The following is a 140,609-nucleotide window of genomic DNA, read 5'->3' as shown; positions in this document are numbered from 1 at the left end:
CTGCATGCCTCTGTGCTGCTCCCACAAGCACTCACAGCACGTGTGCTCTCCATTCGGTAATATAGTCTATTTAACCTAATCCAAATCAACATTTACTGTGCGTTTTTTTTTCTTAAAGGAAGTCTCTCCCACTGCACTCGTTTTACTTTCTAATGCCTTTTGCAAGTGAAACAATTCGATCATTCCTTAAGTAAAAATACAAGTGAGAGTTGAGAGGCACAACAATGTCAAGAAATTTTCCTCGAAAGACGTTTCATTGTTGGGCTCAAATGACGACTTCTTTATAGTAGAAGTAAAAAGAAAGACACGATGATTAAGCATTATTCAAATTGTATTAATAGATTCATGTAATTTTATCGTGTATGTGTATCCACCTGCACATAGTCTAATGGAGGTCACCCAGGACACTTTTGCTGAGATGCTATACACACTGCTTTAGTTAGTAAAGTTACCACAACAAACACACACACAGACATGAGATGCATCTCTCACTTTTATGGGGGTTGAACCAATAGGCCCTGAGGTCACTGGAGACCCTCCAATGTATGGCTCACCAACTCCGGTCCTTAAATGTCCCCATCCTGCATGTTTCAGATGTTTACCTCTTGTCACGTTTCGCGTGATGGTAGTTGTAGGACCCCAAAAAGCAGGGAGGAGCAGGGTGGATTGACCAAAATGTATTTAACAAAAAATACACACAGGAGTACAATGGAAAAAACACAAACTCGAAGTACTCAAAAAAAATGCCTGGAAATCACGAGGAACAAACAAAACTAAGATAGGAAACAAAACATGACAGGAGCACACGTATGCTCACATACTCACAGCTCACAATGACCCAACAAAGACTGACAGAAACTCAGGGAACTAAGTGACGAGACAACGAGAAATACCTGGACAACGTACGAAGGGTTGAGGGAGCTAATTGGTTACACAGAAGGAACACTGATAATGAGAACAGGTGGCGAAAAAAGGGCACATGAGGAATCAAAACCGAACATAACCAGATCGAAACATAACACCTCTTCGAGCACACCTCATTCAAATGATCAGGATGATGAGCAGGCTTCCGCAAAGCTTGCTGATGAGTTGATCGTTTGAATCAGGTGTCCTGGCGGAGAGAACGAGAGAATAGGGGCCTTCGAGGAGGAGAGTTGGTGACCTGTGCTCTAATCTGGTCACTCCCTTTCGATGTTTATTATGATGCAACGTAAAAGAGAAAAGCAGACAGTGGGCTGGTCATTGTAAACACATTCGAACGTTGCTGACTACTGAATGAGATGTGAGGCGTTCACATTGGGATGATGGGGATGCCATGGAAATGGCTCGCATAGGGCAGAAGCGCGGCATAATGAGTCAGTCAGTCGGCCACGCAGAAGATGGAATAATTGCCGTTGGACAGTGTTGACTTGAGGGTTTTCTTTAATTGGACGTATTTAGATGAATATGTTAAAGAAGTGTGTCAATCTAGTTTCCATGTGCTCCAATGTGTCTGTTTTACAGTATTACCAGCTTGTTGAAAATCAGAGAAATCATTCAGATGTTCTTGGATGCAAGCATTTAAAAGAAGGGGTCAGATTCATGCACAGGCTGAAGTCAACGGCACACAGTCGTCCTCTAAATTTGATTTAAATGTACGTCAATACAATACGAAATAAATATGGACAAAGAAAAAAACAACACAAGAATTTCCTATCGATCTCCACATTTTGCAACTTTTTTTTATCCCCCCAAAAATAGCACCTTTGATGTGAGGTGATGTTTACACATCTACTTTCACTTTTCTCCCTTCCAAAATTGGGCCCCCGTGGATGAACTTGAAAAATATGTTTCTCCACATTTGTCTCACTGAACACAAAACACTCACAAGTCCATTTAATTGAATGATGGCCATACACGGTATGGCTCAATTCATGACACCTGCCCACACCTTTTATTGTTTATGATACGCAGAGGGATCCCTTTACATACAGCCGTTAAAGCATAATTTTTGCATGCCCGCGCGGGACTACAAAGACAATCACGACCATATTTGTTATTGTTGTCCACGCGGGAAGCACACACAGTCCCCACGCGACCCGTTTCTGATTTCATTTTAATAAGGTCAGTAATAATCGCGCGAACCAGCAGAGGAGAAAACAGCTCCCTCGGGGCCTATTGAGAGAGGCGCGACCCCGCGAGGCCCCCGAGGTCCCCCGGACTGACCCGCGAGCTTCACAAACAATCTGATCACGCAGCTCCTTCCTTCCTGCCGCCTGTCTCGCGGGAGCCTCCTCAGCACGCCACACACGCGGCCACCATTGTCAGGCCCCGCGCTAATAAATTTGTTCCCCCTGAAGGCAACGCTTGTTGGGAAATTAATTTTATCTAATTATACTGATGTCAGCGTCGCCTTTCAGCGCGTAATTAAAAACTGACCTGCGAGCTTCTGCTTTCATTCTTTGCCAGCGAAGGAGGCAAGAGCTTGAATTGAATTTAACATATCAAATATTTGGTGGTCGATTATGTTTGGAGGCTGATTGTCGGAATGTCCGTTTGTTCTTTTTTTTTTCCCCCTTCTCTACAGCGCACCGTGCAGAAGAACGCCAAGTATGTGTGTCTGGCCAGTAAGAACTGTCCTGTGGACAAAAGGCGACGCAACCGCTGCCAGTACTGCCGCTTCCAGAAGTGTCTGAGTGTGGGCATGGTCAAGGAAGGTAGGAAGACTCTCAACAGCTTTATGATAACTATCATATCCATGTCTCTAGTTGCATATCGGAAACAGGGCTAGAGTCTTTGTGTTATCAGGATTTAGAACTGAGATTAAAAGTAACTTTCCAGGACCGTAAAAGTACAGGTGAATACGCAAGTTGAAAAAGTAGAATTTTCAAGGGTCAAACGTTTCTACCTTGTCAAGAGATAAAAAGTTACCGTCAAGAAATCTGTATATTTGAGGGTAAAAAACACAAGTGAGACATGGTGGTGCCAGTTTTTCTTCAGCTGGATTTGGGGCTTTAGTCAAAGTGGAGGGAATTCTGAACAGTTCCAAATAACCTGTCAGTGTGAGTACAAAACATTCATACCACTGGTAGAAAAACAATGCCAGGAAATGCCTATTAAAAGAACTGAACCTTATTTTGTGATAATCAGAGCCACCTTTACAGGTGTCAGGGGGTGTGCTACCATTTAACATGAGTTTGAGTTTGATTGGTGAGGGAAATCATGACCAGTTCCAAATAAGCAAGTATTAGCACGAAAAACAAATAAAAATGTCAGAAAAAGCCTACTAGAACAACCGAACTCCATTTTGTGTTCATCAGAGGTGGTTTACATTGTTGCAAATGTGGGTGGGTATCTTCGGTTAGTTAAGGTGGTGTGCACACTTTTGCAAACACATTAGGGTTATTTTCCCCGACATCCCACTTAATATAATTGTGTGCTCCTATCAACATCAAGTGAGCAAACACAGTAAAGACACCACACCCTCTATTGTAAAAAAAAAAAGATAACAAGGGCCTACATTTACAATGTTATAGTTTCACATTTAGTCACAATGTTAATATAGCAAACTCGGGGCTTTGTGCATTACTTAGACAATAAACACATCCATGAAGTTCCCCCTCATTGCTGCCACCTTAGCACTCTTGTTGCTAGATTGAGCAACTTTTCATTGTACCCAAGTAGCTCGCACCTCCCCACGCCCTCCACCCTCCCGGGGCCCAGAGCTCTTAGCAACGAGTATATTGCCTTTAAATTTGTTTAGAATTATTAGAAAACAAAAGGCTTGTCTAAAAATAAACTATGATTGAAAATCTTTTTTAAAAAAAATACATATTTGTAAATTGAAATGTGTTTCGAAATTAATCTTGAGTCTTTCATTTCATTTTGAAATACCATAGTTGACTGTTATGGAGAATATTTTGTGAAAATATTTCTAGAAGCTGCTTGACTGTTGTTTTTTTTGGGGGGGGGTCATTGAGTTAGAAGCAATTTAAGTACCGGTTGTTATTTAAAGTCCAATAAATATTTAAATAAAGTATTCGTCTACGCTTTTCTACGCTATATAACTGGCCTGTGAAAACACCCTGTTAAATCTGACTTCTTTGATATATTTTAGGGTATTTCATTACTTTCCCTGGTGCCCAATTATATTCACGAAGGAGCAATGAGTAACTATTTCATTTACTTTTGGAGGAAAATAGCCATTGACTAATAATGTCTTGAGGTAACTTACTCATCACGGCATGTCACGTCGAGTAGCCTAATGCCACTCTGTAATCTATGTTCATCTGTATCCTAATGACTTCATCACCCAACGCAACGTCCTTCAATAAATTAGTTGGCAACATTGGTCCCTCTCTATCTCCCAGAAAACGAGCATCTGTCTCTCTGTCATCATCAAGTGTATAGCCGCAACTCATACTGCCACCTACCACAACTCGCACTGCCACCTGCTGGTTAGTAGCCTCCAGTGTGGGAACGCCGCAGGGCCCCTGTGCAGAATATCATCCTTTCAGTTTCTTCAGCACCCCTGAAAAAAAAATACCAATAACAGACTTATCCGCTTGGAAACAGGCGTTCTTTATGCGTGTTGTGTAAACAGCCGCTTCAATATGCACGTTCATGTTGACTCTTATTGCTCCACAGTGGTACGCACCGATAGCTTGAAGGGGCGTCGTGGACGTTTGCCCTCCAAACCAAAGAGCCCGCTGCAGACAGAGGTGGCCCCTCCCTCGCCACCCCTCAGCCTGATCTCCGCTCTGCTCAGGGCTTATTCGCACTGCACACCCCATGACCTTGACTATAGCCAGGTAGCAGCACTACAGGGGTCCAAATGTGTGGTCAGTGAGAAGCTCCATACAAACACTAATGTCTTTTGCGTTTTTCTGTGCTGTTTCTCACCGTCCCCGGCAGTTCAGCGCTGCTGACCCTCCCTCGTCCTCCTCAGACGCAGAGCACATCCACCTGTTCTACAGGCTCCTCACCATTTCGATGGAGACCACACGTTGCTGGGCCGACCGACTGCCAGGCTTCTCCGAGCTCCACCGGGATGATCAGAACCTGTTAATAGATTCCGCCTTCCTGGAGCTGTTTGTCTTGCGGTTGGCTCACAGGTGAGAAAAAAAAAATGACAGTATGTAGGGGAAGATGAGAACTTGAACTAAATGTATCACCTCTATGTGGAACTGTACCAGCGTCGCCGCAATTACTTTGAAAAAGATTCATTCATTTTAAAAGTAACTAAGTGAGATTACAAGTGACTTTGATAGTTACATTCAGGAGACACCGACAACCCTGCTGAACATAAAAACGACTTGCGGTTTTGCCGCTTGACCGGAAGTGCATTTTTATGGTAAGACAAAAAAATCATTACAAATAAAATAAAGACCACATTTTTGACTCACAAAAAAAATAATTAAATAAGAGTCTTTTCTGGATTTCACTTAAAGGCCGTCTTTTTTATGTGACTTGATATCTTTAACGACTATTGTTGTAATGGCCAAATGTTAATCAACATTTATTATTTTTTACTCATGTACAGTACATAGTGGGACTCTCTTTAAGATTGAATGCATGCTGCGCACAGGTGTAGGAAAAAAAATGCGTATGAGATAGTTATTGAAGCTAGAAAACACTCTGTGAACAGCAAAGAGTTTGCAACAGACCTGAGTATTTTTGTTTTTAGTGACTATTGCCATCTCTCTTCTTCCTCACTTGTTCTTCTTGTATGGACATGTGAGTCATGATGTCACTCCCTCAGGCGGTAATGTGAAGTGGAAGTCTCCCACAATGCCTCACTACATACGTATGTTCAAGCTGTGAATACCAGTTTCCCTTTCCTATGTTTACCATAATATACAATTGTTTATTGAGCGCCTTTACTAAGTCCTCTGGCGTGAGGAATTAGTATTTTATTATTCACTGACTATTTATTTTTGTTGCATGCAAAATACGCGTTTGTTCAACGCCTTACTGACATCACTGGCCAGAACATATCCCGGTTGCCCCTAAAGTACAGTCACTCACACACCAGGCAATTGACTTTCAAACATATACCAACTCCCTGCAACAGAAAATGTCCTGATATCACCGATCCCCCCCAAAATATGTTCCCATACTGTCAAACCTCTGCCACATGGATAAAAACCAGTGACGATATCCCAACGGGTCATCACGGGCGTTTTCCATGTCAAACAACGAGGCGTTCAAAAGTGGCCATGGCGACCCTGTCTACACCTGACTGAATAATTCACAGAGAAAAGTTTATTTGCCTCTATAGTTCAAAACATTGGAGTAAAGATTTGTTGACCAGTCTTATCGGCCACTACTGTACAGCAGGCGCTGCTGTTTTGTTGTATCCGGAGATGAATGGTCAACCATATGAAAGGAATTATGAATGGAGTCGGTGTATGACAGCAGCTCCACCCACGGAGTTCCGCTCGTCTGATGTGTGACGCACAAGCAGCCTTTGTGTGTGTTTGTACATGTGTGTGTGTTTGTGTGCGTGTGTGTGCGTGCGTGCGTCATTTCTAGAACTGATGAGCTCAAAACTACTAAAAGGCAGGTCAGCTGACAATTTATGCCAGGAAACTCATGCTCAATTCAGTTGACTTAAAAATAAAAAATTCAGATACAGTACTGCTGTTTGGTGCCATCAGGACTCCCCCAGGGCCATCTTGAGCCCCAGCATCGCCACAGTTACCGCTCTGCCCTGGCAAGGCATGCGGCTAGTTAAATTTATGGCGAGGAGGGGGCTTGGCCTACAAGCTCATCCTTTTGTCCCGGCTGTCGCCTAGGGCCAAAAAACCAATACAGTCAGACACACTTACTCACCCAAACACACGCACACACACTGATGATGTACAACTTTGTTCTCCTGCACCCTGCTAGGTCCAGGTGCAGGGTGGGTAGAAGATGGGTGGTGGCATCACAGTTCCAGCGGGAGGGGAAGGCTCCGGCTGGGACTGTGAATCATTCCAAAGAGCGGACTCATGGCGACCTCGTTCACACGCACACACACACATGCGCCTCAGGTCTGTGGACCAGACATTATTAGAAGTACCAAGAACTAAACTGAGGCTCAGAGGGGATCGAGCCTTTTCTGTTGCTGGTCCCTCTCTCTGGAATGACCTCCCACTGAACATTCGGCAAGCCTCCTCGTTGCCCATCTTCAAAGCCCTCCTCAAAACTCACTTGTATTCATTGGCATTCGACTCAGCATGACTTAGATTTGTTCTTGGTTTTACTGTTTGGTGCTTTCTACCGCCTTTATTACCGATTTGTCTTACTGTTTATTGTGCATGTTAAATTGCTTCATGTACAGCACTTTGTATGCAGCGATGGCTGTTTGAAAGTGCTCTATAAATACTGTTGACTTGACTTGTTGACATACACATGCTCTGAGCATGGAACACACATGGCACCGTGAGCCCCCCATTAACCGTTGATGCCGCGTTGACCCCGCGTTGAACTCGGACGCCTGTCGGGCCCCCCTCGTGCGAGCGTATGTCTGCGTGTTCGCCAGAGTGGGGTGTCAGTGTTGTCGGTGTGTGTGCGTGCGAGTAAATTTACTCCTCCGTCGCCGTACAAGCGGCCCCGTCACCAAACAGTTTGTGTGGTTATGGGTGGGTTGCCGTGGCGACAACGTCGTCAGGGGTGAACGGAATGTGTGGCAGAAATCCAAGCGTATATAACGTGGATGTGGTCTCTCCGTGCTCCGGCACATGAGCGTCCTTAGATACATGCGTCATATCCGAATATCTATAAGATGCCACAAATTACGGATTTTCACAGCCATTTTTTACGCCAGTAATGCTTTTCATCTGATTTAGCCAATTTCTTGAGGTCACACATTCCAGATTCTTCTTTGGAATGTTTTTGTTTTTAGCCACGTCATGACGGGTTGTAATTTGATCGGCCTGATTATAGGCAAACCGTAACTGGTTTCAACAAGCAATGTAATAAACATAAACGTTACGTTATGGCCCTAAATCAACGGCATTAGTCATTATGAGATATTGTACACTACGGTATATTTTTGGTTTCTGGAATAGTTAATCCACCACTTCGCATTCCAAAAACTCACAGATTTTTCAGTATCCCGCATTTTCCATGACAACATTTACACCTGCATTTCGCAGAGATCAGCTTTTCAGTGTGGGTGGCCATCTGCCTCGACGAGGGAGGTTGTACAGTATGATTAGAGTACTGGTGTTGCAGTGGTGCATCTAACGGAAGACTAAGAAACATCTCTGTCACATAACCGAAAAGAACAGTACGATTTGCTAATAGATTGCGGTCAACTGGACATTGTGGGAAAACCTCTGACAGTCAAGCCCTAAAGAAGCGTAACCAATTGATCATTCAAGTACTGTATTATCGTCAAGAACACTTCAAAGTCTCGAGACGTCATTATTTGCAAAGGGTACAATGAGACGATTATCTTGTCATTGGCCTTAGGGGAAACTCAGTTTCCACTTATTTTACAGTGTAAGAATGCAGCACAGCGCGGCGTGAGGTGAAGTTTCGATAAGATTTCACCATTCCGAGATTCCTCGAGCTTAAAGCTGTTTTCCCAAGCACGTCGCATATCTTTGCTCATTTTACCTGCGTCTTTCCATCTGTCTTCCCTTTGATTGGGGGTTTATTTATGAAGGCTCCTAATAAGAAGGGAGCATGCTGTTTAGTCTTGCCCTCATAAAGAGCGCTTTATAGCCCTCGCTTATGCACAAGCTCTCAATCTCCCGCCCCCTCTCTCAGTTCTGTGTCATGAGCAACTGTAGGAAGCCTTTTCATTTCCTCATTAAGACATATTTCCATTGCACGCAGCGGTCAAAGCACTTTCAACTCGTACCCGTTTGGACTCCTTATCCCAGCCGTTCATTGCCACAACCCCAGAAATGCAGGAATGTTTCAAAACGCGATGATTTGGAAAACGCACAACTCAATCGGCTGCATCGCGCTGTTTGATGTTGGGCCAAATTGTGTGTGAACGCATATGGTGCCAACCTTGGTTTGCTTTTTGCTCTATTAGTCCAAGTATTGTATTCAAGAGGGCATCAAGTGGGGTCTAAATGGAAAGAATATTTTGGACAAAAGGCAGTTTGGAGAAATAGTGGTATGCAAGCTTGCCTCGCAGTTCTGAGGTTTCCAGTTTGAACCTTGTCTCTCCCACTGTGGAGTTTGCATGTTCTTATTCCAGCATTGCAAAAACACGTATGTTAATATTAGGTTCATTGAAGATCAAATCCCTGGTGACAAATCCAAGATAAAAATTAGATCAAGACTTCATTAGATTGCCTATTAAAGCATATCATGTACAGTACTTCATGTTTCTCGCTAATGGACTTGTATCCTTTTCAGAAAATCTGCACAGAAATGTGACATTTTCCTGACTTTAACCACTTTTGAGAGCATTTCTAGTTCCGACATCTGATTTCAAATTCAATGCATTATTAAAAATGTTTATAACGGCCATAAAATGACAAGGTAATTCTATATGATTCTACACGTCCCACTCTGAAAAACTTAGCTACATCTAAAAAATGCGTTAACTCAACATTTCAGCTGTGCTAACTAGCTTTGTTGTCGTCGGCAATAATATCTATTCTAATTTATTTTTAAGTCGTTTAAACTTAAATCTTTCATGCATCCATAATGATAACCTGTAACCTGATAACATAATATGATGTCCACTGTAGTAACCGCTGTTTGAAAGGGTTAAATTATTGTTTTATCCCCCCCTACAAAAAAATACAATTTGTGTTTTTGACAGTGTATAGTACATATTTGCTTTGTGATTGACTGTTGACCAGTCAAGGGTGTACTTTGCCACTCCCTCAATGTCAGCAAAAATAAGCTCCGGCTGACCCGTGACTCTAGGACAGGGGTGTCCAAACTTTTTGCCAAGGGGGCCAGATTTTATGTGGTAAAATGTCGGGGGGCCGACCTTGGCTGACATTCTTTACATTGAACAACAATATTGTTCAACAAATTTTAGTAAGCCAGTCTGTTTCACATTTCCATTTTTATTTTAATTTCAACAATCTTAAGAATTTCTTTTGGTTCATTTGAAACAGGTATATCACATGCAACTGCTTATTCACTTGACTTTTTCTTAAACAGAAGTCTCCTGAGTGCAAATTGATTGATTTGAAACATAAAATGTATCACCATGACTTTTCAATAGTCACAAAACCTTTGACTCGAACAACAGGGAAATGAACAAGCAATACACATATCCACAAACTGCAAGGATCATTTGAAATATGACATATCAGTCAATATAAACACGGAGTGATGTCTTGTTAACTCGTGAGTGATGCCCTCTAGTCTCTAAATGCTATTACTCATTTAGTGAATGCTATTACTCATTTAGCCACTAGAGGGAAGCAGTACTCTATGAAACATCACTCACCAGTCTACGAGACCTCAGTCAATGCAACACGTGTTCCATTGCGCCCAACCTGCGGGCCAGACGGCACTGATTTTATGACAGGGGCCAAGGGCCGGATGAAATTCGACCGCGGGCCGGATTTGGCCCGCGGGCCGGACTTTGGACATGTCTGCTCTAGGACAAGCACTCTAGAAAATGGACTGATGTTTAAAAAAAAGTTCATAAAGCTAAACAATTTGTATTTTTCCTACTTTTTTCCCAGGTCGATCCTGTCAGAGGACAAATTAGTGTTCTGTAATGGCTCGGTGCTGCACAGGTTCCAGTGCCTTCGCGGTTTTGGCGAGTGGCTGGACTCCATCCGAGACTTCTCCACCCATCTCCAGAGCCTAAACCTGGACGCCTCCGCCTTTGCCTGCCTGGCCGCCCTCGTGCTGCTCACAGGTATTAAAAAAAAAAACAACACACAAAGGAAATAAAATGAACAGGCTGTGCATTTTGAGAAATACACATACAGCATAAGGGTTTATAAATATACATACTGTATATGAGCAGTGTTAACTATGGAAGGCATCATTTTAGCCTCACACTCCTATTTTTTTTTTTTTTTGGTTTTGTTTATGTTTGCCTGATTGAATGTGACAGCGATCAGGTGTACGAATCCACTTGGACACACACACACACACACACACACACACACACGCAGACGTTTTCACTCTAACATGAACCTGATACCCATAAGCACCTGCTGCACCTGCCTGACACCTGCCGCTCTAATCAATGTGCATGTGTCAAACATGCAAGCAGAGAGAAAGCATGCACAAGGATGGAGGAAAGAGAAGCAAGAAGGGTGTTGTCAACGGGCTTAAGCACTTTTCACCCTCACCAATCAATGTTTCAGGCTTAATTATCGAAAATGTAGTTTTGTCCACACTCAAAATGAAGGAAGAGAACAAGTGCCAAACGAATCACAGCCTGATCATATTGCCATTTCACAGCGCATCTGAATAATGTAAATGGGAGTCTCCATGTCAAATCTTGATCAAAGTCGCAGATCATGACTAACTTGTTGTAATTATAATTTTTACAGCAGGGATTGTGTATGCTACAATATAGGAGCATACACAATGATTGCATCACATTTATGAAACAACGAGGAACCTTTTTTTTTTGTTGCCATTTTTAAACCACGAATGGCCACATTCGACTTGAAAATAGGATGTTGAAATGTGCATGAAAAATATTGACAGTAGTTAATATTCATTTCATTCACCTTCCGAACCGGTTGATCCTCACTTGGGTCGCTGGAGCCTATCTCAGCTGTCTCCGGGCAGTAGGCGGGGGACACCCTGAATCGGTTGCCAGCCAATCACAGGGCACACAGAGACGAACAACCATCCACGCTCACACTCACACATAGGGACAATTTAGAGTGGTCAATCAGCCTGCCACGCATGTTTTTGGAATGTGGGAGGAAACCGGAGCACCCGGAGAAAACCCACGCAGGCCCAAGGAGAACATGCAAACTCCACACAGGGAGGCCGGAGCTGGAATCGAACCCGGTACCTCTGCACTGTGAAGCCGACGTGCTAACCACTGGACTACCGGGCTGCTCAGTAGTTAATACTACTAATAAAATAGTAATGCATTGTCAAGATTTATTCAGTTCAATAATTTTAAATAAAATTCAAATCAAACATTGAATAGAGATGTGAAATTATCTATGACAAAATATTTACAATAAACACATGAACAAACTATTTCCTGAGATAAATGAATACAAATTAATAAATAAAATCGATTCATTATTAACCAACCACGTGTAGGAATTATAGAACGGACTGGGCCATACCAACAAAGAGGCTAATGGACTGTTGGTTTGCGTCTTGTGTGGGATCTTTAACCAAGATCCCAAACTTTTTGCAGGTGTACTTATTCTAATGCAGTGGCGTGCAAAGCAAAGTAGATGCCCTGGGCACCTTCTGATGGCATATTTTTAAAAATGCCATCAACGACAAGTCGACCAGCTTGACTTATTGAAAAGAAGGTTTTACGCTTCGAGCAGGGGTGCATAGAACATATTACTGTCAAGAACATATTTGACTTTTGGTAAAAAAAAAATATATATATATATATATACAGTATATATATATATATATATATATATATATATATAATGAAAGAACAATTTATTACAGTATTTGAATTTATCGATGCAAATATTAGAAGAATGTCTAATTCTTTAAATAAACTTGTGAACATGTGAAAACCTCCCCTTGAGGTCGACTTTATTTACCTCCAGCCCCCCGGCCTTCAGCCACCACCTTCACTTCCTCTGTCTAAAGCCCCCAACACAAGCTCCTCTCTCTGGGGGAGCACTTAACTCTGCGCCCCATCGACCAGCCCACCACGGAGCACGGCTCTTCGGCGGCGTCTCACTGCCACCCCGGCAAAGCACACAAGCACACTGCCAAAGCAACCGGGCCATCGACCAATTCAGAGTGGCCTGTATAAAAAGGCAGCCATCGATCACCCCCCCAAACGCACTGCACCGCCACACAGACACACGCGCGCACGAACACGCGCACACACACACACACACGCACACACACACTTCCACCACAGGAGCTGTAGCACATAGAGACAAGAGAGTGAGTGCGTAGGTCTGAAAGACACGTTGAAAGGCGGGCTGGAGTGACTCTGCAAACAAAAGAGCCACATAAACAAACAATAAATAAGCTTCACATAATGGATAGCTTTAAGTGGTCTGAGCCATGGCCCCCATACAGCGCCCGTGTGTGTGTGTGTGTGTGTGTGTGTGTGTGTGTGTGTGTGTGTGTGTGTGTGTGTGTGTGTGTGTGTGTGTGTGTGTGTGTGATGGGGGCGGTGGACACCCTGTGCTCTGCAGAATGAGTTAGTGTCACATTAAGCTCGGTTTGGGTGCCACTGGAGTTGCTATGGGCACTAGTTTGTGTCTGTGCGTGTGCATGTGTGTGTCCGTGTGTGTGTGTGTGTCTGTGTGTGAGCACACACGTGTGTTTCTAATCTAATTTGGCTGCTCACAGGGCCGAATAATCAGCTAATTGCTGAGCACTTTTGTCTTTGTCATTGTCTTGAATTGCAGAGAGCATTTGTGTGCCAGCAAGTGTTTCTATATATCTGTCTTTTTGGTGTGTGTGCGTGTGTGTTTGTGTGTGTTTGCGTGCGCAGCATGTGAGGGGGGCTTATTAGGTTAGGCTGTGTATTGATCTGTAGTGAGTGAGATAGGTTAAAGCCTGTTAAGAACTTGAGCCATCGAGGCTAATGAGGTGCAATTCAATATAAAAGAAGATGTAACAATTGCTCTTTCAGCTGAATGAGCTGATTGGGCTTGCAAAGAGATGGGACATGTCCAGTACATTTACGGAAACCTTCCATTAGGACAGATTTTGAAAGGATTCACTTGGAGAAGTTGGGCGTTTTTTTTTTCTTTCTGGGAATTCATGAGGGTTGACCACAAACAAACATAATAACAAACATTTAGTTGTTCTGAGTCAAAATTCTAAGTTGGCAGCTTTCCAAGTAAATCAAACACAATGAAATGGAATATGTGAGGATATTAAAGAAAGCGTTTTAAAAAAATGGAAATATTGAGTTGAGCAAATCGAGTTTTGGAATTAATGACTGAAGTGTGTGCTAATGTAGCCACTAAAATGGATCTGAGAAATTTTGGACAGCTGGGACATTTTCTTTGAATAATTAAAGACAATTAACTGGGAATTATTTGCAATTTTTACAAACTACAGCATACACAAGCATTACATCATGAAGAACATGTTTGAATTTTCTGTAAACCTTCAATGGCAAAATTACCGCAGGAAATTGAAAAGATTCTGTTGAGCAACTTTGGCACATACTATGGCGCTTGATGTGAATTTGAAAAGTGCTATATAAATAAAGTTTGATTGATTGATTGGCATTGTAAGATGGCGCCATCCTGTGTTGTTTAATACATTCTTCTCCTAACGCGTCCTTTCTAGAGCAAGTCCCGGGCCTGAAGGACTCCAAGCGAGTGGAGGAGCTGCAGAACAAAGTGATTTGCTGTCTCAGAGACCACCTGGGCTGCGGCCCCTCATCGTTGTCGCCCAAGGCGGCGCCCGCCCTGGGTCGTATTCTGGGTTTAAGGGCAGAGCTACGCTCCCAGAGGACTCAGGGCCTTCAGCGGATCTTCTACCTGAAGCTGGAGGACCTGGTGCCACCTCCGCCCGTGATTGACAGGTTCCTGGACACTCTGCCTTACTGATGGCGAAGGATGGAGATGGAGAGAAAACAAAAAACAAAACATCACATCCAGTTTGAGTACAATAACAGTCACTTTGCTGTGATGCCAACAGGATAACCACAAGAGAACTGCCTCCAAAGGACCATCAATTAAATAGACACTTTTGACCAGTGTAAAGAGAAAAAAAAATTAATTCAATGAAATGCTTCGCCACTTCTGATTTTCACATGGAGGCTGAGAAAGAAAGACATGTTGTTCTCTGGAAGAGAAGAAAAAAAGAAGTTTCTGTGTATACTTGCCTGTTTAACCAGTGTGCTGAATTCACTGGCAGGAAAAGGAAACGTGAGTGCAGGCGATGCACTTTGTCCAAAAAGAGAAAGTCAGAGCTCAGTGACAATATATATGACACATGATTTCAACAACACAGGAAATGAGTTCTTGATTGATTCCAAGTGCAATTTCTGACTGCTTTCTCATCACGTAAGGAGCTGACGCATAAGGAGCGGTTTAATTTCAAACTCTAAATTATTTGAAAGCAAAGACATGTCCTTTATTGTCAATAGAATTAAGTAGGAGAGAAATCCGGCTTCAGAGGAGAGAAACTGTGCACTAATGATTGATGACTGCTCACTCAGACTTGAAACGCTCATTTTTGTGCGCTTATTGGACTCATACGGAACTGTTAGGAGACAGAAATGGGCTCTTCTGAAGCACTTAACGGCCTGCAAAGGGCATGAAGGACCGACACACACCCGGCCTGCTCCTCCCACTGAGAGGAGAGGAGAGGAAAGGAAGGTGCTCGACAGATAGATCCACGGAAGAAACATTCCGCCGTCTTTTTATAGTTCTCATGTGGCGGTGTGAGTGTGTGCATCTTAATGTGTGTGTGTGTGTGTGTGTGTGTGTGTGTGTATGTGTGCGCGTGCACGCGTCAGAGAAGCCAGCATCTTAAGCATGTTGTTTTTAAGCTGTCAAAAACCAGCTTGCCTCGTGTGTTTGCGTGTCTCACCCCGTTGCCCCCCCCGCCCCTGCGCCCCACTGACACACTCACAGCGGCAGTGATCTTCTGAGGAAAAAAAAGAAGCAAATTCTATAGATATATAAATATACAAAAACTAATATTTTGAAATGTTTTTAGCTTTTTTCAAATATTGTGGTACGACGTGCATTGTTTTCAAAGAAGAGAAACAAAAAAACTTGCTGTTCTTTTATTTTTCAACGTCCTTTGGTTTGAGTTTATTGTTCGATTTTTTTTCTTTCTCCTTGGTTCACTGGATTTTCTGTTCAGCACTTTGAAATCATAAACTAGTTCTGATTATTCTGCCTCCTGTGTTCTTTTATTTTCCATCCATTCTTTTTTTCTATACTGCACAATATCTTTATTGGGCGAAAGACAGATTACGCGTGTACTGAATTGCCTTCTGCAGCTCATTGCAGGTCATAAACAAATAACCATTTACACTCACATTCAAATGTATGGACAATTTAGAGCAAGGGTGTCAAACTCATTTTTGTCGCGTGCCACTTTGGAGTTATGTCTTCCCTCGGATGGCCGTTGCAACGGTGAAATTGAATAAATGTAAACGGAATCATCTCAACAAATTGATGGATGACTAATTTTGTAAGCACTCAATCACACGGTTTGTTCAATTAAGTTGAAAGTTTCTTTTTTTCCAGACAAAGCTCTCTTTTGGTGAAGAGGAAAAACTTACAGAGTTGACAGTTTCAGCTGTCACTTCAGCCTTCATCAAACCTGTCGAGGCTTCCCTGTGACGTGTCTTGAAAAAAAAAAAGCTATTTGTTTGTTGTTTGTTCAAGTGAGTGTGAACGGGGTAACAAAATGATTGCAAAATTTCAACGTTATTTATCAGACCTTCACAATTTGACATTTTGTGACGGACTTTAGCAAGGATCATGGAAGCTGTCACATGAATTGCTTTTGCGGGCCACATAAAATGATGCGGCGGGCCGGATCGGGCCCCCGATCCTTGACTTTGACACCCGTGATTTTGAGTCTTCAATAAACCTAAATGACAACAATGAGCAGTGTGGCTAAACACGACTGAAACAACCATTGCAAAAAAGTTGACAACTCTGCACTCCACACCAAGTGATTGAGCACAGCACATCGACTGATATGCTGCAATGGAAAAACTGCGACCCTAAATCAGGTTTTGAGATTACACATACAGCGTTTTACCAAATTATTTTTTTATTGATCCACAAAAAAACGGCAGTATTGTCAAGAAAGAAGCATATAGCCAGAAAGAGATACTCTGTGTACTTTGCTTTCTAGCCTTAGGTACATATGAAATTATAAATGCAGCGTAGTTCTTGCTGCTGGAGGCTGTAAATTTCCCCAGTGTGGGACGAATAAAGGATATCTTATCTTATCTTAGTTGTGCATTGTTGTCAAACATAGAATTCTACCTCTGGCAAAAATGATAGAATCACCATTCTCGGAAGATGTTCATTCAGTCACTTCATTTGTAGGAAGAAAAATGATTCCAGACATGACACAAACCAAAAATCATATCAACTGGCAACTTTCTACTTTAGGAAAACACTAGAGGAAATCAAGGTGGTGAAATGCGGAGTTCTGAAGTAGTTAGTTGTTTGGACCAAACAGTTTTTGCTTTTATGGCTAGATGGATGATCATCTTGAAAATTGATTTCATCATCCCTGAACGTCCTTTCAATTGAGGGGATGCTAAAAGTGTCCAAAATATCGACGTAAACATTCGCCTATGTGGATGATGTAATGACAGCTATCTCGCCAGTGGCTTTACCTGACAATCATACATCCCCACATCATCAATGACTGTGGAAATGTGCATGTTTTCTTCAAGCAGTCATCCTCAGATGGCAGATGCGTCAACTACTCTTCCATTGCACTGCTCTTTTGCTTTCTTGCTCCTTACTAAAACCAACTATTACAAGCATCAGCCTCCCGACAGGTAAAAGGCCTCATCTTCAGCCCGGGGGGGGGGGGGGGGGGGTGTCTCTCTCACTAGAAGAGACAAGAAGAGGATTAAGAGAAGTGGAGCAGGAAAGATGGGCAGGAGAAAGGGAAAGGGGGGGAGGCATTGAGCATGACGTCCGGATCAGCCTCCAGCTTTGTTAAACAGCATTGATCGCCATGGTGACATTTCCCAGTACATGTCGTCTACACTGTCACTGCCATTACTCTCAGGCCCTCCCGTGCAACAGTGCAACACAGCCAGGTGATTGATTGCAACTGTGATTGGGAAACTGCGAACAATCTGGCCCTTTGATGGACAGAAAGACATCATTGCTAATTGCCATTTAGTTCATACACATGCATGGCGAGCAGCAAGGTGAGCTAGTGGTTATTATGCCTCATAGTTCCAAAGGTTCTGGGTTCAAATGTGGCCTTCTTGTGTGAAGTGTTTTTGTCCGCAGCGGCTGATTTGTTGTAAATGTGTGAAAGTGCGCAAGGTTTCAGCAATATGTCGCTTTGCTGGGTTCTGTTTAGTTTTAGGAGGTAATGATAAATTATTAAAAAAAACCTCGCCTCCTGAGCGCAAATAGTAATGGGTTTGAGAATACAAAATGGATCATTCCGTTTTGATATAGTACAGTGGGCGCTGCTGAAGAATTTTTGTTGCGTCTGTCCTCTTTTTTGTCTGCTATTTGTCAAATTGCTGATCATCTAATACAGTGTGTAGATGAATATTCATTTTACTTCAGATTATTTGTCCCCCCAAAATAACACAAATAGGTAGCAGGCATTCATGTTCATACATGAGCGCACGCATGCGTACACACGCACGCACGCACAAACACACACACACACACACACACGTAAACACAAACATTCATAAACGCACACACGTTGATGTGTCAGTCTCCTGGACAATCGATTCCAGCTGACAGATAGCAAATACCCCCGGAGTCTTAATTAGAGCTCCCAGTGTGTGTATGTGCACACTCATTCTAATTTCTAGCCGTGGCTTCATAATTTACCCTAATCCAATCAAAATTGGAAAATAGACAAAGAGTGAATCAATAAAAAAACAAATCTTAATAGCAGAAAGAAGTTGAATCCAAATCTGGAATTTCTTTTGGATACGTGGACCACCAAGTAGGGATGTAACGATAATGGCAACATAGCGATATGCCAATTCTGAAATTGCCACGATATGACCTTGTCACAATAGACATCACATCTGTTCAAAAAACAGAGTATGTTCCATTGCCATTTCAGCAACCTGTTTGTCATTTTATTAGTGCAGTTTAATTTGAATGAGGCACATTGTGGCCGCCTATGTTTAAGACCCACGCTAAATCGCCAGATAAAGGGGAATGTAACGTGTTTGAGTTCTTGCACAAATTGACTCGATTCACAATGTGTGTGCACATGAGCAATTAAGTGCATCAAATTAAGTTTATTCGTGTTGTCGGCTGAATGGAGCGTTACATTGACTACATAGACTGTGACACTTTGCGATGCTGAGCCAATAGGAGCACATAACAATCACATGATTGGCTGCAGCAGCCATCCATCCAGCCGCACCAACGCAGACTGTCCAACAGCACCGACATCTGCGCTGAACAAAATGGGGCTGTGAAAAATGTTGCCCACTGCAAGCGCGAGAAAAAAAACAAGCATTGTCGAGCGCCGACTGTCAAATAGCGACGACATTCCCTCCATCAAAATCAGTGCACAATATTGTGCTCTTGTTTTTAATATGATTTTTTTTTATATGGTGAGCTATTTTATATTTTTATATTGTGGTAATTATCGAATGGTGAGATTTATATCGTAATAATATCCTATTGTGACATTTGGATGTCGTTGCTTCTTTACCAATTTCTAATGAAATTTCATTTGCCATAATTACAACAATTGATTTTGTTGCCAAAGGTATTATCTGGATCACACACAGCTAAAGTCACATTAGATCTTCGGTCCAGGAATACACATAAACAACCACCGTTAGATGTTCTTTCACACTTGTCACAGGTGGGCAAGAACCTATCCCATTTGACTTTGGGTGACAGGTTGGATACACCCTCGACTGGCCGCCAGTCAATGACATTATAATACATGTACAAACAACCATGAACTTTCACAAGTTTGGACAATTGAGAGTCATCAATGACCCTCACATGCATGTTTTTGGAATGTCAAAGAAAATGTAAATACCATTTTGAAAATCCTATATAGAGAATGGTTAAGCCCTGAAACTGAGTGGGTGACCAGTTCATGGTGTACCTCCTGATCTAGTCATCAGTCAGTTCCCAAACATGTTTTGTTTTGTTTTGTTTTGTTTTGTTTTTAACAGCGTCAAAATCAACAGTAGTTGCACAAAAATAACCAATAGCAGTCAATTTAAAAGAATGGAATATTTGAAAGGAGATAAACTAAACGGAACCATGAAAAGGCTGTTTTTGCTGCTGCAAAATAACAGGACCAAATCGTTTTTAAAACAATCTGAATAATATGAATATCCAACAAGAACACATTGCAATTCCATTAAGATAATCATATTACGAGCTCACGCAATGAATTCATAAATTATCTTCATTTAGGCCAACGAAAGTTTTGCACAGTTTTTCTCTCGCAAAAAAGGCAAATAAATAACAACAGCAAGTAAAACTACGTATATAAAAACAGTACGAGCAGTTAAAAAAAAGTCAATTAACATCTACCCATTTTGTATGTGTGACTTATTGTCTTATGCCAACTTTCGGGCTCAATGGTCCATGTCTCGGACATTGAACGCTGTGATGTCAGTGATGTTATTCAGTCATTTTACTTCTGTCTTGTTCTGACACTGTGATATTTCACTGATGTGGGATCTTGCATTAAACGGCTGACGATTAGAGTGTTGGATGCTTGATTGACAGTTGTGTAATTTTTGGGGGGACAATTTTGTCGCAACTCTGTGACCGACTGTGACTCATGCTTCATGTGTCGTCATTCACTGTAGCTGTTCCGACTGGGCAGCATTTTCTGCTGCTTATTTGTTGCTTTCTATTTCGGCATGGGTTCCTAGTGGTGGCTGCATGTGCTTGCCTTCTAGTTCCAATTCCTTTTTTTCTCTGTCTCTGTCAACCCTGACCATCTCTTTCTCTCTGTCTCACGCTCTCTCTTTCTTTCTGTCTCTGTTCAACTGATCAAAAAATACTGCCAACCCACACCTGGTCTGCTTGATGTTTTTTCTTCATAGACATTTTTCCTTTCCTCTGTGAGGATCAGTTGGTCCTTTAAATAACACTTGTCAAAAGCAAATTTCAACCTGAGAGGGGTCTAGATGTCCCTAAACTTATTTTTGATGCTGATTTTGAGTTTGACTTGTAAAAACTTGCACAATTCGGATTTTACCATGGGTTGCAATTTACAGCGATGATGTTTGAAAACAAAATTCCATCTGTTGCTGAACCTAAATCTTAATTAAAAAATATTGTTATATGACTATAATACATATTATTATTATTATTTTAAAAACCTGATGTGCTAGAGCAAAAACAAAGGCAGATACAAAATTAGTGCACGTATATCATCTGGAAAAGTGATAAATATTGCGCTGAAAATGACATCACCATTCCAAAGGGCCCAGATAACGACAGATCACGGCTCAGCTAGAGAATGTCACATGACAAAACTCGCGCAACAGGTGAGTCATCATTGTTGAGCAACTGTGATGTCATTTTCAGTCGACAATAAAATGGTCACCCGCTCAGATGGGAAAAAACAGCGGGTGGATTTTGCTGCTTATTTCATATTCCACAAACGCAATATTGACCAGGATGCCGTGTTAAGACTAGTGGGGGCGCATAGAACATGTTATTGCAAAGAAAATATTTCACTTGACTTTAAAATTTTGTTGACCACTTTAGGTGGAGAGTCTGGTTTCAGAGCTGCTCCATTTGTAAAGTGACCTGAAAAAAAAGCTTCTGTAGGAATAAATAATGAATTGAATTATTGTAACATAGTTGTAACATAGCCCAACTACCGGTACCTTGGGGGGGAAAGTGGTACACACCCAAGACTGGTCACTCGCCAATCGTACAGCACATACAGATAAACAGTACACATTCACGTTTGCACCCCTGACCTATTTACAGTAGAGTCTTCAATTAACGTGTTTTTGTAGCAGCAGACTTGAGTGTCATTTACATTGTTAGTGTTAAAGTGACTTGGAGTCTTTTTGCGCATTATTCCAGTTAACATATTTGTTTGTATTTGTCCCACTTTGACACATCAAATTATCAGCAATAAACGACTGTTTTCACTTAGGCACCTGGATGTGATGATTATGCCTGCTTTGAAAAGCAGGAGGTATTAAGTGATCGGTGTAACCTGCTGACTTCCTCTCCCGCTGTCAAACTTCCTGGATTAAGCCGAAATGGAAGACACCTGAGTCCCTTGGCTGGCTGACACATACAAACACACACACACACACATTCTCCATGTTAAAAACAAAATAATTTTTCATGATTTGCAATTTGACACACTTCGATCTGCAACAATGGCAGTCCCCTGGAAGTGGACGTGAGCAGATGCATGTGTACAGACAACCTGAGTAGGCTTTTTTTTTTTTAAACAGCAGGCAGGGGAACTCCCTTGTGGTATGGGACTGTGTGCATCAATGTTGCCCTAAGCACGGAGGAAAGAGTGTGTGGGGGGTTGGACGAAATGTCAAAGGTAAAAAGTGCTGAAGAAAAGGAAGTGGAAACCCACTCACAATGGCTCGTCACAGAGAAGGGGAAATCCAACAAAATGCTTTTTAATGTTACTTTTCCCTTTTTTACGTATTGTATTTGTTATAATCATCTATCTGTCTATCTAATCTAGCTAGCTATCTCCCTAGTAACAGATGCTCATCCACTCGAAAAAAACATTTTAAAATAGTGTTGAATAGTATTTCAAAATAAAGAAAGACATTTTGTTTTTAATTTAATATATAATAAATATTATCTCTGTATTATAGTAATTATGTTAATCGTGTGGCAAATCCGTGAATCGTGTTAAAAGAGTTTGGTCGAGAGTACGTGCTAGGTGTGTTAGCTGCTACGCTAACTGACAAAGAAACGTTGCATTTAAAAAAAAAATACATCGATATCGGGATATCAGTATATTTTCTGATAGTATGAGTTAAAGGAGTAGCATTGGTTTAAGAGACACGTTCATTTCGGCGGGAAACAAAGAAATAAAAATAAGTTTTACCTTGAGAGCAATGTATCCTTTACACTGAGTCCTATGCTCGAGATGGTAAGAAAAGTCTAATAACAGGGTTGCTTGTTGGTCAGAAACACAACTTAAGAGCAAAATGTCTACCAACCAGAGCGGTGTGAAGCACGTTCTAGTAATGTATATGTGAAGTTGGTCACCAAGTGGTAGGGACAATATCGGATAGGCCATTGTAAAGGTGATCATAAGCTGTTTGTTATTTTCAGTAGTATTTACTCATCACTTTTATCACATTGTGTTTCAGAGCTACTAAATGAGCACAACAAGCGCATTTTTTGCTGTATTTTGTGCATGTAGGAAATTTCAGAGGGAGGTTGAAGGTGGTGTGTGGTGATAAAATGTCACCACAGAGTGGAAAGACGCATACCATTGTGTCGAGATCGTGATTTATGTAACACTGTTTGTAACCCTTTGGTGGTGTGCTGTGAGATGTTTCTCAAGTAAATTTAGTGCACCGTGGCGGCTTAATAGCTGGGAAACGTTTGATTAGAATATAGACGTTAGTGATATGTTCAACTGAAAGTAAAATAGTATTTTGTGTGTGCGCGTGTGTGTGCATGAGTGTGTGTGAAGAAAAGCACATAGAGTATTTGAATTTGATTAGCACGTTCACACTCGTTTACATTTACTTTTGCAATCTTAACGTTGTGAACAAGATTACTCAACTGCCATGCGGAATGAAAAACCGTGGTTTTCTTTCGTGCTGTTTGAGGTCGGACATTTTTTTCAACGCACTTCGCTGAGACTTGTTTACAAATAACAGCTGTCTGAAACTCACCGCAGTATAGATGTTGTGTATTTCGCCACATAATGGAAGAGGAACTGTAAATATTGCCCCTGAGAGATATTCTCTTCGGTAAGTGTTGCTCTTTGTCCGTTAACTTTCGCTGCGTTTTTAATGCGAAGAGCTAGGATCACAACAATACGGAACATCTAATTTCACGAGCTAAATACTTCAGTCGATTGTCAGAAAGTAGTGTGTCAAGTGTCAAGAATTTTCATTTTTAAATTGAAATTGTCAAATAACTTTTTAACGAACTTATTGATTCTTCTTTCCGTAGGTTTGCTTAACACTCCATGGTTATGTATCGTTTCACTGCTATTATATTGGCCACGTAATTTGGATGAATATCTCCTACGTCATTTTGGTTTGGAGGGGTCAAATGGGATTTTTCCAATGTAAAATTGCTTGACTTGCTTGACACAACATTTTGTGACCTTGGGCTCATCGAGTCAATTTTATGGTATCCTTTAAAGCAGGGGTGCCCAAACTTTTTGGATCGAAGATCTACTTTTTGATCAACTAACCTCACGGGATCTACCCTTACCGGCGCGCGCACGCACACACACACACAAATTTAAGATTTACCTGCTATATTTTATATTTTAATTTTTTTTTTTGTGAAAATGAGACTGCTTAGTGTGCAGTGTATATTAACACAAAAAATTACTAACATGTACAAAGACACACAAATGGTTGTTTTTTTTTTCTTCTCGACACTCCTCGGATCTACTTGGGACCTGTCTTAGATCTACCGGTAGATCAGGATCTACCTAATGGGCACCCCTGCTTTAAAGGATGCATATTTGTTCACCTCAATTTGAATAAAAATGGCTGCCACAAACCTTATTATTAAAAAGTTATGACAGTCTAAAAGGCACAGTGAATCCACACTTTTCATGTCCGTTAGAGACTAAAAGAGATCCCAGACGTAAATAGCAAAGATGTGCGAGTAATGGGTCCCTTGGCAGAAATGTTTGTAATTGCCTATGGTCATAGTAACGGCCTGTCTTCGACACGCAAACTGTTGCATTCTTCATTTGAAATACTTTTCCAGGCCTTTTCTGCAGCGTCTTTTAGTTCTTGTTTGTTTCTGGAGATTTCTCCTTTCATTCTCCTCTTCTGGAAATGAAATGTATGCTCTCTTGGGTTAAGGTCTGGAGATTTTGCCCAGTCTTTCCCCCTGACATGTATCACAAAAAATGTGATATATTCTGCTAAATGATGTCAAAACATTTGTTTTTGTTTTTTAAATACGGTGCAGTATTGTGAGTGCTAGTTTTCCTTAAAGATTATAACCATTTAGGCTTTGTTTGGGAGGCTGGGATGAATTAATGGCATGACCAAACCAATTATTCTTTTTCACTTAGGTCAAACATGAGGGAGGAAATGAGTACTTTTCTGAGGGCTATGCAGTCACTCTTAATGTCACAAATCTTATACCCTCTCTAATGTATTCTACGTTTAGAGACCAAGCCTGACAGGCTTGGTGTCGTGTCGGCCAGTCTCATGGCGGAGGGACGCACCAAGCTAACACTGAGGCGCCTGGAGGCTCCCATTCACAAGTTCATTAAAGTGGCTCTACCAACTGACCTCGAACGACTTCAGAAACACCACAACAACATCCTGAAGGTCACGCTTTTGATACCGTCGCCTGGCATCCACATCAAGATGGATGTCTGATTTGGTTCCTTCCTTGTTTACAGTACCAGCAAAGCCAACAATGGGGCCGTCTTCATCAGGAGCACATAAATGCCAGCCGAACAGTTCAGGTACACAAGGACATTTTCACTAAATCAGTCCTTTGTACGCGCATGGGTGACATGACATTTGAAAAAGCATGTGAGCCACAAGTTGACGCGAAACAAGGGGTCACCAGTACGGTGCCCACAGGCACAAGGTCACCTCCGAGGACCACATGAGTAGGCTGTCGGCTGGTTGTAAATTTGGCCTTGAAAGGACATTCATACTTTCAAGGAATTGTTGACGATGATCATATGAATCTTGAAACACTTGAGTTTTATTGACATTAAGTGCTCCATGTTGACATTTATTTGGTTCGTCCCGTTTTTTTTGTTTTTGTTTTTAATCAGAGGTGCAACTATACATATCTAGATGTTTTTATTTTTTGTGTGCTGTGATTCAGGATCCACCCTATTTTCTTCTCTAACATATCAAGTTTTAATAATTTAAAATAATAATAATATATTTAGGGCGGCCCGGTAGTCCAGTGGTTAGCACGTCGGCTTCACAGTGCAGAGGTGCCGGGTTCGATTCCAGCTCCGGCCTCCCTGTGTGGATTTTGCATGTTCTCCCCGGGCCTGCGTGGGTTTTCTCCGGGTGCTCCGGTTTCCTCCCACATTCCAAAAACATGCGTGGCAGGCTGATTGAACACTCTAAATTGTCCCTAGGTGTGAGTGTGGTTGCGAATGGTTGTTCGATTCTGTGCCCTGCGATTGGCTGGCAACCGATTCAGGGTGTCCCCCGCCTACTGCCCGAAGACAGCTGGGATAGGCTCCAGCACCCCCCGCGACCCTAGAGAGGATCAAGCGGCTCGGAAGATGAATGAATGAATAATATATTTTGTAAAATCTAGGAACCAACGATTAGGTTCAGCATGTGGATTTCAAACGTTGTTCTTGACAAAAGAAAAAAAAGACAGATTTCAAGAATAAAGTGTTCAACATGCAGGGATACAATACAATACAATACAATACAATACATGCTGATTTATATAGTGCTTTCACAACAGCGGCAGCTGTAACAAAGCGCTTTACAAAACAGTTAACATAAAGTAAAATAATAAACACAACACATAAGATAAAACACGGACAGTCGTGCAGTCCTAAACACTTTTCCGTCACACGCTTTGTTGTTTGAAGCAGTTTGAGATGAAAGAGGAGAGAATCAAAGTGTCCTTTAACCAGTGGATCAGAGACGTCATGCTCAAAATGTGCACATGTCGGCTACAAGCTAAGTTTCAAAGTCAACAAGAAGCTGTAGCATCCATTGACGAAAAAAGAGATTGGTTCACTTCTCCTGTCCCATGGAAGTCCATTTCAATTCCAAGCGGCGACTCACGGTTCCAAATACGCATCGGCGCTCTTCGCCAACGCTCCTCTCTCCTCATCCTCAACTTCAGCGGCCATCTATCCAGCCGCACCAACGCCAACTGTCCAACAGCGCTGACATAGCCACTGAACAAATCGGGGTTGTGAAAAATGCTGCCCATTACTGGCGCAAAAAACACAAGCGCCCCAAGTCTGTCCAGCACCGACAGTCAATGGCGCCGACATTCCTCCCAATCAAAATCTCTGCTGGTACAGGCGTGCTGCCGAGAAGGCGCAACCACCAAGCACAGATACTGCTCCTTTGACGAATGTCGTGGCCAAAAAGCGCTGTAAACAGTCCATATCAGGTCCACACAATGATGAATGGACATCTTGATACTTTAAAGAGTAGTTGAGTTTCAGCAGTTGAATAAATATTCAGAGGCGGCCTGTTGGTCCAGTGGTTAGCGCGTCTGCCTCACAGTGCAGAAATACTTTAAGAGTAGTTGAGTTTCAGTAGTTGAATAAATACTCAGAGGCGGCCTGTTCTCTGGCCTTCCTGTGTGGAGTTTGCATGTTCTCCTCGGGCCTGCGTGGGTTTTCTCTGAGTGAAGTAATCCCTCGTTTATGGCGGTTAATGGGTACCAAAACCACCCGCGATAAACGAAAATCCACGAAGTAGCGACCCCCCCCTCGCCCCCCCTATAGGTACCGGTACATGTACATGTGTAATTGTGTATGAGTATAAAAAATATTTATAAGGCCAAATTTAATGGTATACATGCATGTAGAAGTAAATTTTGTCATAACTAACATTACTTAATGCTGTATACTAATAGATTTAAACATGTATAAGTTAGGTTAGGTACGAACCGCGAAATAGCAAGGGATCACTGTTCTCCGGTTTCCTCCCACATTCCAAAAAAATGCCTGGCATGTCATGACACAATGTGCATCATCGCTAATGCTGTTTAGATTTTTCAACTTTGAGAAGGAATGCTGAATGTACCTATTGTTGTTGTGTTTTTTTTTCAAGTCACTTGTCACGTTTTAAAAATTACTGACCAAGCGTGACTGTATGGCACATGGCATTCATTTCAACTTGAATAGAGGCAGTTCAGTTCAGCGTCGTTCAGAAAGTGGGCACTTCTTTTTCCTCAGGGGTAATTTGAGAAACTGGAACAGTTTAAGAAGGCCATGCTGATGTTAACTGTGTTCCATATCATATATTAGAATTAAATTGTGTTGTTTTTCTTATTCTTCTTGTGGGGATATTGAAGTTGGAATTACAAAATATTATATTTTAAACAAGATTCTAAGTTTGGCTAATTTGACAAAGTGTCAACCTCCATTATGGTTTCCATTAGAGGACTGCTATGACTGTGAAACAATGTATATGTATGATCACCATATTATTTACATATGTTTTACAAATATATACATACAGCAATATGATGGATACCTTGTTTTGAAATCAAAAGTCCAGGAAAACTGTGTCATTATTTTTCTTTATTTAAAAACATGCAATATATTTTTGAAAGAAGATTTGCTCTTTAAGGCATATTTTCACCCACATTTTATTGAACACTTGAAATTGTACAGACTTTTGGACATTAAAATGTAGACTTCCCACTGTAATTGCATCTGCTCCCCAATCTTGAAATTCATTTAAAACAAAGAGCAAGAAAAAACAATGAGAAAACAAATGATGCCCAACCTTGAATGAATGTTTTTGTGGATGTGTGTCAGCACATGATGGGTGCGAAATTCCCAGAAGGATGCTGTTACTTGGAAGCCAATAGGCAGCCACCAATCCTCTCACCACCACACTCCAAGCCCCGGGGATGGACACAGAGTGCTTTCCTGTGTCTTTATGGTGTTAATCCTGACTCGTGGGTTTGTGCACTCTGTGTTAAGTGTACTGGATAGACAGACGGAAAGGTAACTGTGCAGATATCGTGGACCCTCTGAAGTCAAGCACCCCATAAAGTCTGCAGAAATCTTTTGGACAAATATAACTCAAAAGACGAACATAAATGCATCAATAAAAACATAAATTAAACATAAATTTAATCTTGTATTACGTCTCACAAACCTCAGAAAGCCAATCATCTTGTTTTCCATTTTTTTTTGCAGCAACTGCGAGCCAACATCAGAGAGATGGAAAAGCTGTGCGGCCGCGTCCAAGCAGAAGATGCGGCAGCTCTGGAGAAGCTCGTCAAGCCGGTCAAGGACCGGGCGTCGGCCGCCACGCGAGACTTCCTGCAGTTACACTCCAACGCTGCCCTTCAGGTCACGCCTTTGCCACCACCTGACTTTGCTCTGCCATCCGGTCGGGGGCCCAGCACTCAACATGCTGGTGACGACATGGACGAGGAGTCCGTTTCTGGCTGGCAAATCCACACCCAGCTGCCAGAGATACCTGTGGAAGAGAGTGCTGCCGAGTCTTGGGATAACCTGGAAGAGGTACCGACGCCCGTGCTTACATATATTTCAAAAATATACATTTGCAGGGTGAGGGACCAAGACCAATCCTTAAAGTTGCCTACATTAATACAGTGAATGCCGGTTCATTGCAAGGAGACATTCCAGACCCCCTGAGCATGGCTCAACAATTAATCAAATTCAAGTGAACATTGCAATCTAGTAAGCATAGAACTCTTAAGTTTACTTTTCCCCTTTCAGGACCTGAGGCAGCTGAGTGGTTTGGTCTCTAGCTTCTCTGTGCTTGTCCATGTAAGTATGAACAACAATTGGCTTTCACATGTAGAGCCCGTGTGCATCTCTTTCCGCCTCGCTCTGTTTGCCTCGCTGATGGGGCTCCTTTGAGAGCACGGATCAGTTTAAGGACAACTGCGGGTGACCCTGGGGGGGACCCCTCAGCAGAGGGGCGGGAAAGCTTGAGCAGCAGTCAATGGGGAGATGGAGGATTTGGAGGTGGAAGGAAATGTCCACGGGCGGGGAGGCGGGCAACATGGGGATGCATCGGAGCAGGTGGTGAACAGACGGCTCAGATTATCGGCCCGATCCTCGGGGATGGAGGCAGGGTAGATTAATTGTGGCAGGGAGGGAGAATGAAGATGTAGTGATGGCTCAAAACAGGCGAGAGGAGGACAGAAAGAGCATCGACATGTTGTTTTGGCATCTCGGGTTGAGAGAGGGTGGGGGCCCTGCGGGAGTCATATTCTCGTACACAACCACCATGGATTTACTGTGCGTGTCCCGGATGTGCTGTTTTGTGCTGGTTCCTCCATCCATTGTCTGACATTTCATATGACAATAATGTTTTTCTTTGGGGAAAAAAACCACATTTCCACAGCTCAATATATTCTAAAACTCAAAAAGCTATTGATGTGGTGAGGTACAACCAAGGGAAGAAATGAAAAGAAAACAACTGAACAGGCTTTAATTTCTTGTTATCCAATTATTATTATTTTTCCATGTCCAATTGGGTTCCAGCCTGCATGAACGGATGTGCAAGTTACATTTCATGACCTACCTTGCAAGTAATTGAGTTCACACAGAGGTTTATCTGACCTCCTAATTGTTCTGTCCTTTTTATTTCTTTAATTGCTGAAGCCCTTCTCATATTTGCCTCGCTTGAAAGACATTCCCGTACAATTTCAGGCTTATGATTTCAGACTGATCATTTTAAGAATCGTGGTTATTATTATTTTGGGGGCATTTTGATGATTAGACACATTTAATATATATTTCTAATTCAATGAATTTCCTGTGCAGTGAAAACACCAACTATAATTAATTGAAACAATGAAGAAAATGAGGTGAGAATGTCATCACAAAAAAAAAAAAACTAGAGAAAACGAGAATAAACACCGAAAGGCTTCCTCTGCCACCATGGTGTCTGATTTAGCAGTCGCAGTCAAAGCAATGTTTATTTATTGACTGCTAAGTAAACCACCTGCCATGGGAGCCAAGCAAAGTGTGTGGGATGTAATAATACAGAATTCTTTCATTTTGAAGGTCTGACTTTTGACAGGATGTGTTTGCTGACAATGCCAGAGTGTTTTCGAGGAGACTCCCGGAGTGTAATTTCCTTGATTTGCTCATAGAAACGTGCATTGTGGGATATGCCTTGCCGTCCAAACCCAAGACTTACAAATTATTTAGGATGAACGCACAACCATCCCTTGAAATGAATGGCTAAGTCAGAGGGTTTGTACCAAAAAATAAAAATAAAGGTGATCATATGAAAAGCGGTATGAAATTTTTTTCAAAAATTGGTCGTTGCCAACCGAATCGTAAAGGGCACCTGAAAACGGTATTAGGGCCACACCAATAAACAAAAAAGAGCAGCGTGTAGCATGAAAAAAAATTGGGTCCCTGGGCACCCAATTTGGTCTCAGTCTAGAGCCCTGAATGATAAAATCATATATTATGAGAATAAAGTATTTTTAAAGGGAAAAAAAGTCACATTTTGGGGGATTTCTTGTTTTTATACACCTCTTAATACTGGAAAGGAACTAATTCAAATATTCAGTAAGAATCATTCAGTGCTCACGCTCAAATAAAAGGGAAGAAAGCTTTTACCTGTTATTGTGCAAGTGAAGTGTTATGAATGGAAAGTGGTGATGCTGTTTGGAGGTGGAGGCGATGGAAAGCGGGCTCCTTGTTGTTTGGTCACTGTGTCCATGTGGCCCTCATAGGGAGAGAGACAGCTGCCACTCTGAATATTTCATGAGACACACACACACACACACACACACACACACACACACACACACACACACACAACCCAAACAAATGTGATCCTTGTAGTATACGTCTAATCACGCTCATCCTTATCACGATAACCTCACAATAATATTAAATAATAATAATCTCTATCCTGTTGTCTCGTGGTAGCAGAACTTGTGTATATATTCGTGTGTGTGTGTTTGTGTGCGCGCACACGCAGGTGTGTGTGTGTGTGCGCACGCTTGTGTCTAACCCGTGCGTTTCAGTCCCAGCAGGAGAAGATTGACAGCATTGAGGACAACGTCAACACGGCCGCTGCCAATGTGGAGGAGGGGTCCAAGAGCCTGGGGAAGGTGTGTATGCTGTGTTAATGTGTCAACACGCATACACACACGCACACACACACATGTGTTCGCCTGTGTGCGTGTGTGTGTGCGTGCGGAGATCGATGGCACTTTGCCTCGCAGCTATTCCAACCGCGTTTGTCCCTATTGATCCGCTTGAAAACGGAGGAAAGCCACAATTAAGGAAATTGAGAGAGGAGAGGGATGGAGAGGTTATCTGCGTGTGTGGAGCATCAAGACGAGCTCTGAATAACCGCTCCGTGTTTTCATTGCCATTTGAGCGCACGCACTCAGTGAGCTGAGTGTTCCTCATTGGCCTTCACACATATGACGCGCTCGAAATGTCGAAAGTTTGGCCCGCCGTGGCCGGCGTGAATCACGTGTTGGAGCCGCTCAACACTCGCTGACACGTACCCGCTCCCACACCACCGTGGTTCTGACAGTGAAATTCATTTAAGTGTTTTTGGGTGCCAGGATGGCATTTAACACGCTGGCAAAGTTTGCCCATCATTCCCTAATTTTTTTCTATTCCAAACCACTGTGCTCTCAATTTCATGAGAAACACAATCAGAATGTAAGCAGAAGCAACGTTTAGAATTGGGAGATTGTTGAGCTTCTTAGAAATGGTTTGAATGAACGAGCAGTCGATCACCGGTGTACAGGCGTCAGGAACACATTCCTATTAGATTTTTTCCTGCTTGACTATGAGTGTAATGTCCTGAATGTGTGCAATTTATGTCATGAAACCCCGACTGTTTATGTTATGATAATCAATGACTCTTTGGCAATGTGTGCTATATACTCAAGTCAGACCTCACAACTTCTAAACTTGGAGGTTGCAAGTATGCAAATGCATAGGCAGAATGATTCAATGCCCATCCACGAGATGAAACTGAGATCAAAATCAACAAGTCATCTGTTAGCTCACACTTGTGGGGTCTCTGTGTGAAAGAAGCTGTCGACTCGACTCAATGCTAACACCGTTTGCATGATGCCACGCTAGCTGGAAAGGTAACGGAGTCCCGATTGGACAACACAAGGTGTGTGGAGATAACACAAATGAGAGCGGCGTCAGATGTTTTAACGCGTTGAAACATCTTGTTATCTGTCATCGGGGCAAACGACATTGCATGCGCACACACACACACACACACACACACACACAAGCTGCTTTGTGTATGCATTTTCGATTTGGGCTTATGTGATAACTTGCATACACGCATCCAAACTCAGAATTTACAAATTGGCAAAATTAAAGGTTGTTCCGTTTATTATTTGTAATATTTCTCCATGATAACTATGTCTTGCGAGAGGTGGGATGTAAGGAGCTACAGTTGCTCTGTCACATTCACTCGAGTAACTTTTTGGATGACTTGTACTTGTCAGCGACATACTTTCCAAAGTAGAAAAAATAAACCGTATACACTGTCCAGAGCACCTAAGATAAAGATATGGTGGGAGATCTCACATTGTTGTTTAATGAAACTGATGGATCCAAGTACCGGTATTTGAATTTGCAGTTCTATTTCCTGATTTGACATTCATCCCATATTTTTAAAATCTGATCTTCCTCCCCAGTCACTCTGTACTTGGGTACTCTTTAAATCATTAAAATACTGTTTCACAAGTCATTACTTAAAGAACGTCCTTGACTTGAGTCAAATTACTCCATTAGTTGATATGATCAATATTAGTTGATATGATGAGTTGAATCAATAGAAATAAGTAGAAAATAACTGGAAATTATAGCCAGAATCACGGAAGTTGCAGGAATAAAACTGTTGACTATCACACACTGACGTGATTCAAATCCTGAAAACTTTATTAATCCAGATGTGATTGAATTTAACGGTGATTTTTCCGTGTGTGTTCAGGCGGTGGGATACAAGTTGGCCATCCTGCCTTTGGCTGGAGCACTCATCGGCGGAGCGTTAGCCGGCCCGCTCGGCCTGCTGATTGGACTGAAAACCGCGGGAGCAGCAGCCGTTGGGGGCGGGGCCCTGGGCTTCGCGGGCGGCAACCTGGTGAAGAATCACCGTAAAAACTTGCTGACGTTGCAGATGAAGCAGTTGACGGTGCCGCCATCCGACGTTCGGTCAAGCAAGGATAAGTGACAGACGGTCGGCCTTGTGTTCCTTGCTTGATTAATCAAGACTGCGAGCTGTTAACTACGGATGCGAATCCGTTTGCGTACAGGACGTACGTAACGATCCTCTTTTGTGCTGACAGTTGTGTGTTCAGCCTCATGTTATATATAAAATGGGAGACACCATGGACACTTTTAGAGACCCTCTCTCCTGGAAGAACTACTGTCTGTTTTGTCAACTTTTACATGATCTCATGAGATCCGTTACAAGAGCTGTGTAAAAAATAAAATAAATCAAAAGACTAAATTGTCACTCAGAGAAGTATATTTGTCCATTTTACATAGTACACTGATCTAATTGCAGATGTTTCAGACCCACCTGTGATATGTAAAAATCATAAAATGACCATCTCACTTTTTGTAGTTTAACCCTTTCAGGGACAGCGGTTACTACCGTGGAAAGCTTATCATGTTATCAGGTTACAGGGTGCATGAAAGGGTTAAATCAGTGGTATCCAAACTATGGCTATGGGGTCAATTGCGGCCGGCGGTACCATGTGGTACCGCTCAAACTGGATCAAATTCGTGCAAAAATGGAGTGTCCATTGAGTCAGCTGGTCTTTTTGCAGTGATTTAACATCCCGTTCTGAGAACTTGCTGCAACATAATTGTAAACCTCTGCTGTTACTGTAGTCACATTGACTTTATATTACCAGTTTTTATTTCACTAACGTAGACATAACACACCTAAGTGCCAACATGCAGGTCACTTCAGGAAGAAATGTGTTCCATGCTTTGTTTTATTGCTTCATGTCAGCTAAACCAAATGTTGCCAGACATGTCTTATGTTTGAATGTGAATAAAGACCACACAAAAATACACAAAACACAACATTTTGGAAAATGACTTTTAATCATCATCCCTTTCCCAACTTCTTCCCCTTCTTGAGATGAGTTATTTGGAAATGGCATCCCCCCGATTCTTTCATGTGTTGGGAATGATGTCCCGATGTCTCTTGGCCTCGATTGGACAGTACAAACTGAGAAACAAGTCCGCTAAATCTTAAGTCTTCTTTTGGATCCATTTCAAGGATCAATAACTTGTACCAGAGATTGATTAAACATTTTTTAAGAGTGTTCCTCCTTTTGACATACAACAGCCATGATCATGTGGATGTGCACGTGTACAAAAACATGGTTGGATTCGAGGCAAACACTCGACGGATAAGAAAAGCCTTTCATTATTTATCACAGTGGAGGTTATTCAGCTTCAGTGGCACAGCACAGAAAAAATATTTTCACTTGTAATTTTAGTCTGATCTTTGGCAATCACCTTTTTTTTGTAAGTAATGATTTTGTGCAGGGGTAGGGAAGAACCTACTTTGTATAACAATGACGATCAAATGATGAGCATTTGTGGGTTTGAGGTCAATTGTGTTTTTTTTTTTTGCATGGCCTTCTGGATCAAACATTCTCATGGGTTCCCAGCGTTGGAAAAAGAAAAAATATATATTGTTCTCTGAAAAGCATTTTTTTAAAGTGAAAAGAAAGACAATGAATTCGAGCCACTTTTGCAAAACTCACAGGATCTCTCTTCAGAGTGCTAAACTCTGACGATGTTAGTCAGGGGTAGGGAACCGTTTTCCTATCTGGGGCTGTTTAAGTCTTCGTGCTAGATTTGTGGTGGTGATTGTTTTCAATATAAATTATACTAACAACTCACAAAAGGTTAGTTCAGACATTGGCCCCATTGCTCATGACCAAGTGACACTCTTTAAAATTGCCATGGAGGGAAAAACAGAAAAAAAACAAGTTTACACATGCAAAGCAAGGCATGAAGGGGCTTCTGCAAAAAGAAAAAAAAAACAGATTTATTACAATAAACCAGAAACATGAAGGGGATCCAATGTAGGTGGGTTTCACATGAAATTTCATGATGAACCAGTATGTATCATGGTCATTTGAGCTTCTCAAAACTTCTGGATGCAATGTCCAACGGTGATATGCTTCTGGCATAATTCACAACTGTTCACAATATCTACGGATGTCTACTTTTATGCCTTTCTGTGACACTTCCAGTGTCTGTTGCAACTTGGTGATGACTCAGCTCAGTGGCCACATCATTCTGAGAACATTCTATTTCAATCTCTTGGTCAATTGTAAGGTGTTGTCTTGGTTTCATGATGTTGAAACGTGAGAGACATGATGACCACACCTGTTTAAATGCCAATTCTAATTGAAGCAGGGAATGCATCAGTGCATTCATGGATCAAACACTTAAATTTTGCCATTCAGCTTGTGACAGAACAGCAAGTTCTGCAAAAGTACTGAAACACTTCACAGCTCATTCAAATGTTCACAGGTCAATTTGAGTTCACATGTTCATGTGAATTTGAGGTTCGCTGTCAATTTTCAACCAAAAGCCCAATATCCTATTTTGCTATTTTGGGAGGAGTGTTTATTATTGTGCCTTCATGGGCCACGTGTTTTCAGTCTTCTTATTACAGTTCCTCTGATGTTTTTGCTTTGAGAAAAGCACGGCAAATCCACTTGCAGTTTCCCTACACCTAGCTTGAAACAAGAAGTACCAAGTAGCTGACATATTTATAATCCTTCAGAAATCTTGCACAGAGAGAGAGCGAGAGATGATACTACTTCAAAATATCTTCTTGTGCTTTTACGAAGACATAATGAGTATCGCCCACATGAGGCGGCGTCGGAGTAACCTTGGTGGAAAAGAGCCACGTAAGAGAACTAGTGGAGAGAGGGGTGAATAGAATCAACAAAGAAAAATAACGGTGCATTTAATTTAGATCAACAAATGCCAAGGAACAAAAACATATGTACAAGCTTGAAAAAAAACCCCAAATAAACAAAAATACTTCTCATGCTTTTACCCCTAAACCCACGCACTTCTTAAGTCTTCACCTTTCCCCAGAATCCAAATAAAATGTTACAAGTTAAGAAAATATAGGCTATTCCAACATGGTTGTGTCATGGGCGTTGCACTATCACCCTTTCGCTTCTCCAGTTCTTCTTCATCTCTCTTTCAGTAAGGGTGTTGGGTGTTGCTCTTCTGTCCCGCTGGCCTGTGTCCTGACCCGAAGCTCCCCTCCCCGGATGTCCCCACCCCCCGAGGTGTGGCACTGAGTCAAAAAGGGTGACTGGTAGGAAAGGCGGCTGATGTCACAGCTCATCGCGGTCCCGTCCGAGGATGGTGTAGCGAGTCTCGCTGGGCGCCAGCTTTTGGAAGGAGCTCTGCGGGGGTTTGCTGGCCCCGTCGCCCCCGATCTCCTCCTGATGACAAACACAGAGGCCAAGTCATTTCAAATGACAAAAGGACGACGTGAGCCGCTTCTGCTAAGATATTGCGGCATTTTTCGAGGGGAAGTGTTACAAGTACAAGTCATTGATTATCATTCCCCTGTAAAATGAATGTAAATGCCATTAATTCGTTTCGGCCTCTCCCCCCCCAAAAAAGCCAACTAAATATTTGTAATGTGTTTTTTAATGAGCGAAAAAGACCTTATTGTACTTCATAAAAATAGATGTGCCTGTGAATATTGTTATATTATCCAGCTACATGGGTTAGCTTAAAGTGGGGTGGCCCAAGTGCGTGTCTCCATGGGCAGGCAAGAAAAGGGGCCGTACCTGCCCACAAAATTACTTGTACCTCGTCACCATGCTTCCTTTAAGATGGAGCCCATGGGTAACAAATACAATGAAAACAGCAGGGGCCTCAAAAGTGAACCCTGAGGAACACCATACCATCCTTGGGCAAAGCAGTACTCAAGATAACAATATCTTCAAATGACCACTATAGGTTTTCCCTGCTCAAAATGTACGACTCATTTATGAGCCTGTCCATAAATGCTAAAGCAGGCCAATCACAAAGCTCATTTCATGGTTGCCAATGACAAATACCCAAGGGCAGGAGTAACATGTGATGTGCACGGATGGGCATTAGTTTAAGAGTGTGAAAAACACATTTGACTGTACACCGTGTCTGTTAAATCTTCAAGTGTTCTTGCTGTACAGGTAGCTTGGGGCTAAACTATGTGATTGTTTGAAATATTGGAATTAGCTTCTGAATAGCACAACGAGCACTTATCCTTTTCTTAGGAGTCATTCTCAGGGCTAATTCAGAGAAAAGAGACAGTACACTAATTGCAGTGTGACGCAGGGCCAATGACAATTGCGCAGCACCAGAACAAGCACAATAGATCCTTCCGCGTGTCTGCGCCATGAGCTTCTGTACACTATCGCAAGCTTCTTGTTTCTTAGAAGCCACTCAGAAGGCTAATTAAGAATAAAAACAAAAAAACCAACAGCAACTTATTTGCAATGTGTGACGCACATTGCCAATAATAGCTACAGAGCATGAGAAGAAAGACAAAAGAGCCTTCGGCGTATCCATGCCAAGACGATTTGCAAATCGATAAAACACCGTAAATCAAAATAATTTTTCTATTAATGTGCAAAACCCGAGGCTCCACTGTAAATGTTTCTCACAATCAAAACAGAGCATTACTATCAATATGAGTTTTTTTTCTGAACGGAGCTCTTGCACTGAATGTCATTCGATTGTGTTCGAGCGGTTTTCAAGGCGGTGTGTACCCAGACCTGTCCGGGCGTGGTGTCCGTGGGATCTGGACCGTGGTGGAACTCTCTGTGTAGTTTTCCGGAGTGAAGGTCCAACACGAACTGTTTCAGCTTGCCAGGAATACTAGAAAGATTCAGCACAAAGAACACGCCATGAATCGGCGGCACATTCCGACACTGCGTTCCACATAGTTCCAGTCTGACTCGTTGTAAGGGACAATAAAACGCCGGTGACACGAGGACGCGTTAATCCATAAAGCATCTTATTAACGACAGGTCACGAGAGGCTGTCGTGTTACACGGATGGCACCTAGTACCCCTGGTGGAGCTTGTGTGTGTGCGTGTCTAGCATTAGTGCATACATACAACATAGGCTGCGCTAATGCAATTTCAAGCTGTGTGCTGCACGCAGCGCTGATGTGATGCAATTAGGCTGAGCGAGGCCGGTCAGTCCTCGGGGCTCGTGTCTATGTGATCGGGCTCTGATTGGGGAGAGTGGGGGCAGAATAAATAGGAGCATATTTGATTAGAATGGATTAGTTTAGCACTTATTGCCCGTGCCAAATCATGTCACATTAGCTCTGCTGTCCTGGCCCATTCATAAAGCACACGTGGAAGAAGGGCCTGACATTTTTTTGGCTGGCGCGCAAGAGCCGATTATGCTGTATTTGTGTGTGTGTGTGTGTGTGTGTGTGTGTGTGTGTGTGTGTGTAATAAAAACTCCTTTATCTAGGCAGATGAGAAGAATGGTGGCTCATGATATCATTAAGCACAAAGAATAGGCACTAGTCAAATTTGTGGTCAGCTGTCATTAGATTTGCTTCATCGGTTTGACATGTGAATACTGCAATTACACTGGTACACACTTTCCAGTGGACGCCAAATAATTTTTAAAAAAGTGTTTTATTTCAACTTATCTTTTTTTGTAGGCCACACATTATATACAAGTAAAAAAAGTCACATTTGTATCGTACTATGAGCTCATTACAAGCCTTGCAACAAAAACAAAAAAAAAAAAAGATTTACTGACGGCGATTCATTTAACAATATGCTGATTATTGTGGTTGTAGTTTACAGTGGGTTAGCTTCGAACCCCGCTGCGTCATATTGAAGGCATTGTTTGCCCTTCTCATTGCCAACATAGCTGGAATGATGTGCTTGGTGGAATCTCTGTTTGTTTCGTTAGCTCTCTTGAATTTTGTTTTATATTTGAAACATTCTCACTCCACGGATGTGCAAGAGCTAATTTAAGTGACATGATGACTGTAAATGGTGACGTGAAATATTTTGCAATTTTGTAATCAAAAGAACATTTCCAAAACAACAACAAATTGTGGAGAATTGGCCATGGAGGATCCAATCTGATTTTGGTGCAGATCCAGATTTTGCTAGATTCATCTGTTAACATCTAAATGGTTGTTGATTTATCTGGTCATCGATTAGCTCTAAATCAATTGACGCACCTCTAACCCATGTTGACAAAGTTTAATGGTGATCCAAATGAGGCTTACCGTATTTTCACAAGCACATAACACACCATAATGGCACCCGTAACTGACACTATGCATTTAATACGGAGTAGTAAAAATACGCTATTTCTTCCTTGGCCGACCGAGGTCAACCGTGAGAAGAGAGAAGGAAAGAGGTGGGAGCTTACTTGAGGTCTTTATAGTCCGGGAACACATACATGTGCCTGAACGAGTCAATAGCGATAACGGGACAGTCGGCAGGAGTCTTCTGGATATGGAGGAGAGGATGGCGGAACTTGTCGCAGTCCGCGTGCAGGAAGTTGATGGAACCTGAGCAACACAGAACAGTTTGCCATCACACAAAGGCTATTGGTTGAGTTCCCCCTCTACTAGCATTTGTAAATATGCATCCTCAAATGGCTATTCTCCTCGAAGGCACACAGGCAATCTCGGCTGACCAGGTACTAGAAATACCTGGTAGTACAAAGGGAAAAGCGGCAAGAGCGAATGGAGCAGTGGTGCGCTGACTATGTCCAATGCAGTGAAATGGGAGCATCTGTTCCTACTGTTTCAACTTCAAGAGAACAGGAAAAGGCAAAAAAAAAAAGGAAACAGGCCAAATTCACACATCAGTGGTAATGACTCCGCTAACTTAAAACCACAAAAAAGGAGAACAAGGCTAGCCACTATTTATTTCCTCAAAGGGAGACACTTTATTCAAGAGCAGACTGCGATCAGAAAGAACAGGGAGTGCTACAGCAAAGTGGAGACTGTGGAGTATTATACTTCTGCATTCACAGCAGTGGGTAAAGGAGCATCTATGTCAAGTGGAGGCTTGTCCATTCTGTCTCCCTCTGTTGGTCATTTATTTTTGTTTGTTTGGTTTTTGGGGCGGTGGGGGTCTCTTGGGAGGGTTATAACTATTCAGTCAATTTTGTTGCTCTGCACTTGTGCATGTGCACAGATAAAAAGTTCCACACCGTTCCATAAAAGAGCCATGTTCAATAAAACAGGTCACAAGTTTCTGTAAAAAGTGGGGGAAAAGACATCACACACGACAAAATAAAATGAAACAAGCTGACCTTTCTCGCTGATGAGCTGACGAGCTACTTCTTGCTGGAACTTCTCTAAGCTCTCATTGTCTTCTTTGAGATGGAACAGGATAAGGAAAGGGATGCCCTCTTCGGTGAGCTCCTGGAAAACAGCGATTGTGTTCAAAATGATGTTGTCCATTCGAAGATCTCTGAGGATGTGATCATGAATAGGGAGGCAAGGGACTAACCTCCCCGTTTTCAAAGGTGATCTCCCTGACCAGAGGCACACACTTGTCCTGAGCCCAAGCGTAGGTCAGGTCAAAGTTGGTGAGGGAGCCGAGGTAAACCATATCGGGGATGCTCTCCCCAACCGGTTTGTAGATGACGTTGTCCCCACTGAAGCGCTCCGACTCGGACACCGATCTGGAGTTGAAGATGAAGGTCAATACCACACCGTGGAGACCTTACTGAAGAATTGTGCGAATAAGAGAAAGGGAAAAAAACTCACCCGAAAGCAGCCATAAAGACGCAGTCATCTCGGAGGATGTTGGAGACTTTTTCAAAGGTGTGGTAGTTGTCAGAGTCTTTCTTCTCAAAGTATCCAATAATGTTCCTTTTGCTCCTCTGTTGAAGAAAAACTAAGAGGGTCGGTGTGTAATAAAATTGTTTCAAGAAGTTTGCAGGGTTTTACATCCTATTCCTCAAATGCCACAATGTCGACAGAAAATAAAATGTTGGGTTATTCGTCGCAACAGTCCACTTTTAAATGTGTATGGGTCCATCTCAGACGGACTGTTTCTGTACTGAAACTCTTCATGGGTTTTTCGCTTGAAAACGAGCAACGATACAATCACTATGGCCGTGGCATTTATGCTAATCGAATGTTAACTTTCAACGCAAAAATGTATCGTGATGTACTTGCCTGGGAACGCAAATAGCATCAATTTGGCGAAATTGCCGACACAAGCTTTAATGAGGGCATCCAAAATTATTTATTAGGCTTGTACAGGCTAAAATTAAGAGTCCATGGAGCTATGCAGTCTTTGGGTATGTGTGTGAATGTGAATTTATTTATTTATTTATCTCTCTCTCTATCTATCCCCCCCACACACACACTGTATTGTCTTAAATATTATTCCATTCATTTCCAGAGAGAGTGAATTTGTTTGCGTTTAAATTTTCAACGATAATCATCTAAATATAAAATGAATTAACACTTGAAATGCATCAGTCTGTGTGGAATGAACGTATGCATTACACAAGTTTCACTTTTTGAATATATGAAAAATAAATCACCTCTTTCATCGTATTCTAATTTCTGGAACGAGCACCTGTGTGTATGTATATAAAACGTAAATGTTATTGACCTTTTTTTTTTTACATTGCAGCCTTCTTGATTTGAAAATTGCTTTCTTCTACATTGCACTGTTAATTTGAATTGGATGCGCTGTGCAGCCCTATCGGCCAGTAATAAAAGACTCCAGACAAACACTCCAGACAAACGTGTGTTGTTGCCGCTCACATCCGCAGTCTTCAGCTCCTCCAGGGAGTGGATCTCTTTCACGGGGTCAACCTGCTGCTGGCGGATGAAGTCGGCGATGGCCACCACTGACCTCTGACCCCTGTACTCCCGCTTCATCATCATGCCGTTGCGAAACAGCTTCAGCGTGGGGTACTTACTGATGCGGTAGCGCTGCGCTATGTCGGCTACACGGGGGGGAAGAAGGCGAAGTTAGAGGAAGCAATTGATTGTTGAAGAACAGTAAAGCACGTTTGCACACGCGGGTGGGGGTTGGGGGGGGTGCGGCTAGTGAACGCCATAGAGTGGCGGCGGGCGATGGTGGCGGTGAAAAGGCTGAAAACACAACCTTCAGACAGCTCTGAGCTCTGATCTCCCACATGAAAGCTGCCCCCCCACCGAGGTAAATATTCGCTGTGCAGACACTCCCTCCCCGTGTGCGTGCGTGCGTGGCAGGTGTCAATCTCTCGGTGGGGCGTCTCTAAGCCTCCAGGCTTCACAGGAAGAAGCAGTTTTGTCATTAGCCTTCAAACAGTTTGCGGGTCATCAATAATTCTCTTTAATTTGCTTTATCTCAAAAGGGCTGCGGCCGGGGCGGTTTGTGTCTGCGCTGCGCTTTGGTGCAGCGGCCATCTTTGCGGACGTCGACCCATCAAATACGGTGCGGGTATGTGCGCGGGAGCCCTTTCCATTAAGCGCGTATAGCATGAAAGGTGCCGAACTGTTTAGAGCATTTAATCAACAACTTTGATAGAGCTTAGGAGATATACTTGAAAGGATATCAATATTAGTCATACCGTCGTTTAATTTTCACCCGTTGGCTTCTTTGGGCTGCAGATATTAGATAGACTAATTCAAGCTTTCCAATTAAAGTTAAGTAAAAAGTAAAAATGCGATTTTGACAGATACTGCTATATACTGCGATATAAAAGACAGCAAGTGCATGTTAGGCGCAAGAATTATTTTCATCCACTCGCGGTCGCCTTTCTTCATAGGGCGTGGCATGACCCGGTGAGTGATGTGGGTGTCAGCGAGTGCGAGTGTACAGTTAACTGCCAGTTGTTGACTCTGCGTGCGTTGTGGCCACCGTGTACACACGTGCTTATTGCTTACGATGGTTTTCTTACAGTTTCTTCAATCAATCAATTAAAAGTGCACCGGCTGCTTGGGGGATAGTACACATAGCGATAGTAGACTATATTAAATTAGTTACCATTCATAAATGTGTTTGTTTTGTTCATCAAAGATGTGCTGTCGTGGTATAGACTGTACTTTATTTTCCTGGTCAAGTGCGAAGTGAACCAAACTTCAGACTTTGTCTGCCTTTTACTACCTCCTTCCACCTGGCTCGCCACCATCTCGCCATCATATTTCAATGCGAAGTGGTTGGGTGTAATGCAGTGATATTCATCCATGCGGCAAAACGATCCCTGAAAGGCTTCAAAGCAGAGGTTTTACTTCTCCACCTTTTTTTTATTCAATTATTCAGCCCTATAATTAACATCTTCTGTGCATTTAAATCCTGCGTATGTATTTTCAGCATTGCATTTGCCATGTGTTGATGAGACCACATGGATGTGTTTTGTGATTGTCAGGTGGTAATTAGCAAGCATTTTTTTTGTTTGAATCAATTAACCAAAATCTGATTTTTCATGGGGAGGGGTGGGGGGTCAACAAGATAGATGTGCTTTCACAAGGAGTGGGCGGTAAAAGAAGCGGAGTGGCGGAGTTGTTAATACTCACAATGCTGGTCGCAGTCAACTCGTGCAAACACCACCTGCTTGGTGTCAGGGAACTCCTCCCGCATGATATTAGACGCCTCCTCAAAGATGGGATGGAGCATCTGACTAAATCTGCACCTGAAACAAGTGAGATTTACACAATTTCCGACAGTGACCGAATGTGAAATAAACATAAGATAAGATAAGATATCCTTTATTCGTCCCACACTGGGGAAATTTACATTTACATTGTCCTATTACAGTGGCTTCCCATGACATAAAATACATTTTTATGAATAATGCATAAGTCACATTTTTTGATGACAGTAGCATGCCAAGACATACAGATACAAGTTTTTAAAAAGGCAACGAAAGCAGAACTGAGTTCGGGTGTATTTTATTTAGCCATCGTACAATGTTCTCACGTTTTTCAATCAATCATCACCCAGAAATCCATCAAAGTCCTCATCCTCTGTATCAGAAGCAGAGGACTGCACATCCCAGTTGTCTTTGAACGCATCACATGTTAAAGTGTGAGTTGCTACGCATTGCCGAGTGGAAAGAAGGAGTAGCAACAGCAAAGTCAACATTTCTCTCGTGTGAAGCTTTCCCACATTTGAAAGTAAAGAACAGAGCGAAACATGGTGGCAGCGCGTGTGTGTGTAGAAAGAAGTGAACAATTGTGCAAGTACCATAATCCATCAAAAAAGCCGCTTTCCCTCTCGTTGTTGCGTATTGTGGCGTAACTCGCCCAGCGTTGCCTCGCACTCTTTGTAAAGTTGTGTTTGCCATCGATCATCCATTGTTCCCATGCCGTTCGCAACTTTACTTTGAACGCCCGGTTGATGCCGATGTCCAGCGGTTGGAGTTCTTTAGTCAAGCCTCCGGGAATAACGGCAAACTCAGAGTTCATTTGCTTGACTTGGTTTTTCACCGCTGCTGTGAGATGGGCACGCATGCCAAAAGCATAACCGATGGCTTGAAGTTTGAACTGAGCTTCGTAGGCGTGTCTCTTTATCGAATTTATTTTCGGGGGTTCTTAGAAACCAAAACCGGAGTTGTTTTGCAACAATGCACATTACCACACTCTATACAGGTGTTGGTACCTGCTTGCGGCGTCCCTTTAGCGTCCACTTACACGCCCACTCTTCACCCATTGGCGGACTGCTCCCCAGCATGCCTGTACTCTCTCTCTCTCTCTCCATATATGTATATATACACGCCCACCCTTCCCTGATTGGCCGACTTCTTTCCCGCATGCCTGGCCACAGTCACTTCCGCCTTTTCTCTATATAAACAGCGTGTCGGCTGTCAGTCAGATTTTGGAACTCAGCGCATACAAAAGACGCTCCGCACCATAAGGCGTCCTGTCCATTTTGGAGAAAATTTAAGACTTTTAATGGCGCCTTATAGTCGTGAAAATACGGTAGTCTACAGAGGACAAATTTGAACTACTGGTAGTCAGGAGGATATTTCAAACGGGGAAAAAATATAAACAAATTGGGTTTATTTTTCTCCCTTTGTTTATCGTATCAAATTTGGATTAAATGGCTGTCCAAGCATCCGTTATGGCTTCAATGCGGCTATCTGTGCGAAAGAAGCTGCCGCACAATGATGTTAACAATGTTGATATCGCTACGAAAATGAAAAAGAGCACACAAAGAAGTTACTTACCAGTCAGCATAAAAGTTAACTAAGGAAACGCCAGCATTATCTGGAAGCACACACACACAATCACGAAAACGCTTACAATGCTGTAAATTGTAAATTCGGCGCTAAGAGTGGAGCGCTCTTTGCTGTCTTACTTAAGACGTCGTCAATGTTGGCTGAGTCCAAACTGGTGATTTCTGCTTGTCCGGGAGTGGTAAGGCCCATCACCTTTAGAAAATGATCAGCTATTAAAACCAAAGGGCGACAACGACACGGGCTACATGGCGGGGAAAAATGTCAGGGCCGTGTGTGGCTCTCATTTCGAGAATTATGCGAGTGAGAGCAGACATGAATGAAAAAAAAATCATTTTAAAAGGTTTACACATTTGTTTGACACTTCCGTTTTAACACTGTCTCCTTCCCATTCATGAGGACACATCAGGAGCATGGATGTTCAATATCCTGTTCCAAAATTATTTTAATATGATTTAGGGGTCTCAGGTTCATAATCAAAGGGTCCGGGGACGTAGTCTACTATCCTAGTTATGCCACCCCATTATTATCCTCAACAAAGAATTAACCAGTGTTGTATTGCCTCTGGAGCACCCTTTAGCACATTAAATGTTCATTCATACAGATTTACTTTACCAAGGATGAGAAATGTAAACCAGGCTACAAAATAAATGGCAAAAGGTCATCTTAGCGGCACCAAATTTGTCAAGCGTGTACGCACCCAAAAAGCAAATAATCGCGAAGAATCCTTTGAGTAATCATCTACAAGTGGATCTCTGTCATCATTAACTTGGACAAAGCAAACATTGGAGTGCTGATTGTTGGCGTGCCAATGACTCAAGAAGGATAGTTAATTGCTTATCCCGGATGTTTCAAACAAATACGTCACAGCCTATGCCTAGACTCACGAACAATTCATTTATACAAAACATTTTGAAAGAAATATTCCCTTGCGCTATTTTCAGACAGCCCTGCCTTGGCTTTGGAGTGCTCAGTTGTGTTTTTTCTTGCCCCGCACAAACACCAATTGGCTCTCTTGTCACACACTGCTGATGTCTTTGCGGGGTTTTTTTTTGCTCTTAATTAGCCCTAAGTGTGGCTCTAAAGACAGAGAAAACTGCTAATGATAAAGATAATAGGAAGACCGAATGTCTGTTGAAGAAAAAGACAGAAATGATAGCTAAGCATGAGAATAGCGTTGATTCTAATGCTGCTGCGCAGTTTGATTCGGCATATTGTTGCATTTATATGACTGTATTTTCACGATCAAACGGCACCACCGTGTTAAAAGGTGTAGTGTCAGTAGCGGGGGCTATTTCTGTATTTAACACATACAAGACGCATTGGATTATAGGTCGCAAAAGGCGCCTATAAATAAAATGTATTATTATTGTTATTATTATTATTATAAAATGTATGCCAGATGAAACAATATGGTAACATGCATGCATGTGAGCATATGTTTTCAAAAAGGCAGAAGGAGCAAAACTGATTTCCAGTTCTTTTCCTCTTTGGCCTGGAGGACACGACATCCATAATTTCCACAAACAGTTTCAAATGTGGACTCGTCAGATCACAGAACACTTTTCCACTTTACATAAATGTTAAAATTAAGTTAATGGTTATTTGCCAGATATTGACATGTATCAGTTTGAACATTAAATATATTTTCTTTGTCATGTATTCAATTACAGTAAATATAGGTTGAACATGATTTGCAAATCATTGTACTCTGTTTTTATGCATGTTTAACACAATATCCCAACTTCATTGGAACTGGGTTTGTAAAAATGAATTACTACATTCAGTGCCCTAAACATACATCTGTCTTCCTTGCTGCTCCTCTTTAATCTCCGGTTTCCATTATTGCTGCTGAAATGGAAGCATTGTGGGATGAATAAAGTTGATATTATCGTCTTCATAAACTTGATACAAGGACGATTACCATGCAAAGCTGATTGTTCTCAGGTCAGCCCAAAAGTAACACAACAGTGGTACCGCTCATTTCCGGGTTGTTATCCAATGAGATTAAGCCACAACAGAGGAATCCACCAACCGCGAACATCTCATTCAACATCACCGGCTCGTCTCCGCCAACTGTAATGCGAAACGGTATGCAAAAACTTCCGTCGCCAGTCACCCTGCCAAGGACAACGAGCCTCAGCAGTGAATAAGCGGTTTGGCACATTAGTCACAGCTCCAAAAAATAAAGTCGCCACCTCTAATGACAAGAGACTCTGTACGGCTAGCTAGCAGCTGTGGACTGACTGGGTGGCTGGCTAGAAACCCTCAGCTAACGTTAGCATGCGCTTTAGCTCCAATCAACCGAGTGTCATTTGCAGGGACCGGAGAAAGGCGCTTACCAGCAGTATGACGCAAATGATGCGGTCAAAGAGGAAAGGTAATATTGTTGATAGTTTCATCGTATTGTAGAATGTGTGAAGATGGAGGTGTTGTTGAATCGTCCCTGTCTGCTTCGACGCCGCTCTACTTGCTGCAGCAGGAACAGCGGCGAACCGATCTCGTGGTGACCACGGAAACGACAGGGTAACGTCCGGTTAACCTAAAGGTGATTTGGGAAATGTAGTTCTTAAACAAACGCAAACAGACGTCTTTGCTTGTAAAATAAACTACAAACATGGTATCGATTGAAATGTAACGGGAATTGTAGTGTTTAACAATCACAGCATCCAACGGGACGCCCTGCGAGAAAACTTGAGAGTTTGGCATTCAAAGGTAAACACAAAATTGAACTAGCAGAGAAAAGATGAACACTTAATGAAATGTTAGCAATTTACCACGACCGGCACGTCCCCATGTCACTTATTTGTCGTATCTTTTATAGACTTTTGATAAGTTTAAGGACGCGTTGCATCATTTTCCGTGCCCTTTCTGGTGAACTCGGATTTGTCATTTTTTTTCTTGTTTTCACCGACACATTCGAGGTCATTTTGTGATCCTCAGCATGAACATGCCCACTACTTGACACAAGCCTTACCTGGCCTGATTCTTGTCAAAGTACGCTCCAAAACAAACTTGACGTTATTGAGTTATTGAGTTAAGACACTTTCAGTGGAACACCATGAACTTGCAAAAGGTGAACGTGTCTGTTCCAATTTGTGTGTTTACAGTATTTCCAAGGTGCTAGCACGGAGACCAATTAGATCGCACCTCCACCTCAAATGTATTAAGTTTGGGGTTTGAATTTCAACTCTGACCTTCCTGCGTGGAGATGGTATGTATCTTTTCCCCTTCTTTTCGTCGGTTGTCTCCGGGTACTAGAGCATCCTTCCGCATTCTGACAACACGCATGCAGGAGGATTTGATGCAACTCGTCATCTACTCTACTGTAATTAAAATAAATAAAACATCTCACAAGACTTGTTTTAGATGTTTGCATCACATTACTCATCATAACTTTGGTATGGCTCTCAAAAAACAATCTCACACAGTAGCACTGTCATTCTGGCAGTTCATTATGTGAGCAGGTGGGCTTGTCTCAGTATGTGATTGATCCTCTTTCTCGCTTCCCAGCAGGATGAGGGATCAGGACAGGTAGGGGACATGGATTCACACCCAATAATGATGCACTGAACTGGGAAACATCTGCTGAGTGCCCCTTTCAATGTAACTATGGTAAGAATCTGACACAAAGTGAGCAACAGTGTCCCTGTTTTGGGAGTTTACAACTGCAAAAATGGTGCTGGGTTGAGTTATGGGATTAACCCCCTTTGTAGCCAGATTGTGTTTTTCTCCCAAGAGACGAGGTCAATTGAGACTATGACAAACCCTAATTATGTGACCCGTTACAGCCTAATTGTTAAGGAGATTAACTAGAATGTTGAATTGAATCCCTACATTAATATTTGATGGGCTCAAGCTGTCCGCAGGGGGTTCACAGTGTGTGAGCAACTCACAGATGGAGAAATTGGAAGAGTTATCTCATGCTCGCTGACTCTCAGTGGTATGAAATGGGAACGATTGACATTCCAATGACACTTTCCCCCCCTAATTGTTTGTGTTTCATTTGATGCGGTTTTCATTTATTTTTGTCTTTTGGGAGTGGGGGGGAAGTATATACTGTGTATACATCGCCCAAATTACCTGGCAGTACCAACATATTATTGTCAATAAAATGTTGACTTGACTTTCCCTTTATATATATAAAAGTAGTGTCGAAATGTGATGCAAGGCCAAAAGGTGTTAGTTATTTAAATCTGACATCTTCCTGAAATTAGTCCATTAGTCTTCAGTCACTGAAGACGTTCCCTTTGTCATTTAGGAATTTGTGTGGCTCCATTAAAAACTGCCACTCAGTCATTCTTATATTAAGGGTAGGCAAAAAATATTTGTAATGCCTGGATAATACTGGTAATCTTCTGCCTTATCCCAATATGTTTAGTCAATATACTCATTTTAAACACCCTCACAATTCTTCTCTGCTCCTTTTTTTCCCTGTTTTTAACATGTTTTCCCATTTCGCATTGATTTTTTTGTTTGTTTTTCCAGCTGATTATGTCCCTCTACTGTGATCCGCCGGTGGGCACGTTGCTCTCTGCACTTTAATTGGACATTTAATTAGATCACAGTTTTAGTCCAATTAGACTCTGAGGTGTGGGGGAGAGGGAATGCAAGGGCGAAGAGGAAAAAGTCCCCAAGCTGATCTCGGTCTCCCTTCCATTTTTCTTTCTTCATCTGTCTTTTTCTGTCTGCCACGCCGTCCCTCTCCCATCTCTCCCGAGGGCTGCTCATTAGTGATATAACGTGAGGACACAAAACACACAGCTCCCCCCTACACTCCAAGTGAGTCAAACAGCATCTGAAACACACAGACGCCACGAGGACCTCTGCGGCTCACTTTTGTACACATCATTTGCTTTTCGTTTTATTGAATAATGTTTGCTGGGAAGCTAAAAGCATAATGTTACTGGCAAATTAGTTCATGGTCTGAGGCTTTGATTAACACCACTTGACAGGCTGCCACTCACAGCAGTATTGACCTGCAAAAACAACACAAACATCAACAACATGCCGGGCAGAAGTCTTATCGACTCTGTGGAAAGCTTCGGTATGATATCACAGCACCTATTGAGACCCGAGATCAACTTGATTACCAATAAGACGAATGCGAGTGTCACTCAAATGCAAAGCGTGTCTGCATGAGTTTTTAGTTCCTCTTTAGTTTTGCCCTCTCCGGGAGCACAAGAGCAAAAGTTATTGTTTTGATCACAGTTTGTTTTGACAGTTAATTAACACAAATACTACACAGACACAGTGAAACCCCAAGTACTGGTGGTTCACTTTTCACTTACGTTTTTCCTTGTACACACACTCTCTATTTTAATGAAAAAACTAATCATCTCTAAGCCATTTATTTTAACATTAATGTTGTGAGATTAGTTTATATGAAGTGATATTTGCCTGTTTTTGGATTATAGTTTGTGGTATATATTTGCCATTTAAATGAAGAATATAGGCAAACATAAAAATTTGGGAGTCGGGTGTCAATTATTCACCGTTTTTTTGCTGTTGCGGCAGGACACGCTCCCTGTTACTGAGTGTCAGCGGGTGTCAAACTTTTTACATCCGAGTACAGTACTACCTTAAAAAAATGGGTCACAGGATATCTTTTCTTTCTGCTTGTTGTCACTTTGGAATAATGTTTCCCCCTAAAGCTGACATGAGTCTGAGCTATTATGGTATGTATGAGCGATGGTAAAAACGATGGGCCACATTAACATTTAACTTTGATGCCAAGAGGTGACCGCAAAAATCTCAACCTGCGGGCCACGGATGGCCCCTGGGCCCGCAGCTTGAGAAACATTGAAGCATTCATAGATTTGTGGAAATTCAAATGGTCCAGTCCAGTTTGCTTTGGCCACCCACTGACTCTATCACCTGTCCTACAACTTTGTCATGAATGGAGAGCATTTTGATAAATCGGAAAATACAGTTTGAGGTTATATTTTAAGCAAAGTTTCAAACCAAGGGCCAAGACTATAAATGGATTCTCAACAATTCGTCATCACTTAGTCATGTAACAATTTAAAAGGCCCGTTCACAAAATGCCCTTATGTCTGTAGCATCGTACATCACCCTGAGACAGGAAAGGAAGTTGCCTACGAACTAACAAACAGATGGACAATGCAGATGCTGCACAAGTGTTCCCCTTTTATTAACAGTTCTGCTTTGGTGGAGCTCTTTGCTCTACCAGAGTTCCTGTCAAGTAAGTATTGTTCCTCGCATGTAGCTCGAAGCAAAAACAACAGTGTGCCTCAGTGGGCGAAAACACGTGTAAACAGACACACACACACACACACACACACACACACACACACACACACACACACACACACACACACACACACACACACACACACACACACACTCAGTGCCTCAGAGGACACAAGTCAATCTTTGTGTACCTTGAGGAGTCTCCTGAGGTCTTCTTCCTCTGCAGCATCCCTTCACGCACGCCCCCCCCCCCCCCCCTTGTCCTGCCCCACATGTCTGCTTCCACTGCTCTAGATCTGCATATATTTAAACGACAATGCAATAGGCAGGGTTGTCCTGGCCACAGGCATCACTACCTGACCCCCTGCCTGTGGCTGTTTGACTGACAGCTGCGGTCCCGCCTAATTGCATTACCCTCCCAGGTGATTGGCTCACACCCCGGGGGCTCATTTGTCAGGATGCATTGTGGTAATGATGTAAATTAGCAGACATATATGGCACTCAGCCTGCCAGCGCCCTGCTGATTGGCCCCGCTGTGCTCATGTGCCCGGCCCCCAGCCGAGGGAGTCGGCTCATTGGTCTTTGGGGATCGAGGACATCCCCCAGAAATAGGGCTTTGCGTATCGGGCGTCCCTGTGGGCTGATATTCTTCAATCTCCCACCTCTTTACCTGTCAGTCAAAATGCAGGGACGGATCCCTGCGGTTTCGCTGTGCTCTCAGAGATACACATTTACACCCCCACCCCCAAGAGAGTCATGTAGGTGGTATAGGCACCTTTAAGAGCCTCGTGTTGACTTAGGCTCTAAACTGTCAGAAAATAGGCTGATATAAAAGTGTGCGCGTGTGTGTTACCTATAATAGAGCGAAAGGCCACAGGCTTCTGTGCCGTTTTCCCACTGCTTACCCAGCATGCCTTAGTTTTGTCCTCTATCAAAACCAGACTTCTTCACAAAGCCCAAACAACAGTGAGACTAACATATAGACTAAAATAGACACATGTGTGCGTGTGTGTGTGTGTCTGGCACTCCTGTTGAGTAGTTAAAAGGCTTCAACAAAGTGTAGATTCTTTGTTAAACTTGTTGTATTTATACAAGTGGGACTATGAATAAAGAATAAATAATGTCAGCATCAGCATGAATCAATACTCTTACAGATAAACAATCACTCGGCCCAGCACTCTGCCCCTGATCAATGCTTTACTCTGAGTTATTGTCTTCATATTAACAAGTGAAGTGCTCCCTGAGGAACGCGTGTGAATGGGGAAAATGAGTCCGCTGCAAAGCTCTCAACAGGACCCGGCCGTTGTTTTTACACCCTCCTTTGTCTGATTCCAGACGCGCCATCTCAAAAGCCTTTTTAGACAAATTTGGATTCACTGTAGGTGTTTCCGGGCTGCACAGTGTTCGACTGGTTACCATGTCGGCCTCACAGATTCCGGCTCTGGCCTTCCTGTGTGGAGTTTGCATGTTCTCCACATGTCTACGTGAGTTTTCTCCGAGCACTCCGGTTTTCTCCCATGTTCCAAAAAACATTCATGGCAGGTTAATGCAACACTCTAAATTGTCCTTGGGTGTGAGTGTGAGCGCGAATGGTTGTTCCTTTATGTGTGGCCTGCGATTGGCTGGCAACCAATTCAGGGTGCCCCCCCCCCCCCATGCTGCTCGAAGACAGCTGGGATAGGTTCCAGCACGCCCACCACTCTTGTGAGGAAAAGTGGTTTCGAAAACGGATGTATAGATGGATGGATTTAGGTGTTTCCAAACACTTGGTTCCTCATGAAACTCTAATTGACTCCTCTCACTGGTCTGAATGTCCCTCATATCAATTCACTTTATTGATGAGTGTAGTCTCTGGCAGCTGAAATTCAGATTTTCTTTTAATGCCCTCTCGCATTTAAGATTATTCATAAATCAATTCATGTGTTGATAGTAGCAGCTGGGGATGTTATTATTGACTCAGAGAGAGGAGGAAATATCAAAATAAATCAAGAAAAGTCCAAAGTAAGTTTTAATGAGCTCTTGTCATAGTGGGGGGAAAAACATCACTTTGATATCAGAAGCATGAGTTGACTTAATTTCAAGAAACGTACAGTGCTTATTTTCCATCCATCCATTTTCTAATCCGCTTCATCGTCACAAGGGTCGCGGAGAGTGCTGGAGCCTATCCTAGCCGTCTTCGGGCTGTAGGCGGGGGACACCCTGAACCAGCCAATCGCAGGGTACACGGAGACAAACAACCATCTACGCTCACACTCACACCTAGGGACAATTTAGAGTGTTCAATTAGCCTGCCATGCATGTTTTTGGAATATGGGAGGAAACCCGAGTACCCGGAGAAAACCCACGCAGGCCGAGGGAGGATGCAAATTCCACAGAGGGGGGCCGGAGCTGGAACTGAACCCATGACCTCTGCGTGTTTGTGAGATGGACGTGCTAACCACTGGACCACAGTTTCTTTTTTTTCTAATTAATTTTGGTCTTGTTAAAAATATCAAGATAGGGCTACAATACTCGTCTAGCCTTCTAGCAGATACAGCAACATCAAAGTTGAGTGATTTAATTTCGTGATGCAGAGTTCATAGGGGACAATGATAAGTACCCCATAGGCCCAAAAAAACCCAATATTGATAACGTATCGGTCACATGCACTTGGAAAGTGTTTTCCATCTGTCCAAAGATATTAGCAAGTTAAAAGTTTACACCTACTTTTGAGCCTACCTTCTACATCTAAAACAATCTTCTAAAAATTGTGGGATGCCCGCTGGGATATATTGTGGTGCTCTATCACCATTTTACTCTTATTTCTGGTTAGCTAAACAGATTTTTTTCCTTCTTTTGGAAGTGGAGGCTTACAATTGTATTTTTAGGGATATTTGCGCACATGTTTGACATTAGAATGTGCTTTGCTGACAAATCCCTGTCACTTAGCGATCGATTTAGATGTTTGTGGTGGATTTCAGTAAAACCCTGGTAAATAAAAACAATTCTCAGGACAAAAAAAACCTTCTCGTGACACAGCACATGTGCCAAGCACACAAATTGATTTACTTTTCATTCAAGGTTGTAATGGGCTGCTGGGGTTGAGCGTGACAAAGCAGGTGGTATGATGGGTAATTGCTGTGCCGCACGCACCGTCTGCAGGAACTCTCTTTACGAGATGGTAGCAAGGCTGGAGGGTGAGACGAGAAGCCTGGAGGACGTTTGATTCTTCTCCTGTGCTTTCTTCAGAACCCCGCATTTTTCTGCCAAAAGTTCCGAAAGTATTTAGATGATGAAAATGTCTCTCAGATTTTGCCATGGGATGGAATTGGTTAGTGCCGCTGGCTTTTATGTGTTTAGGGGCAATGATTGATTTCTGCGTTGTACCCCCCAGGCTTTGTCCCATATCTCTCCACACACACACACACACACACACACCACACGCACACACACACCACACACACACACACACACACACACACACACACACACACACACACACACACACACACACAGAGTGGAGCATGTTGCAGTATTAATGAGACATTAATAAGACATGAGGAGAGACCCCCCTCTTACACGCTCACACAGGGATCACGCCTCCATACACCCACCCACCCCTTATCCCCAGATGCTTCCTGTCTACAGATTACGCAGCTTTCACTGGGCTCTTGTTAAGTGGGGCCAGGAAGAGATTTAACCCCCTCAGCGAGAGCACACACACACACACACATGTGGACTCTGTCAGAAGACATCAGCTTGCCAATACGTTTATCAAAATGTCTTCATTTTGGGCTTGACAGCCAATGGAATGTCAGGTGTTCGTGTGGATTGAATGATCATTTTTACACATTGGGAAGACCCTTTATTTGCTATTATTCATTTAAACCAGGGGTGTGTAGTCAGAGCAGTTAGGTGAAAGAATAAAAACGAAAGAAACAATTAATAAATGCAATTCTTTTCCATTTCAGAGTTCGGGTCTGTGCTTTACCTTTTTATTTTTAATCCAAAAATGATTGGTTTCGTCAAAATTGTTGTCATTGACAAAGGGACATCAACAATTTGAAGGGGGCATGAAGAGGGAATTGATGAGCATATAGTTTAAAAATCTCCCAGTTTTTATATTTAGTTTTGCCGATCACAGGAAACTGCATATAAAAGGTGAGGCTGACTGTGTTCTACCTTACTGAAGGAGGCATACGAGACGAGTGAGAATTTCTGCTGTTCTTATATACAGAGACGTCGTTTGGTAAATTCGACAAATTCCATGGCCACTTACGGTATATGTGCCAATCAAATGCTTATATATTTTACATTTGGCCTGTACAATATTGGAAAACCAAAACAAGAAACCGACAACTCATTGTCTATCCACAGAGCATGATGCAAACAAAATAAAATGAGGGGCGAACCTCGAAAGCCCAAAAAGTACGGGGTCTCTCGTTCACCCTAAAAGATTACAAGGAACTTTTTTGGGAAGAATTTCTGTGATGCATGAGGTATCACCTCTACATGACTGAGTTGTTTTTAGCTTTTAGTAGTTAACAACAAGATCATCTGTTTTTATTCATTTTGGTGGTGCTGATGATCAGAATGGTGAAATTAAAACCTGGTTTCATGCTAAGAGCTACTGTACATCATGCCTGAGAAGATGCCCTCTACATTGGTCAATGGTTGATAAACAAGCTATTGTATATGCACAGGAAATGGCCGCGGGTTGATTTGCGAGCTTATGTGTGTTTGTGTTACAGGCCGCAGCGCCCTCTGGACCGTGCGCCGCCCCTCTGGGCTCGCAGGTTCACGCCGCCGCTGTCAATGGCGACAGGAATACGCTGCACAAACTCATCACAGGTAAACCATATAGAACTCGCTCAAGGTGCATAACTGTGAGGAGGCCAAAAGTCCAGCTCTTGGAGAAAAAAAAATTCCAACGATTGGACAAAAACTTACTCAAAAAGGAGTTTTTCCCTACCGACACAGACAAGAGTATTTTCGCATCAGTATGTAATACCGCACTGCTTTATTGATTTCTGCAAGGAAATTTTGTGCAGAAAGGTCAGAGGGCAAGGTAAGCCTAAGCAAAACACCCAAGTAGCAACTACAGGATGAGGCTTTTTGCAGCAAAAAAAAGCCACACACACACACACACACACAGTAGATCCTTGCTTCAATAAAGTGGTCAATGATACCTTGTGTTCAAATATGAAATTCGCACACAAGTGAGTCACAGTGAAGTAGTATATGAGCGAATACGTGCATTCAAGGCCCCCGGGTAGCATAATCCATTCATTTGTGTATCTGTGTATTTGTGCGTATAGCAGAGCCAGTCCTCCGGGACCGTGAGGATCAATTTGGCCGCACCCCTCTCATGTACTGCGTGCTGGCTGATCGCCTAGACTGTGCAGAAATTCTGCTAAAGGCCGGAGCCTCAGTCAACAAGACCGACCACAGCCAACGCACGGCTCTGCACCTCGCTGCACAGAAGGCACGGCCTACGCTGACCCCCCACACGCACACTCTTAGACACACACACGCACGCACGCACACGCACTGGCGTCGCAGTCGACAGGTTAAGGATGATTCACCTCCTTGCCAAAGGCGGCAAGGTTGGTCAAATGCTGGTTGTTTGCACGTGAGGCATGTTTTGAGCTTGTATTGAGTGCAACTGACAAAGTTTATCCAATACAATTCGTCATAAAAAAAGAACAATAATAGCTTTGCAAGTGAGCAACTCAATCGACCAGGTTGGGGTTCGTTGGAAAGAGGGAGACCACTGCCCCCTAGTGACTCTATGTACGACCGCAGGGGTACCGGGACAAATTATTGAAAAAATAAATGGGAACAACCTTGAAAACATACTTTTACGGGAATAATAATAATAAAAAGGCTATGACGCATCTTTGGACAATTAAGTCGAAATAAATGCAGCAAGTCTCACGTCAAGGCAGTAGAAACCAACCAGTGAATAAACTGCAATGATAATACTCTCAAAAAAGGTTCTCATTAAATACAGTGAAAGAAAAGTAATACATAATTTTCAATATCTTTTTTTTTTTCAGAATGATTCAACCACTCTGTCACACCTTTAATAAGAATAATTTTCTGATGTTGAAACAAAGTGAAGCCAGAAAGGTATTTTGAATGAGAATTGTAATTCCAATATATATATAGATAGATAGATAGATAGATAGATAGTTTTTTTCATAATAAGACTAAGTATTAGAAATACTACAAAAGGAAGTTTAGATGTTTACCTTTTAGTTGTTCTCATGTGTACGGTGTGACAGAATAGAGAATTCTGGGAACGTTTGTTCGACGTCATATTTCCACACAGTATTATCTTTATTTGGTCATATTTTCGGTGCTTTGTCATCATGATTTTGTTGAGGAAAGCTGTAGCAGGAGACATAGTACATAGTATTGGTGTGCGCGTGTGCACGCGGGCATGATCGTGATGGGGAGCCCTGTCTCTTTGACACAGGATCAATAATTGGCAGAGACAGGCAGAGAGGCCAGGGATTACGGATCTAATTGGACTGAGAATAGGGAGGACAGGAGTGCATAGACACACACTCTCTTGGTCGAGATGCATGCTCACACACAAGATAGATCCGTCAGGCTGTGGCTTTGAGCCGGCATCATGGTAAATATACAAAACACACTCACACACGGAGGGCCACGTAGGCACACGACCCGGGGTCCCGTGAGAGCTGTTAGGTAGTACATGACTCAGGAGGCCCTGGCTGAATACCATCCAAACAGAGGATGATGATGGTAATGATGACAGGGGGGTGGGGGGGGCAGGTTTGGTGTTAACTGTCTAACAGCTTATCACGCGCACCAAAATGAGAGAGAACGAAGATGGATGACCCCCTGAATTGAACAAGACACCATGAAGACCACAAGCTTGTGATTTGGCCCGGGTGTGCATGTCACCAGTGTTGGTTCACCACTACTGCTAATGAGAACACTGTGATATCATGTGGAGAATATTGCCTAAATCAGAGTTGTTGGGTTATTTATTTATTCATTTATTTTTGCCTTGCAGGGAAATGTTCGTTTCCTCAAGCTGCTGCTGTCTCGACACGCCAACTGGCTCCAGAAAGATTTGGAAGAGATGACCCCGCTGCACCTTGCCACACGACACCCTTCTCCAAAAGCCCTCGCATTGCTGCTTAAACACATTGGCCCAGGGGAGGTCGACACACAGGACAAGAACAAGGTACAGTCAGGGACAAAAGAAAAAAAAAGGAAGTACCATTGAGAAGGGATTGACGGGTCCCCCTTCCAGAATGACCAGTCTCCAATGGATGCAGAGTTGTCAGCATTTATCAGATGATATGATGTTGTGCAGCATTAGCATAAAGGGCATTCGAGTCCGTTAAACAAAATGAAGCGCCACAGGTTGACAAACACCCCCAGAGAAGTGGTTCTCCTCAGAAACTGTCCAGCTTTCTCGATCCAGAATCCTCCAAGAAGTGGTCCTATTCAAGTCCCAGTTGGTCAAAACTGAATCCTTACAGCAACCGCTTCATTTCACTCAGGGGTGGGGAAGGAGGAAGGAGAAGTGGCAGTAAAACAGCGCCAAATCCAGGTGCCCAGCGTCTGAGGCGGGACGAATGGTACAAACGAAATGAGTGTAGAAATAACTCATGAGATGAGATTTTAAATATTTCTACAGTAGTAGCAGGTCTCATTTCTACAGGTAGACCATTCTAGAATACTGCCGCTCGAATTGAGGATCCGGAAGAACCTCCTGACTTTTTTTTTAAGCTCTCGTAGTAACTAAAAGATCAGGATGTTGTGAGCATAAGGCTTAGTGTGGGAAATAAGGCACTAATACTGCTAAGTCAGCAAGATAGGAAGATGCTAAGCCATGGAATATTTTATAAGTAACAAAATCTTAAAAATAACGTCTTAATAACATGGCCAGGATAGGGCTACTATGACTTTCTAGTCCAAATCAGAATCTTCCTAAAACATTATATACTAATAGCAGGCTTTTAAAACTAGCATGACTTGCAGTCGCTGCGCCACTCATCTGTAGAATGGGTTGTGTCTTAGCAATATCATGAAGACTAAAACACTGCTCCAGTTATGTCGTCACGATTGATGTTGTGCCCGATGTTAGCATGCTTGAATTCAAGGTGTGACTGAAAAAAGTGGGTTTAAGCAAAGGTATGTAGAGATGCATCAATAAAAAGCAGGTCTGAGGGGGGGAAGGAAGAAAGGAGGTCAGGAAAGAAAAAAATATGAGGGGAAAAAGCAGGTCTGAGGGGAAGGAAGGCTGGAAAGAGGTCAGGGGGGAGGGAGGGGGGTGTATGAACAGAGGAAGAAAGGCAAAAAGTTGCAAGAATAAAAAGCAACTTTGAGGGAAGAAAGGAAATAATGGAGAAAATCCCATTAAATTAAGAACATTTTAAAGCATACATATCTCAACTTTTCGACGGCAGTGTACATCAAAATCAATTTCAAAAGATATCGTTCCGGCACAAGTGATGATCATGAAAAGGGCAGTTTGTATTTTTTCGTATTTATCAAAACAGTCATCGGGACTTGACACCCATACATGATAAATATGATCTGTGAAAAATCAGTCTTTCGCCTGAGGTAAAACAACCAATAAAGCGACAGAAGTCATGACTTATGAGGTTTCAATATACAGTCACGCACTCACGGTCATAATTATTTAACAGGACTATTGGCTGTCATCACATTTTTCCACTTATTCGCCTTGTCGCTGCGTCACAAAAACGTACACTTGAAGGCACCAAAAAACTAAAACCCGTAGTCGATATCTTGTAATGCTGATCTGTCATGAAAACTAGTGTTTCAACCTTACAACTTGAGCTCATCTTTTTTCCAGGAGACTTTCAGGCCAGTTTCCTAATTTGTGTGTACTTAAAACACACGCTGAGAGCCCTTCCATGGTCTGTCCGAAAAAAAACATCCAGCTGCGTAACGAATGGAATTCATTGAAGAGTTTGAGGTCATCCGCGCTCGTGTCGCAGTGAAGCTTAAGTATCTGTGGCCACAAGGACAGAGACTCCCTTGTGTTATGACGCCGAGGTGTGACATCAGTAGTTAGTTTTGTAATGTTCCAATATGCATCATCATATCAGATGACAGCCAGTAGCTTCCATTTAGGCGTTATCTGGGTTGCTTCTCAGCCCTTTCATTTGCGTAATAGAAGAAGCTCAAAGCCTCTAGTCAACAACGGCTCTCATTGTTCTACAAGTCGCCCTAGCTTTCTCTTCTTTTTCATCTGTCCTGCTTGTCTGTCTTCACAGCAAACTGCCCTGCACTGGTCAGCGTTTTATAACCGGCCGGAGCACGTCCGCCTCCTCATCAAGCACGACTCCAACATCGGCATCCCTGACAGCGAGGGCAAGATCCCCCTGCACTGGGCCGCGCACAGCCAGGAAGCCAGGGCCACGCAAACTGTCCGCTGTATCCTGGTACACATCACGCATAAAGTTGCGCTGTCTTACCAATAAGGAATGCAGAATTAAGTGCAATGGTATAGATGTATTGTGGGGGGGCGGGGTTCTCCGCCAAAGACATGGTCAAAATTGCATGCGCATTAGGCCGCGCGATAGAAATACGCCACCACCACCGTTTTCTGAATGGCCGTCTTCGGGCAGTAGGCACTCCTGAACCAGTTGCCAGCCAATGGCAGGGCAAACAGAGACAAACGACCATCTGTGCTTACACTGACACCTCGGGACAATTTAGTGTTTCATTAACCTGCCATGCATGTTTTTGGAATGCGAGAGGAACACGGAGTACCTCGAGAAAAACCACGTAGGCACGGGCAGAACATGCAAACTCCACAGAGGGAGGCTAGAGCCGGAATTGAACCCGGTACCTCCGCACTGTGAGGTCGACGCGCTAACCACTCGCCCACCGAGCCGCCTATAAATATGCTCCCTTCAATATTTGTTGATATGTCCCTTAGAACCTACATTTTCCTGGTGTCGCTAAGCCGCGACTCACTTTCATCAAGAAACAAGGAACCCACTCATTTTTAGGAACGATAAACAAAACTTATTGTTGGAACATAGCTGCTTACATGATTATAGTGCCTTTCAGAGTACATGATTTAGAGATTCAAGATTATTATGCATATACAGGACTAAATACAGTACAAATAAATCTCACAACTGCCCAAAATACGGCCATAATATTTTCCCTATTTCTTGGTACTGTGAAAAGTTCTTTACCATGTGGGAAGTCGGTCAAGTAGAGAGGCATACTAGTAAATGTCTCATTGCACCCCAGGTAATACATTTCAGTCACAATAATGTTATTTTCTAAATGGAAAGAGAGCATCTAAGCTTGGATGCATGTTCAAGATTTTATGGTATACGGGGTCCACAGTGTAGGATGGAGTTCATCTCCCATGATGGCAACAAAACCCAAATGGGTTCTCGAGTCTGAATGTGTCATACTCCATCACTAACCAAGGCTGACGGAGTAAAGTCATACTTACAGCACATATTTGTATGGATAACACTTGTAGGCCACTAACTGAGCATGCCTTCTCGAGCCGCGTGACAATCTCTTCTCTATATTATTCCCCTCCAGAAACGACTGCAGTTAATTACATACCATTCTCAACCATAAAATATTATCCGCCTAGATAGTCGTATAGTGAGGCAACTTTTTAACTACCTCTTCATAATAAATCCTCGACCCGCTCTCGTGTCTTGAACCATCAGATAAAAACCACTGCTTTGGGCGTCCTTGATTTCCAGGCCTGTTGTAGCCATTAATAAACTTCTAGAACGTACTGGGTGTCTATCCTGTCCGCTGACTTTGAGGACAGTGCTTTGGAAAAGCCATCCCAAAGTTTCTGGTGGCTTGCTCTGAAATCGAGGTAAATTGGAAGAATTTTCAGTTATTCCCTTTGTGAAAGTGTTATGGAACACGCCGAGGAAAAAAAAAAGGTTAAAACTGTATCTTTCAAAGGCCCGTATTAATCAACCCTGCTTGCCCACTATGAATAAATTGGTTCGTTTAAATCTACACATCGATGTCTTGCGCGTGTGCAGGAAGCGGCTCCCACGGAGTCCCTGCTGAACTGGCAGGACTACGAAGGTCGGACACCCTTGCACTTTGCTGTCGCCGACGGTAACGAGGCAGTGGTCGAGGTGCTGACGTCCTACCAGGGCTGCAATGTGACCGCTTACGACAATCTCTTCAGGACACCGCTCCATTGGGCCGCCCTGCTCGGTAAACTGATGCACATCTCACACAACTCCTTACGGATTTCGACTGCCTTTTCTTGTCCTTCCATCATTGTGGCTTGCCAGTTTAATTTGGTGTGACGTACCACTTAAAAAGCAAAATGTCATTTACGAGCCATCGTTTTTGCTTTTGGGGTTTTTAGGTCACAATGATTGTCTGTGATTATGTATGAAATAGAAATTAAAGCCATCAACTAAAGCAAGGCTACTGTATAAAATGTATGAAAGTAAACACCAGATAAAATAGCAGCTTTTGCGGATGTCAAGAAAATGTCGATCTCAAAAATATATATATACTGTATGATGACAGTTCATGTAACGTCATCCATCCATTCATTTTCTCTACTACTCCTGGTAGGGGCAGGGAGCTGGAGTCGATCCTAGCTGATCAGTGCAAAAACACACACAACCCCTCGAACCAGTTGCATAACAAAAATGTTATTTGTTACACAACAGTTGGTTTGCTTATGTCACATTTTGCAGCTGATGTCTCAAGACCCTCCTTTCAAATATCATGCCATGCATACATTTTGTGGGAAATTCAATTATATACCATAAGACACGGCGAGGTTCCCTGCTAGTCGTAGTAAAATAAATAGTGTGAAGTGGAAGTTGAGCACGAGGTACGTGACTCTGCATTTTCTGGAGTTTAACATGTGTTCACAGGCCATGCCAGAATTGTCCACCTGCTGCTGGAGAGGAACACGTCAGGCACTATTCCCTCCGACAGCCAAGGAGCGACACCTTTGCATTACGGAGCACAGAGCAACAATGCTGTGAGTCGCGCGTGCACAACAAACCAATTCATGAATAAAATATTTTTTAAATTAAAAGGGATTACAGTATAGGACTTGTCTGTATGGCTTTATTTTGGTCCTGATCAAAATGTTTTCCCTGAAATTCAATTGACCTGAGTTGTATGTGTATGTGTGTGTATGTGTGTGTGAGGGGCGCGAGGTTGGGTGTAAGACTGTGTGCAAATTTGTTTTCGAGCTCAAGTGTTTTCTTTCAGCAACTTTAGAAATGCACGATTTTGTAACAGCCGTGGATCTGAAAACACACTTAACACATTTCTGTGAACATTGCGCAGAAAGGTAGCACATGTGCAAAGCAGGAAAATCCATGAAAATCCAAACATTTAAGTGCCAATCTGGGTAAAAATGCTGAGAGGAAGAATTCAGGTTTCAATTCACAGACTAAGCCCCGGTATCGCAGAATGGTGATTCTATTGTGCCAATGTGGTACTCAATCACTTGGTCACTTCTTTTAGTGGAATGTGTGCTCTCTTTTTGCCATTTGAGTTTCGGTGAGGCTTTCCCCCTCCTAAGTGGAAATGGTATGATACAATCATCTTTCATCATCGCCATCCAATCCATGAAGTTGTGATCTTCTAATTGAAAACTCTTTCCTATAAATCACTGCACAACCTTTGTTCTTTTTTTTTCTTTGTGTGTGCGTGTGTGTGTCAATAGGAGACAGTAGGTGTGTTTCTTTCTCACCCATCAGTGAAAGATGAGCCTGACCTGGAGGGCAGGACGGCCTTCATGTGGGCAGCGGGCAAGGGCTGCGATGATGTCATCCGCACCATGTTGGCCCACACGCCTCACATTGACATCAACATGACCGACAAGTATGGCGGCACCGGTGAGTGCCACTAAAATGAGATGATCTCCGAGCGATGTGTGCTTGTACAATCTCAATTCCAATGAAGATGGGAAGTTGTGTTGAACATAAATAAAAACAGAATACAGTGTATCCTCACAAATATACCGGTAGGTTGAACACGATTTGCAAATCATTGCATTAGTTTTTTTAATTTATATTTAACGCAACGTCCCAACGCTCCTCAAAATCGAGGCTCGTCATAAGGCGATTTCCCAGAAGATGAGCCAGAGAGGAAAGCTGATAGTGTCAGCAAAATTAGCCATTGTTTGCCATGAAAACTGTCAGCACTGTCTTGTTGCATGCTCACACATTAAGATATCCTTTATTTGTCCCGCACTGGGGAAATTTACAGTCTACAGCAGCAAGATTGTGGGTAGAAAGAAGAAAGAATGAACACACTCGTGACACGTCACCACAGCTCTGACACTAAAGGGGCCTCTTGGATGTATAATCAATGTCCAGTCTGGCTATCATTGTTTATGTATGTGCTTGCAAGCTAGACAGCATGAAGGACAGCATGGCAGACTGGTAACCATGTCACTTCCTTGAATTTTGGATGAGAAAGTTTATTTGTTGATGGGTGGGAGTTGGGGGGGGGATGATCTCCTTGTATTGCTTGCATTTGTTAAATTGATCATTTCCCAGCTTCTTTTTTTTGCACAGCCCAGCGAATAGCATCAATTGAGTTCTTGCATCCCAGACGGGCCATGTACGGTTGTACACCGCTCCAAAATACAACCACAATTATAAACCAATTGTTGATTCATGACTGTCAAAACTCAGCATGGATTTTATTCGAAAGGCAGAATATTGGATACAGGCTCTTGCCATGACCGTTTTATTAACCAAGTAGTCATAATGTTGTGGCACGTCGCGTGTGTACTTCAGCCGCATTTTAGTGAGGCGCGTGGCGTCCATTTGACCGGTTGCCTTAATGTTCGTGCCGCTATTGTCCAAACAGCGCTACATGCAGCCTCCCTGTCAGGCCATGTTAGCACTGTCAAATTGCTGTTGGAGAGGGGAGGCATGGTGGACTCTCTGGATGTAATGAAGCACACGCCGCTGTTTCGTGCCTGCGAGATGGGACAGAGGGACGTCATCCTCACGCTCATCAAAGGTGGGTGTCAAAGGTAGCGGCAATCTCTTCAAGAAATTGTTTTGCCATGTTCCAATGCTATTTATGTTCTCTGTAGTTGTGTGTCAGATATGTAGCTGCTTACTGTGTTGAATAAAGGCGCCGCACGTGTGGACCTCGTGGACGTGGACGGTCACACTGCACTCCACTGGGCAGCTTTGGGAGGGAACGCTGAGGTCTGCCAGATCTTAATGGAGAATGGAATCAGCCCCAATGTACAGGTGAGCTCTGAAGCGCCTCGTGGTGGACCACAAATTCCAAGTGTCTGGTTTTATCTTACAAGAAGCATTTTACATTAGGACTATATTTCAAATTAATGTTGGTTTTAGCTATCTTAGAAGGCTATATATATATATATATATATATATATATATATATATATATATATATTCTTATATATTATATATAATATATATATATATATATATATATTCTTATATCTTCTTATATATTATATATATAATATATATATAGAGAGAGAGAGAGAGTCTTACTACTCCCTACAGTCCTCCGGCAACCTGTGGCGAGAGTATACATTGTACAAGTGCTGCATTCATTGCAAGTACACTATGTAATGAGATCCAATCTGAAACAAAAGGCTGGCCTTTACAAACATAATTATGCTTTTTATTGGCACTTGCACCCTATGTTTATTATTGTGCTTGTGGTTTACTGCGCTGCATCATTCTGAGAGCTATTTATAACATATGTCTCATCTCATGTAGTTTCAAAATAAGATCACCAGCATAGTGCGGCAGCCTTCTTACTTTGATCCTGTGACCACTATTGTTGTTGTTAAGAGTGTGCAAGTGTACTTAATGGAGAACTGTTAGTATGTAACATTATTTTAACATTATTTTTATATACTTTGCCTTTTAATGATCATTTAAAATAAACTCGTTATTACAGCTTTCAAAGAGCTTTATGATCCCAATCTGTCTGGCAGGACCAAGCAAAACGGACTCCACTGCAGTGTGCTGCCTATGGTGGCTACATCACATGCATGGCTGTCCTGATGGAGAAACATGCTGATCCAAACATACAGGACAAGGAGGTAGAAATCAGCTGCCGTGCATGCATATTGTTATCCAGTGTGTTATTATTCTCCCACATGTGTTTGGGAAATGTTATGGTCTGTTGAAACTAAGGTTGGACTTTTTTTTGCAGAAATTCCAAAAGCTTTGTTTGGCTCAAATATATGCTCATCACCCCTACGGTGAAGCACGGTGATGCTTTGGGCAGGCACTTTCAGTACAAAACCTTCAGGCTTCAGCTAGAAAGCCTACAAGACCAACAGAACTTAATTTGGGGCGAAACTGGGACACTTAAAAGGGTTTTAGTGTCTCTTGACTCCCATTTATTACAAGTTTAAATTTATTGATTTCCAAATACACCCACGTGCCCAGTTCTATGAGGGCGTCCACACTTATGCAGCCACGTTACGTCCGTTTATTTTTACTCCTGCTCTTGTAAAGAGTTGTCCAAATTATAGCTCTCGTTCATGATGGAAAAATATGAGAAATGATTTCTCTTGGTCATTTTTATAGACCATGAAAACCTGATATTTGAACGGGGCTGTGTCGAATTTTTATATGCACTGTACGTTCAAGTGAGTTGAGCAGCTTCATGTAGTGCTTTATGCCATTTTGTGGCATCACTATGCAATTACAAGCTTTTCTTAGGGGCTGCGTCAATTATTCACACATTTCTTCCTTTCTATTTGCTTTTGAGACATTTTTCTTAGCATGTAAGATATGTGCCTCTGCGTTTTTATAGTTCGCAGAGTAGTTGTCAGACACGGACTGGATACAGCCTACTTGCAGTAAGTGGTTGGCACCCCTCCATTTTTATTTTCCATTTAAAAATTGCCACGGGTATGACCTTGTTTCCACAGGGGCGGACTGCTCTCCACTGGTCGTGCAACAATGGCTACCTGGATGCCGTGAAGTTGCTGCTGGGCTACAGCGCCTTTCCTAACCACATGGAGCACACAGAGGAGAGGTGAGGCTTTGATGATGATTATGACGATGAGATGTTGCGGTCACAAAGGTAAGGACACCTTCAAAAGGCCGTGTGAGTGACAATGGCGTTCACACGCAGGTACACGCCGCTGGACTATGCGTTGCTGGGGGGCCACAGCGAGGTGACCCAGTTCATGCTGGAGCACGGCGCTCTGTCCATCGCCGCCATCCAGGACATAGCCGCCGCCTCCATTCAGGCCATCTACAAGGGCTACACGGTCCGCAAGGCTTTCAGGGAGAGGAAGCAGCTCCTCATGAGGCACGAGCAGCTACGCAAGGACGCCGCCAAGTGAGAGACGATCAAACAACACTCAGCTATACATCTGTCCTTGTCTAGCCCTGTTTGTTTGGTCATCACAAGGACACCTTTGACATTCTTTCTTGCCGCACTTTCCTCGTATCTGTCTTTCTCTCTGTCAACCTTGCACACGCATACGTCTTTCTCCTGACGTGCTCCTTTTGATCCTTTGTCATTTACTCACACGTCTCACATTTGTTTTCGACGAGAGTGTTTCCTAACCTTTGTTGAGCCAAGGCACAGATTTTACATCAGAAAATTCCTATTGCGCATGTCACATGCGTGACAATCGGCTGTTCAGATTAAATGTAGTAGAGTATGTAAATTCTGGCATCAGGCTACATCACATGAGCAGTTGACCAGAGATCTTCAATCTGAATGATTTTGATCAGAATGAAGTCTCGATATAAACGCGGCTGTAGCTGAACAAAGATACTGATTTTGTTGTAAATAAGTCATGATTTATGGACCAATGTATAAATAATTAATTCATAAATAAATTAATTCAAATAAATAATTCATCCTTTCACAAAGTGCTTCACATCCTTATAGAATAGTCATACATATAAAATACAGATTCACAGAGTTTTACAGTCATTAAAAAAACAAAAAAATCTAAACAATCAGATCTTAATGAAATGCGTGTTTTATTAGAATTAATTTAATGGCTAATTTTTTAATCAGATTTCCCATGGCACACAGTGGCTGGGAATCATAGTTTAACTGAGATGTACATTTAAATTATTTCAATTCTGAAAACAATGCACATCACATCAGTCTAAGCCCAAAATATTGACAACATTTGCCGCCACTTCTTTTGCTTGTGTCCAGGAAGCGAGAGGAGGAAATACGGCGGAGAGAAGCCGTGCAGCAAATCTCTGTGGCCGCGGCCAAGGAGCGAAAATCGTCTTCAGAGACGAGCGAGCAGGAGAAATTCTCCTTGGTGAACCGAGTGGCGGATTTATCCGTGAAAGACTCGGTGGTGGAGACAAAGAAAGCAACTAAACCTGAACGGAGGGACAGAGAGGAGAGACACAAAGGTAGTGTGAAGTTAATTCAGACCTTCCTTTGTGATATTATATTCCAAATAAAATTCTACGGTTCTGGTAGACTATTGAGACATTGTTTTTTTTGTTGTTTGTTTTTTCTAGCAGAAGGCCGAAGGTTTTATGCCAACAATAGACTATTTGGAGCTGTTAATAATTACCTCCACATTCGCTTAAGAGCCTCTGAATTAAAAAGCCTCAAAGAATAATAAGTGTGTGTATGTGTGTGTGTGTGTGCGTGCGTGCGTGTGATATAAGGAGAGATTCCTTTTTTCTGAGATCTCCTAAAGAGTGCTGATTTTTGAGGTGCGAAGATTCCAGTGATATCATTTTAAATGCAGTTTTTTTTTACTATTTAATTTCTTCATTGTTCTTAACGTCTACAAGAAGTGGGTCAAAACTAAAATAGGGAAATGTGGGGCAGTCACTATTATACTCCAAGTGACCACAATCTCTTAGAATGGTGCAAAAGAATGTGTTACCTCAAAATTGTCCAACAAGACGTGAAGAGTGTTTGGAATAATTGTCAGTATTTAAAAAACAATGAAAATGGTGTCAATGTGAATGTGATTGTGAATGATGATTTATTTTTATATTCACCCCGCGCCTGACCGGCATTCAGTCCTGGTTGTATTTCACCCAAAAGTCAGCTGTGATAACCTTCATCTCCCGCAAACCTAATGAGGACTGGTTGGATAATAAATCAACGTGTAGTATTATCTCCACTAGGCCATCGGAGCAGATCCTCAAGGAGCAAAGCTGCTGATCCAACTGACACTCCGAGCCCTGAAAGTCACATGACATGCGACAGGACTACCAGGATGAAGGACCCGCTTTCTCCGAGCAGCTCAGCATCATCCAGACACTCCTTCACACGTAAAGTCAAGGAGCAAAGACCCGCCTTGTTCACAAGCACCCCTTACACAGTCGTCTTGGACGCAGACCAAACAGCCGCCGTACCGCCGAGAAAGACTGATTCGCTGAAGAACAGACACCACAAGGCCAAAGATCCCGCTCACTTTGCCGGAGCCTCTTTGCACACGAGAAGCCCTTTGAGAAAACATCACGCCGCCACAAGCGCCCTAAAAGGACACGACAGAGAGCAGCGCAGGAGGAAGCACGAAGCGGCCAGGGTCATCCAACGAGCATGGCGAAGGTGCGTGGCGAATTTGTAGGAGTCGCGGGCAAAAGATGCGCAACCTCTTTTTTTAATCTTTCATTGTTCAGCCATTTTGCTCAAAGGCAGATGTTACCAACATGATGCTCATTCGGAACACACTACAATACAAACACTGTCACATGCCTGCCAGCAGTCCAGACATGCCTCCCATTGAAAATACGTGGCCGCATTATAAAGTGCAAAATACGACAACAGAGACCCTGAACTGTTGAGCAACTAAAATTGTACATCAAGCTGAGAAGGTCAAGAAGTCCACCTATGAAGCTTCAACATTGAGTATTCTCAGATTCCAAACACTTTGAGTTTTGTTAGAAGGAAAGGGGTTGTAAAACAATGGTGAACATGCCGATATTTCAGCTTTTTTAAAAACATTTTACAGGCATCAAATTCAGAATGAGTTAATATTTGTTTAAAAAAATAAAATGTTATCAGTTCGGACATAAAATATGGTGCCTATGTCGTGTATTCAACTGAATATAAAAAGTAGTTTTTTTAGAATTAGCAAATAATTGTGTGCACACCTTTGTTGTATCTGCATCATACAGTAAAGGCTTTGTATTTTATTCTAAAGAATGGAACGGGCTGCAAGTCGTACTTGGCCCACAAATGCCCTTAATAGCTACCAGCACAAGGCCATCACACAGCCCCTCTGTTTCCATTTAGTCTCTAGAGTGAATGTGCTGCCCATAAAAAAGACTTTGTTGTTTGATTTAACGCACGTGTTGTCTGTAGGCTCCTCACACGCAGACGCGGTGAAGGCAAGGCCTGCAAGGGGGTGGAGTTAAGTGTTTTAAACCACGCCCACACCGAGAAGAGACGGACGGAGATGCGAGCTCCTCTTGCAAAACCTGCAGCCACGACTAAGACGTCGGTGCTCCAAAACATTTATGGTAAGAGCTGCATCATATGTTTGTGATCGTGGTTGCAGGTTGCGGCAGGTTTGGCACGTTTGAGTCCAACTATACGAGATCTTGAGCACCTGCGATGATGCAGTGCAATTGCGACATGCATTGAGATCACTATCCATCCTGCTTTAGAGCGCCTCGTTGTCAAGGCGTGGAAAATCCCCCCAACGACCTAGTGGAATATCGTCCAGCCATATATCCAATGGATATATTTTCATGGCTCAAATGTTCAGGCATAAGAAAGATGCTCAACCAAGTATCTATTTTTTTCGAAGTTGAAAAAGTTGTATTTGATTGAGAACTATTTTATTTTTCACCAAGTTGAAGCCTCGTTTTAGATGCTTTGCAATGATTTTGAATCATTCAAATTTGCGGTAGTTGACAACAACAGTCATCTCTGTGGTCTTTCAAATGTAGAAGTCACGGGGGGGAATACGAGACCGCTTTGTTTCCTCAATTTCTTGTTTATTTAAATGTCACGTACCTCAATCAGCAATTCTCAACTGGTGGGTCAGGACCCGAAAGAGGGTCGCGGAGCCATTTTGTGTGGGTGGCGGACGAGTTGTTAAGATTTCCAGGAATTCCTGAGGTTGCAACACGAGCATGACAAAATATATCTGATTCCATCATACTTTCTGTACAATATGACATGCTTAACCTTAATTCTATTTCCAGTAATTTTGGTTATTATCAAAAAGAAAAAAAACACTGATAATGGCTAGACATCAGTTCTTAAATTCCACTAATTAATTGGCCCTTCATGGCAGACATTTTTATCAGTACCAAGAACCTAATTTGTGCAAGAAGCTATCCAAACCAGTCTGGCTGTCATAGTGGTGTGGAACACTCTGTAATTGACTACAATGACCCGTGTTAATGTCTTGGGCGGCGTTTGTGTCCACACACTGACCCAGCTGTCTGTTGAGAACCTTTCGTCCTCCCCTCAGACAGGCTTGACCTTCATCACACAAGAGCGGGTGATGATTGGAGAACAGGCAGGAACCTTGCTGCTCTCAAGCATGCTGGTGGACACACCGATAGAAAGATGGACACATCTCAATGTTCTCACCCAACATCGTGACGTGGCGCCCCCACCCCCCTCCCCTCTGCCCGCCGTTCTCACCTCACCTCTCCCCCCTCCTCCGCCGTCGCTCTGACAGTCGTGGCATCGTGAAAAGTTCAGAGCTGTCAGGGGGAATGTCAACAGTGTAGAGCGATACACTGAACACACACGCACACACACACACACACACACACACACACACACACACACGCCCATGCCGCAAAGAATCCAACGGACATTTGACATACAACTCTAGACTGGTTTGGCACTGGCTATCATAATCGTGTTACACCTTTATCAAATAGCCTCCCTGTAATTTCATATCTGCCAGGCTTCTAATAATATGATTTCAGCTCAGCAGGGTTTGAATGATAACACAATTATGATATGCACCTTTAAAGATTTGCATGCGGTCCAGGTAATTACAAAGTTATTTTGTTTTTTTTAGAATTACATTTTGGTGTTGCAGAAACTAAAGGACAATAACCCTCGGGCCTGCAATAAGTGAAATCCCCTATTTAACCCTTTCATGCACAAATAATAATAACCCGTTACCTGATAAGCTGTCCGTCATAAGCGCTGTACTTAAAATGGTTAAATGCCGTCCAGGCAATGTTTTTATCGCATTTAGAGCACTTAAATTTCAATTATTATATAATTCAAGGGATGGGGGGGGGGGACTCGTAATAGATACATTTCTTTGAAACAATTTTAGAGTAAAAAATTAATACACAAAATATTACAGTACTGTACGTACTCTTGATAACGTAAAGCAGTAATTCACAACGGTGAAGTCCTTAAAGTTGAAGCTAAAGTGATGTGGTTCTTGTATTACACGACATGTAATACTCTGTGTTTGCCCACCTGTGTTTTACAGTTGTTTTTACTTGCCTTCTAGGAAACTCCATGGCCGTACGAGGACATCCTTCATTTCGGGGGTCTCAGCTGCTCCTGAATGTGCCTTTACGCACGCAGAGCCAGTGTAAGTCACTCAACTAACCTTTGGAATACTTTTGGTGAGAGTAAGCATGAACTACTCACTAAACCGTAGGGGATTTGGGGCTTTCCAGTTAAATTTCAGGACGACTCTAAAATGCAGGACCGCATTTACAGGTTGACCCCGAGACTTTTGAATGCCCAACGATTGACTGTTTCAGTATTTTTTGCACAATTTTTGCACAATTTGTTGTTCTCTAACAAGGAGCTGAAGGACAAAATGTCGATTCAATCCTTGAAATTTCAAACAAAAGCCTGATATGTGTGTGACTCGTCTAGTGAGCGGGTTGGACTACGTGCACCTGACTGATGCGGTGGATCAAGCCAGGCAGTTCTCCTACCACCTGAGGCCGCAAAGCTCCAGCCAGGGTCGGGGCCATCGAGGAAAGCGGTGACGCACACGCGCGTCCACCTAAGTACTTTTTTTTTTTGTTTTCTTAGTTGGCTGGCAGACCTTACCTCCCCGGAATTACTGCATACATTGTCGGCTTCTAAAATTAAGCCGTATGATATCACAACCATGACCTCACGGGGCGGGGGTTAAGTCTACCGAAGTGACGCGTGTAAAAGATAACCTTTCATCCATTGTGAGACAAACACATATGCACACATACGCGCGCGTGCGTGACTCTCACTCACACACTGAGATAACCTTTCCTCGTGTTGCGGAGAATGAGCCAGTCTATCAACAGCCACTCATGAACTCAGCCCACCTGCAGAAACACACACACACACACGATCTAAAAATATGTCGGGTCCATTCTTGGGTTTACATTAAAAACACAGGCACACAGGTGCCACCGCATTTATATGCTCGCTTAAGCAAATCCTCAATGTCATATTTCTTGCTGAAATCTGCACTCAAATTATTTTGAAGCCCCCTTTTTTTAACTTAAAAAATGAGCTGAACAAACTATTTTCTCGAATTCTGAATTGAAAACTAGCTTTTTGTAAATTAGTTGTGTATATGTAAAAATGTGTTTAATTGTGGAAAGTACATAAAGGTAAAAACAGATCGGCAAACAGTGGCCAAATATTTGGCTGATTGTTTTGATCGATGCTTGAAGGGTCATAACTCATCGTCTGATTTAATCTTATAATAAATACAAACAACAGTGGACACATCATGCTGTGTAAATGTTTTATTTCTCCCCCGCCACCCCCAACTACACACACACAACACGATATTTCCAGCAAAACAAGAGGCAGGCGAAAGCACGGTGAAGCTCTTTAAAAAAATAGAATAAAATAAAAAAAACAGCACAGATTGACTCAACTGTGTTCGTGTTAAGTTGTGAGTACAAAGCACAGTCACTATTGCGGTCTTGTAAGTGTTCATATGTGCGTCAGAGCGACTGCAAGTTGGGGAACAATGTGAGCGTGCGTGTGTGCCTCCCGTCAGTAGACGTCTCGAAGGTTTCCACGTTGAGATGACGTGCCGTGGGCCACGGTGACGCTGTAGCTGTAGAGCAGGTCAGTCAGCCACTGCTCCCTTGTCGCACCGCGAGAGTACCTCTGCAACACACAGCATGGATGTGTCAAACTTGTGCATGGAAAAACACACAACTATAAACTACTATTAAAAAGGGTTCAAATTGGGAGGATGGATTCAGGTTCCCCTTTTCCCACCCCAACTCTACAAAGCCAGTACGGTAAATCCTCACATCTTCACTATTCACGTCTTTACCTATTTGCTTGTTTTCTTCCTGTGGTAAGCATCTTCCTATCTTTCTCTCCACCCTTGCACATATTATCTAGTTGGAACCACTTAACTCATTCAGTACCAACTAATTCAGGGCCAAGTCTGAAAAGACGTTTAAAAACGTCTTTGGGAGTGAATGAATTAAGACCGTCGAGTCACACAGGTACCATTTTTAAAGTTTCTGACCTCCCATCGCGGCCACGCATGTTTTTACCGTGAGATGCTGGATGAGCTCTTGCAGCAGACTGGTGTTGGCTATGAGCTGTTTATGGAGTGGCGTGTGCTGCATCAGCATATACAAAATCTGTCCCAGCTGGGGCAGCTCCTCCTGGCTCAGATCCACCACATGCAGCTGCAGAACCATCCTCAGCAGGCGGGGCACGGTGCTCAGCGACGCCACGCACACACCCCAAATGGCCTCCCTGTGATTCAGACACAAACGTGTTAAGGGCGTGCTTTGTTTGCATCGCATGAAGACGGCGAATGATAGGCTTGTGAGGCGCAGGACCATTTGTGCTGGTCTTGCTGCTGCTGTTGCTGCTGCTGCTGCTGCTGCTGCTGAGTGACGAGCAGGGTCAGAAGGCTGAGGCAGCAGCGGGACAACAAGCGTAACACGGGCTCGATGGGCAAGAGGGACAGGTCCATTAGCCTGGAAACGGCTTTGAGGAGGCCGGCCGCCATGCTGTCAGGCACCACTCTCAGCTTGGTCTGAAACACACACAATGCAATTTAAAAGAGAAGGGACGGCGAGTTGTCAGTAAAATGTTCCCAAGCGGGACAATGTAAGGTTTAGGTAAAGGACTACCAGATCAAGACCTTGTCATGGCCATCACAATCTCCAGGTGTAAACTGCTTTGAAAAAAATACCTGGATTGCGATCAGGAAGAAGATGCAAAGTCGCTAACTATCAAACTAAGCTGAGCAGCTTCAATGTTTGCATCGGGAGTTTAAAAAAAAATGGCACCAAACGGCAATGTGAGAGACGGTGTGAAAAGACCAAGACACATGAAAACTGTGAAAGATAAAACAAAGAGAATTACACATTGAGGATTTAAAAACAACCACATAACTTGACCAAATGCCATAAATGGGCTAACAGATAGCGCTGGTGTCATAGTGTTTGCCTTTAAGAGACAGATCTATGAACACAGAGCAGCACAGTCGTCCTGCCCCCAAGTGACCACGGCACACACATCAGAAGGAGTGGTACAACACCATTGAAATGAGGCAAATACATGTGGCAAAAACTGTTCCGTTTTATTTTTTTTACACTCTACTTAATTATGTCAATACAGCGGACCCCCGATACTTGCGGTTCTGCACCTGCAGATTCACATTTTCATTGGAACCCCCCCCCCCCAACCCGACACACACACACACGCACACCCCTCCTCCTGCCCGCACACACATTACATTTTTCACTATTAGTAAGCCGGCCCGGTCCTTATTCCTGCTCTATATGCAATTTGTTTTTGTCAAGTACAACTTTATTGAGTGCTATTTTTCTTATTTAACAAACATGTTGTTGTTGTTTATGACTCAAACCGATTAATGGCATTTTGTTTTGAGGTTCAAAACACGGAACAAATTAATGTATCTCAAGGCGCCACCGCATTTCTATTTGCAATTTGGGATTTTGTCGTCAGTCATTTACTAGAGTAAAATGACTGTTGACCTTACTCAAATGTCAACATAATCAAACAAAATGATATTTTTGCAATGGTCTTTTGATTGATTTTCTTTTTTTTGCCCAGAGCTGAATAGAGGATTAATCGCATAAACTGTTGGTGGAACCCATCACACTGCTTGCGCAACTAAATTGCTCAGCAGCGTCCAGTGGCATTGCTCTGTGTGTGTGTGTGGGTGTGTGTGTGCGTGTGTGCGTGCGTGCGTGCGTGCGTGCGGCTTTAAATGTGCGGAAATCAACACAGACTTGTTTTGTTCCTCACCATGTATTCAAAGATGCCGTTTTGTAAAATTTCAAAGCACTGAGCGTTTGAACCCAGAGTTTCCAGACGCTGGCACACTTCCTGAAAAAGAATAACATTGACATCAATGTGAATGCATACTTAGCGCAACCCCCCCCCCCCCCCCCCCAATCTCTTCCATCACACCTTTTACAGTCATTAAATAGATTATCCAATGGGAAAACATACACCACACTTTAAATGTTTAGGGTCACATAAAAATGTATTTATTTTTTTTTTATAAGAAAAGCAATTTATTTTCAACGACTGTAACATTAAATTACAAGAATACAGTCAAAACACTGATTTTTCTTGAAAACATTTCATTGTGACTTCCAAACATGTGACTCATTCCCGAAAAAGGAGCAGACCGTTCTCACTGGTTATCATTACAGCTTTCAGCTGTATAACAAGATTCATGGTCCCCAAAAATGTGCCAAAAAGTACCCAAAATGGTGAAACGGCACATCTACTTTGACCGTTATGCAACGGGGAATTTTCCAAGTTTGACTTCTTATCACATGGCCACTGTGAAAATGAGTCATCTTTTAAAATGCATTAATTATTGAATGATAGACCAAGAGCCACATATGAATCTATCATTTATTATGGTATTTATTTCTATACAGTCATTTTATTTAAAATGCCTTATTTTATATTACTCCTTTATCTCATCTGAATCATTGTCAACTTGTGTTTTTAATTACACAGTTGATGACATAAGCGTCCAAAAGCGAGTATACAATAATTGTACCCCCCCTCTCCCCCAAAAAAACTACCATTATGAGAAGTTTGATAGGACAAAGAACTATTTATAAAATTGGACGTCTGAAAAATATTTTCATGAATCTGCATATTATTAATGCAATTCAACTAATTAAATCAATGAACTTTTTCTCCAACCTACAAATTCTAATGGATGCAACAGTCCACAGGGATATTTCTATTTAGAATAAACGAAGGAAGTAAAACTTTTTTTTTTGGTGCTGGAACCAGAACACTTTATCAACTTTTTTTCTCATTTTCTTCCAACCTAATAATCCAATTCCTCATTTCACCACCTGCACGAGCGAGCGAGTACGGCAGCAATAGTCATAGCGCTGCACCCCCCCCCCCCACGTCATTAGAAACGAGGCCGCGCCAGCGCTGAACCGTCCATCCCTTCGTGCTGTCCCTCCGACGCACCCCCGTCCGTCCCTGCTCTGTACCTCCACTTGGCTGTGATTGACTTAGACAGGCAAATGAGAGAGGCAGGATCTGAGGCCTTAATTGAGGTGCTGAATTAGTGATTAGAAGGCGTTCCACCCCCTAGTTGCTCTCACGCACACACACATACACACACCTGCCCCGGGGCATGGCTACGTTAACTGTAATTTTAGTGTGGAAATGTCACATTCCCATCACGCCACCGGCTCTCATTAGTGCGAGCACATATCCACGGTGGCCGATAACTACGCATCTCCAACCTGTGCGTCGAGATAAGACTTCTTGCTCTGAGCCTCCGTGCGCGACTCTTGAGGGTGGGCCTACGTCTGTCCAGAATACGTTTTTCAATTTGACCAAACAATGTTTGCTCTGAAGTTCAATTCTACATGTAATGGTTACGATAAGAGGGCAATCGAATCGCGCGCCGTACCTCCACGACGTCCCAGTGGTGCGTGAAGTGGTCCAGCGGGGTGCGGTGAAGCCTCAGGGGCGACAGAGGCGAGGGGAGCGGCGCTCTGGTGTCGCCGGCCTCCTGCAGGGAGGCCAGCTGCTCGCATGAGAAGCCCGTCAGGGTGGAGAACAGGAAGCTGATGTAGTCCACGTCCTGTAGGGCCGCTTCCTGGCTCCCGACTGACCAACCACTCAGAGATGACCTGGAAGACAAGAGTACAGCAGAGCCTTGAGATACAAGTGACACGAGCCGTTGTTCAGCCGATATTTCGCTGTGACTGGCAAGTAAGGCTGAGCAATTTTTAAACTAATATAACTGCATGGCGGGTTCATATGCAATGGCCGTCTTCAAACACACGTGTGGTTACGAGTGTAAAAATTGTTTGTCGAGATGTGCTCGGCAATTGTCCAGCACCAGTCAAGTGTGTAGCCCGCCTCATTGCCTAAAGTCAACTACCGCCCTCCCATGAACCGAAATGAGGACAGATGCAAAACAAGACAACTAGAGCTAACGTAACCAACTAGATTTACGAGTTTATCACATTCTGCTTAATTTTGAAACTTAGGGAACACAGTGTTCACAGTCAGCTTATGAAATCAGATTGTGCCCCCAAGCGAAGATGGGGGGATATCAGGCGAAAGACACGGAGCACAACATTTTGTTGTGGAAAGGCCGAGAGGCCCGTCCTGGTCACCACATTCCAGCCTCCCAAAAAATGACTTTCTTTGTGTCTCCAATTGGGCCTCGCTTCTGGAAATCCGTTAAACCTGACCCATTGACACCAGGAATTAGACGGATGCAGAAGGCGGGGGCCGATTGTGGGAGTGGGATGGTGCGCTACTGCCATCTGAGGGAAACAATTTGCAACTTCAAGTTGCAAACTCATCTGGTCCGTACAGTACTTCAGTAGCGGTGCTCTTTCCTGTAGTTATAACTTCACGACTTCATGAAGGTAGGTTAGTTAGAGACCACGGTTACCACCCCCACACCCAATATGTTATCTTCATCTTTTACAAGTAAGTTAGCATACGCTACAGTTAATTGTCACCATGGTAATAAACAAACGTAGTCATAAGCCAAACAAAGCCCTTCTCAGGGCTACTGTTATATTAGCACGGTACATTACCATTATTATCACAGTACGGAAGCTGCGTAGGACCCGAGACGAGATAAATTAACCTAGTTGCAGTCTTCATGTGAGCAACCATGTGACAATGATTACACGACACGGTGCCTTCCCAAAGTCTGACAGGCTCCTTCACCATTTCTCCTCTTTTGACACGTTTTAAACCACATTTGACAAATATGCGTTTCAATTTCTCTGTATGAGGTGATTATGAAACTGCCAATATGGCTCATGTTGGATTATTATTTATTTTATTTATTTGATGTGCTGGATGCATTCGCTGTGCTTTAAGAGGGTGAGAGAGCAGTGCGCAATTGCGCACGCCTGCAGCTCAGATAGAACCTCGGTCACGGGCGATGCACCGTGAAGATTTCAAGCTCACCTCAAGTGTATAATACGAATGAGAGAGGCGGCAAGGCCAGCAGAGATTCGTCCGGTGCTGCAGCAGAAGCTCAGATTGGCCAGGAGAGCGCGAGACATCTTGGGAAGGAAGTAGAGCAGCTGCACCATTCGTTCCTGGCACTCTGACGGCAGAAGAACCACAGCACCTTCCTGCGGATCTTTGGGGGATGCGTACGCACACACACACGGGCAGACGTCATGCTTACAATCGACAGCATCATGCGCGACACTGTAAGGAAAATTGCTACGATGCCAGGAACACCCAAACTAGTTTGTGGCGACGAAAGCCCGAGTCTCTAAGGCGTGGACACTCGGATAACGCGTTTGTGTGAGTGTGCGCTTATGAGGTCTGTCTTTCGCTGACGCACATGCTGATGTCAGAAGCCCGCGGACAAAAGAACCGTTGTGATGTTCTTATCAGAACTCTTGACCGCCCCCTCGACTCCTCTTCCCACTTCCTTGTCACACAGTAATCGCACTGTCTGACCGTTCCTGATCTTTGGCGCTCGCGGCACATCTTGAATTCTGCCTGGGAGCGTCAGCGTCACGGTGCCTCTGAGATCAACTCAAGAGTCAATAATCTTGCTTTTGCCAAGATTCTTGTGTAACCAGTCAGGAGTTTGGTTTGGATCATTAGTTGCAAGCGCAGGAAAAAATAGTTTAAAGAGTGTGCAAACAATTGGTCGTAAGATTCTGGGTTACAATCTTGACTCCAGACTTCCTGTGTAGAGTTTGTCTGCTTTCCCCGTGCTTACGTGCGTTTTTCTCTCTGGGTCCACCAACTTCCTCACACGTCTCCAAGTGAATATGAGTGTTAATGCTTGTTTCTGTACAGTATACAGTATATCTGTATTAAATCATATAGGACAGCGCTATCCACAAATCGAATGAGGGCTATAGAAAAATGAATGGATAGATTTGGTGCGTGTACCGTAAAGCTTGCAGGCATGCATCTGTAGACTGCCGAGCAGGTCTTTGTTGCCTCGGGAAGCAGCAGCCTGAATGGATTGGATGAGCAGCGCGGACAGAGCGGGGTTACGGTGGCCCAGCTGGGACAACTGCACGGGAAGAAAGGCCAGCCAGCGACTGAGCACTTTACTCCTTAAAAGGGTGAGAGACACAACAAGGGTTTATACTTCGTATTATATTTGATGACATGGGACATGGTAATTTAAAATCTATCGATCCATTTGAGCTTCTGACAATCAGTAAAAACTCTTAGTTGTTGACAGTGCCAGAAGGGTCTGTGTGTTTGCCGATGTGTCTGCAGCATGGCGCACTCACACGGATCTGCAAATTGACTCAATTTAACTCGGCGGGTTTGGGGAGAAGTGCTGACTTCACGAGTGAAAATACAGCTTTGACTTTGTACTTAGGCGGCCTCCCTTTTTATTAAAGGCGGGGGGGAAAAAATCCAAAGATTCATCGGCATAACTACCCTCCAAAAAAAACAAAACAAGTGTGATTGCCATCAGTGTTCCAAACGTCTATTAAGCTTATCATTTGTGTATTTTGACCAAAGAATGTCAAATCCATTTTATCAAGACAAACCAATTTTTGGAATCCACTTTGCAGAGCGCTGCTTTGCACTTACCTTGTAATATGTGACTGTCCCTGCTCCTGCAGGTAGATCTTGCTGTAGAACGACAGCAGAAGAGACCTGGTCTGTAGTGTCAGGTGCCTCTGCTGATAGTACGAGTACATTGCTGCCAGCAGGTCTTCTGTCACTGCTGCAACACAACACAATATGAATATTTTCTAAAAATTCATTTGATCAGTCGCTGGTTTATCTAGAATTGGTCAAAAAGACCCATCATTAGGAGCACACCGTGTATGCCAGGCTGTGACAAAATACATCCAAAGCTCACTTTTGCTTTTTTGCGTGAGCACCATCTTCCACACAGTCCCGAGCAGCATGTGCAGTTGCCGATAGCTGAGCTTCACTTCGCCGCCGAGCGTGTCTCGCACAAAAGTCCTCAAGGGCGTCAGCCAGTCTCCGTCCGCCTCGCGGCCGACTCCCTGCCTCTGGCTCAGTGACACCATCACCTGGCAAATTGTGATGTTCAGCGCCAGCGGATCGACGTGAGCGTCGGGGAGAGCTGCGGTCTGCTTAGCCCTGCAGGAAAGACCGTGACGTGATGCGAAGACATGATAACAGATTTGAAATAGGCTTTATGTAACAATTTTTTTTCCCACAAATACTCGATCATTCAATAGGATTCTCAGGTGGAGGGGATGACCGCACACCAAAATATTTGCTAGCCGTCTCATCTTACAAATATTTACGTTTTCTAAATGACGATACGCTGTCTTTTAAGCTTCACATTCGGCAACTTGTGAATAAGAAGAAATAAGTCTTGTTTTGCAGTTGGGCTAACAATACATCACTGATTTAGTCATTGAAAAATATTCCACTGTTTTGACTTTGGGCAGTCACTGCAAATATTTATTTGTTTTGTTCTTTTTATTCAAGTACTGCTTAGATTTTGGGGAATTTTCAAATACAGTACTTAATACACAAAAAGAAGGTTCTGCATAACACTTAGTAATGAGGCATTATTAGAAGTTTAAAAAAAGTAAACTAAATAAAACGCGTACCTCTTGGTATTAACTTTCTTTTTATGTTTGGGTGCGTCATGAAGGCTGTACGGAAAATTTTTCATAAAGTGCTGCTTGAACTCTCCTAAGTATTCCTTGCGGAACCATGCATCCTAAAAGAAAGGAAACAAAATCAATCAATCAATCAATAAATCCTCATAAGCTTTTCATCATTCCAAGGTGCTTATTTGTGATTTCCTGGTCTCACCAGCGCATCTTCATGCTCCTTCCGCGGTGCCAGTTTTCGAAGCAGTTTCAAAATAGACAGAACCTGGAACATGACGGACATGGCGTCCGGGCTCAACAGGTGACCGCCGTCAGAGTGGCTCCAAGGAGAGTCACTGGTGTTGGCCTCCACCCACACTTCAAGCAAAAGTGGCACCAGAGTCGATGCAAAGCTCTGGACAGCCTCCGCCGAGTCGAAACCTTCACCTGTTTCACCTGGATGATCTGAATTTGGTCTATAAAAATAAATAAATAAATAACAACAATAATTGTTGAGACATCATTGATAAAAATATTAATCCAAAACCTTCCATCAGAAGTCTCACAGAAAAGCTGATGAGGAAGAACGTCACATTTCAATGACAAAGTAACTAAGCATACCTATTCAAATGAACATCCATCCATCCATTTTCGACAGTGCTGGTCAGAAAAAAACTATTTTAACAGCAATGCAATCGTACCTGAGTTTAAATGTGGAATACGGGCTTGGTTTGCTCCCAGAATGCTCATACACCTGAACTCCGATCTTGCTGTATATGAGGTCTTCCCAGACAGCATTCACAGGAGTAATCCTGCTTTCACCACTTGAACCAAACGCTCCCTCAGATGGGGCCGACATATCACCATCCTCCACAGGTCTTTCCTCGACTACTGCCTGTAGGAAGCGCCCAAGTCTAAAACACAAGTTGCATAATTAACTGCCAAGGTAGTTAACGGAGGAGACTCCATAAACGGAATATTCCCAAAACGCTATTGGAATTGGAGTTCAACCGCATTTTTTTCTCGAAAAATATGTATCAACATCAAATTAAAACTGGCAAAAAAATGTTTTAGCTTGAACAGTCATGTTGACATCAAGTGAGATTGCAGCAAATCTTGAGAGACTTCAGTTCAGTTTGTTTTGTGGGATGTCACAAAATAAGGTTTACAGCGTTGGCAAAATGGAATAATCACAAGAGGCCTAGTTTCACAGTAGCATACCAGCAATACAATTACTAAATCATCTATTACATACGCAAATTAATTTCACCCTGCAGATGCTAACGTAAACCATATAAGGCCACAAATATAGTTCAGTGGAAGAAAATTTGTAATTTATTCTACTTAACAACCAATTGTGTTGAACATTAATTATTTTTTCCCTAACTCATCATTAGCCATATTGAGCATTAATTACTTATTAGGCTGCCTGCTGCAGACATACAACATGTACAGTATTTATTGCCACTATGGCCACTAGGTGACAGTATCAGTCTGCCAACACCTTCCTGATGTACTGGTGAGGCCATCACGTTGATGCCAAGTGTCTTTAATGGATATGTAGTTTTAAGTCACAAATGCTGTGTAACTAGCATCTTGATAAGCAAGACCGGTGAGGTGGATGGTTTATTTGGCAAAAGAGAAGTGCTCACCAATACGTGAACAACATTTAAATGAAATGGGCCATTTGTACAAAAATGCCTTAAAACACATAAACGTGGCACATTTGGGGGTGGTGGTGGGGGGGGGGGGTAGTTAAATGAATGTGCAGTCAGTCACTGAGGCGTACCTAAGGAGCACCGAGAGGCGCCACTGCTGGCTGGTAACAGTCCTGTTGGGATTGACGGAGAGGGCCCAAGTGCGTCCCTTGCCTTCCTGTTCCTTTTTAGTTCCTCCATTGCTCTGTCTGTGAGAGATTAACTCCAGGAAGTTGGTAAGGAGCACGGCAGGCCGTGCAGCAAGCAGGGCTGGGTAGTACTCCAACAGCACATCCAGGACTTTCATGGCGTCTTCTTGGATGCTCAACTCAATGTGAGTCATAGCGCAACACAGGTGGGCACTGAGGAGGGGGAAAAATGGAGCCACTCGCTCTGCGGGCACAGACTGGGCAATATACCTGTAATAAGTTCAAGCCATTAGTTGCGACCGGGGTGAATGGTACTAAATTTAAGTTTTCTCTAACCTGAGCACACGTGTAGCTGCCACCCGAACATTGGCATCCTTGTCTGTGAACACTGCAGCTACCTCGGACAGCAAACGTGACAAATGCTGTTCTAACAGAGAGGGATTCACCAACAATAGCTCCCTCAAGCCCAACAAGGCACCGTGCTTGACATTGGCATTGTAATGGTGGAGCTGAGACAACAGGTCCTGGGAAAGGGGAGATAAATGCACACAAAACACTGTCAAACTAATGATTCCCTGCTGTTTGTTTACATCTGAAAAAGTGATATCGGACATTGGTTCGTGAGTCGTGACTGGGGGTGGCGGGTCCAAAACGTTTTAGAACCATTGATGTAAAACACTTACATTGATGCCAAGCTGCCTGTTTGTGGTCGGACCACTGGTGTCTGTCTTCAGTTGTTCAGGCAGATATATGCCCTTTGTGCGAAAGTTTGTATTGGTGGCGTTGTCTGCTCTTGGCTTCTTCTTTCCCACTTTTAATTTCACTTTTTGGAAGTCATCTTGTCTCTTCTTTTTCTTGGATTTCAGTTTTGCCATCTCGAAACAAAGGTTTTACTGGATCTAAAGGCAAATGCAGTAGACGTGAATAAACGAATGTAACGGTACACCGCAGAATGCGAAACACAGTGTGAATTAGCTATCAAAATCAGATCTTCACTCTCTCAGCTTGCAGCCCTCATTTCTACACTAGCATAAGCAGTAGCTAGCTAACTGCATGGGCATCGTTGCCAGTGTTTATTTTGTAACTTACCCCAGCTAAAGACCTTGGATGTGCCTGCTGCAATTTTGCACTCCAGTGCAGGATCGTCGATATCTGAAGGTGAGGAAAAATTCCAGAAAATATTTATAATGTCTGTGTGTGTTAATATTTTGGATTCTGAGTCGTGTCCGTCTTTCAGTTGAGCCAAATGTACGCTTGTTTTAGAAGCCGCCGCCGCTGCCACCCCCTTTTTTTTCTCGAAAGAACAACGGCGGCGAAGCAGAGGGGATAAAAGGTTTGTCACCAATTTCCTTGGATAAAATGGATGCAAAAAATGTTTTGGTGCACATACAAATCGAATCAATTTTTTTTAATTACGAAGATATATTTTACCAAAAATATGAATGAAAGCCTATCGGTGTGTCCCGGTAGATAATACCAACACATATGTATAGTCGTCCCCCTAAACGCCTTGGACAAATGAATTAATTTTCTTTAGATTATATTTCTTTTTACTCGTGGACGCATTAAAAATATATTCTTATTATTGATATCGCCCATCTATTTTTTATGTTCGAGGTTGTATTACTTAGATTTAGTAAACAACGTGTGCGCGTTTTTTAAACAGGCACATCGATCTCTTACACAGACAGTTCTTGGCTGCTTCCCTCCACTCTATCCGCTACGCTTATTTGGGTCGGGTTATAGGAGCTTTTATTGCAAACATCTCAGGTAAATTATATCAACCTATGAGGTTTTACCGATATTATGTGACTTAGAGGGCCAATGTGTCTTGTTTTATCAAAACGTGTAAGTGGTCCTCTCAAATGGCTTGACTAGGCCCGAAACGAAGCTACACGGAAGATAATGGGAACGACGAATAAATTGGACTGTAACGGCTGTACTGCATGTTGTGATCCTATAATGGCTGCACTATTCTGACTTGATTTTTCTATGGTTTAAGTCACTCAGTGAGGAAACCGTGGAAATGGATTTCAAACCACCAGGCTTCCAATTTACGCAAAAAAAACCTCTGAACAGGGGGTCGCTATGGAACGCAAACAAATACGGCATGGTAAGTATTTCGTGACAATGTCGCGATCGGAATGTATGTTTTTGTCTGTTCGTCCACTGCCCCTGACGTGACTGTGAACGTCAGTCACAGTTGTGAGAAAAGGAACGAGAATATGCACCACCCGGGATCTTAATGCCCTTTTAGTGAGCCTGGGGCATCCATGTAGTTAACAACGGCTTAGGCACAAACCGAGGCTGCCTGTTGAAATCATTACAACATACCGAATGAACAGCGGACACTTTGCTCTGGATGTCTGAAACATCACCTGTCCATTTTCCACTCCAATCGAATCAAAATTCACGATTGCTCTTAGATCATACATTCACTCTCATGCTAAAATAGAGTGAGTATGGGAGTAGTCAGTGCTCTTACATTGTATACAATTCCAAATATGTAATCCTAGTTTTAAATTTAAAAACACCTTATTTCTTTGCCTTGTCACTACGAGGTAGTGTTTGGAATTTCCACAAATATAAGGAATCCCAAACAAGGAGACACTTTTGCCTGGAGGTTGAGGTGTCTGCCCCGGGTTTGAATCTTGATTCAGACCCAACCTCCTGTGTGGCGTTTATATGTTGTTTCAGTGCCAGCATTTTTTTTATGTACCCAGTACAGTAATTGACTTCTGACCAGTCCTTGGGTGCACCCAGCCTCTCCTTAAAGTCAGTTGGGATCAGTCACCCAAACGAGGACAAGCACTATAGAAAATTGATGGGTACATCCAACCAAGCTGAAGTGGCGGAGATTTCTGTCCAATTGTTTTTCATTTTTCCTCCCTCAACCTGCTTTTTGGGAATGGGATTGGGGTCTTGGCCTGTTGACATGTGGCCAATGGCCTTAATACTCATCCAGTTAATATTTGTGTTTCCCTGACACCAAATGCACATTCTCTCTTGATGAGAATTCACATTGACTGGTGGCAATTTTTTACACGTGTAGCCATGACACTGCTGATGCAGGGTCATCGTGAGACATGGTGTACATTGTGTGGCGTGAAATTCAGTACACCGCTAAGTGTCACTATGTCACTAATTCCTCTATGTGTCTCTCTCCTTCCTGTGGACTTATTCCCTCCTCTGACAGGGTACGTACCACCCGCAGCACTCTGCTGACATAGGTAAGTCTTCCATACATGGTACATTGCCTGGGTTGAGAGAATTGAAGCTTGAGACCCTGTTGTCTCTACTTCAGATCATGGGTGATGGCCTGTCCACCACTTTCTGAAACTCTCAGGTGTTGTGTGCCATTTAGTGCTATTGTTCAAGGGAGACCCACATTATAAACAAAAAGTATTACAAATTCACCTCTTAACGGTTGCCTGCCAACCTGTAAGCATTGTGCATACCAGGTATGGATATTTAAAAAATAATCACTTAGAATTAATCACCGTCTTAATAGATGTGAATTAATAGATGGCTGCTCGTCCTGTGCAAAAATTACGTTTGTCAAACCTCACTCTTGGAAGACCTTTGAGAGTAGCACCATCCACTGCGTTAGCAGCCTTGGTTTTTAGCCTGCTGGGTGGCACACTTGACTCTCAACCAGAAGAATAGTGATCGCATGGGTTTTGACCTCAAGCAAGACCGCGGCCTGACTGACCGCTGCTCATTAGGCTGCCAATTAAATGTGCATCAGAAGTCTTAACAACATGGGGCAACAGTCACCTGTCAAAGTGGCCGCGGACCCCTGCATTTTCCACATGCTTCCTGTGTGTCTGTTCATTATGAACGCCGTTGGCACGGAATGAGGGGACACCCAAAGTCGCCCCTGGAATTTTCCACCTCCGGAAGGAGTTTCAGAGCTGGCACAGCACCTGCGTGTTGGTTGTGTCATGATTAGTGATGGGTAGCGAGCCCCAGTCTTAAACTGGCCTTGGGACTGAATTTTTAATAAGTGCAATGTCGATAAGCTCCACCTTTAAGGGTCTGTGGAGAAATTACGCAATTTAATTTTTGATTTAGGCTATATGGAAGTTATTTTGCACCTTCGACCTCTGTGATGTAGATGATTTTCTAACTACCAGTTAAATTGTTGTTCATCTAAGATAGATGTTCAAAATTGCAGGCGCGCCATGTTATTTATTCCACTACACTGCAGGTCCGTGCGTGGAAGGCATCTTTCCAGAGACGTTGGTGAGAACAAAATTCGGCTTGGGAATACAGTCGAACGTCTCTGTTCTCGACCAAACTTCCCAACGACCCTCAAGTGGCACAGTTAGTTGCAAAGATGACTGTGATGGCAGTGTAAAGTGAACAAAAAGTAATGCAATTGGATATCTTAACATTGTAATCGGACTGCTTCCTAATGTGGATAAAAACCTGATCCGTAAAGGTCAGAATTGAATTGATAATTTAACAGAAATCTTTTGTGGTGGTTCTAATTGAACATTTCGCACCGAATCCATCCGATCAGTATCGGCCGATCACACTCGTGGATGATCGGTATCGGCATCTTAAAACCCTGATCTGTCTGAACATCCCTAATTTTCGTATCTCTGCTGAGGTTCCTGTCGAGATTTAGCCACCCGGGGGCAATCTTATCTATTTCTCTTGTATTGCAAACTCAGCACCCGGTTCTTACCTCTGCCTCCGAACAAGGGTTCCGCTGTTTGCATTCTGAATGGTCATGTTCTGTTAATCTAGGCAGAACATGATACTGTAGTTATGACACACTAACATCCCCTGGAACTGCAAAACTGTTTTCATCCTTCTTCATGTATAATGTTTTTTTTCTGTGGGTGTTATTTTTGAACATTACTGCACTTCCTCTTTTGTATGGATTTGTTAACAAGTGCTTAACTCCTTTAGGCTAGGTTTAAAAAAAAAAGCTCAGTACCCAGCCCTAATTTCCCGTCCCTCTGATAGGAAACATTGTTTTGCAAACTCTTCACCTCCAACTAAAGTTGGGCATATTGTAAAACACAAAGTATTGTTCCCAATTTGCTTCTATCAAGCGTGTGTGATAGTTTAGCAACTCTAATATTGCTGTTTTTTTTCACCAGTATATGTCAAAGGAACATCTTTCCAGACTGTGCCATCATTGAGCAAAGTGTTGGACGGCATCCCAAATAGCTTGCTCGGTAAGCAAAAAAAAAAAGATGGCCATCCTTATACCTTGACTGTGAGATTAAAACACTCAGCATTCTGAACAAATGAAATGTTTTCAGGTCTTAAGTATGTGTGGGAGTACCGCAGCCCCAGTAAAACGGTCCCGCCACACTATGAGTGCAGGCTTTGCAAGGTGACCCGCCTGCAGCACGATATGGTCGCTCATGTGAAAAGCGCACAACACAATTTCACCTACATGGTGAGTCGTTTGGCTTAGTTAACCTCCAGTGAAATGTGTCTGTATTTCCTGAAATAGAGGCCTGCACCCTGTGGAGCTTCCTGTTTAATATGTGCAAGAGAGAAGGATGTGAAACTGCTTGTTTTTCTGGTTGCGTGAATTTAATCATTGATTTAAGTCAGTCACATATTTAAGACAACGGTCACCTTGAGTGTTACTTGTCAAACTTGACTTTAGCATACAGTATACCACTTTGAACGTCAAATGATTGATCCCCGTGTGCATTTGTTTACGCCGCTATTCTGGCAGTATAGTAGCGGCGGCAGGAGAAGAATTTACAATGTAGCAGTGATGACATTAGCATTGCAGCCCTTACTGTATTAATCTTAATTTCTTTTGTAACAAGAGCCAAGATTTTCCTGTTGATGCGTTTCGTAACTTGAAAATTTCATATGAAGAGACGTTCGCAAATAGGGGTACCACTGTAGATCATTTCCTCCAAATTGGGTTTGTTTGGGTTTGTTTTTTTTTGTTTGTGCGATTGAAGTAAATCTTTTAAAAATTGTATCACCAAACACCTTTGTATTGTATACAGAAAAAGATCCATCCTGACAAAGTCCCTTGGGACAAGGAAGAACTCCTCAAAGATGCTGCTGTGAGGAAGATGGTTAAGGATTCTGCCACTGAATTGGCACAAAAAGTGGGGAGAGGACACGTCAAGGTCAGTTTTGAGTTCAATCACTATTTAAATTATTTAGATTTGACAAGATCCACACAAATTTAATATGCAAGCTACAAGTTTTATTCTAGATTATGTTTTCTTCTTTGTTTGGGTGATGCTTTAGGTGGTCATGAAGGAGCCCTACATGGTACCCGCTTTCAAAGGACTCCGTAAGTTATTCTACTATGAACTTCTCTGTGTAAAATAGGACCTGTTTGGGATCTTCGGGGCCACTTGGGTACCTTTTGTCTGTTCCCAGGTTCTGCTGAACCTAAGCCATTGCCCACACCAGAAAACGGCATGGGGCCAAATGGACCACCATTTGGTGGGTTATATTTGTTATTGAGCACCTTACTGTTGTCTCATCTTTTTAAACATTATTCTGGTTTCCTTAGGTCCAATATTCAATGAGAAGTTTCCCCCTAATGAGGATTCTTACGACGACTTTCCAGATGAATATGAGGACGAATATGAGCCATCTGATTTTGAACGGTTTTCACCTGAGCCACGTTTCCCAGACTCCAGTCCGGATGAATATGAGCCATCCAACATTGGGCGCTTTTCACCCAAGCAACGTTTCCCAGACCCCGATATGAGTCCAAGGCCGTATCCGCATGGGCCTGGAGATGATTTTAACCAAATGAATGGACGTGATCGTTTTAACACTAGGCGAAGGTTTCCTGACCAGTACAAAGGCCCACAGTTTAAGCTGCCTCCCAGTTTAATGGACAGACCGGTAAATAAACCACTTGATAGGCCAAGACACATGGACGCACCACCAGACAGTGGCTGTGATTCAAATGAACTGCTTAATTATCTGGTAGGTGCTTCATTTCATGGCAATCGTTCCATTTCCTTCTTTGCAGTTGTGTACAATAGTGATGCTGAATGTGTGTTTTTTTTTAAAGGAGACCTTCCAGATAGAGAACGAGAGCGATGCACAGTTGGTTCTGAAGGTGACACAGAAACTAACAGAGCAGCTGATGGAGTACAGACTGAACAAAATAGCGCCAGAAGTAAGGAGCTTCACCCGTGAAAATCCATAGAAGTTAAACAAAGGACACTGTAGATGTTGGTTATATATATGTGCAGAACATTCCTTCGGATACGATGGAAATCTTCAAATGAGTATTATTTATTTAATTGCTTACCGAATTTTCCACACTAAAAGGTGCACTGGGTAATGAGGCGCACCTTCAATGAATGGCCTATTTTTTTTTTTTCATATATTGGACGCACCGCATAAGACGCAATTTACAATGCATCCACGAGACGCTCAAGGAAATGCCAACAGAAAACTACACCACACCCTGATTTACATAGTGACAATCAGATGTCAGTAAAACTTATTGAATAAAGCAGCGACACAGTTCACTTAACCAACAGCAAGTTATAACGTTGAACTCTCTTGCCGCTGCTATATTTCCGTGTTCAACTGCAAAACCGATCGCCTTACAAATTACACACTTGTTTTAAGAGTTTAAACAGAGGTTCAGGTGAGACTGGTACCAACAGTACTCATCGCAAGGCTAATTTCCTCAACATCATGCGGCGACGGAATTTGATTTCTTTTCAACAGCGAGGGTCGTCGGTACTTGGGTTAGTGACAATTACACCGACGGACAACTCGACCCCATGAGTGCGTAGACATGAGTGACCCAATTCAAAGTCTCCACATTCTACTTTGAGATGACTGCCTCAACCTCTCATATTGTCAGCGCTTGTTTTTTACCGTCTGTCAGGCAATTCATGCAGAGGCTGACCATGTTTTAATCTTGAGCACGTCTCTTCTGCGCAGGGTCCCAGCAAGAATAGCTTTTCAATGAACTCGAACTTCTTGTCATCACCCTCTTCCAGTCTGCCAAGGAGTAGTGATAGGTACCCTCGAGCTTTACCTAAAGGTACACTACCAGTCAAGTTCACCTTTCCACCAGGCTTTATTCAAATTCAATAGAAAAGATGCATGTTGGGTGTCAGACCTTGTGCTGTTTACGTTTACAGTATATTCAGCATCAGATCGTTACTAACATCCATGTATAATGTGTAGTTTTTCACATTTTGAATTTTGTAGGTCCAGAGTAACATGGCTTATCCATCCATGTGGTTTTAATTCAATCGTTTTTTTTCTACAGGTCACTCTCTGTTCATGGACGGTCCCCGCAGATTTCTGAAGTGATGTGACACCCAAGATGTTTCTTCAGTGTGTCCATTAGCTGTGAATGTATGAGTAACTGTAGATACATTCTTTCTATTTTTCTGACTGTTTTTGCTTTGTTAAAAAAAACACACACACACAGACTTTGAAAGGATTTTCTGATGCTAATCTAACTAAAATCGTCAATTTCTACAATAAACAAATGATGTATTTCCAGTTCTCTTCTTGCTAAAAGAGAACATTCAAGTTTCCCAAGTAAGTGGTTGTAACGACAAGAACCAAACTGGATACGTCAGCAACCATACAGGAGAAAAATGTAGTTTCTTGAAGACTGTCACTTTTTTTTCCCCTTTGATGAAATGGATGTTTTTCCAAGGCCAGCCAAAAATCTGATATTGGGACCAGGGGTATAAAAAAGGTTTTAGGGGTGCTTGTGATAATTCTAAGAATCTGTGAGTAGGGGGGGGGGGGGGTTGTGGCAATGACATTTTCCCCCTCCACTATATTTGCCATATAAAAACGTTTCAGCCTTTGGTTCCAAAGCCGCGCCTTTAACGCAGGCCCTCATTCGCAAAGATATTCATTTGATTCGCAGTTATACGCTTTATAATGGCGTTTTCTCCCAATAAGTCTTGGGTGAGTTTATGGGCCATGGAAACAAGTTTGAAGGATTTAAACTGCACCATGGCCGTGCAAGAAGCTTTGCCATCATTTAAAGTAATTATATCGTCTGTTGTGATGTTATATTTTTGTGAGAGCTTAAGTATCAAGCTTTCCTTCATATACTCGGGCATGTTTTGAACTAACAAGCACGTGTTTGCGTCAGCACCCAGGTTCTTTTTCAGCATCTCGCTTCTCGCGTGGGATTTCCTCTTCGAAAGGTTCAGAGGCCAGTCATTTTTCCTTTTCATGTCCATCATTTCATCTCTGTTAATTATCGACACTTGGATGTGGTTCGAGCCAAGGAGCCAGCCGTCACGACTCATTGCATGTTCGCAGTCCGTTATGCGGTGAAAAATTAGAAAGGCTGTATCTGTTCTGTCGCCGTTCTTGTCAAGTAGATGTTGTATATTGGATTTTTCCATTTCATGACAGTCAAACACTTGCCTTAATTCAGTCTTCGTTGTCAACAGGGGGAGATTGCAGACCTTGACAATGTACTCTTTACACGCAGGAAACAGTCTGGCTTTTTTGAGAGAATTGTGGTTTTCCTCCAACCTGAATTTCTGTTTCTGGTTTGCTGTGTCTCTCAAAGAGTTCCTTGCGTCATCATGGAAAACGCTTTCACACTCTTCCAACCCTAGTTTCCACATCTTCTCTGTGGCTTTACGTACTTCCACACAAATTGGGCCCATGTATTGGTTGTTGAACTGCTCTGCACGAATCGAGTCTTGCTTATCGTCGAACTTGACAAGGCACACGTGACGGTGTTCCAACTTCATGTTGACTACGACTTCCGTGACCTTCAACCCTTGGAAGAACAAACTAATATCCTCTTTTGTAATCGAGGCTGGAAGTCCAAACAGCCTCACGTAACCTGGTCCTGACATCTGTGTCTCTGGCATAATTGCATGTAAATGTTCCGGCAAAACCTCCCGTTGTTCACTTGGGTAGGACTGGAAACTTTCCAAAGCTGTACGAACCCCCAGGAGAAACGCCTTGTGTAAAGGGTCTGATGTCTCTGGGTGATCAGCATTCTGTACGCAATCACCAGGAGGAGAGAAAGTGGTACAATTAAGTGGCTCGCCACATGTCAACGGACCTTGACTGGGAACAACAGGTTTGTATTTTGGGGGAGATTTCGACTTGTCGGACATCTGTAGAAAATCACTGGGAACAATCTGTGATGAAATTCTGTGCTCATGTAACTCATCACCCACCTGTGGGCCCCCACTGGGAACAGGAATTGTTCTGGGATCACATTGCCTTTCATGTATCTGTGGACACCCATTAACAATGGGAGCTATCCTGGGATCACATGGTTTTTCAAAGTTCTGTAGACCCCCCGTAGGAATAATATTTGAGTATATTTTGCAATCATGTGGCTTGTCGAAAGTCTGCAAATCTCCATTTTGCACGGTTGGTGGTAGAATTGTGGGAGCGTAAACTGATGCAATTCTAGGATCACGAGGTGGGGAAGTCGGTGGGTGAAAAACTTGCGGCTCCTCGGACCTTTCTTCTACACGTGGCCGAGATGCACGACGGGAGTGTTTTTTCCTCTTCTTCTCATAGTATTGCAGTTTTTTTTCCAGTTCTGCAACACAACTTAAGCGTATAATCACCTTGGAGCCTCTCAGGGTACGTCCACTGTGGCGAACAGCACGTTGTGCCTCTTTTTGAGACTTGAAGGCAATGAAGGCCTCGTGGTTCGGTCCTCCCAGGATCCAGATCCAGACGCCGTGCACGGGGATGTGCAAACGGGGGAAAAAGTCCCGAATGTCCTCGGCACTCGCGTTCACGTCCAGTCCCTTTAACTTCACAACGTGGGCCATTTTTTACTCCGTCGCTTCCTCTGAAGAAGGCTGCTTTCTGAAAGACAAAAGGCCTGCGTCATAAACACAAGGATTGGGGGAGGCTAACAAATCATTTAGCTTGAAAAATACTGACCATCGGTTCTTTTCAAAGTTTAGCAAAGAGTGCGCGGACCGACGAGTATGGCCGCTTATGGGTGTACTGTATGTCTCCGCCTACACACGCAATCCCGCCCAGCTAGCGAGTCTGAGCGCTTTTCCCTTGGTGCAGGGCGATTGGTTGAGAAACCTCTTACGTCACATACTTTACCTCAGCACCCAACAATCATCTCTGAGGGGAGGGGCATGGTGTGTTTCGCGTCTTCAGTAAATTTAACCATCGAATTATACGTAAAGTATTACTAGTATCAATAGATTTTTATACCCTGTAAATATGGATAAGATTATGCAATATTTTATTATAGAGTCTATCATGGGCATTTCTAGCCCATTTTGGGTGGGTGCTTCAGCACACCTAAATTGATTCACAGCCCACTAAAATGTGAGATTGTTTATTTGTATATATTTTTTTAAAGTATGTTCTTTTAAAATATATATGTAACATTTTAGAAACAATGTCCCCCACCTCAAAATGATTTGTTTCACCCAATCCCTTCAACCCCCAGCTGAAAGTGCTGCCTTCCAGTGGACTCGTTTTTTTTTCAATGGCTGAAGCAACAAAACAGGGTGTCAACTCATTTTTGATACTTTGATGTTACGTTTTCCTATGGAGCTTGCCATGACTGTCTTGAATGATGCAGGTCATCAACAAAACATCCTTCTGTTGCCCACCTCCAGGGGACACACCCACAGAGGTACACAGAGAGACTCCACGCCTCGAAATTTGGAACTGAAGAAGTCTTTTGGCTAAAAGGTGAAATGTCTTTTCCAAACCCGAACAGTCCGGTACCTCCATTTAAAGCTAAACTGACTGCCATGACCTGGGTGACCGAGAATCTAAAAAATATGTACAGGTGTATGTATATCTATATATATTATTTTAGCCTCTTATTTTTGTTTCCATGTCTTTTTCAAGAATTAGTTTTTTGGGGGTGGTCAAATAATCATCACATAATGATCATCACATGCCAGAGACATCTCAGAGAATCGGTGGTTCTGACTGACTGAACACTGATTACTGCGAATTTTTGGCAGTATTTATTGTTGACTGTCACCACTAGTAAATCTTTGTGACATCATTCTTTCCCCATCTCATCATTTTAAAAATAAAGCCTTGTGATATAAATTGCTAATGTGGTATATGGTTTTTGCTGCTTCGCTGGTCTTCAAAAAACACTCGGTGATCGGTGGCTGTTTCCCGACGAATGAGCACTTCAGGGACCCCGGCTGATTGGGAAAAGATTTTATTCAACCAATGTCAGAGTGAAGTCTTTCCAAAAAGTTGAGTGGCCCAAGGCATGGATGTAAAAAAGCCCCCGAACCCCTGTCAGGCCCGTATCTTTTATACCTGGCAAGGAGCTGATGTCATGGCTTTGTGCACCAGCTGCGGTTTTCAATCTACTAGTTTACTTCAGTCCTAAAAAGGAGATCTTGACCAGCGCTGTTGGTGATGGACGACAACAGCCACTTTACCTTATTATAGGATTGCACACATTGCTGAAACTGAATTCTCCCTGACCAGCAAATATAGAATAGAATCGTGTCACTGACGCCAGGTGGACATTCTAAGGCCACCTACAGGAATAGAGAGGGAATTCCAAATTACACTTCACTAATTATAATGCTGCCAAAAAACAATAAAGCAACATTCATAACAATTTCTAACAATCAAGCTATGCCATTGTCAAAAATAAATAAATAAACCTGAATTTGATCCTAATTGCCGCAGAATCAAGCTGTGCTAAATTATATTTAGACACAATTATTACGAAAAAGAATATGTACAAATGAGCGGGTTTCTTGGTTCCACGTTTGTTTGACATATTAATTTCTCTGTTTGACAACCCTATGCCCGTTTTTCTCTATCTACTATGATTAACTAACGCAGTTTAACACAATATTAATATAAAACAGACACTACAACGGCGGTGCGGGTACCCGCAGCGGCGCCTCTCTCCTGTGGTTGAGAGGAAAATATCATCTGTGCTGTATGTTGCACATAGAGCACATTTGACAATAAAGTTGACTTGACTTGAGTGCGCACATACAATTACCACAGATAGCACAGGCAGCCTTCCCTAAACCGTCTTTTTACTGGTCTCGGAATCAGGTTTATCAGAGAAAAGCACACACACAGATGTTTGTGGAAAGTACCAACAAGGTCAGAGATAAACACTTCAGCACAGTCAATCGAGCAGAATAATCACTTCTCTCTTGGTTCCTCATCTCCGGTGACCAGCTGGAAGCCAGATGACTTTTCTCAGCAAACTCTGCATACGTTTCTTCACACCAAACCAAGCAAACTCTACACAACAGTATTAAATGTATAACAAAGCATAATAATAAATGTTCTAACAACAATTATTCCTTCATACATGTAACGCTAACACGATTGTACGTTAACTGTTACATTAATTGCAGAGCTTTAAAGAATGAGAAGCATCACAATGCCATGTTGATACTCTATGATGTAGGGTAACTTTAATATGTGTGCCTTTGAAGCCCATCATACCTTCAACACACACGCCGCAATACTCTGCAAGGGCACTAATGATATGCATTAAATAGTGGACATTGTTTCATTACAAGATGGATGTGCCCGCTAACCCAAACGTCAGCACGCCGTTTGATTCTGTGAGTCGGTGTTGTATATTGCGTCCTAAAAAAGTGGAATCACACTGACTTGATTGTATTTTTCTCTTGCAGAGGACCGCACTGAGGGATGTGGTGACCTACAAGGCCTACATTATAGATGTGAGTAGAAGCATCGGCCTCGTAAGCTGCACACAAGGAAAATGACACTGCAATCCCTCTTCACTTTGTCTTGACTGTAGTTTGTACCAAGTGACGCAACAATATAAAAATTGCCAATATTTCTTTTTTTTTTTTCTCAGTGCAGTACAGACCTCTGCCAAGACCAAACATCCCGAAATCTTTTGATTTGAAACCTCCAGTATACAAAAAAAAACACCAAAGGAATTGACACTAATCATAATGGACAGAAGTGAATACTGTTAAATTACATTTATTAATATTAGAATAATAGATAGATGGATAGATAGATACATAGATAAATAGATACATAGATAGATAGATACTGTAGCTAACTAGCCAGATAGCTAAATAGGTAGCTATAGAATCTATAATACTGTACTGCCCATGTTTGCATTTTTAAATGATCATTTCTACTAGCAAATCACAATCCTAGCACTGGCGGGCTACTGATGTGGTCCTCACGGGCTACTTAGTGCCCAAGGGCACCACGTTGGAGACGTACACAAGTCTGCCCTTGCAATACTGCATACAGGAGTGATATTATCTTAACCCTGATACCCTTGAGTGTGTTTTGCAGACTGCTCTGGGTGTGTTGGCTGGTCTGGTGGTGTTTTTGTCACTGCTGAAGACAATCAGCTGGAAGAGGAGGGTCGCATCAGCGGCCATCGATTTGAGGGTAAAGTTCAGGCGACGTCAAAAATGATAATTTTCCATTTATTGTGCAACTTGACGGTAAATGTTCTCTTTTCATCCCTTTGTCATTCATCTTACGGTAGATTTTATTGACGTTTCTGGTGTTCTACGCTGGAGATCTGGCCAATGTTTTCGTCCTTGTTACTCTTGCAACAGGAGTCTACTGGCTTATGCTGTCCAAGGTTGGCTTCATTTTATTTCTTTATCTTGGTAAAAAAAAAAAGTTACAGTAGTTGATTTTTGTGAATAATAAACAAAAAACTATTAGTCAAATAAAAAATGTCCAGTTATTATTTTTTTATAAATGATTAAGTAGACTTAATTCAATTGCTTAGAACCGAACACAATGACATATTTGACATCCTTAATAACAACATCGGTATTAGTGCATTTTTGAATTGATCAATTCATTCAACGATTCCATAAATAACGAAACATAAATACACAATTTTATTGATTAATTGGCTCACTGAGCAAAAAAAAAGGTTGCCTATCCTTGTTCTAAATTGTCCACAAGGGTGAATGTGAGTTTGAATGGTTGTTTGTCGACACGAGGCCTGAGATTGACTGGTGACTGCCGATCACTCCAGTGTGTGGCCCACCACCACTGACCCAAAGTTAGCTGCGGTAGGCCACGGCTCACCCAGGAGCCTAATCAGGACAAGTGCTGTAGAAACCAGATGGATGGATGGATGTTTGTTTGATCTTATTTTTAATTTGAGAGCTATTATTCCTTCTACTTTATTAGGCCCAGCAGAAAGTGTCTATCGAGCTGCCACTGCCCCACCAGGAAAAGCATTTTGTGACCTACATCATTTGTGCTTTTGCGCTCAAGGTGAGTGTCAGAGATTTTCTCGGACAAAGTTAAAGAAATGACTCGGCACACAGGAAAATTGTCTTCAATATCGGCGGGAGCAGATCTCTGAGAGCGAACGACGGTTAGTTGCTCCGATGATACACACTCAAAGTCCCCGTCTCCGGGAATTCGACATTTTATTGTAACATATGCAAAATACAAGAAAAACACTGCCCCCGATATTTGCATGCCGCACCTCGGTAGTCCGGCCCTCGGTAGTGATTGGTTAGCTGTTTTTCAAACTTGAACCATCAGTACATTGGCGCCTTTTCTGTCTGGTTTACATCGAATTAACATGTTGCAGACTTTGCGGATGGCCAATGTCGCCTGGGCGCGACGGGTGATCTCAACTAGTCTTTTGTTGCTCAACCGCTGTTCCCGAATTATTCATTCCCCTTTTGTGACCGAGTTTCGCCTTCTCCCCTCTGGTCACCCACCTGTATTGACGTGCTAATTGTGGACTTCAACAGCCCTCCGGCCAGATGGCCGGCGCCTTTGTGTGCAGGCATTTGGGGGTGCTGGATACGCACCCAAAAGCTTCGATGTGCCCAAAGAAATGAAACTTTAAACATGATACAATTTTGTTCATAGATTCCTCTAACAGTGAGTCAACAGAAAAGGTTGATGATGGATGCTGTGCAGGTGTTAAAATGGGGTTCATTTCCCAATTAGGGGTCAAAAGATGTTGACAGAAGCGTCACGTCCTTTTTCCTTAACGTGTCAAAGATCTGAGTGTCATCCACATAGCAGTGAAAGGAACCTGGCCAGGACAGAAGTCGTAGTTGCACACCATCCACCATCACCTTTGACCCCTAATGGGGTCATGAACCTCATCTGAACAACACCTGCACGTCATCAATCAACAAACGTTGACCCCAAAGTGGCACATAACCCGGGGATGAAAGCGTCATTCTGATACTGCCTGTATTATCTTTCTTAAAATTTTCGATCCAGGTTGCGTAGGTGTACCGTGCGCTAAAGAGTGTGACTAATGATTGAAATTGTGTGTCAAGGCAGTGCAGTTCCTCCACAAGCTCGCAATACAGTCATCTATGGATGTGTTTTTCATTGACTGGGAGAGGCCTCGAACCACAGCTAGTCGAACGGTCACAGGTATGAACCTTGTGTATATCTTGCTAGTAGTTCTTTTCTTTGTGCAGTATGCTCACTCTGTGCTCTGCTTTTGTCAGCCAGTGGTCAGCAGAAACGGGATTTTTTACCTGTCAGCATTTGGAGGACCTACTTTGTGGCTAAAGAATGGAACAAGATCCAGACCATCCGCAAAACGAGACCGACCTTTCAGATCATTGCTGTGCTATTCTTCCTTGAAGTACTTCACGCTGCAGACACACTCGGTCTCTGATGCATGCGGCCGTTTTTTGTTTGTTTCACTTCCTTTCATAACGCCATCTAGGTGTTGGGTTTCTCTAAATTTACACTCAAGGAGCCCCGGCCAGCTTCCAACGACCTCTCACAGGTGGAGCCACCTTCATACAGTGTAATTCTGCGCTATGGTCTGGCATCAGCACTCTGGCTCTGCATTGGGCTTCTGCAGGTTCTCGGTTTTATTTCCCATTTTAAAAGTGAAAGCATGCAGCACATGAAATACATGAACACAAAATACAGACACAACTCATTAAACTCGCATATTGTTGAAAAAAAAATAAAAGGCAGTCACAGAGTAAAATATTTAATGATTTTTTTTGGTATAAATTACATTATAACTTACAGTCATTGAAGAGACCATCCCAAGAAATTATGTTCATTTCAAAACAATCAAAATGATGTAGAAGTTAAGAAATGGCAATCGGTGTTCTGAAAAGTATTTTGTGTTGACTGAACCTGTGTATGCGTTTTGCTTTTTGAATTGAACAATTTTCGTTGAATATTCAATCCGCTCAACATAGCATTCAATTCACTTTTATGTATGCCCACTCAGGTCATATTCACCGCCTTTTACGAGATCTGCGTGGATGACAAAATTCGTCAGTTTGTGGATCTCTGCTCTATCAGCAACGTGAGTTGCAATTTTAAACGTTTTTCGTTAGTTTGCTTAGACTTTCTTAACTGTGTTATGTCTTTGCAGATTTCCGTGCTTGTCTTACCTCAGCGATGTTTTGGCTACTACATACACGGGCGCTCTGTGCATGGTCATGCTGACACAAACATGGAGGAAATGGGCAACAATCTGAGGAGGGAAGCGGTACGCCCACTTAGCGACTGGTTTTATAGAATCTAAATTAGGTCACAATTAATATGCAAAGGCGGCGGCCTGGTGATCGAGTGGCCCATACTAAAAACACTCCAAAGTATTCATTTTGATGATTAATTAGAGCAAACCTTAACAGTCATAAAAGTTCCATCAGAATTGCATCTATTTTTCCCCCCCATGTGAAGGAGTCACTGTGTGGCCAACGAGGTCTTCTTCCCAACACAGACATGCAGACTTTCCAAGTGGCCCTTTCCACACGACTGCGCTCGCATTACGACAGGATACGGGAGTCCTTTTCCAGGGTTTGTATCCATTTCCCCCAGGAATGTTGTCAGGAAAAATGTGGAATTCCTCACTGCATCGTTCGTGTTCAGAGATACGGACCGGCACGGCTCATGGACTCCGCCAACCAGTGGGAGCAAAATATTCGGGCCTATCACACCATGAACCACTTCCTTGGATCAGTCATAGATCATGTTTGTGGCACACTGACAGAAATATTATTCTTTTCTGTTCAACACTCATGCTTATTTGTTCATCTTATGATATTTTTTGTCCCCTAAGGTCCACCCTGACATGGACTACTATGTAAGGGACAAACTAGCATTGGAGAGTGTGCTGGGCATGGAGTTCCTTGAACCAATTGAGAAGACCATTTTTTACAATGGTATCAGCATTTGGTTTCAACAATCAATACATTTATTTATGTCGATGTGCGCATGACTGTTTCTGTTTGTCGCCGCAGATGAAGCCCACAGTTTCAGTGATGTGCTTTTTCATGGACATGAGAGCACGCTGCTGTTGTTTGACATGTTGTTCTTCTGCGTTGTTGACTTTGCATGTCAGAACTTTGTCCTGGCCGGACTGCTTACATACATCGAGCAAATGGTGAGTATTGAATGCATCGAATGTGTGAAGAAGGCCGCTGATGTTTAAATTGATGACTTCCTAACAGATATTTCGAAAGATTCGCATTAATGTAGGGAGGAAGAATCTTGCCTACAAGACTCAGGTGGATGAACGATTTCTGATGTAAAATCCTGTGGAAGATCCCTCAAAATGCCAGTGTTGTTCATCATATTTATACAAATGTTTTGCATTCCGACTAGCACAATGTATGGGTTTGGATTGGATGGCTATTACAGATCATTTTGTTGCAGCATTTTTTTTTAGTATTGTTAAAAATAAACACTGGTGAACACCAAAAGTTGTCATTGTTTGTTGTTGTTCTTCATTACTTGCAATGAACATGGAGAAATTCTTAAGAGCAGACCACCAACCACGTGGCACATAAATACCAACAACCATTTTCACCCACATTCATACCTATGAGGACAGTGTGCAGTCTTCATTGTAGCTTCCATTTATGTTTTCGGAAATGTGGGAGGTCACCCATGCAACACGTGGAGAACACACAAACACTACAGTGGAAGGCACGAGCCTGGACTCAAACTTCCAACTTTTTGATTCATTTTACTGTTTGCACTTATCCTGTTCAGGGTGATGGAGAGTTGGTGCCGATTCTGACCTTTCCTGATAGGAAACACATTTTAGTTTCGTTTAGTGTTTCGCTGTCATGCGTATCTCCGTACTCAGGGTGGCGCTAGTTCTTGACAATGTCTGATGCTACCCGCAAACGAAAAAGAAAAATCCAGCACACCATGGAAACAGGGACGCTCCCGTTTATTGTTAGCACCTACAAATTTGTTTTCCTATTCGGTTTTGTGTATTTGAATTCAGTTCACTGCCAACAGTATGTAATTCCTTTTCAAACCCCCTCAGACTGCGATGTGAAAGAGTTCTTCGACATCTCCAGTTTGTCGTGTGGGAGCTGTGGTGAAAATCAACAACGCAGCGCAGCAGGTTTGTCTCACTTCAAAATAGAAAATTTTAATATAAACTCTTCATTAGTTTTGTTTAAGATTCAGCAAATGCTATTATATGGAGTTTATGTGAGGTTTGCTGGCAGTAGAAGGCCTAGAAAGATTTCACTTTCTTCAGACAACACCATAACATAATACGGGCGAATTGTAAACAATCAAATTGAAGCAGCATTTTATTTTCCAGATTTATGTCCAAAGTAAAATGACGAAAGTACCTAAAATCGTTTTCAAAATGATTTCCATGTAACAAAAAAAAAAAAAAACAACAGCTTTGCATTAGAAGTAGAAATGGAAATGTAAGAACATAAGGTGCAATGTTCACTCTGATATATTGATGCAGTGGTTTATTTGTTTTATTTTAAATGTTATTTACAACTCGTAAGGTTGTTTTAATTACAAAAAGATGTAGCATGGTTGATTCGTGATTGGCACGTCTGCCTCACTGTTATGATCGTATATTTCGAATCGAAGCGCAGGCAACTAATGAGGACAAACGCTTTAGAAAATGGATTGATGGAAATAATAGTGGTCCCTCCCAAAACGTTGTCAGCTCATCACCTGAGTTATTAGCAAAAAATATTTTCCAGGGCTGAGTTGCATTTGCCAAAGTGGATTCCGTACAGTCACGACTGACCAGACTTCCATTGCGTGTGAGCCTTGTCCAGAAGACAAGCCTGTAAGTGTTGTTCATTCTATTCTCTTCCTATTTATCTCACATAAACATGTGTGTCATTTGTCAAGATACTTAATGAGTTATCTAGTTTGATTCCAGGCAGTAACTCAAGATGGTTTTGGGTGCATTCGTTGCCCAGGCAGTACAACTGATGAGGGGCAGTGCCAGTGCCCTGCCGGACATATCCTCCGTGAGTGAAATATTTGGTCAGGTGAAAAGTAATTGTTGCACTTGTTTTGACCTTTCTGCTTGTGGTTGGTTTTTTTTTCCAGTGGAGAGGGATGTCCATGGAAACCTTTTGGATGAGGCCACATGTGAGATGTGTAATGGAAATGGATCCGCTTTCTCAGTCCCAAATAGCAGCGGTGACAGGTATAGGCACCGTACATGCACACAACTCAGGATCTGATCCATAATATTCGTAATGACGTGACGGTCATGGCTAGTGAGTCACTGTGATTACAGTACGACTTACAATTTCATGAGCGAAACAGAGTGGTGCATTTCCCATTAAATGAACAGCCTGACATTAAAAACATGTAACGTTGTATTTTCTGACCAGATGTTTGAAGTAGATATGTAATCTTCAGCAGTTATCTTCCTTTACTGATGAGATCCTGTTCCGATGGCTTGTCTGGTTTGGAGAATTTGTTAAGGCTTGATGTAATATCTTTCATGTTTGACTTGCATTTGGTGCATAACTTTGGAACACTTGGACTGCAGCTGCGACTTTATTTACCTCACAACCGATCCAAGAAGTTTGGATTGTCTTCCTTCATCAAGTTAGATAATGCAATGTTGCACTAGTTAATTGCATGAGTGAGGAAGCGGGAGCAGTGGAACCAGTCACATTAGATTAAGCAGTGTAATGTACAGTATTTTATTTATTTATCCTTATTTATTTTCACTTTTAATGATGCTACGTCGCTGTCTTGTGATGATCTCACCTCTATTATCATGTGCGTTGGTTTTCAGGTGCGAGAGATGTCAGGCTTCCTTCATCAAAAGCTCTTGTGTGTGTAACCCTCCCTCTGTGCTGGTGAGCTCACGCCACCGCTTGCTCTTAAACAACACACACAGCTTTTTCCGATCGCCTTAAAACATTCTAGCGAGGTGGATAAGCAGGGCCAATGAAGTACCTATTGTGTGTTATTTTGGTGAGAATCTGGATAAAAGTGCAGCTACATGAACTGATTTTTACCTCATTAATAGTGTGTCAATGTATAAGGCCTACATGAAAATCGAACCCCGTGCCAACGAACTGTGGGGCAGACATACCAACCACTAATCATCCCGTTGCCCCTCTAGTGATATTCGAGTCATATGTGGTCATAATAGTGTGATTAAAACTAAGCGAATGGTGAACAAGACATTTGTACTGTACACACAATACACGAGCATCTGGCAATAAACTCATATATTAAAAAATGTATGTATTTCCAGTATGTATATTTTATATTTTTATTATTCATTGTGTGGGCGGCCCGGTAGTCCAGTGGTTAGCACGTCGACTTCACAGTGCAGAGGTTCGATTCCAGCTCCGGCCTCCCTGTGTGGAGTTTGCATGTTCTCCCCGGGCCTGCGTGGGTTTTCTCCGGGTGCTCCGGTTTCCTCCCACATTCCAATAACATGCATGGCAGGCTGATTGGACGCTCTAAATTGTCCCTAGGTGTGAGTGTGAGTGCGGGTGGTTGTTCGTTTCTGTGTGCCCTGCGATTGGCTGGCAACCGATTCAGGGTGTCCCCCGCCTACTGCCCGAAGACAGCTGGGATAGGCTCCAGCACCCCCCGCGACCCTAGTGAGGATCAAGCGGCTCGGAAGATGAATGAATGAATATTCACTGTGTCTTTATTTCACTTTGGCTTTCCAGACAGGAGGGTTGTGTATCCCACCAGGAAGCCTTTCCATAAATATTAATCCCAGTGTCAACTTTGCTCAGTTGGTGAGTACATCTTCTCACACTTTAGGTGTATTAGTTATCTCCGCCAAGTGTGTGTGTGTGTGTGTGTGTGTGTGTGTTTTAATGGTGGATTGCAATCCTCCCTAGAGTGCTACCAAATTTAAATTTAGGTGTGATGCTACACATTTGTTGATTCCACAAGTAAATACAGATGCATTAAAATAAAAAAAAGATCTTCATTTATTTTCACTCCCGATGACAATTTTTCTCTTCGTGTTTATGCAGTTTGGAATAAATAAACTACGTGTACACGGAAGCTGTAATGTCAAACAAAGAAGCAGACAGATGTGGCATGTTGAAAAGTACATCGTCGGATGTGTTTTCAGATCTGATCTTTTGTCTGGATGAAACATGCTGCTTTTCAGCTATCAAGAGCCTAATTTCTGTCCGTTTTTTTAGTATTTTGCATCTAAAATTATTGTTATTATTATTTTTTGCTTTTGTTTCTATCCCGCTTGCAGAAGTTCAGCATCGTGTCTGCCTGGTTCCTCAAAAATCTCTACTCATCCGCAGCAGCCTGCCTTGTAATTTTTACATATTCTCTAATTCCATCAAAATCCGTCCGGCTCTCTTATCATCTTTACGCTGCACGTGAACAAATCGTCTGTCAACAGAATTTCTCCAACCTGACGGCGTGCCAGGCCCTCGGCAACATGTGCGTGATGAACATGCACTCCTTCAGCGGCGCGAGCGTTGATGCCTGTGGCCTCTTTAACGCCGTCTTCAGATCGCAGGCCGCCTTTAGCTCCACTCAAGACATCTCCTACTGGTAATCTATCGCGTGAATTATTAGGACACAGCATTGGGTACATTTAAACACCACTCTTGACCGTGTTAAGCATTTCTTTTTCCAGGAGACATAATCTACCATGGCTTTATTATGGCGATGAACCAGGATTGGCAAGTCGAGTCCTTCAGACGGATCCAGTCCCAGTAAACTTTATTTTCAGAGGAAGAAACAAGGTAGAACTGAAATCACAACGATATGGGAAATATTTCTGTTCATTGGCACTTTCTGTTTGTCTGACAGAATACGGAGATTAAGCTGCTTGCTGCCGTTTATAGTGTCAGAGGCGACTTTCTTCGATGGGAAACCATTGGAGGAGCCAATCTCCAGGTAAAACATGGGCTGAAATAGATCTTGACTTCCCGCTGACAGTATTTAAGATTTTGATGGGATTCATTGAAAGATAAGTAGAGAAGAGAGTACCGGTAGTCTCGATTTAAAATTTGATTAGTCCAATGGAGGGATTCTCCAAATTGTGGTGCACGGCCTTGCAGGCGAAAAAAACACAGCCCATTTAAAATTTTTAAGTACAATAAATTAGCACTTAATCTTTAAGAAGTTTTTGTTTTTTAAACATTTCCTTCGGTTCATTAAAAAAAACAAACGTATTTGATTTGATTTCATTTTAATGGCATCATTCATCATTTTTTTCCCTACAGTGTAAATGTTCAAACTGGTTGAATTATTCCCTTTCTGTTTTTAGATTTGTCCAGAAACATCCATTAAACGGACATCAGCATTCAGTTTTGGCACCGCTTACCAAGAAAGTGTAAGTTTGCGATTGTTCACTTGACAGCAGTTGTTTTCAACGCACTAGTACATATGTGTGAGTGTGTGTGTGTGTGTAGTGTGATCTTTCAGTCGCAGACCTGCTGCGTGCGTATCCTGAGCCGCTGTTTTATGATGTGTTTCTGGACCTCGGCGGAGAAGAGAGCAGAAAACTTCTCCCTTTGCCCACATTGGTCCTTAACCAGCAATATAATGGAAAGTTCATTAACCAAGGTGGGATTTGTTTTTGTGCGCATGCGTATGATTGTACGGTATGCCTCATGCTTTGCTCTCATACAGAAAGCATGACCAACTGGTACCTGTCGCGGCGTATGTTTCTTGTGGACGCGCTGAGTGGCAGGGAGAAAATTCCAAGCCTCCTTCCTAAAGTCATCCGCATTGCCAACTCTGTGAAAATAAGGTGGAGATGACGTCACATTGAAGACACAGAAAATCAATGTTCCAATTTTGTACGCGCCTGGTGGATGGTAGACATGCATGTGCAAATGTGTGCAGGTTCCGATTGGTTCCAGGCACACAACAGGGTCAGGTCTTCCCCCCACTGATGAGCGTGGAGTACAAAGATGTATTGGTCACCGATGTCAACACACAAACTGTGTCTGTGAGTTCCGCGGGCGCCCACACGCACACACACACACACACACACACACACACGCACTTGCCTTTTGCTTTCCCTTACACTCTTGCGTGATTTGGAGGGACTTGTCATGTCACTCAGTGGGAACTCATTCTACGCTGCCCTGTGGTTGGTTGATCAAGACACTCAATCTTCATTCAAATTCCAAATATTAGTGTATTTGTCGATTGGCTGGTAACAAGTTTATGGTGTACCCTTCCTGGATGAAGACAGCTGGGGTAGGCTCCGGCACTCCCCCGCGACCCTTGTGAGGATAAAGCGGCTTGGAAAAATGGATGGATGAACAAATGATTGGCGGAACATGTTAACAAACTCATTTTTCACGCAAACATCGGTCAATCTATACAGTGGATTAAAAAAAAAAATGTATACAACCCCTTTTCAAAAGATAGGTTTTTGTTATATAAAAGGAACCCAAGGTAAATATTTTTTTAAAAGAATTCCAACCATTAATGTGACCTATAAAAAAAAATCAAGAGGGGATTCAAAAATATAAACAACTGGAGATTCTCAGTTAGTACAAGTGTGCATACCCTCAAACTGGTTGTGGGATGTGGCTATGTTCAGCATTAACCAATCATATTAGAACGCGCATTTAATGGGAGGCATCACACACCTTCCGCCATTAAATCGGGTCTGATTAAACCCAAATAAAGTTCTGATTTAGTCGGCTGACGCTTTTGCACTAACATTGACTGGTATTTGGAGCTGTTCATTTCCCTCCACTCAGTCCACTGAGTGTACGCACACTCGCACAACCACATTATCTTAGTTGTTTTGTTTTTGCTTCCCCTTTTGAAAAGTGTCCCGGTCTCATCATTTATGTCATAAAAATGTACGTAAGACAGAAAAATGGTGTTATCTGCTGAATCTGGTGAGGTACTGCAACCTCTGTGAAGCAGATCGGCAATTTACAAGCTTTTACCCTGAATAGCGCTCTCTCCTCCTACAGATGAGCTTTGCCGTGGAGTATGAGATGGATCAGAATGAGGCTCGCCTGAAGACGGATGTGAGTATGAAACCAAAAAGGCATCGTTAACCATTGCCCGCACGGCCTTGAGACATTTACATGTGTTTGACACAGACTGCTCTGGGTGTGTTGGCTGGTCTGGCTGTGCTCTTGTCAGTGCTCAAAACAGTCAGCTGGAAGAGGAGGATCGCCTCACCTGTCATCGATTTGAGGGTAAAGCTTCTATAAAGCATAAATGAGGATTTTTTTTTAGTCCGGGTGTCAATCTTGGCCCTCCGCTTCCTCTTGATTTCAGACCATGCTGATGTTTTTCTTGTTTTACGCCGGAGATCTGGCCAATGTTTTCCTTGCCGTCACTGTGGGAACTGGACTTTACTGGCTCATCCTTTACAAGGTGTGCTTCATTCCCTGGAACCTTCTCTTGTAGCGCCCGATGTCTAACTTTGATCGCAATCTTTATCGATGGTTTTAGGCCCAACAGCATGCCTCGGTGTTATTGCCGCTCCCTCATCAAGAGGAGCAGTTTGTGACGTACATCTGCTGTACGTTTGCTCTTAAGGTGAGTCGGTCAAAATATGAGAACAAGGGCAATACTCGTTTTGAACGCTAGAGGGGGTCCGTGTACTACATATCCTGTATTTTTGACGTTGCGTCCAGACAGTGCAGTTCCTCCACAAGCTGATTGTGCAGTTATCTGTAGACGTCTTCTTCATTGACTGGGAAAGGCCACGCAGCAAAGCAAGCAGGAATGTGCCAGGTGTTAAAATAGGAGTCACTGTAAGCGTTCCATTTGCGCCTAATGTCTTTGCTTCCATGTGTGTTCAAACTATGTGCCGCTGTTTCAGCCAACGGCCAGCAGAAACGTGACGCCTCACCTGTCAGCATCTGGAGAACCTACTTTGTAGCCAACGAGTGGAACGAGATCCAGACCATCCGCAAGATTCGGCCAAACTTCCAGATCATGGCTGTGCTCTTCTTCCTTGAAGTGCTTCTCACTCTACGCATGGCTTGATTTTTTTTTTGTTTGTTTTTTTTAACTGACATTCCTCAGTCAATATCACTCTCGATGATTTGTGTAGGTGTTGGGTTTCTCCAATTTAGCCCTGAGGGACCCCTGGCCAACTCTGCAGCGCCCCCCACAAGTGTACACACCTTCATACAGCCTTATCATGCGCTATGGTCTGTCGGCAACACTCTGGCTGTGCATTGGACTTCTGCAGGTTTTCACTTTTATTCCTCACTTCGTATTAACCCTTAATGCGGTGCTAATCTCTTAATGGATGTTAACATTGATCCACACAGGTCCTTTTCTTCACCGTATTTTATGAGCATTTTGTGGAAGACAAAATCCGCCAGTTTGTGGATCTCTGCTCAATCAGTAATGTGAGTAACTTTGTGTCAAATTGTATTTTACTGAGCTAATGAGGAATCTGCGTGTATTCTTTGCGTCGCATTTCCAAAAACGTCCATCTTAGGTTAATTAAAGACAAAATCAGGGGTAGGCAAGTAGAGCACGGTCTGTGTTTTTTTTATATGCCCCTCAGCCCCTGAACATTTACAGGAGTGGGACAATGTGTCCAAGGATAATTCAAGTTTTTATCTGTTTGTTAAGTTTCACTTGAGTGTGTTTTTTTCTTTGCAGATTTCCGTGCTTGTCTTACCTCAGCGCTGTTTTGGCTACTACATCCATGGGCGCTCTGTCCACGGCCACGCTGATACCAACATGGAGGAAATGAACAGCAATCTCAGAAGAGAAGCTGTATGTCCACTTACAGACCCGATTATCACTTTTACACACATTGTTCAATTTGTATCTGTCTCATATGTCATCTTTCCCATGTGAAGGAGTCACTGTGTGGCCAACGAGGTCTTCTTCCCAACACAGACATGCAGACTTTCCAGGTGGCCCTTTCCGCACGGTTGCGCTCACATTACGACAGGATACGGGACTCTTTCACCAGGGTTTGTGCCTGTCTCCCCACTCAGAATGTTGTCAAGGAAAATGTTTGGATTTTAATATTTCTTTTTTTTAAATTTTGTTTTTAATTGATTGAATTTCAGCGACACGGACCATCAAGGCTCATGGACGGGCCCTCATTCAACCAGTCTGACCAAAACATCCGAGCCTACCAAACCATGAACCACTTTCTTGGATCAGTCATAGATCATGTTAGTCACCCCCATGAGGCTTTGCATGCTGTTATTTGTTCCATTCTCTTCCTATTTTATTATATTGAATTTTCCATTCCATTTTTAAAATGTTGTCTTCTGTAGTCACATTGTCATCCTCTCCTCAGGCCCACCCTGACATGGACTACATTGTAAGAGACAAACTGGCGTTGGAGAGGGTCATGGGCATGGAGTTCCTTGAACCGAATGATAAGAGCATCTTTTATAATGGTATCAACTTGCTGATTGAATGTGATGTACATTTGCGTTTGGTGCTGCATGCATGCAAAAAGATAACGACTGTTTGTCACCGCAGATGAAGGACACTCCTTCAGTGATACACTCTATTATGGAAATGAGGGCACACTGCTGATATTTGACACCCTGTTCTTCTGCGTTGTCGACCTCGCTTCTCAGAACTTTGTACTTGCTGCTATCCTTACATACTTACAGCAAATGGTCAGTATTTTGTAGATATACAGAAAAGTAAAGTGTATAGTTGGTGCATCAGCATTACTTGATTGTAATAAAACGTCTGTTTATTCCAAACAGATCTTTGAAAGGATTCGCAATTCTTTCGGAAGGAGAAACCTCGTCAACAAAACACTGGTGGATGACAGATTTTTGATATGATCACTTCTGGTAGCCGTGTTGTTAAACTGTAATTTATGCTTGGTTTTTATGTTACAGTATTTGCAATTCACTTTTGAAGACATTTTTACATACATATTCCTAGTTGTGGTATATATTTCCATGTCAATTTATTTTTATCGATTAAAGCATTTTTACAGTAATTTTAATTCACTGTGCTTCTGTTATTTCATTTTATGTTACTCTGGGCGAGAGGTGGGTGTACTAGTCGCCAGCCAGTCGCAGGACATGTAGAGACCCAAAAAAACCCCACAGTCACACTACTACTGAACAATTCAGAGTCTTTGGAGAAGCAAGATATGGCCCATCCATGGTTTTATTAAAGAGAATTGGTTGATGTTGCTACAAAAAATATTGTTGAATGCATGGTCTCTTCTGCCAGCCTGAAAACCACCACCCTGCTATGGCATTAAACATTCTCCATCTAATCTGAAAAAAAAAACAGATTGTGTATTTGTACCAATATTAGTTACATGTTTTTAATTGTCACTTAACAACATGAGCAAACTTGCGGTGGGAAGCCTGCGCCAACCTTTGCTAGTTTTTCTTAATCGCTGCCACATCCCAAAAAGTCAATATCACGTAATAGCATGACGGCGTTTACCTTTGGTACGTTTAATATAATAATGTGATAATTTTCACATTTTAACGATATAAATTATGTCAGAGACTTTCGCGTCCTTCGCTGCATGGCGTTTAATGGCGGTTGATATTGTTGCCTATGCGGTCTTTATTAAATGTTCGAGCTACACTTCTCTAATTATCAAACCTTATTACGGAACGAGCTGCATAAAGGTTTGATAATTTACCATTTAAAAAAATCAGGCGTAACTTTAGCCGAGTCTGTTATTTATTTATTAGTTTGTCTGTTTATAATGCAAGTTCCGTGTTTGTACTTTTGTACTTCCACATCGAATAGTCTGACTACTTTAGCCACTTGGTTGTATGTGTGTAAAGGACAGTACAGTATGTAATCGGTAAAGATTTTATTTGGACTCATCTTATTTTGAAAGTCATTATTTTCATCTGAGTCACTGATATTGCGTTGAGCGCTCAGCCAATGAGCTTCCACTTTGCGGTCGAGCGCTGGTAGACTAGCGCGGCGCCTGGCTGGCAGTGCTTGGGCTCGAGCCATGATCTTTAAGAACGTCTTTACATCCAAGAGTGCAGGTGGGTGGCGTTGTTTTATGTAGAGAACCAACTGAATCCGACAAATTGAGCTTTTTGAGTGACCTCGACACAGTTTCCCTGTAAATCGTAATTGAAGTGGTGGGTGTAACCCCTGATTCCATTTCGAATTTGGCAGCTCTGCCCTGTTAGCCGACGCATTTGCAAGCCAAATGAGTACTTAACCTTGTCGGATTGCAAACTGTCCGACATTTAAGTCATTGAGCGTTTTTCTTTTCGTCTCGCGAGCCACGATAACGACTGTAGTTTTCTTCGACGCTCCCCCTCGCTGCTAGCTAGGTCATGGAATGTGATGTCAACAAATAAAGCAACTTTGCCACAGTTGCTGGCCCCCAGTGGCTCACTTTTCGTCTTGTGTTTATGGAGGACACACAGCCTGGGTCCTCCATCGAGGTCTATTATTACTATGAGGAACGCAGCATCCGCACGCTTGGACATACCTTTGAATATGTAACATGGAACTAGCATCCGTTCTAGAAGCCAACCCACCAAGTTATGACCGCATCAAAAATTTCTCACCGCCCAAACCTTGAGCTGACGCTATTTTCAGCCGATCTGCTGACCTATACTTGTTTGCAGCTCCAGCCACAAAGTATTTAATTACTGTGTGTCTGCCAGTCCTTGTCTCGAGTGTCACACGTTTTGTTTTCATGATGAAATCGACTTGACATGCTGTGATAGGCTCGGAGTCGAATAAGGATAAGCATAAAATAAATAGTTGGATCGACTGTGGGGGTTGTTGTTGTGTCGCTTTTTCTAATATTTCGACTTGAGCTCCACAAGATCTCATTAGATTATGCAGGTATACTTAATGTCCTGTTTGTAGTAGTCGGTCCTGTGGTTGACATCCCTCTAAGCTAATTGCAGTTAATTATTCAGAGTAATGTTGCTATATCACGGTCTTTGTTTTCTTGTACTCATCAAGTAGACATCCGTGGGGAAGTTTTCACGTATGATATGTATTTTTCCGCAAGCCATCGTGGCATCTGTCCAACTGTACAGGCAATGGTTAAGAGTTAGCCCACGCTTGTTCTCGGTGGCTTACTTGTCAAGTCCACAGCTTAAAACACAGAAATCTTCACATTCTTCATCTTGACTGTGTTGAGGCTGGTCCATCGTATACCGTACTACATTTTATCCATATGCACTGTGAAGCAATATCCTATCAGTTTTATACCATTTGTCTAGATGTGAACAGAGACTATATTTCTATACACCTCACAACTGCAATAACTGTATATGTGCGTCTGCAGTGCTTTGTCTGCCATGCCCGTGATGTCACAGCTGTTCAGGGGCTTGCCTCGGGTGAAAGTCTTGTCCTCCCATCTGTTACCATGCCAGCCCCAATTGGTGTCATCCGCCTCGTGGCGCCCTAACCACATGAGTCACACTCCCTCAAGATGTTACCAGACCACCTCCACGCTTCACAGCTACATCCTCACTCCACCTCAAGTAAACTCCATACTCAAAGCCAACGAGTACAGCTTCAAGGTTCGCTGGAAAACGCCTCCGCGCCATCTCCGTGTTAAATAGTTGCTCTAATTTGGACATGCGTGGGTGCTTGTAGGTTCCCGAGTTTGATGGCAAGAACCTGTCATCCGTGATGGGCTTTGAGAGCAATCAGCTGCCAGCAAACGCTCCAATAGAAGACCGCCGCAGTGCTGCAACATGTCTGCAGACGAGAGGAATGCTGCTGGGTGTGTTTGATGGCCACGCTGGATGTGCTTGTGCGCAGGTACAATGCAACTACTGATTAAGACATTCCAAGATAGTTTCTACAGTGCATGCATAAAGTACTCACGGCAATTCACTTTATCCACATTTTATGTTGTAGCTTATTCCAAAAAACGAACACACCAAACTTCCTTTTATTCCGCGGGATATTTTACAGTCTAATGTTGTTATAGCTAATGAAAACTAATGAAATAACCAAAACTAAAATTGAATAATCATAAGTAAAATTAAATATAAATGCTTGTGCTGAAAAAAATAGAGAGAAATGGAACGTCATCAAACTAACTTTATCTCTAGCGAAAATGTCCTTTGTTTTCTTTCGTTTCATCTTTGTCATTTCAGCTCATACATACGCTTTTGTCTTTATTTTAAATGTGTTTTTTGACTGTGTCACAGTTCGGCTGTACAGAAGAAAGAACGCCAAGCTGTCATTATGGAATTGTAGTTTACTTATTAATGACTTGTCCTTTTGATCTTGCACTTGACAAATACTCCATATATTAAAAAGCTAAAACTAATACTCACACTAATAAAATGGAGCATACAATTAAAAAAAAACTTTAGATAAATCTCTTAAAACAAATTAAAATTACATGAATTAAAAAAAAAAGCCCAAACAAAATCAAAACTAACCATAACAAAAAATCCCAAACTACTCTAACCCTGTTCCAGACCGACTCTTAATAGTTGAGAAACAGCAATACAGAGAGCAAGCAAATTGTAAATGTATCAAAGGCGTAGGAAGAAAAACAAACTCTACGTATTGTGTGTAAAAACTCCTATGAAATGATTGCCTCCAAAATACTCTAACTAGCAAGGTCGCAAAAAAAAAAATTAGTACCACATTAATTGTCATTTTCCCTAAATTCTCTCGCACAATACAGCATAATTATTTATATGTAGGAAAAACGTAATTAAATCCATTTTGGAATAAGGCTGTAACTATGCGGAAGAATAGGAACACTGTTAATAGTTTCCAGATGCACTGTAAAAAATGGAGCACTGTTAATGGTTTGCAGACACACTTGAACTCCAGTCGCCAGTCCTTGTGTAGTATTATGTCAGGTTGCAACTTTAACAAGATGGTCCTCCTCACCAGGCGCTCAGCGAAAGGCTCTTTTACTACATCGCCGTGTCCCTGTTGCCGCACGACACGCTTTGCGAACTGGAGGCCGCGGTGGAGACGGGCCGGGCACTCAGTCCCATCCTGCAGTGGCAAAAACACCCCAACGACTACTTCAGCAGGGAGGCTCAGACGCTCTACTTCAACAGCCTTCGCACCTACTGGCAGGAGCTCATCGATCTCACCAAGTAAGATGTGCGGAAAGAAAAAAAATGCGATAGATCACACTTGCCAGACAAAAGATTTGGGACTCAAATTATGAGCTATGTAAAATGTTACAGTGGACTCTTGCAAATCTCTTGCAAGGGATACAATTTTTACTTGATTGTTTGGAACAATGAACACGTAGACTCACTGCGCTACTGTATTTTAATCGAAAAAGTAGTTTTGTGATGGTGGCACTTGGGGCGCGCAGTATTTAATTTTTTTTTCCAGTGGTACTTGGCGTAAAAGGTTTGAAAATGACTGACAAAGTATTTCATGAGATAAATGAATTCAAAGTATACATTTGAACAAACTATAGATAGATATTTTTTAAATGACTATATCAATGGCAAAAAGATTAGAAGACTTGGCATTTTGAAGTTTACGAACGCAAGCAATGACATAAGAAAAAATATTTGTGGTCATGCTGCATGTAAAGCAACACAACAACCAAGACCGTGTGGTCATCTCCCCCCGAAAAACCCGTACAGTTGATCTTTGCGATGTGATTTGTGATGGAGCTCTTCTGTTCTCTCTGTTTTCAGCCCAGGTGACGTCCCCGACACTAGGGAAGCTCTCATGAACGCCTTCAAGAGACTGGACAATGACATTTCTTTGGAGGCTCAGGTGCAGCACACGTGGTCCTATACTGTGTATACTTTTTTTCCCCCCCAAACAACATCCCATTTTAAATGTCATATCATGGTACATTAACCCGATCTTGGACCTTGAAACCCGATAACATGAGAAGCTGTACGTGTAGTAACCGCTGTCCTTGAAAGGGTTAAATGCCTGTTGGATCTTCCAGGTTGGAGACCCAAATGCTTTCCTGCACTACTGGGTTCTGAGAGTGGCCTTCTCTGGAGCGACGGCATGCGTGGCTCACATCGATGGAGCTGACCTGTACGAATAACAAGTCTTGACAAAACACGTATCAAAACATTTGGTCTGTTGGCCGCACACACGTATTTTCTCTCGGATGTAATCGACATACTACGTATGAAAATATAAACACCGCAGGACAAAGTAGACACAGAAGCCCCAAAAAATCGACCTTCCCAGCTTGTGCAGAGTGCGCACACGTAGCATGCATAGTAAACAACACTTAAACACAGATTTTTGTGACTTAAAATTTTTTTTATGAATGTTTGAAAAAAATCCGTGATGCACGAAGCCGCGATAAACGAACCGTGAAATAGCGAGGGATCACTGTACTTCATTCTTGTGCATGTGACCTGATCCTATCTGCATTTGTTGGCAGTACATCAAGGGCGTGCAAACTTTTTCCTTCAAGAGCCGCATACAGAAAAAATATATATATTAAACAGTAGCTGAAAATGTCAGTTTATTAGCATATCTAGAAAAATCAAGTTCACCTCCCCCGCCCCCGACACACACACACTTTTTAGCATTAAGGACCAAATCACGTTATTTGTGGTACATCCTGCGGGCTGCTAAAAAATGCATGGCAAGACGCAAAATGGCCCTGTGCCGTAGTTTGGACACCAGCATTACAATATATTTTTGACATCATGAAGGTAGGTGCTTGAGCAGCCCCCCCGAAAAAAAATGCAGGAGATTTGATTTGATAATATGAACAGTTAATCTGGTGCATCTAATCAATCTATGGCGCTAATCCATCTATATTTCTATATAAATCTAAAGGGACATTGGCAATGAAGAATAACAACGCTCTCTTCTCCTAAAGGTATATAGCCAATGCAGGAGATGCTCGGGCAGTGCTCGGGGTGCAGGAGGAGGACGGTTCCTTTACCGCTCACACACTCTCTAATGACCACTGTGCCCAGAACGAGGATGAAGTGGCTCGGATTCGTGAAGAACACCCGCCTTCAGAAAGGAAGACTGTTATACGACAGGTACAATTTCCTCCACGTACGTGTTGATTGTGTTGAATTCCCGCCTGGCTCATTGTGTTCTCTCCCCCCTTCCTCAGGACCGTTTGTTGGGCCTGCTCATGCCCTTCAGAGCGTTCGGAGACGTAAAGTTCAAGTGGGGCATCGAGCTGCAGAAGCGAGTGTTGGAATCTGGGCCCGATCAGCTGCACGAAAACGAGCACACCAAGTTCATCCCGCCCAACTACCACACGCCTCCTTACCTGACGGCCGAGCCCGAGATCACCTACCACCGGCTCAGACCGCAGGATCGCTTCTTGGTGAGAGACAAGTGCCGAGAGCCTTCTGAAACAAAGATTTCCTCCAAGATTGGAGCATCCTAAATATGTGCAGCCAACTTTTTGGGGGGCAAAAACTGTCGCTTGTCAATACCACTCCACTCCTGTTGGTGGCAGTATAGCACTTTAGAAGATGGGCACTTGCTTTGTCATAGTAATGGGTAGGCAATCTGCTTGGTTCCTGTCCCACTTGGCCCCAATGCAAACAAACTTACCGGTGAAAAGGGAAAATTGGAGGTTTTCATACTCATACAGTAATAATCAAGAATATAATTCCGAATAGTGAATCCCAGTCTGCCTCCACAGGTGATCGGTTCAGATGGCCTCTGGGAGACTCTGCACAGACAAGAAGTGGTCCGCATCGTCGGCGAGTATTTGACCGGCGTGCACCAGCAGCAGCCGCTCACGGTGGGGGGCTACAAGGTCACCCTGGGACAGATGCAGGGGCTGCTGGAGGAACGCAAGGCTCGCGTGTCGTCGGACTTCGAGGACCAAAACGCAGCCACCCACCTGATGCGGCACGCCGTGGGCAACAACGAGTTCGGCACGGTGGATCACGAGAGGCTCTCCAAGATGCTGTCGCTGCCCGAGGAGCTGGCCCGCATGTACCGTGACGACATCACCATCATCATCTCCCAGTTTAACCCTCATGTGATCGGAGCGCGGCGGCACGAAGACTAAGCCTACACTTACACGCTTGTTCATATATTTTAATACCTGACTTTATTATTTATGGGAATTAAAAATGATCCACTTTTGTTGTTTCGGAGCCGACTGTATTATATTGTGTATCATTTTGCGATACTGACTATCCACACACACACACATTATATTCTGTGTGCATTGACACCGTGGCAATTTTATTTTGTGCCAGAAGATCCCGAGTTTAAAGTGTCTTTTCCAGGTTGGAAAAGAAATTCCTAAGAGCATAATTGACAGGATGAAAAAAAAGATGTAAAATTGTAGGGATGCACTCACATCAACATTTCTTGTTCACACCGATAATGAGGAATCTGTGGCTGGAAAAAAAGGATTCACGGAAAGAAATTAGAATACTTTAAAATCCGACAAAGAGATTTCTGTAATGTGTTTTTGTGTAAAATTTCAAGATTCGGTGGATTAGAAAAAAATCACCTAAAAGTTTATAAAGAGGTTTGTCAACTAGAGATTTGGGCAACATTGACCGAGTGACCATTTTCGGCTGAATTTTCGGTGCCCAAAAGAGTAAACTCGTGTTGCACAAGAATTTGGATTGGATACAACTTTATTGTCATATGTGCTGTATGTGTAAGAATGTTATCATTCAGAAGAAATCTCTTTGGCCTTGTTTTGGTGGCAAATCCAACATATCTGACAACGCTCCACTTCATTTTCTTATTTTGTGTCGCACCATAGCAACATGCTGCACAGTTACTAAGGCTTTAATTTATACTCTCTTTGGAACCGAACTCCAGTTCTACATTTTGCTTCATATTTAAATGGCAGTCAACTGCTTGAATATTTATTCCATGTTACATTACGAGTGATTGTCTTGTCTTTGGTGTATGTATAAATGATCTAGTCGGGTCCCATTTTGTATATGGCTTATTAAATACCGGTAGTTTAAAAAAAAAAGCTTCCAGTGTTTTTCCGTCTTGCTGAAGCAGCCCCACCTACCCATCCATCATTTTCCGAACCGCTTAATCCTCACTAGGGTCGAGGGGGGTGCTGGAGCCTATCCCAGCCGTCTTCGGGCAGTAGGCGGGGGACACCCTGAATCGGTTGCCAGCCAATCGCAGGGCACACAGAGACGAACAACCACGCACGCTCACACTCACACCTAGGGACCGTTTTCATGTGTTCAATCAGCCTGCCGTGCGTGTTCTTGGAACGTGGGAGGAAACCGGAGCACCCGGAGAAAACCCACGCAGGCCCGGGGAGAACATGCAAACTCCACACAGGGAGGCCGCAGCTGGAATCGAACCCGGTACCTCTGCACTGTGAAGGCGACGTGCTAATCACTGGACTACCGGGCTCATCATTGGGATCAGTTGCAATGCATATATGTGAATGATAAAAGTAAATTGCACATTAAAATGTAAGGTGCTTCATGAAATGTTTTGTAAAAGACACGTTCATTAAATTTCAAAATTTTCCAAATGTTCTTGTGCTTCTTTATACCAAATCAAAGGAAAGGCGTTTTTCGACCAAAAAAAAGACCATGTATAGTAAGGTGTTTTGAGCCGAAAAAAACGACCATGAAGAATAAGGAGTTTTTCGACGGAAAAAAAAAACGACCATGTATCGTAAGCTGTTTTTAGACGAAGAAAACGACCATGTACAGTAAGGTGTTTTTAGCCGAAAAAAAACAACCATGTATAGTAAGGCAGTTTTAGACGAAAAAAAACGACCGTGTATAGTAAGGCAGTTTTAGCCGAAAAAAACGACCACGTATAGTAAGGTGTTTTGAGCCGAAAAAACGACCATGTACAATAAGGCGTTTTTGGACGAAAAAAACAACCGTGTATAGTAAGCCGTTTTTAGACGAAAAAAAACGACCATGTATCTAGTAAGGCGTTTTTCGCCGAAAAAAATCCAACCATGTCTAGTAATAAATTTTTAGACAAAAAAAAACCCGACCATGGCTAGTAAGGCGTTTTTAGTCGAAAAAAACGACCATGCATATAATAAGGCGTTTTTAGCCGAAAAAAAACCTGACCATGGACAGGAAGGTGTTTTTAACCGAAAAAACGACCATGTATGTAAGGCATTTTTAGACGAAAAAAAACCGACCATGTATGGGAAGGCGTTTTTCACAGAAAAAACACCAACCATGTCTCGTAAGCCGATTTCAGTAGAAAAAAAACGACCAGTTGTAGTAAGGCGTTTTTAGCCGAAAAAAACGACCATAAGGGGTTTTTAACCGAAAAAAATGACCATGTATAGTAAGGCGATTTTAGCCGGAAAAAAACGACCATGTAAAGTAAGGCGTTTTTAGCGGAAAAAAACAACCAGGTGTAGTAAGGCGTTTTTAGCGGAAAAAACGACCATGTATAGAGGACGTTTTAAGCCGAAAAAAACGACCAGGCGTTTTTAGACGAGTATATATGGTCGGGGTTTTTTTTCCCGCTAAAAACTCCATACTATACATGGCCATTTTTTTCGACTAAAAACGCCTTGCTATACATGGTCGTTTTTTTCGGCTAAAAATTTTGTCCAAAAATGCCTTCCTATACATGGTCTTTTTTTTGTCCAAAAAGGCCTTACTGTACATGGTCGTTTTTTCCAGCTAACAATTTCGTCCAAAAACGCCTTACTATACATGGTCGTTTTTTTCGGTTAAAAACGCCTTTCTATACAAGGTCATTTTTTTCGTCCAAAAACTCCTTACGATACATTTTCGGGTTGTTGTTTTTTTCAGAAAAAAACGCCTTATGACACAAAAAACGACTTCAATAAGCCTTACTTATTATGTTGGGGTCAAAGAAAGAAGCGATATGAAAGTGTGACCGTCTATTTGAAAGAGAAAAGATCATCTATTCGGAAAAGCGAGTCATTCTCCTGAAAAACAAATTTTAAAGTTAAAATTTATATTCTGGGCGGCCCGGTAGTCCAGTGGTTAGCACGTCGGCTTCACACTGTAGAGGTACCGGGTTCGATTCCAGCTCCGGCCTGCCTGTGTGGAGTTTGCATGTTCTCCCCGGGCCTGCGTGGGTTTTCTCCGGGTGCTCCGGTTTCCTCCCACATTCCAAAGACATGCGTGGCAGGCTGATTGAACGCTCTAAATTGTCCCTAGGTGTGAGTGTGAGCGTGGATGGTTGTTCATCTCTGTGTGCCCTGTGATTGGCTGTCAACCGATTCAGGGTGTCCACCCCCCCCCCCCCCCCCACTGCCCGGAGACAGCTGGGATAGGCTCCAGCACCCCCCCGTGACCCTAGTGAGGATCAAGTGGTTCGGAAGATGAATGAATTTCTATTCTAAACAGTTCTTACTGTAGACTGGCTGTAATTATTTTGGGAGTGCGCTCATTGTGAAAGAAAATAATATGTGACCTCATTTCGTCCAGGTGAGTCCTCAAGCGGTTCGGAAGATGGATGAATTTCTATTCTAAACAGTTCTTACTGTAGACTAGGTGTAATTATTTTGGGAGTGCGCTCATTGTGAAAGAAAATAATATGTGACCTCATTTCATCCAGGTGAGTCCTCATTTTGCTGTCTGGATGTGGCTGTCACCATAGCAACTGTTTTGTTGATAATTAAAATGAAGTCAGTCGATTATACTTCCTGGTAGGGTGCTTATAAAAGGAGGTCATGCAAGTGGGGAGGACATCAATTAATTCTTTAAATTGTACACTCCCTCACTCATGTAAGCAGCATAAATTCACATCACATAGAAATAAATATGTTCCATTTCTATCCATCTACATCAAATGAAAAAAAAAAACCACCGAAAAATATTAGGAGCAATTTGGGATAATTTCATTTTTTGTTGAAACTCGGTCACCTATTTTATTGGAACACATCACCGCCTTGACTTACAAGTTTAATTTCTTCCAAAAATCGTCTCTCAAATCATCTTTCCAAATTTAAATGAATGGAAATGCCATTAATCCATTTCAACGCCACAAAAAAACACCAGCAAGTTTTGTGACGTGTTATAATAAGAAAAATAGCACTCAACCATGTTGTAAAATGTAAAATGGTTTGTCCATGATGATTCAGCAGGCATTGTGCTGTTTATACACACACTTTGGCCACGGTAATGCAGGCAGACATACTACACATAGATGTGGGAAACAGGACACCGTTGCAACTAAGCTGCAGTTATAGTTGTTGTTCTCGCAGAGGATAAAGAATACATGCCTGTGACTATTGCTATATAATCTGCATCTGTTGTTGCCACTTGTGTTCAGATATAGCAGGGATTACCTGTCGTTTTAAGTTGAAATATCAACAATAACCACAAGATGGCAGACATGTCTTAGTTGTGCTGACACTGGGTTTTTATATTTTAACAATGTTAGTTGGCCTCACAACATTTTTTTTGCTGATATCTCAATAGTATCAGCAATTGTAAGGGAGTTCTTTTTTTTGGTGGTAAAATGTTCAAAATTAGTTTTTGCAGTTAATGTTGGTTTCTTGTTCAACAGTTTTACGCCAACTTTGAATGGTATGTTTTATGCAAGAGAGCCATTTGCACTGAAAAATAATACAGTTAGGATAGTGGATCTTTTATATATGTACTGTATTGAAAAATATATTGAAATAAATAATTCGATATATTAAGAGCAAATGTCTTCTACATATGTACATATTTTTATATTCTATATTTCAAATAGCATTGTTGTCATATATCTGGATTAGGGTTAGTGTTAGTGTTAAAGTTTGATTAGAAAATTTGAAGCATTTTTTAATAGAACAACTATAGGACTTTTTATGTTTTCCTATTACAGTGTCCCCAAAATTAATTTTGCTCACAAATTCAATGCAATGTTCGGGTGAGCGTTTTGGAAAATGATGCTGGGATACGAGTAACGAGAAAATACACACATACTGAAAACGCATTTCACTATTTGCTGCGCGCACACACTCACTGAATTCAAAGCTGCACGTGGCTCGCTCGGCGCGCACCGACCGGCCGCATGTGATGTTGTTTTTGTCCCCGTCTCCACTTTACCAGTATTGTCTCGACTTTGCAAGGCACAATAAGCCACCAATTACACAACTCTTGCTTCCCCGCTGTCTAATAAGACGTGAGTCAGTGCGGACGCGCTCTGGCCGTGACTGCTCAGCGGCAGACGGCCGGTGAAGTGGAGGAGGAGGACAACAAGACTAAGTGGAGGGTGCTAGCGCTCCATACGGAGTGAAATGTCACAATGTGAACACAAGGCTTTCCAGTGAAAGGGGAGATGTTCATGTGTTCATGTGCCCTGCAGGCCCACGCGCTTCTTTATACACAAGCAGCACACACAACAATTGGAGCTGGTGTGGGAAATAATGAAATAGAAATGACTACATATCTCAGAGAAACACCATCCATCATGTAATAGTGGCTCCCATTTGTTTCGTTTATTGAGGGGGGGGGGGGAAGAGCAGTAATTGCCCAACAAAAAATATAACATTATAGTCAACATTTTTCATGTTACAGCAATGGGGCCACATCAATAAATTAGGGCGGGGCCACCTGACATGAGTAATCCTGCTTGGCAACTTTTAATCATGTCTTTATTTTGTTTAGGATGTGTCATATGTATATAGTAAATACAGCATGGCCAAGAAAATAAAAAGACTTTGTGGTGCCTACTGGCAGCGAAGCAACCCTCTTAAATGTACACGCTTTCTTCGAAACATCAAGAAAGTCCTCACATGACACAAAAAAAATAGTACAAATGCAGAGTTGTGCCTACATCAAGGCGTTCTTCTCCACCTCCTCGCTCTTCTTACTACGTTTACTTGAACGTTTGACCGCAACGACGAGGACCAAAACTGCAAACACCAACATGTGGTTGATTTTTTTGGTTTGTTTTGTTTTTGCTTCGAGAATGAGGGGAAGGAGCAACAGAGCAAAATCAGGGAGAAACTCACCACAGAATCCCAGAGTTCCCGCCAGGATGCCGATGGTGGTTCCCATTCCGTATTTGAAGCCGTGCTCGCCTGGTGCCACGTAGCAGTAACCCAGCTCCGTGCACGTGCACACGTGTACTGGTGGTAAGAGAAATTGATTAGCATATGAATGTTTTTTTGTTTTTTGTTTTTAAATACGCCACCCTGCACTGTATAATAATAACGTGACGACACAAAACATATTAGAACCTCTTCTGGCTAACTTTGGGCTGCAGAGTCCAAAAATGACAATTAGTTTATTTGAATTGGCTTTAGTTTTTTGAGATATCAATATTTTTGATTGATAATGAATGTGCTTTGACAGTTTACCAAATGCACTTTGATCATTATGAAAAGTAGCATTTTCACCCGTTTTTAGATTTATTGCTGCTACATTGCCTCATTTTCTGAATTTTTGCTTGATTTCCACCCGGAACATGGTTTACATACGGAAGGCTCACAATGGCCAACGTTCACGACATTACATTAAAAACGAAAGAATATTGTACTTGACATGACAGATACAGCCTCACCAAATTTGAAGAATCAAGTCAACATAAATTTCAATTTGTGCAGTCTTACAACTTTTCTTAAAGAAGACTATGTAATGTCTCTAAAACTAAAACAATGTAATTTTCGGATTTTGCAACATCAGAATCCCCTGAAACCGTAACATTTTCTGCAACAAAACGTGTTTGCCAACTTGACCAGGGTTATGATAATAGTAAAATGCCTTCATCAATTTTTTTTTAGGGGGAGGGGGGTACATTTTATAACTATTTTGTTCTGCATCCTGTTTATTTTTGGGTGTAATTCTACTGTCGACCAGTAGATGGTAGCACACGATTGCAAATTCAAACAAAGAACAAAAACACGTCAGTGCAGTATTTCAATTTAGCCTCATTTTTGCTGAAAATGACTGAAAGTCATTTCCTGTGTAATCCTGCTTTTTACGCCTTCAGAACGGCTGTAGGTTCATTTTATAGTGTACATGTGTGGGCATGATTATCGGTGTATATTGTGAGATGATATATTTGTTCGTTTGGAAACAACACGGTTTGTTTACTGTAAATGGGTAGAGGGACCAATACGCTGCAACATTGTACAATATTGTTGCCTCATCCTCTCACTCAATATATGCGTTTGAATGTGTTTGTATTGTTTCAAAAAGACCTTAAAAAATTAAGTGGTGAAAATGCTATTAAAAAAATGCCTCAGGAGTATTTAATTAGGGCACTTCAAAATCCTGGATTTTGGAACGGAATCCCAGTGGTGAAGGGGGATTACTGTAATCATTATCATGAAGTATTTTAGTAGTGAATTCAGTAAAAGTAGCAGTGTAGAATTCTGTCGTACTTAAAAAAAAAAAATTTGGGCGGGGGGGTTTCCATAAAACAGAAATTCTCGGACTGATTGAAATTGAAAGTAGCCTGCTTCACTGACCCTCAAAGGGCTGCGTGACTCCCATCCCTGCATTATCTTTCACGTTGATGGGCAGACTAAACGTTCGGTCTTCCGTTGGTGTTTTCTTCAGGGTCAACTTGGCTGTGGTGCCTGGGCAGTACACAACAGAGGAGCGTGATGGAAGTGCTTACAAGGTGTCTTATAGCACATCGGAAAGTCATTGCATCATTTCGGTACCGTCAATGGTTTCCAGGTCCCAGTTGTGGGATTTTTTGCTGTGGGCCAGGACAAAGGTGAAGGGCTGCGAAAAGGGAGCGTCGTCTCCGTCGTGAGCCTTGATGAACACCGGCTCGGGTTTCTTCAGGCACATGAAGGCCTGTGTCTCCGTCAGTTTGGGGGTGTTGTCATTCACATCCAGCAACCTCACCGACACCACACGCTCGTCTAACTTTTCAGGATTATCTGTTGAGTGGAGATTACATTTGGAGTTATATTCATTCTTTGCAACCCTAATGAGGACAAGCGCTGTGATATTACAAATGCCTTTTGTGACAGTAAAAAACATTTGTTCCTGTAATGGATGTAAATAACTCTTTTCCTAACACAGTGCTAAAAAAGTCCAGTACAGTATGTAAGTGTCACAACAATTGTTTTTTAAAATTGTCTCGGACCCTTCTCGAAGGCAGTGACAGTGACTTCAAAGGTCTCCAGGGTCTCTCTGTCCAGCTTGTCTTTGGTTGAAATTTGTCCGGTGGCTGGGTTCAACTCCAGCCAGCCTTTGGTGTCACCTTCCATCTTGAAACTGCCCAACAACAATAACAACAACAACAATAACCCAGACAAAGTCAGAGGAAACAAATCAATAGTTTACTCATGTACGCACACGTGATGGAACCAAAGTCCAAAACACGCCGTCAAATTTAAAGTGCGAGGAATTATTGATGACTTTGTGATTGATTTGCACGTGTTGCTTTTGAGGTCAGTTTACTCCATCACATTGTCATAGCTTGTAAACTTGCACACTTCAGCCTCGTGCATGCAGAACAATCACACTTTTGATGTCAGTCTAAGTAAAGTAAGTAAGTAACGAACAGTTTACCACGGATTAACTCACTCATGAACTTACTTATTGGCAAACTCACTCATTAACTTATCTGTTAAACTCATTAACTAACCGGTACATGACTTACAAACTTCCTAACTCATTCACCCACTCAGAAAGTGAACCAACTCACGCACTCAGTATTTGACTCACTCATTAACTACATAACTCGCGAACAAACCCAAAAAACGGACTCACTTCATCATTAACTTAATCATCAAATAACTAGAGTAGTTTAAAAACTTGAACACTAAATAAACCCACTAACTTACTAACTCCCACGAGTCTCAAATGTTTTTCGATAAGTACGCACTCACTCACTCACTCACTCACTCTATGACTAAGTGCCTTAATTTAATAGATAAATCACTTACTCACTCACTCACAAGTCTGTTGCTGTTTGGTACTAATGTCAGGGGGTGCAAAGTTTCCGCAGATGGTCCTTTACCGTATCTCTTTGCCCTCAGGGTCCTTGGCCTCCACCGTGAGCAGCACGGCTCCCTTTGTGATGTTTTCGGGCACAACTACTTCCATGATGTCCAGTGTAAATTCCGGGACCTCGTCGACGTCGGTTACAGACACGGACGCAAAGGCGGTGGATTCGGCACCGTACTCCAGGCCGCTCATCAAAGGCTCCGGGTTCCGAGCATCGATCTTCAACTTGTAGGAGGACGAGGTCTCAAAATCCAGAGGCTGTAGGTACACAACACGAAATGTTTGGATACCTAACATTACCCGTAGGAGTATTTCCATTGTTACCGTAGTGACTCAAACAGCAATACCCTAAATATTGTGCTGTCAGAGCCTTTATCCAGATTCTCCTTTATTTTATGTCCATAGCCCATTGAGAAAAACATTTGCATTAAAAAAAAATCATTTTCATTCCCCAAAGTGCATTTCAAACACAATTTAACACTCGATTGCTATTACATAAGCATACCTGTGAACAGATTGCATTTCAATAAAAAGGTTACCATGACAACTGAGCTAAAATACCAAGCGCTGCAATTCTATCTCTTAAAAAGCAAGTTCATGTCCTTTCACAGACTAACTGAAGATTCTACATGGACGGGTGCAAGGTTGTTACAGTTAATGAAAGAATTGGGAAAAAAAATTGTTTGGTAACAAAATAACAAACAAAATTCATTTAAAATAACTGAATAAGATCTTCATCCATTAATTTACCAATCCGCTTATGCTCACGATGTTCGTGGGCGTTCTGGAGTCTAACCCAGTTCCCTTTGGGTAGTAGCCCGGGTGGCACCCTGAACTGGTTTGCCAGCCAATCGCAGGGCACACAGAGACGAACAATCATCCGCGCTCACAATCACACGAGAGACAATTTAGAGTGTTGCATACACCAATGGCGCATGTTTTTAGAATGTAGGAGGAAAGCGGAGTACCCCGAGAAAACCCACGTAGGCACGGGGAGAAAATGCAAACTCCAGACAGGTAGACCAGAGCTGGAATCAAACCCTGCACCTCTGCACTGTGAGCCTGACGCGCTAACTAGTTGACCACCGGGCCGCCTAAAGCTAAAACCAAAACAAACTATAATTATAGCAAAAAAGTCAATTTTCCTTTTGCCAGTTAATATGATTCATGAGCCTCCAGGGTTCATTTTAAATGTATTTACTTCGGTAGTGCTGTAAAGTCAATCTATCTTTTGATAATAAAATTGTCATTTAATTTACTGCACCGTACTTTGTAACCTTTTCTTTTGTATCATATATTTTATGGTTCAATGATTTTGTTGTTTACGATGATACTACTGCAGCGTGTTATACCGGAGACAAATTCCTTGTGTGTTCTACATACTTGGCCAATAAAGATGATTCCGATTCTGATTCTGATTTATACATGAAACACTATATATACTGTATATTTTATTCCATTTATTTAGAAAAAAACTAATACTAAAACTAATAAGCGCTAAACTAAAGCAAAACATTAAAAAAGGAACTGAAAAGTAATAGAAACAGGAAAAAAAGTAAAACCACTGAAAACCCCTAAAATATTACAACCTCTGGTAAGGTGACGTTTGTACCTTTGCGATGACCACGTGGCCGACGCCTTTTCCGTCCGTTTCCACGGTAAACACGCCGTCGTCGTTGCCGGCTGAGATGTGAAACTCGATGAAGGAGCTGCCGCTGTCTGCGTCGTCGTCATCCGACGCGCTGATGTTGAGCACCGTTTGTCCCACGGCGGCGTCTTCGGCCACCGTGTAGCTGCCGTACTGAACGACAACGCGCATGCATACATCATCAGGAGCTGTACTTTCGTGTACAGACTTTTCCGGCGTCTTGACTACACGCAGGGAAGTCATCTTAATGCAAAAAAGCTTAATGTGGCATAATGTAAAAAAAAAAATACCACCAGTCATTATTAAAATACACATGCACATCTCTGTGTTTAACCTCTATAAATACCAAAACAATTACAACGGTGTTTGGGATTTTTTGGGGGGCATTAACTTTTTCCTTACCATAGACATTCACTTAATATTTGAAAACTACAACCTAGTCCCACCAACATTCATGTGCCAGGTTTTATTAACCCTTTCATGCACCCATAATGATAACCTGGAACCTGATAACATCATATGATGTCCACTGTAGTAACCACAGTCCCTGAAAGGGTTAAAATTGGCTCAGGTGCTGAGGTAGTTCAACTAAAAAGTGTGCCGTGGTCCACTACACTCGTTTATTAGATCAAAAGTGGAGTGCTGCCATTCTGCTCTTCATCAATTATGTAATTGTACGCTACCTAATGAATGACCTGTGCTATATTTTTGCCAGGAAAAATTCCTACTTTTTTGTTTTCTCTTTTACTTGACTAAATGAGTTCAAACAGTACTTCCACTTGCACCAGATTTTTTGATACTCCCACACAAGTACAGTGTGAGTCCTTTGGTCACCTCTGATTCGGACACACACTGATCTAATGCGATGCAACGATTGTGTGCTTACATCATTCTTCTCAAAGCGAGGCAATTCGTTGTTCACATCAATGACCTTGACCACGACCTTACAGAGAACACTGTGAGCTGAAGGACAGAAGTGATGAGTAAGTACCTGCACATCAATGCCTGTGTATGTGTGTGTGTGTGTGTGTGTGTGTGGTACCTGGATCACTGACTCTAACATCCAGGTTGTACACCTGATGGTTTCTGCGCTGCAGCGCGCGCAGCGTTTGGATTCGACCAGAGGCGGCGTCAATGGCGAAGGCTTCGGGCGAGGTGGAGGGCTGCTGCGACATGATGGTATAAGTCAGCAGAGCGTTCAACGTCTCCGCTTGGTCGGCGTCGTGGGCTATCAGGTCCCCAATCAGACTGCCTGAAAGCACACCAGAGATTTTACACCTTAAGGAGAGGGGCCGGGAGGGCGGGGGGAGGGGTGGGGGGCATATGTATTTATACTACATTTTGACAATCGACTACAATTTTACATCGGACCATTCCAGCAATCTGTATGACAAAAATGCCATTTTAAATACGCGCTGATGTGCAAAATACGTGCTCTTAATGTATTTTGTTTTTTATAACACATTTACAAAGTGCTCTCGTACATAAAAGTTACCATTCAAGAATGGCACAAAATGTATATGTACAGTATATATAAATTGCCACATGTATTCACTAGTCCACTGCAGTGCAGGAAACATGTTTATAATCCTCCACAATAAATAAATCATACAATGTATTGTATATATTTTTTCTAACTTATTATTATTATTATTATTTTTTTTTAATTCATCAACACGCCACTTATAGTGACATTTGCCCATCCCTGAAGCAGCTATTTACAATGCAAATGAAGGAACATTTCAAATGTTCGGCCTTGAAGCACACAAAAAGAAAACAATTGCGGAGGTCTCACCGACAGGCTCGCCCTCCTGCACCTCAAACACGGTCTCCTCTTCCTTGCACACGGGCGCATTGTCGTTCACATCCTCCACCACAACGTGGATCTCCATCGGGGGATCCACCTGGTTCTCATAGACATCCTCGGCCATCACGACCAGGATATACTGAAACAGGAGCAGTTCCAGTTAGTTACGCGAGTGAAAATTGATTAGTTGTGTCAATAATTCACTTTGTGTCTGAAGTAATATACGTAACTAAAGATGTTTGATTACATTTTGATGACGTTTTTCAATTCATTTTGAGTAGATGCTCTCAACTGTTAACCATTTTCGCAACTATTTTAAGACCTGGGAGTTTTACAATATTCTTTATTTACCTTTCTGCAAATGTTCACACTCAGAGAAATCTAAATTTGTCAACAGCATTTTCGCTGCCGGCAACTACTCATTGCAATGCACTAATATGTTTGTTACTTCCCAACTGCTCGTATGTCAAAGAGGAACTCAGTAATGTGCAAAAGCGTTCACCATGTCCTTCTCCTCCCTGTCTAGCTCCTCCGTGAGCAGAATTTCTCCATCCTCAGTGATCTGGAAAGGGAACCTCAGCTCTCGTTCTTTCTGCACAAGCCTGTAAATGGCGCCTGGCTCATTGGACTGGACCTAAAACCAGACAACAAGATGGGTCATTGTGGAGCGTCTGCATCTGAATGAATTTCCTCCTCACCTTGGCAATGACTCGCGGGTAGGATCCCTCCAGGTGCTCCTGAATGGCAATCCTGCCGGGGTTGACCCACAGGTTGGGCTGCACCGCAATGTGCACTCTGGAGTTGCCGCTCAGCGCCATCTCGGATGCTCCTCCCATGTCGTGGACTTTCACGATTAAGGTGTAGTCCGGGTCCTCCAGGGGGTCCAGGTTGCTGCGTCTCATCTCTGACACCAAAGAATAAGATGAGGGGTAACTTGATTATCAGTGACTAACTGAAATGAAAGTTGCACACACACACACCTGCTCTCTCCACACAAGTGAAGAAGGGGTTTTCTTCATTGGGGACGGTTGGCGAGGGACAGTAGTTGTTAAATTTTGCCTTGAGAGACTCGGCGCTGCGCTCTTCTCCTCTGGCGTACTGGATTGTCTCCCTGGCATTGAGCATGCGCTCCCCTGTCACACATGCAGGATAAAGCGGTAAGAGTAACCTCTAAAGTCACACAAAAATTCGGATATTATAACACTGTGACACAAGCTGCAATGTAAGTTAGATTTTGAAAAAAAACATTTGATTTTGTGTGAAGAGGCTAACTTTCAAGCAACACACAGAATTCCCCTCTGCACTTTTCACAATGCTTCCTCCATGCGTATATCATCAGAGTAAAACTTGAGTACAGTGTTACATTTTTTGATCATTTGTTGTTGTTGTTTTTTTTACTTTTTAATATTGACAGTATTTAACTCCTTGTTAAAATCATATGAAGGAAGATAAATCATGTATAAGCAGCAAGTCTCCCTTAAAACTGAGGCTAACACTGTTTGTAATTACATCTACGATGATATATTTCATTGTAATAGTCTATCATTAAAATAAACTATTTTACATTTTTACACATTTTTCTCTTCATCTACAAAATACCCATCTGACTATATTAAACCTTTAAATGGTAAATATTTTTACCATTGAGCTAAAAAAAAATTGCCCCCCTGTGCTCTTAAAAAAAAAGTATTTGCATTATTTCCTGTGGGGTGATGTGATTCTAAATCTAAACTGCGTTGGACTTTAGCGGCTCGACAAAAAAAAAAGTTTTGGCGCACCACACAAACAATTAAAATGTGCGCGACCAAGTGGTACGTGAGGAAATCACTATCTGAGCACAGTTCAGTTGTATTTAACTTTAACCCTGGGGAACCCACGGGGTCAAATTTGGCCCCTATAAATTCCGCTACTCAAATGCTACCCTTAAATCCCAAAGGGTCAAATTTGGCCCAAATCCTAAATGAGGATTAAAGCATGAAATATTTGGAAAAACATACAAACAGTATATTTTGGTGTTCAGTGAACATATAGCAGTCATTTAATGTATAATTTTCCATCATTTTCCAAAGAAGAAAAAGGTTCTTGGGTTCTCGAGGGTTAAGTTTCAAACTGAGCATAACGATGCAGTATCTGACAATATCAAATATACATTTTTGATCAGCCGTTATAACGCATTCTAATGCTGGTCAACATATCTCAATGCTTTGAGCACTACACCTGAATGTTGTTTTTCCGGTGGGAAAAAAAGTTGGGCTGCTCCAATGTATCAAGTGTTTCAACGCAGTTATGACGATTTCTTTGCCTTCACGTGCCGCCTGATTCCAAGTAGTCAGTCATACGCAATCTCACGCGACACATCACGGCAGTCTGCCACCAATCTGCGTTAATCTTGCCCAGACCAGATGAGCTGCGTAATCTGGTTTCACTCTGACAATGTGCTGCCAGATTACGGGCAGAAATAGACTGATGACTGACATTTCGCACCCGACACGTGACATTTCGCACCCGGCGGGCGGGACGGGGCGTCACCTTGCTCGGTGGTGGAGATCTCTCCCGAGTTGGGATCCACCTGGAAGAGCAGAGTGTTGTGTCGATTGGGGATCTGGCTGACTAGGCTGTACGTCAACTGAGCGTTGGGAGTGCTGGGGTCGTCACGATCCAACGCAAACACGCGAGTGAACGGGACACCTGGAATGATACATAACAATGCTTCCCTGGTTGGATTGTGGTTTCAAAAATCAACGGTGGTGGTCCAGAGGTAGAATGCGCACCTGCTGGAGTGTTCTCTCGGACCAAAGCGGTGTAGTAACTCTGGTTGAAATATGGAGCGTGGTTGTTGATGTCCATCACGTGGATGGTTGCGAAAATGGGCCCCTCCACGACCTCGTCGTCCACTAAGGCCTCCACCTGGAAACAAGCACATGCACATTCATATGAAATAAAATCAGGGACGTGACATCCACCACACACATCAGCGAAGGTCAGAATCTGTCTGCCTGCACCTCGATCAAATCCACCAAAATCGAATTGCACTACCTGCACCACAACTTGGACCTGTTTTTAACTAATCTAAATTCTAGTTTATCTTCTATCACCAAATTGTGACCGAAATTGCCCTCAGAATGCCCAGCAAGGCCCAATGCAGTCTGTTGAATTCCCACACACGGTGAACTCAATTTGCCCCAGGGTGAAAATGAAGATGGGGCAGTTTTTACGCCTGTGTTACATTTTTACGGGTGCCCGCTTATGAAAATAGGATTCTTGGATTTAGATTGTTTTTCTGGGGCAATGACAAAATGTCAATTAAACACAAAAATACAGCGCTTAAAAAAAGCATGAAAAAAATAGCACTGTATTTTTGTCATGCTTTTTTTTTTTTTTAACAATCTCTAGCACTTAAAATCCATGCGACATAATTGCACAGGTATGGTGGGTGGTATGTTACCGCAACAAGGTAGTTGTCATTTTTGGACCAGTCCAGAGATTTGTCCAAGTAGAGCCAACCGTCAGCTGAGATCTTGATGTCATCGCTGCCTTCTCCTTTCAGCCTGAAAGCGTTCACACCAGGATGGCTGACCTGGAACTGAGCAAAAACAACTCACATATTATATTAACTTTAAAAAAAAGTTACAATTTTAGTGCGCTTGTGTGTGTGTGTGTGTGAGTGCGGTACCTGACAGAGTGCGTAGGGCACAGGTGTGCCCTCCTGCACCTTCATCACCAAGTTCTCAAAGGGGATCTTCTTGCCATCCAGGCCCGAGCCAGCAGCCTGTCAAAGGTTGAGAAAGCAAACAGTATTGCATCTCACTCAAGGGATTCCTAATACTTTGGTGACCGTATTTAGCCACGTGAGAATAATGAACTGAAGTCATAGTTGCACAGGTGGGCACTCCCTCACAACCAGTAACTTTCAAACTCATGGTAAATGGGAGTCAATCCACTTGTTGACATTTAAAGTGCCCTTGATTAAACCCAAATAAAGTCTAGTTGTTCAGGTAGGCTGATTTTTTTTTTCCCTTTGGAGCACTTGTGTTCAGTTTGCACCGAGTATACTTTGTGTAACATGAAATACAACCAAAATATTTCATAGAACAATAAAAATGTAATCTGGATGAACATTTTTAAAAAAGGAGTTCATAATATGTTCATTATGTCTAGATTTTAAGAGACACTGTATAAAACATTTAGTCCAGAAATCGAGTGAGCAAAACTGTTCCCTACACCTGCTTTGTACGATTTTATCAGAACCATAGAACAAAAGTCCAAATGGAAGAAACACACTTTTCACTCCAACTCCCAAACGTCAGTGAACCAAACAAGATCAGTTATTGATTGAACCGGCATTACATGGAAAAAGTCTGGCCTTTCTTCAACAGCCCTCCCTAAGCAAAGACGGGACGGGACAAAGGACACCTTTCGCTTCAATGATTCAGCCATGAGTCACATTTTGCATCACGTATAGCTTCTCAGGAAATGGAGTGTGGTTCCTCTCCAAGAGTTTTTTTTTTTATGTGTGTTTTGACATTTTCTTATGAATATGCAGTGTACTCACAGATCCGAGCAAGAGTGCCAGAAGACACAGATGCACCATGGGAGTCATCATCACAGTCTGCGGAAAAACAACAAAAAGGAGACCAGTTAATACATCGAGTAAAACATGTTTTCTGTGCAAAGTTCAACTGTTTCCCCCCTAAATTGTATTGTAAATTGTAAATAGTAAAAGGGTTTCTTTTAAAAACTGAACTTAGGGTGCTGTATTCTGTTGTCGTCATAAATTACAATGCACGGTCGATTTCATATTACGCCAGCCTTTATAGGTCACACTTAAAAAGAGAAAAAGTATCTCCAAAACCTTATGTGCTAGAAAAAAAGTGAAGGCATTTTTTAAATCAGCGTCGAAAGTGCTCTCAGGGCAGTCCTTCTCAAATAATAGGGGGGGCTCTACTTTGGGGAAAGGGTGGGGTCGATCCTTGGGTGGCTCTGTGTGACACTTTTTTGGCGGGGCTGGGGGGCGCACGAGAATGAAGTGTAATTCCTGTCTGGTACAGTAGGTGGCGGTGGTGAGCACTTTTTAATTTTTTTTTCCCATTTCAGGCAAATTGATGCACTTTAATTCTTTGCTGTTACAGACTAAAAATTAAAAGTAATAAAGCTATTATTTGGAGTAAGTAGATCTATATATGCTTTTGTTTATGGTTTGCAGACATGTACTTTGAATGATTTTATGGACAAACTATACTATTTATAGTTGTGATGGAGAGTGGTAAGGCGCGAAATGTTTTCTTCTCCCTAGTGGGGCGTAACACAAAAGGAAAAAAAGTTACTGTAACATTAAAATATCACAATTACTATGATATTGTCCATTTGATTTCTGCTTTCACAAAAATTTGTCATCATGAATATATATTGGCGCAATCTACTTTTTTCCTTTCTAAATATTAAATTGTATTTTTTCTTTACTATCATTATTCTTATTCATATTTTTGGTTCTTTCCATTCCTACTGCCTTATAAGGGCATCCATTTAGTCTGCAGTTCAAATCACCGAATATGGTTCCTTAGCCAACAAATGTGCAGGAAACAGACACTTCATTTGGTACACAAGCGCAATCTGAAAGTGTCAATACAAGAGCAATATCAGAGTCCACAATCTGAAAGTATCAATGCAAGAGCGATATCAGAGTACGCTGAGAGGTGTACCTTATGAAGTGTCTGGGCAATATACAACATGCTAATTATGACAATGTTCTGCCTAAAAGCCCACAATGTCCACACTTTTCTTAAAAAGACAGCTTATCTATTGCATAATAAAACCATTTAGTCATGATACTACAGACACAGGAACATGACTCAAGTCGTGCAATGAAAGGGGAAGTGACCCCGGCGGACAAAGGTGAAGGTGACATTGAGTGGTGGCTAATGACCTTTTTTTAAAGTCACCAACCTGAGACACTCTCTATTTAAGGAACGCATAACTATTTTGATTATTTTAAAATTGGCTTCTGCTCTCCGGAGGACTACAACATACAAGTATTTTCACTTTATTTGACTTAAAACAAATGGTGCAAAGGCTGCGGCCCAAACCATGTACCCCGCAAATGTTCATAATGTACAGTCATAAACATTCGTTGGATTGTTGCGTGATATTAATGTCATCGATTTTGTATGTTCCTTGGCCGACTTTATGGAAAAAAAAGGAAAAAGGCTTCCGGGCGAGGATAAACCGAAGATGTGATTAATCTACAACAACTGTCAACTGTAAAATAGAATGCAGTTCTTGTCCTTCCACATAATACAATCAATAACCTTCGTTCTTATATTCAACATTTGCAAACAGCCAAGGTCATGCTCAAGAAACCATTGACAGCACATGCCAAGAAGGCCTGCACAAAGAAAATCAAACCACAATCACTTTTAAAAAGAGCAACCTTAAAGACATTGAAACGAAAGCGTGTATAAAGGAGAGTCGAGGTGACGCACCTTTCTCCGGAGAGATCCTGCCAGTCAGTCCGGGTGTGACTGATGTGAATTTTCATCCTGCCTCGTCAAACGTTAACCACACGTTAACCAGCACTCTTTTATTGGATCTAATCATTGTCTAATCAGCACTGTCACCACTCACCCACCAATGGGCACCAGGCTCGACAACCAGGAAGGAAGAAACACTGTAATGACTCTGTAAGGATTTCAAGACAGGAAATATCACGGCGGTACTTTCAAGTCAGAATGATCTTATTTGTCACGTTTGAATCTGGTTTATGATGTCATTGTGGTGGAAAAACAATCAAATATTGAGGCGAATCTGTTGCTTGTAATGTCATTTATGCATTCCAGCCTCGCACATCCCCCCAAAAAACTAAAAACATTTTAAAATGTATTTTAGTAAGAAAAATAGCATTTTAAAATATTACCGGTATAATGTATAAAGACATGCAGTAATGACATAATGAAATAGAATACAAACAATTTTGGCCACTTTTTTTGGTTGCTTCAATTCCATGGACATTGTGCTGCTCCCTCTGCTGTGCCTGCCTTGGCCATCTGGTGGCAGTGTAAAACAGACAAATTGATAAGCATGTCACTCTTGAGTAAACTACAGTCCTTTTAGTCTTTCTTTGCCGACGATAAATAATACATGCCTGTGAGCGTTGTTATATTGTCTGTCTACATGTGCCCCTTCACCATTTGTGTTCAATCATTTGTTGCTTGAAGGCTTACAACACAGCGACAGCAATGCCTTTCATTCGCCCATTTATTATATTGTTTGTTAGCATTAAACTAAACAGAATTATCCAAAGCAAGGTATGTGGTTGTTTAAAATACAAACTGTGTAGCTCTTTTGGTTTTATGTTTTCTTTGACAGTGCCGGGAGTGGCTATTTACAGCTTGAAGCCTCTTTTTGTCAAGAGCTGTTCACTATCTGCCAAACTGCTGCTTGTTGTGACACGAGCTGAGTTGAGTTCACTACAATCATACGGTGCTCGTATCTCAAATGCCTGTTTGCAAGTCAGAGCGCAAAATCGACTTAAAAACGGCACGTGTCTCCCAAAAGTCAACTGTCTCTACTTCATGAAATTCAACATTTTAAACACAGAAAATTGATGTTTCAACTTTAATTAATAATATCATTATGTGCATTTGTTACATCATTGACTTTATTACATTTAAGTCTCACTTTTGAAATAAATACGATGGCCAGCTGTGGAAAACTTCGTGCCTGGTCCCAGTGCCCAAGACCCCCCACCCTAAGGAGCTGAACAGCTACAGACCGGTGGCGCTGACGTCTCACCTGATGAAGACGCTGGAGAGACTCATCCTCGCCCGCCTTCGACCGCTGGTGAGCCCGTCACTGGACCCGCTGCAGTTTGCCTATCAGCCTGGCATCGGCGTGGAAGACGCCATTATCTACCTCCTCCACTCAGTGCTGTCACACTTGGAGAAGGCTAGGAGCACTGTGAGAATCATGTTCTTTGATTTCTCCAGTGCCTTCAACACCATGCAGCCCAACTTACTGGGAGGCAAACTGCAGAACGGCGGTGTGGTTTGTTTTTTCTTCTTTCTTCTTTCTACCCACATTCTTGTTGCTGGAGGCTGTAAATTTCCCATGTGTGGGACAAATAAAGGATATCTTGATCTTGACTGGTAGTAATCAGACGTCTTGTTTCAGTAGACCCTTTGTTAGTTCTAGAAGTCAGTATATGATCTATAATAGTATAAGACTTATGTTTACTTTTAGCAACTTTTTTTCATTGTATTGCTAATGATCAGTGATCAAACAAATATGCCCACTTGCTTTATAGTGGCCTACATTTGACAAACTTGGTCACTATGCAATTCCAAATTGTGAGCCCAGATTTATT

General features: G+C 42.5%; 11 protein-coding genes and 1 long non-coding RNA gene across 19 annotated transcripts in view; 8 read left to right on the top strand and 4 right to left on the bottom strand.

The window, feature by feature from the left end:
• nr4a3 (nuclear receptor subfamily 4, group A, member 3) overlaps positions 1-15,951 on the top strand; it is a 25,679-nt gene extending 9,728 nt beyond the window's left edge. For all 3 annotated transcript variants that reach the window (XM_052066082.1, XM_052066081.1, XM_052066080.1), the window contains 5 exons: positions 2,567-2,696; positions 4,627-4,790; positions 4,894-5,093; positions 10,638-10,816; positions 14,392-15,951. In XM_052066082.1, the coding sequence (XP_051922042.1) occupies positions 2,567-2,696; positions 4,627-4,790; positions 4,894-5,093; positions 10,638-10,816; positions 14,392-14,654 (936 nt within the window). In that variant the 3' untranslated portion in view covers positions 14,655-15,951. The remainder of the gene's footprint in view (positions 1-2,566; positions 2,697-4,626; positions 4,791-4,893; positions 5,094-10,637; positions 10,817-14,391) is intronic.
• Positions 15,952-23,546: 7,595 nt separating this feature from the next.
• On the top strand, positions 23,547-34,107 carry stx17 (syntaxin 17). The gene is made up of 7 exons (XM_052066121.1): positions 23,547-23,710; positions 25,104-25,267; positions 25,342-25,407; positions 28,822-29,151; positions 29,371-29,421; positions 31,650-31,736; positions 33,602-34,107. Exons 2-7 carry the CDS (start codon positions 25,145-25,147, stop codon positions 33,839-33,841), a joined length of 897 nt encoding a protein of 298 aa, XP_051922081.1. The 5' UTR covers positions 23,547-23,710; positions 25,104-25,144; the 3' UTR covers positions 33,842-34,107.
• Positions 34,108-36,600: 2,493 nt separating this feature from the next.
• erp44 (endoplasmic reticulum protein 44) lies at positions 36,601-48,356 on the bottom strand. Its single transcript, XM_052066117.1, has 11 exons — positions 48,183-48,356; positions 45,963-46,035; positions 45,832-45,871; positions 44,180-44,295; positions 42,440-42,624; positions 41,426-41,541; positions 41,166-41,340; positions 40,966-41,077; positions 40,072-40,213; positions 38,436-38,538; positions 36,601-37,109 (listed from the first exon to the last, which is right to left on the bottom strand). The coding sequence occupies exons 1-11, from the start codon at positions 48,240-48,242 to the stop codon at positions 36,999-37,001; spliced, it is 1,233 nt and encodes a 410-aa protein (XP_051922077.1). The 5' UTR covers positions 48,243-48,356; the 3' UTR covers positions 36,601-36,998.
• A 594-nt stretch (positions 48,357-48,950) lies between these two features.
• invs (inversin) lies at positions 48,951-74,717 on the top strand. The gene is made up of 19 exons (XM_052066146.1): positions 48,951-49,054; positions 49,354-49,455; positions 56,784-56,883; positions 57,351-57,517; positions 59,081-59,254; positions 61,323-61,490; positions 63,087-63,267; positions 63,948-64,057; positions 64,754-64,925; positions 65,908-66,063; positions 66,181-66,302; positions 67,028-67,135; positions 67,976-68,082; positions 68,182-68,391; positions 69,232-69,440; positions 70,176-70,602; positions 71,359-71,516; positions 73,493-73,576; positions 73,870-74,717. Exons 2-19 carry the CDS (start codon positions 49,453-49,455, stop codon positions 73,983-73,985), a joined length of 2,772 nt encoding a protein of 923 aa, XP_051922106.1. The 5' UTR covers positions 48,951-49,054; positions 49,354-49,452; the 3' UTR covers positions 73,986-74,717.
• A 115-nt stretch (positions 74,718-74,832) lies between these two features.
• Positions 74,833-86,323, bottom strand: tex10 (testis expressed 10). 2 transcript variants are annotated; one of them, XM_052066070.1, is made up of 16 exons: positions 85,963-86,323; positions 85,557-85,772; positions 85,210-85,397; positions 84,817-85,143; positions 83,729-83,941; positions 83,251-83,503; positions 83,043-83,155; positions 82,313-82,560; positions 82,039-82,171; positions 81,376-81,545; positions 80,425-80,602; positions 78,896-79,118; positions 77,242-77,322; positions 75,801-76,000; positions 75,507-75,714; positions 74,833-75,105 (listed from the first exon to the last, which is right to left on the bottom strand). In XM_052066070.1, the coding sequence occupies exons 2-16, from the start codon at positions 85,746-85,748 to the stop codon at positions 74,989-74,991; spliced, it is 2,844 nt and encodes a 947-aa protein (XP_051922030.1). In that variant the 5' UTR covers positions 85,749-85,772; positions 85,963-86,323; the 3' UTR covers positions 74,833-74,988. The 2 variants fall into 2 exon arrangements, with proteins under 2 accessions (XP_051922030.1, XP_051922029.1); XM_052066069.1 differs by having other exon boundaries at positions 82,039-82,174; positions 85,963-86,322.
• A 161-nt stretch (positions 86,324-86,484) lies between these two features.
• Positions 86,485-93,358, top strand: si:ch211-197h24.6 (uncharacterized). Of its 2 annotated transcripts, XM_052066112.1 has the most exons (12): positions 86,485-86,643; positions 86,876-86,986; positions 88,070-88,103; positions 89,988-90,065; positions 90,153-90,292; positions 90,867-90,992; positions 91,117-91,162; positions 91,252-91,317; positions 91,388-91,812; positions 91,901-92,008; positions 92,791-92,893; positions 93,125-93,358. In XM_052066112.1, the coding sequence occupies exons 2-12, from the start codon at positions 86,900-86,902 to the stop codon at positions 93,166-93,168; spliced, it is 1,257 nt and encodes a 418-aa protein (XP_051922072.1). In that variant the 5' UTR covers positions 86,485-86,643; positions 86,876-86,899; the 3' UTR covers positions 93,169-93,358. The 2 variants fall into 2 exon arrangements, with proteins under 2 accessions (XP_051922072.1, XP_051922073.1); XM_052066113.1 differs by lacking the exon at positions 88,070-88,103.
• On the bottom strand, positions 93,256-95,943 carry rbm12ba (RNA binding motif protein 12Ba). The gene is made up of 2 exons (XM_052066086.1): positions 95,755-95,943; positions 93,256-95,676 (listed from the first exon to the last, which is right to left on the bottom strand). The coding sequence occupies exon 2, from the start codon at positions 95,637-95,639 to the stop codon at positions 93,699-93,701; it is 1,941 nt and encodes a 646-aa protein (XP_051922046.1). The 5' UTR covers positions 95,640-95,676; positions 95,755-95,943; the 3' UTR covers positions 93,256-93,698.
• A 2,370-nt stretch (positions 95,944-98,313) lies between these two features.
• LOC127601089 (meckelin-like) lies at positions 98,314-103,520 on the top strand. Its single transcript, XM_052066100.1, has 15 exons — positions 98,314-98,411; positions 98,484-98,531; positions 99,130-99,228; positions 99,329-99,427; positions 99,994-100,080; positions 101,115-101,214; positions 101,292-101,431; positions 101,516-101,656; positions 102,041-102,118; positions 102,188-102,304; positions 102,499-102,615; positions 102,688-102,789; positions 102,878-102,980; positions 103,059-103,201; positions 103,269-103,520. Exons 1-15 carry the CDS (start codon positions 98,367-98,369, stop codon positions 103,347-103,349), a joined length of 1,500 nt encoding a protein of 499 aa, XP_051922060.1. The 5' UTR covers positions 98,314-98,366; the 3' UTR covers positions 103,350-103,520.
• Positions 103,521-103,956: 436 nt separating this feature from the next.
• On the top strand, positions 103,957-112,981 carry tmem67 (transmembrane protein 67). Of its 4 annotated transcripts, XM_052066065.1 has the most exons (28): positions 103,957-104,176; positions 104,784-104,872; positions 104,969-105,059; positions 105,142-105,241; positions 105,845-105,908; positions 106,740-106,811; positions 107,291-107,353; positions 107,444-107,598; positions 107,684-107,792; positions 107,860-107,946; positions 108,320-108,385; positions 108,465-108,618; positions 108,685-108,805; positions 108,901-109,006; positions 109,995-110,051; positions 110,127-110,225; positions 110,308-110,406; positions 110,485-110,571; positions 110,670-110,769; positions 110,858-110,997; positions 111,092-111,232; positions 111,315-111,395; positions 111,655-111,771; positions 111,858-111,974; positions 112,074-112,181; positions 112,310-112,412; positions 112,498-112,640; positions 112,734-112,981. In XM_052066065.1, the coding sequence occupies exons 1-28, from the start codon at positions 103,975-103,977 to the stop codon at positions 112,812-112,814; spliced, it is 2,952 nt and encodes a 983-aa protein (XP_051922025.1). In that variant the 5' UTR covers positions 103,957-103,974; the 3' UTR covers positions 112,815-112,981. The 4 variants fall into 4 exon arrangements, with proteins under 4 accessions (XP_051922025.1, XP_051922024.1, XP_051922027.1 ...); XM_052066064.1 differs by having other exon boundaries at positions 108,465-108,805; XM_052066067.1 differs by lacking the exon at positions 103,957-104,176 and having other exon boundaries at positions 104,973-105,059.
• Positions 112,982-113,883: 902 nt separating this feature from the next.
• On the top strand, positions 113,884-120,886 carry pdp1 (pyruvate dehydrogenase phosphatase catalytic subunit 1). The gene is made up of 9 exons (XM_052066098.1): positions 113,884-114,002; positions 115,274-115,511; positions 115,588-115,755; positions 116,854-117,065; positions 117,627-117,708; positions 117,890-117,984; positions 118,790-118,958; positions 119,036-119,254; positions 119,579-120,886. Exons 2-9 carry the CDS (start codon positions 115,287-115,289, stop codon positions 119,951-119,953), a joined length of 1,545 nt encoding a protein of 514 aa, XP_051922058.1. The 5' UTR covers positions 113,884-114,002; positions 115,274-115,286; the 3' UTR covers positions 119,954-120,886.
• Positions 120,887-125,295: 4,409 nt separating this feature from the next.
• On the bottom strand, positions 125,296-138,809 carry cdh17 (cadherin 17, LI cadherin (liver-intestine)). Its single transcript, XM_052064526.1, has 19 exons — positions 138,730-138,809; positions 136,803-136,859; positions 135,924-136,019; positions 135,696-135,833; positions 135,022-135,157; positions 134,780-134,938; positions 133,231-133,383; positions 132,949-133,154; positions 132,753-132,884; positions 132,239-132,389; positions 131,486-131,695; positions 131,330-131,406; positions 130,408-130,596; positions 128,809-129,053; positions 127,930-128,060; positions 127,496-127,720; positions 127,298-127,408; positions 125,837-125,953; positions 125,296-125,737 (listed from the first exon to the last, which is right to left on the bottom strand). The coding sequence occupies exons 2-19, from the start codon at positions 136,851-136,853 to the stop codon at positions 125,655-125,657; spliced, it is 2,610 nt and encodes an 869-aa protein (XP_051920486.1). The 5' UTR covers positions 136,854-136,859; positions 138,730-138,809; the 3' UTR covers positions 125,296-125,654.
• LOC127600213 (uncharacterized) lies at positions 131,754-132,328 on the top strand. Its single transcript, XR_007962293.1, has 2 exons — positions 131,754-131,915; positions 132,158-132,328. It is a non-coding gene; the product is annotated as an uncharacterized LOC127600213 (long non-coding RNA).
• Positions 138,810-140,609: the final 1,800 nt, after the last annotated feature.

Source organism: Hippocampus zosterae, chromosome 5 (assembly GCF_025434085.1).
Source record: "Hippocampus zosterae strain Florida chromosome 5, ASM2543408v3, whole genome shotgun sequence".
In the NCBI taxonomy this organism is placed as follows: domain Eukaryota; kingdom Metazoa; phylum Chordata; class Actinopteri; order Syngnathiformes; family Syngnathidae; genus Hippocampus; species Hippocampus zosterae.
Note: the sequence above shows the minus strand (reverse complement) of the source record. Positions and strands in the feature narration are given on the sequence as shown.

What these genes read in the sequence shown, in the direction of transcription:
- invs (XM_052066146.1), top strand. An exon ending in CAGAGAGGAGAGACACAAAG is followed by an intron (nt 69,441 to 70,175) that starts GTAGTGTGAAGT and finishes TATCTCCACTAG; the next exon opens with GCCATCGGAGCAGATCCTCA. An exon ending in GGTGCTCCAAAACATTTATG is followed by an intron (nt 71,517 to 73,492) that starts GTAAGAGCTGCA and finishes CTTGCCTTCTAG; the next exon opens with GAAACTCCATGGCCGTACGA.
- rbm12ba (XM_052066086.1), bottom strand. Translation starts at nt 95,639, where the DNA reads ATGGCCCACGTTGTGAAGTTAAAGGGACTGGACGTGAACGCGAGTGCC.
- tex10 (XM_052066069.1), bottom strand. Translation starts at nt 85,748, where the DNA reads ATGGCAAAACTGAAATCCAAGAAAAAGAAGAGACAAGATGACTTCCAA. An exon ending in CGCCTCTCGGTGCTCCTTAG is followed by an intron (nt 83,942 to 84,816) that starts GTACGCCTCAGT and finishes CTTGTGTTTTAG; the next exon opens with ACTTGGGCGCTTCCTACAGG. An exon ending in GGACAGTCACATATTACAAG is followed by an intron (nt 81,546 to 82,038) that starts GTAAGTGCAAAG and finishes CACCCTTTTAAG; the next exon opens with GAGTAAAGTGCTCAGTCGCT.
- tmem67 (XM_052066064.1), top strand. Translation starts at nt 103,975, where the DNA reads ATGGAAACAGGGACGCTCCCGTTTATTGTTAGCACCTACAAATTTGTT. An exon ending in CCCTGCCGGACATATCCTCC is followed by an intron (nt 105,060 to 105,141) that starts GTGAGTGAAATA and finishes TTTTTTTTCCAG; the next exon opens with TGGAGAGGGATGTCCATGGA. An exon ending in GTAACCCTCCCTCTGTGCTG is followed by an intron (nt 105,909 to 106,739) that starts GTGAGCTCACGC and finishes TTGGCTTTCCAG; the next exon opens with ACAGGAGGGTTGTGTATCCC.
- cdh17 (XM_052064526.1), bottom strand. Translation starts at nt 136,853, where the DNA reads ATGATGACTCCCATGGTGCATCTGTGTCTTCTGGCACTCTTGCTCGGA. An exon ending in CTCGCTTTGAGAAGAATGAT is followed by an intron (nt 130,597 to 131,329) that starts GTAAGCACACAA and finishes GTTGTCGTTCAG; the next exon opens with TACGGCAGCTACACGGTGGC. An exon ending in GGGAACTCTGGGATTCTGTG is followed by an intron (nt 125,738 to 125,836) that starts GTGAGTTTCTCC and finishes TGGTGTTTGCAG; the next exon opens with TTTTGGTCCTCGTCGTTGCG.
- LOC127601089 (XM_052066100.1), top strand. Translation starts at nt 98,367, where the DNA reads ATGGATGTGCCCGCTAACCCAAACGTCAGCACGCCGTTTGATTCT. An exon ending in TCAGCACGCCGTTTGATTCT is followed by an intron (nt 98,412 to 98,483) that starts GTGAGTCGGTGT and finishes TTTCTCTTGCAG; the next exon opens with AGGACCGCACTGAGGGATGT. An exon ending in CTGTGCTATTCTTCCTTGAA is followed by an intron (nt 101,432 to 101,515) that starts GTACTTCACGCT and finishes AACGCCATCTAG; the next exon opens with GTGTTGGGTTTCTCTAAATT.
- stx17 (XM_052066121.1), top strand. Translation starts at nt 25,145, where the DNA reads ATGGCGGAGGGACGCACCAAGCTAACACTGAGGCGCCTGGAGGCTCCC. An exon ending in ATGCCAGCCGAACAGTTCAG is followed by an intron (nt 25,408 to 28,821) that starts GTACACAAGGAC and finishes TTTTTTTTGCAG; the next exon opens with CAACTGCGAGCCAACATCAG. An exon ending in GCTTCTCTGTGCTTGTCCAT is followed by an intron (nt 29,422 to 31,649) that starts GTAAGTATGAAC and finishes CGTGCGTTTCAG; the next exon opens with TCCCAGCAGGAGAAGATTGA.
- si:ch211-197h24.6 (XM_052066112.1), top strand. Translation starts at nt 86,900, where the DNA reads ATGGATTTCAAACCACCAGGCTTCCAATTTACGCAAAAAAAACCTCTG. An exon ending in ACGCAAACAAATACGGCATG is followed by an intron (nt 86,987 to 88,069) that starts GTAAGTATTTCG and finishes CTCCTCTGACAG; the next exon opens with GGTACGTACCACCCGCAGCA. An exon ending in GCCAAATGGACCACCATTTG is followed by an intron (nt 91,318 to 91,387) that starts GTGGGTTATATT and finishes TGGTTTCCTTAG; the next exon opens with GTCCAATATTCAATGAGAAG.
- erp44 (XM_052066117.1), bottom strand. Translation starts at nt 48,242, where the DNA reads ATGAAACTATCAACAATATTACCTTTCCTCTTTGACCGCATCATTTGC. An exon ending in GTTAACTTTTATGCTGACTG is followed by an intron (nt 44,296 to 45,831) that starts GTAAGTAACTTC and finishes CACTTGTTTCAG; the next exon opens with GTGCAGATTTAGTCAGATGC. An exon ending in CCGGACTATAAAGACCTCAA is followed by an intron (nt 38,539 to 40,071) that starts GTAAGCTCCCAC and finishes GAATCTTTCTAG; the next exon opens with TATTCCTGGCAAGCTGAAAC.
- pdp1 (XM_052066098.1), top strand. Translation starts at nt 115,287, where the DNA reads ATGCCCGTGATGTCACAGCTGTTCAGGGGCTTGCCTCGGGTGAAAGTC. An exon ending in GAGCTCATCGATCTCACCAA is followed by an intron (nt 117,066 to 117,626) that starts GTAAGATGTGCG and finishes CTCTGTTTTCAG; the next exon opens with CCCAGGTGACGTCCCCGACA. An exon ending in CACATCGATGGAGCTGACCT is followed by an intron (nt 117,985 to 118,789) that starts GTACGAATAACA and finishes CTTCTCCTAAAG; the next exon opens with GTATATAGCCAATGCAGGAG.